This window comes from Muscardinus avellanarius (genome assembly GCF_963383645.1).
Source record: "Muscardinus avellanarius genome assembly, chromosome: 21".
In the NCBI taxonomy this organism is placed as follows: domain Eukaryota; kingdom Metazoa; phylum Chordata; class Mammalia; order Rodentia; family Gliridae; genus Muscardinus; species Muscardinus avellanarius.
The window spans coordinates 8,525,606-8,665,605 of NC_137807.1; the positions used below are offsets into that span (position 1 = coordinate 8,525,606).

Genomic DNA, 140,000 nt, shown 5'->3' on the forward strand with positions numbered 1-140,000 from the left:
GGGCCTTGCTCCGATGTCCAGCGTCTCTCTCGACCCGGCATGAACTGCCTTGCTGCCTCCCTCCCGGGCGGCGACGTAAAGGGGACTCTGTGTCCGGGCTCTTCCCCGCCGCACCCCAGCTCCTGGCGGGTCTCGATAACACATCACCAGGTCCAGGGGTCTCTGCTTCTCAGAGGATGCGAGGGTCACGGCTCCCGGAGGCAGGCGGCGGGGCCGGTCTGCGCGGACCGCGGCGCCCTGTGGCTCTCGGCCTTCGGCATCTAACCGCTGGACAGAAGGGGAGACGCTGCCCCGCGCGCGGCTTCCTCGCGATCCCGGGCTGCCAGCTCACACCTGCCAGGCCTTGGAGCCCGGAGGCCGTCTGCACACACTCAGGTGCTCAGAGCATTTTATGCCAGCCTGCCATCCCGCCCTCCTTTTTTCTTCCTTTTTTTTTGCAGTACCAAGGATGGAACCCAGGGACATTCTACTGTTGAGGTATACCCTGCCCTATTTGTTATTCTTTATTTCGAGACAGGGTCTCACTGAGTTGCGGAGGGCCTCACTAAGTAGCTGAGGCTGTCCGCGAGCCGCGATCCTCCGGTCTCAGCCTCCCGAGTGCTGGGATGACAAGCGTGCGCCACCACGCCCGGCTCTCCTCTTTTATTCTTCCACCTCTTCCTCTCTCCTCCTCCTTCTCTTTCTTCTTCTTTGAAGACTGAACCCATTGATGTTCCACTGACTTCTACCTTTTTTTTTTTTTTTTGCTGGTACTAGGGGTTGAACCCAGGGGTATTCTACCTCTGAGCGTCACCCACAGTCCTATTTATTTCTTTTTTGCGGTATTGGGGATGGGATCCAGGAACATTCTACCTCTGAACTACACCCCTATCCCTATTTTTTATTCTTTATTTTGAAACAGGGTCTCACTAAGTTGTGCAGGGCCTCACTAAGTAGCTGAGGCTGGCCGCGAACCTGGATCCTCCTGTCTCAGCCTCCCAGATGCTGGGATTACAGGACTGTGCCACCGCGCCCGGCTTATTCTTCATTTTTGCGACAGTGTCTCACTAAGTTGCAGAGGGCCTCACTAAGTAGCTTAGGCAGGCTGCGAACCTGTGATAGGCCTGTCTGATTTATTCTCTGCAAATCCCCCCATAAGCGCCTGTTAAAAACCCCAACGCTCCTCCCTGTGTGTGGGGAAGAGGGGAGGGTTCACGGCAACCCGCAGCTGGGGGCTGGCGGGGAATTTCTAGTTCCTGGAACTTGGCCATGGCTTTCTCTATTTTATTTTATTTATTTATTTAGTTTGTGGTACTGGGGGTGGAAGCCAGGGGCTTTTCTACCTCGAGCTATACTCCCACACCTATTTTATATTTTATTTGGAAACAGGGTCTCACTGAGTTGCTGAGAGCCTCACTAAGTAGCTGAGGCTGGCTTCGAACCTGTGCGATCCTCCTGTCTCAGCCTCCCAAGCGCGGGGATTACAAGCGTGTGCCACCACGCCCGGCTGGCCATTGCTTTCTCAAACTGGCAGGGCTGCGTTTCTGTCTCTAGGACGGGCGGAGGCTGATCCTGCCAGACACGGGCGCAGAGCAGATCCCAGCCTGGTCTCCGCGCCTGGCCCGCGCCCTGTGTGTCCGTGGGTGAGTCCCCTAGCTTCTCCGGGTTTTCTTTTTCTCACTAGGGGTGAGGATGGGAATAGCGGGGCCTCACTGATGGAGTGTTGAGCGTAAAGAGCTCACCGTGGTAGGGATGAGACAGAACAGATTAGAAAAGGGGTGCAAGCTGGGAATGGTGGCGCACGCTTGTCATCCCAGCATTCGGGAGGCTGAGACCGGAGGATGGCGGTTCGTGGACAGCCTCAGCTACTTAGTGGGGCCCTTGGCAACTTAGTGAGACACTGTTTCAAAAATAAGGAATAAAAGCCAGGAGTGGTGGTGCACGCTTAGGCGGAGACAGGAGGATCACGCAGGTTCGAAGCCAGCCACGCTGGCTTGAGACCCTGTACTATATATATATTAGGTCTGGGAGTGTTGCCTGGAGGTAGGGCTCGCTGTGGCCAATGTTAGCTGGACACCAGGCGGACACTGAGCACCCCTGAAGGTCCTCCTCCCCCCGCCCTGGCCAGACACAGCTGCCCCTCGGGCCCTCGGAAGCCCCGCCCTCGGCCCGCCCCAGGGTGCAGGCCTCATCGCCCTGGGGACTCGGCGGCCGCCCCCCTGGCATCTGGCTTTCCATTCTGGTCACATCGCGCCCACAACTGTCACTGCTTCCTCAGACCCGGTTTGGGGTGAAAGCTTTGCTTATTAGTCAATCTGGATCCCACTTGCTGTGAATTACCAGGCCTGATTGATATTCATGAGCCGATGCCTCTGAAGCCTCATGGCGCCCGCCCTGCCTGGGGGAGGCTGGCCGCGTGGCCCGGCACGTGGCGTCGGTCCTCGGAAGGGGGCAGTGCAGTGCCCCAGAGCGGCCCCGGTGGTGGCCTTGCGACCCCTGCAGGGGGTGGGCCCCCGAGGGCTTTCCAACAGCCAGGCGAGGGGGGGGGGCACAGAAGAGGGGCCGGCGTGCGGGAGGCCTCGGCCACAGGCTGGGCACGGTGATGGCCACTGCACCTTTGCGCTGGCCGGTCGTCCAGCTAGACCCCCCCTTTGCCTTGCTACACAGCTTCTTCTCTGCCTCCTCTGAATCAGTCCCTCTGCCCCGCCCGGGCACCGCAGCACTGCCCTTTACCATTTTGTTTCTGGGTGTGGGGTGAATCCCGAGGGCCTGTACCCCCACCCCGCCCCACTCACTCTCATCCGGTGCCCGGTTTGGGGCGGCCATGGCAAGGAATGCTTGCGCATCTCCCAGACATCTGGGGCGCACGCGGCCTTGGCTCAGCACACCTCTGCCGGGTGCGCCCAGCGCCCCCGGGAAGGACCGGCTTACTCTGTTTCCACGCGAGGGAGCAGATGCTGAGATTTGAGAGTCCAGGGAGCGGGATCTACAACCCGCGGCTCTGGGTTAAAGGGCAGAGCTGGACCTCTCGCCCCCAAGGCCGTGGGTGTCTAGGGAGGAGCTCGTGGAGAGGAGGGCCCGCTGGCTTTTGATCTAGAAGCCCAGACTCAGGCAAGATGCGATCAAAGCAGAGGCTGACCGCGCGCCCTGCCCACCTCTTCATCTGGATCCCGGCTTCCCCGAGTCCAGCAGCAGAGGGAGGGAGGGGCGGGCATGGATGCCCTCGTCCAGGCAGACTCCCTGCCCAGCCCTAGGGGGAGGCTGCAGAATTGGGACTGACTTCTAGACGCTGCGGGGCGAAGCCGGGCTTCTGGGAGCAGGAAGGAGGAGGACCCGGCTTTCTCAATATCCTCAGAGATAAGGCGGCGGCAGCTGGAAGGTGGTGCCGTCCGGGTCTGATTTAGCGCCCGGAGGAGTCAGTGAGTGGAGAAGCCTGGGGACCAGAGAGGAAGAGAACAGAGAAACCAGGCCAAATCCAAGTGAGTCTCCAGATGCCAAGGTTCCCCTGGGGAGCGGGGTCGGAAACGGCCAGGTCCGGCTGTTGCAGAAGCCTGGGGACAACTTTTTTTTTTTTTTTTTTAAAGTACTGGGCATCGAACCTAGGAGCATTCTATTTCTGTGTTATACACTTAGCACCCTCACCCCTTTTTTGAAACAGGGTTTCACTAAGTCACAGAAGGGTCCACTCCGTTGCTGAGCCCGATCTCAAACCTGCAACCCTCCTATCTTACACTCCCAAGTATTGGGATTACAGCCGTGTGCGGCACCATGCCTGGCTAGGGGCACCTTTTATTTATTTTTTTGATTTTTATTTTGTGGTACTGGGAATGGAACCCAGGGGCATTCTACCTCCAAGATATACTCCCAGTCCTATTTTTTATTTTTTATTTTGAAACAGGGTCTCACTGAGTTGCAGAGGGCCTCACTAAGCAGCTGAGGCTGTCCGCGAACCGTGATCCTCCTGTCTCAGCCTCCCGAATGCTGGGATGACAAGCGTGTGCCACCACGCCCGGCTCTCTGAGCCCTCTTTACTGCCCACCCAAGACCCGGGTACCCTCAAGTGTCCTGCGCAGGGTCTGCTGATGCGAGGCCCTTCCCACCACACCGTGGACTGTGCCACCCAACTGCCAGCTCAGGGAGGGCAGGGCCGGTTCCCGCCACCGGTGTCCATGGGCAGCAGCCCCTACTAAGTATTTGTGAGCATCCAAGCATCCCCTCGCCGGGCCTCTTGAGTCTTGTCGTGGCTCAAACCAGGGAAATTCTGGCCAGGAAGGTGAGCTCGGGCTTCTAGTGGCCGTGGGAGCCCGCACGCTGCAATGGGACCCAGGGGGTGTTTCTCAAGCGCTCAGGTATTGAAGGCTGAGTTCCTTCCCTCCTGCAGAAGGGCCTGCGCTCCTGGTCCTCCCTGCTCTGGTCTGTCCTGTTGATTTCGCTGTAGCCAAGTGGATTCAAAACTACCCGGAGGCCGGGCGTGGTGGCGCACGCTTGTAATCCCGGCGCTTGGGAGGTTGAGACAGGAGGATCGCACAGGTTCAAAGCCAGCCTCAGCTACTTAGCGAGGCGCTCAGCAACTTAGTGAGACCCTGTTTCCAAATAAAGTATAAAATAGGTCTGGAAGTATAGCCTGGAGGTAGAAAGCCTCTGGGTTCTACCCCAGTACCACCACCCAAAACAAACAAACAAACAAAAACCCAAAACTACCCGGAGGTCATGGGCAGTTCCCGCTGGGAACTGGTGTGTGCCCGGCTCATCCGTGCCCTTTGGTAGACTCCTCCCTTGCTGACTCTGGGTTCTCCCATGGCGAGGTCTCTGACAGTGGCCAACATGGCGACAGCCAGCTTGACCCCAGAGGCTTGAACAAGCCCTTCCTTCCCACCTTGCTCCTGTTTGCCCCACGAGAAGACGCCTGGGCTGGCCTGGTGGAGGAGGAGACACTGGCTTATCACCCTAGCTGAGGGCAGGGCACGCGGAGTCAGCCCTGGGGTGTGGAGGAGCCTGGCCAAGATCTAAAGCCCCACATCTCACTGCAGAGGCTCGCGGGACCAAGCCAGAGGAGAACCGCTGTGCCCGCCTGCTGAAGGCAGAGGCAGGCAGGGCCAAGCCAGGGAGCCACCGCCCCCTGCACAGCCCTGAGCTAAACCTGGCACTGAGTTTCATGGTTCTAAAGCAACAGACACGATGAAACTGGCAGTGTTTAGTGTCGACGCAGTCGCTTTTAAAAGGGGCTATGCCGAGCCAGGCCTGGTGGCGCAGCTTGTAATCCCAGCATTCGGGAGGCTGAGACCGGAGGATCGCAGTTCGCGGACAGCCTCAGCTACTTAGTGAGGCCCTCCGCAACTCAGTGAGACCCTGTTTCAAAATAAAGAATAAAAAAAAAATAGGGCAGGGGATGTAGCTTGGAGGTCAAATGCCCCTGGGTTCCATCCTCAGACCCGCAAAAAAAAAAAAAAAAAAAAAAAGGGGCGCTATGACTTTTACTCTAGGCGCAGCTTTACCTGTCCCTCCTCTTAGGCCATCTCTTGTAGCTAGGCTTGGCCGGTCCCGGTCTAGGGGGTATGGTCAGGGGTCTGTGCAAATGTCCCGGCTGTGCTGCGCCCCGAAGGGCCCAGGCACATGTGTGCGTATGCGTGCTTGCTCTGTTTCCACCTGGGCTGCAGGAGACAGTCTGCGTCTGTGGAGCGCCCTGCTGAACCGGGGCTGCTCACCTTCAGACTGTCACCCGAGAAGCCCAACTTCAGCCTTTTCTGTGTGTGGTAGTGGAGATTAACCTCAGGAGAGTTCTACCTTCAAGCTACACCCCTATTCCTTTTTGCTGTTTTGAAATGGGGGTCTTACGTGGTTGCCGAGTCTCACTAAATTGCGGAGGCTGATCTCGAACCTGCGATCCTCCTGCCTCAGCCTCCCAAGCACTGAGATTACAGGCGTGCATCTTCTTGCCCGGTTCTCCCTCCACCTTCTCGACACCCTCTGATGCTACTATACACGGTCCCCCTGGAAGCCCACAGCCACGGGGCCTCTCCCTTTGAACAGGCTGCTATTCTCCACTTTTCAACCAAGTCTGGGGGCTCGTCTGTGTCCACGGGGCACCTCCCCGCTCAACTACTGTGCTGAGACGGCTGTGCTGGAGGGCTGGGCAACCGGACCCAAGAATGCAGACCCCGGGAGGGGAGTGGCTGAGGGGTCTGACCCCCATCTCCCAAGGGGAGCAGGTGTTTCCCGCCTCGCCCTGCCCGGGCCACCACTTACCAGGCGGAGACCGGGCTTGCCTTCTTCCTGTGCCTTCCTGGAACATCAGCCCCACAGCTGCTCATGCCCCGGAGCCTCAGTTTCCCCATCTGTGCAGGGGGAGTGCCGGCCGCTGCCTTGTGCCAAGACAGAACCGCGAGTCTGGTGGTGAAGGGCTTTGTGTCCGGGGTGGGGTGATGCCGTCACCCGGAATCTTCCGGGGACCAGGACAAAGGAGGCGCCCCGAGAGCTCCTGGGAAGGCAGGAGCAGCTGCCACGGACCGTGTGCACGGGAGGAGGAGGAAAACGTCTGCTGCTGGCTCGAGCCCAAGGCTGGGGCGCTGCGGGCCCAGCGGGCTGTTTGCGCGAAAGCCGCAATTAAGAGCGAGTGGGGTTTATTAGCAAGCTGGGGAGGACGGCGGCCCTGGCTTCTGGCGATGCTGTAACGAGTAAGGTCCTTTTTAGTCTGTCGTGTGGGGTGCGGGCAGCCGGCAGGGCGGGGCGGACTGTGCCTCGGTGCCGGGGTGGGGCAGCGGCAGCCGCGGCCGCGCAGTCGCACGCAGTGCCCACGCGTGCCCGGCGCCTTCCCCACCCACTCCACCCCCCGGTTCACAGGGAGGCCACGGAGCCGTGGGTGAGCAGCGTGGCTGGGATTCAAACCCAGGCTGTCCGGCTCCTCTGGGCCGGTGACCAGGAAGAAGGATCTCAAGAGATCTGCCGGGGGCGAGGAGGCAGCGTGACCGGGTTGGAGCCACGTGGCCTCCCCGGCCCGGCTCTCTTTTTTTTGGTGGTGGTACTGGGGTTCCTGGAAGCCCTTCTACCTCCGGGCTACACTTCCAGACCCATTTTTACATTTTTATTTGGAAACAGGGTCTCCTAAGCCAGCACGCGCGGCTGGCTTAGAACCTGCGCGATCCTCCTGTCTCCGCCTCCCAAGCGCGGGGATGACAAGCGTGCCCACCACGCCTGGCTTTCTTCTTCTTTTGTGTGCGTGGCACTAGGGATTGAACCCAAGGGCATTCTACCTCCAGGCCACATCCCCCAGCCCCATTTTATTCTTTATTTTGAAACCGGGTCTCACTAAGTTGCAGAGGGCCTAAGTAGCTGAGGCTGGCTTTGAACCCGTGATCCTCCTGTCTCAGCCTCCCAAGTATTGGCATTACAAGTGGGCACCACCACGCCTGGCTCTGGACTTGGCATTGTGTGTGTGTGTGTGTTACTGGGGATGGAACCCAGGGGCATTCTACCTCTGAGCTACACCCCCAGTCCTATTTCTGATTATTTTGAAACCGGGTCTCACTGAGTTGCAGAGGGCCTCACTAAGTAGCTGAGGCTGTCCGCGAACCGCGATCCTCCAGTCTCAGCCTCCCGAATGCTGATATTACCAGCGTGCACCACCACGCCCGGCTAAGTTAACTGGTTTCTAAGCCACAGAGAAGACGAGTGCTGTCTTCAAACACAGCAGTTCTCGGGGGTTCCTGTGGTGGGTTTTGCGCGAGGCTTTGGTTTGGGAAAGGGGTTCCGTGGCCAAGAGCTTGGGGACGTCTTCAAGTGACTTGGGAGTGACGCGGGGGCTGGGGTGTCGCTGAGTAGAGTGCCTGCTAGCATGTGCGAGCCCTGGGTTTACTCCCCCCACAACAAAACCAAGCCACCCCTCCCCAAACACAACAAAACCCAAACCCCAAACAACCCAAACGAACTTGACCCCAAACTTGTGGGCTGGTGCCAGCCCTGCCTCACGGGGCTCAGCTCCCTCCCACGCTGCCCCAGGCTTCCTAAAGAGAAACAATTTCCCAGTGTGCTTTCAAGCCAGCCCTCCTCCCCACCAGACACACTCCTGTCCCGGGCTCTCACCTGCACCTGGCGGCTGCCAGTCACCTCCAACCTAAAAGATGTAAAGCTCGAGTTTGTGCCAGGCGTGATGGTGGACGCCTGGACTCCCAGTACTTGGGAGGCTGAGACAGGAGGATGGCTGTTTTGAGGCCAGCCTCAGCAACTTACTGAGACTCTGTTTCCAAATTAAAATAAAAAGGGCCGGGCGTGGTGGCGCACGCTTGTCATCCCAGCATTTGGGAGGCTGAGATGGGAGGATCGCAGTTTGCGGCCAGCCTCAGCTACTTAGGAAGGCCCCTTTGCAACTCAGTGAGACCCTGTTTCTAAATAAAGAATAAAAAAATAGGGCTGGGGGTGTGGCTCAGAGGTAGAAGAATGCCCTTGGAGTCCATCCCCAGTACCGCCAAAAAAAAAAAAAAAAAAAAAAAAAGGGCCGGGTGTATAGCTGAGACAGAAGGCCATGGGTTCGATCCCCATACCACAAACGAACAAATACAAGAACAAAACCCATTCGTGCTTCCCTCTGAGTGTCATTCTCCTCCCGCTGGTCTCCTGGGCCAGGGCGACAGCGCAGCTCAGCCCGGGCTCTGGCTCCACGTCCCTGCCGTCCGCGCTCGCCCTGCGGCCCGCTCCTTCTCTAGGCACTGGGGCTGGGCGCCCGCATCACCCTGGACCTTCAGCCACTCCTAGCTTCCTCTGGATGCATCCCATAACCCGCAGTGGCTGCTGGGAGGAGACATGGCGCCTTCCCTTCTTCAGCCAATATTCATTACGGACACACCGGGCCGGGGGCCACGGCGTGCACAAGACAGGCAGGGACGGTGCCTGCAGGATGGACACAGGTGAAATAACTCAGCCTGGAGGGGAGCAAGGGGCCCGGCGAGCCCTGGAGGGCGGGCGGGGCCATCGCCACCGGAAGCTGCCTTTGCAGGCAGTATGAGTAAACATCCGACTATACAACAAACACGCTGCTGTTCTTTTACTTGTTACATAATTTGATTTTTATAAAGTAATTATTCTACTATTTTGAAAAGAAAAAAACAGAACCCACAGAGTATTGGGCCGGGCAGAGAGATGCGAGAAGACAGGGCCCGCGGGGCTTCATCTGCGGGATGGGAGGACGTGTTCCATTTCCGCTAGGTGGAGAGAGGGTTAAAGTCATTTTCATTAAAATTTAAATTTCAGCAGGCGCTCGCTCTCCCTTCCCCGTCCTTTGAACGTTTGACTGGCAACCATTTCATTTTTCAATCTCGGCAGAACAAATTGAATTAGATGTTGAAACCGAGCTCGGCTCTGTTCACCAAAGCCTGCAAGCCTGGCTCCAGCTAATCCTGTCCTAGACCTGGAGACCACAGAGCGCAGACGGCCACCGCCGGAGACGGTGGGCCACACAAACGACAAAAGGCCAGGCAGGCCGCGGGGACCGTCTTCTGCCTGACCCTGCCGTGTGGCTCTTCTTTTTTGGTACTGGGGACTGACCTCTGATCCACACCCTGGCCTTTTTTTTTTCCTCTCGAAACAGGGTCTCACCAAGTTGCTGAGGCCGGCCTCAAACCTGTGGTCCTCCTATGTCAGCCTCCCAAGTACTAGGATGTCAGGCTCGTGTGACTCTTAGAGAACTTCACGTCCAGGTGTGCGGGGCGACTGGCTTTCGTCCTCACATCTAAGCACCAGGTGCACGGGTTGAGCGAGTGGATGAGCACGGCTGAGGCTTGCTCTGAAGCTCTGGCCGTGCTCTCTCCTCCCGGCGCAGGGTGCTGGCGACAGTCCTGTAGCTGCTGGCCCTCCCCAGGAAGGGTCAAGGTGCAGTTGTCCTCCGGACGCTGAGGAGGTTGCACAGGGACCCCAGCCCATGGAGCGCGTGGACCTCGCGGCCCCCACCCGAGCCAGGCAGAAAGGCCAGCTCTGCTTCTGTGGACAGAGGCTCCGCGTGACCCCCAGGGTTGTAAGGCTGGGCTGGCTCTCTGCAAGGAAAAAGCGGCCACAGTGGGCCTGGCCTGCCTGCAGGGGTGCCGGGCACAGGGCCCTCCCCCAGAGAGCCCAGGCCGCCCCCTGCCAGGGGCCGTCGGCGCCCCGCCCCCGCCATGCCTGCTCCCTTCAGTGTTAATAATAATCATGACTCCTGCTTAGTACCCACCAGCCACGAGAGCTCCGGCAGGCGCCGCCCACCCAGACTTCTGTCTGTCTATTCTTCAGCCAATCCTACAAGGCAGGAATTCTCACACACACTCGAAAACGGGAAAGCGAGGCTCCGAGGGACCCCTGACTTCCCAGCCGAGGCCTTCTGAACCAGAGCCGTCTTTTGCCCCCTGCCCGCCATCACTGGACCCGGCCCTTCCCGCAGGCCTGTCTGGCCACCTGTCTCCCTCCTGCAGTGGAGAAGCCAGTCCTGGCTCCCTACCGTCCACGGGCTGCTGTTTGGCACCCGCCCTGCCAGGCCCACAGGCTCGGCGCCCGTTTGCACCCTGAACCCATTCTTCAGAGTCTCAGGCCACAGGCTCTAGGCTCACCCTGTCCCCAGGTGAGGCTTAGCCTTATTTATTATTTATTTATTTATTTATTTATTTATTTATTTATTTATTATGTGGTACTGGGGGTGGAACCCAGGGGCTTTTCTACTTCTGGGCTACACTCCCAGACCTATTTTATATTTTATTTGTAAAAAGGGTCTCACTAAGTTGCTGTGAGCCTCACTCAGTAGCTGAGGCTGGCTTCGATCCTCCTGTCTCAGCCTCCCAAGCGCTGGGATTACAAGTGTGCGCCACCACGCCCGGCCGAGGTTTAGGTTTAATCCTCCAGACCTGAAGGCCGTGGTCCACGCCCGTGACAGGTGTATCTGTGGACACCACCCTGCAGAAGCTGGGCAGCGTGGGGAGAGTCCGCCCCGCTGGGAGCGGCTGGGGCACTGGGTTGCTGAGTCTGCAGTCCAGGCTACTCCAAACACTTGGTGACGACCAGGCCCTCGTCCCCACAGCGGGCAGGCAGCCGCTGTACACCCCGTGTTGACAGGGTCCCGGCGTGCTGCTGGGAGCCGGAGGAGCGTCTCAGATCTGAGGTTTACAGGCGAGGACTCCCCAACCCCAGCGCCGTGTAGATGAGGCCCACACGGTCACCACCCTGTTTTACAGAGAAGGCCTGAGGTCACTCGCTGGGCCTGCTGGGCCAGGGCTTGGATGGAGGTAGGAGCTGCTGCCTTCTTTGGCTGGAGCTGGCGGGCGCTCCCCGTCACTGGGGTGTGCGCCTGGGTGCCCCGAGACTGTGCAAGGCCCGGATGCGGCTGCCGGGCAGGTGTTCACAGGCTTGGCCTGGGGCGGAGCGTGGCTGCCCTTGGTGACGTGGCTCAGCTCATCCGGGCAGGAGTCTCTGGGATCCTCATCTGCCGCCCAGAGATGGCTCTGGAAAACCCGGGGCTCGTGGTCTTGTGTGACGAGGTGGGCGGGGCAGGCGATGGCCACGTCCAAGCTGCGAGGGGTCCCCGGGGCAGGTGGGCGTCATAGGGTCCTCCCGTGGGCCCTGGATGGAGGCGAGGGCAAGGCTGCTGGGGCTGCTGTGTGCTCGGCCTGCATGGTCCTTCCCACGGGACCATTTACTCCCCATTGAACCCTATATGGTGGTGCCGCGGAGCCGGGCGGGCTGGGGTCTTCCAGCCCGAGCCTGTGGCCGGGTTCCCTGCCTGGCCCGCCCAGCCCCCAGTGGGCCAGCCTGGCACTGACTGCTCCTAGGTGGGGCCGAGGGTCCTGGAGTCTGCCGGGCCCTCCTCTCAGCCGCTCGGGGCTGCTCCCGCGGCCCCAGAGGCCTGGCCAGTCCCTGCCCACCCGAGTGACCGCCCATCCCCAGGGCCCACGCCACGTACCCGCCGTGCCAGCTCACAGCTGAAGCTCCTCGCCCCCGCTCTCGCTGTCCTCCAGCTGCTCCAGGATGCCGTCCAACGCCACAGAACGCTGCTTCTTCGGGGGCTCTGTGGGGCCCAGATGGCAGCAGAGCAGAGGAGGGAGAGAAGGAGGGAGAGAAGAGAGGAGGAGGGAGGGAAGAGGGAGGAGGGAGGGAAGAGGGAGGAAAGAGGGAGGAGGGAGAGGAGAGGGAGGAGGCAGAGGAGAGGAGAGGAGAGGGAGGAGGGAGAGGAGAGAGGAGAGAGGAGGGAGGAGGGAGGAGGCAGAGGAGAAGAGGGGAGAGGGAGGAGGGAGAGGAGAGAGGAGGGAGGAGGGAGGAGGGAGGGGGAGGGAGGAGAACGGGGAGAGGGAGTAGAGAGGAAGATGGAGGAAGGAGAGAGAGAAGGACCGATGGAAGAGGAAGGAGAGAAAGAGGAGGGAGGAGGGAGAGAGGAGGATGGGGAGTGGGAGGAGGAAGGGGAGGAGGGAGAGGAGAATATACAGAGAGAAGGACAGAAGGACAGAGATGAGAATGGGGAGTCAGAGGAGGGAGGAGAGAGGGCAGTGCTGCGGTGAGTCTCAGGCTCCGGCCCCTCCTGCAGGCCCCTCCTGCAGACCCCTCCCCCAGAAATGGGCAAAGGAGGCTCCCATGTGGGCTGCTCCTCCCTGCAGCCCAGGGTGGAGCCAGGCATGAGCAGTGGCTAGGGAATCAAGTGGAGGCCGTGCCGGCCTCCAGGGCTCTGCCGGTGTAGTAAGGGCTTGCAAACAGTAGGCGCACAAGAAATGCTGGGTGCGTAGATAAGAGCCGGGAACCCACCGGGGGCCTGGGGGGCATAACCATGCAGGTGGCTCTGGAGAACAGGGGTCTGTTGACCTGGGCTTTGAGGAATGCGGAGGAGTTCTCTGCGGCTGGAGGCTCAGGCTGGTGCGCGTGGAGGTGTGCGAGCGAGGCCGGCCATGAACCGCGCCACGGACAGGAAGGGCCGAGGCGCCCAGCGAGGGAGTGGCGGAGCGGGGTTTGACGCGGGCACACCTAAGCCCACCCCATTCTGCTCCCCGCGAGTCTCTGGCTGGTGCTGGCCGGGGAGCCGAGGTGGCAGGGTGGGTCTCACTGGGCTGCCAACAGCCTCGCTGAGGACAGCTGCGGCTGTCCGCGAGCCCTGATCCTCCTGTCTCAGCCTCGCAAATGCTGGGAGTACAGGGTGCGCCACCACGCCCGCACGTGTCGGAGCTTTTTAAAACGACTCTGAATGCTTTCTGTGGTGCTGGGACAGAACCCAGGGCCTCACATGTGCCGGGGAAGCCCTGAGACACCCGGGCGCTCGCCAGCACATGGCCCCTGGAGGTCCAGGCACAGAGCAGGCGCCAGTAAACTTTGCCAAGTGCCTGAAGGAATGAAGGTCAGAAGAGCCGAGGGTCAAGGAGCTTGGAGCGAGGAAGGCCGCGGTGCCGCGGGTGCTCAGATGCGCGGCCATGGACCGGGGCCCTAAACATCCTCCTCCAACGCTCCAGCCCCGAGCTCCCCACGGAGGAGGATGGCGACTGTGGCCCCCACTCCCAGCAGCCCTCTGCCCCGGGCCTGGGGCTCTCACAGACTTTGAAAGAGCAGCCAGCGCACTCAGGACCCAGCCCACCTTGGAGGCCACTGCATGGGGGCGTCCCCAGCCCAAGGTGGGCCTCGGTCCCTGCACAGCCTGGGCATCCTCTCAGGATGTGTGGGTGGCAAGAATGAACCATACGAGGAGCCGGGCGTGATGGCGCACGCTTGTCATCCCAGCATTCGGGAGGCTGAGACAGGAGGATCGCGGTTTGCGGACAGCCTCAGCTACTCAGTGAGGCCCTCTGCAACTCGGTGAGACCCTGTTTCCAAATAAAGAATAAAAAATAGGGCTGGGGGTGTATCTCAGAGGTAGAATGCCCCTGGGTTCATCCCCAGTACTGCAATAAATAAACAAATAAATAAACACCATACAACTAAATGAAGGTGGGGGGGGGCCTGGTACTAGGGATTGAAGCCAGAGGCATTCTAGCTCTGAGCTAGACCCCAGACCACTTTTATTACTATTACTATTTTTTAGAAACAGGACCTTAGCAAGTTGTGGAGGGCCTCGCTAAGCTGCTGAGGCTGGCTGCGAACCTGCGATCCTCCTGTCTCAGCCTCTCAAGGACGAGGATCACAGTACCAGGATTCTCAGCACTAGTGGTGTCAGTACTGAGATTACACATGCACATCGCCACGGCTGGCAACGGGCAGGGAGAGGATATTTACTTATTTATTGCAGTACTAGGGAGGGAACCCAGGGGCATTCTACCTCTGAGCTACTCCCCCCAGCCCTACTTTTATTTTGAAACCGGGTCTCACTGAGTTGCAGAGGGCCTCGCTAAGTAGCTGAGGCTGGCCGCGAACCGCGATCCCGTCCCAGAACAGGGCTCTCAAGGAGCAAAACTGCTGCCCTCGGGCCTGTCCCTGCTCAGAGGGGCCCGGGCAGACCAGCAGGGCGGTGCCCTGGGCAGGGCGCGAGCGCACAGAATGTGCTGGCTGGGAGGACTGGGACACCATCTGCCTGGGGAAACTGAGGCCCGGGGGGAGGGGCACGTGGCAGAGAAAACACACACACACACACACACACACACACACACACACACACACACACGTACGTACGTACATACGTACGTACGTAACTGCGCAGCGTCCTGTGGGTGTCGGGAGCCCATTTCGCAGGTGGGAAAAGGGAATCGCAGGGAAAAACAGCCGCCCAGGACCTACTGTAGCCAGCATGGCCGCCCAGACTTGGTGTCAGCCTTGTGTGGCAGCACCACGCACTCACAGGGCAGCTGGGGACAGAGCCCCGGGCCCCACCCCTGGGTTGAGGAGCAGAGAGGCCAGCATCGGTGCGTCTCCAGCTCTGGGGTCTTGGGCGTGGGACGGGCCTTGCCCGTGAATCATTTCCTCCTGGTAGCTCAGCAGGACTAGGCTCGGGGTCACCTGGCTGTGAGGGAGGCCTCCAGCCTGCCAGCTGGGGGCCCGCTGCCCAAGGCCGCCCCACTCAGGTCCTAACTGCTGGGCTCCGAGCGCCCCGCTGAGGCTGGGTGGCCGCCGGCGATGCCCCGCACCTCTGTGCCTGTTTCCCTGCCTGCGGATGGGGCTCCTAGCAATGCCCGCCTCGGGTGGTGGCGAGGCTCCCAGGGGAGGAGAACGGCGGGTGGGAGGATCGGGTTTGAGGCCAGCCTCAGCAGCCTGGTGGGACTCTGTTTCAAAGAAAAGAATAAAAGCGGGCCAGGGGTGCAGATACAGTCGTGGCGGAGCTGGGACCCACCCCTTTACCGCTCCAGCTGCCATCGGGGTCTCTGCACCAGGGTGGCCCTGTCACAGGTGGCCAAGAGACAGCTGCCGGGTAAGCAAGGAGCCACGGCTGCCAGGGCCATGGGGCGCGCTGCCCGCACGCACCCCCGCGGGGTCATGGTGGGGCGAGGATGCGGTGGAGCCGGGGTGCCTGCTGACTCCTCAGCCCGGAGGCTGAGCGACACCGGGCCGCTCTCTGCGCCCCTCTGGGCCCCATGGGCAGCGGTGAGGAGCGCGTTCAAGGACGGGCAGCCTGCTGTGTCATCTCAAGTTCACGGCCAGGGGTCCCCCCTCCCGCAGGAGGAGGCTCGGCCCGGCCCCGGGTTCCCACCCCGGCACCCAGTCCCTCCTCCCAGCACCCTGCCTGCAGGCCGCAGCTGCCGAGATCCTACTCCCCGACATCAAAAGCCTCACTAGGCTTTCACCAAACAAACAGAACGCGCGGAACAGAAGCAAGGTGTAAAATAAATAAACGGAACAAGCTGTGCATTTTCTTCCAGTCTTACAGCTGCACCCGAAGATAAACAAGTGAATGTCAGCGAACATCAATACCCGAGAAATTAACTCGACAAAATGCTCCGCCGCCCCCCGCAGCCCCCCAGGCCTGCCCCCGCCCCCAACCTCCAACCATCTTTTTTTTTTTTTTGCATTTCTGGAGTTCCCACCTAATGATTTTATTTTTCAATTAATTCCTTGACAGGATGCCAGCCCGTGTCTCTGCCAAGCGGCCTGCAAGCACGGCAAGGGCGGAGCTGGGGTTGCCGGGGGCAGGGGCTTCATGGGGTTTGGAAAGGCAAGTGGGGCTGATCAGAGGGGATTCTCAAAGGAGCGGTGCAGGGCACCCCACTGCGCCTGGCGGGAGGCCTCAGGCAAGTGGCTTTGCCCCTCTGGACTCAGTTTCTGCAGCTGTTGTTATATGACAAGGAAATTTACGGTGCCCACCACCCGGGCTGCTTAAGAATATAAGTGGGCCAGGTATGACGGTGCATGTCTATAATCCCAGGAGTTGGGAGGCTGAGACAGGAGGATCATGGGTTTGAGACCAGCCTCAGCAACTTAGTGAGGCCCCCAGCAACTTAAGGAGACCTTGTTTCAATATAAAAAATAAAATAGAAGCTGGGTGTGGTGGCACACGCTTGTGATCCCAGTACTTGGGAGGCTGAGACAGGAGGGTGGCAGGTTGGAAGCCAGCCTCAGCTACCTGTCATGGCCCTCTGCAACTCAGTGAGGCCCGGTTTCAAATAAAAGATGAAAAAAAAACATGGGGCTGGGGGTGTAGCTCGGAGGTAGAATGGCCCTGAGTTCAGTCCCTAGTACTGCAAAACATAAAGAAAGAAAATGGGGCTGGGGGTGTAGCTCGGAGGTAGAACGCTCCTGGGTTCAATCTCCAGAACCAAGACCCCCCCCCCAAACACAAAGAACCCCAAAGCTGTGTATCTGCAGTCCCAGCGGCTCAGGAGGCCGAGGTGGGAGAATCACTTAAGCCCAGGGTTTGAAAGCCAGCGTGGGCAACATCGTAAGATGCACCCCAAGTGTGATACACACGTGGGGCCTTCAGCTTCACCCGGGGCGGTCACTTCCCTCCTCTGCAGGGCCGGGCAGCCCTGCCTGGGAGATGCAGCAGGCATCCTGGGCCGCAGGGAGCGCAGGGCTTTGGGCGGCTCTGTGCAGCGTGCTGGCCCCACCTGTGGAGCGGGGTCTGGCCCTGTGGCTCTGGACTCCTGGGCCGCCTCCCGGGCAACCTACGGATCCCTGAATCCACGGCTTAGGTGCCGCTTCTGGGGGGACCCAAGCTAGGAGACCGGCATCCTATCCAGGGGACCACGTGGAGTGGAAGGTGGCCTCGCACTGCGGGCTCACGGAAGGGCATTTGCACCATTTTCCCCCCCTTGCAGTCCTGCGGATGGAACCCAGGGGCATTTGACCTCTGAGCTATACCCCAGCCCTGTTTTTTATTCTTTATTTGGAAACAGGGTCTCACTGAGTTGCAGAGGGTCTCACTAAGTGGCTGAGGCTGGCCGCGAACTACAATCCTCCGGTCTCAGCCTCCTGAATGCTGGGATTACAAGCGTGCGCCACCACGCCCGACTTTGCATCATTTACTGTGGAAAGAAAAACTATAATATTTAGAATATTTATTTTGGTGCACAGGAGTCTGCCCCCCAAGCCCTCTTGAAACGCATAGACCTGCTGCACTGGGCCAAGGGGCCCGGGCTGGAGGGGGCACCCTAGTCCTGGCCCGGCCAGGAGGCTGGCTGAGCCGATGCCCCTTGGCCCTCGTGCCTCTCTCTGGTCCCTCCCTGGCTCTGTCTTGCTGCCCCTCTCCTCTGGTGTTTACAGCAGGTGCACCCTAGATGCTCTGGGCACCAAGGGTGCACTGCAGAGGGTCCAGTCTGGCTCCTAAGACCAAGCCCATGGCTTTTAACTGGGTGGGAGGCTATTTTAGGGACAGGCCTTTTGTAGACACCACTGGTCCTTCTAAGAACTGGGGCGACACCCGGCTGGCAGGGCCCCCGCTGTCAGGGGCTAGAGTGTGCTCTTTAACCCTGAACCTCAGAGCTGCCATCTGTTCAGTGGGATGAGCCTGGAGGCTTTCTCCCCGCACGGTCTCGGCCTGCGTCACTGAGCATGTACTGGGTAAAGCCCAGCAGAGCACCCAGCTGCCCAAGTTACAGCTGTGAGGTACGAGTCGGAGGTTGCCCAGGTGCCTGCAGCTCCATGCCCAAGCGGGATACAGGCTTTTTCGGAAAAATCCCATGAACCGGTGACATCGGTGTCCTGTATCTCAGACAAGGAAGCAGCGATCTAAGCTTCGGGGTTCTGTGTGGGGCCTGGAGCTCACGGGGGCTGGCGCTGGGGCTGTTCCTCAAGCTCAACCACGCCTCGCAGCAGGAGGTGCCCGGGATGCTCAGGAAGGGCTCAGAACGGATGTAGCACCCCGCGCCTGCACCAGTGGGTTCCTCAGGGCCGGTTCCCACCCCAGAGCTGGGCAGAATGGGCCAGAAAAATCCCCGATGGCTGGATCCCATGACAGCTGGCCGGCAGTGGTGATTAGGACAGCCACGCGACCACTGTGACCACGCCAGGTGCGAAGGGCTCTGGCGCCCTGGCTGGCGGGATCGCTCACACTGGGTGGAGGCGCCTGGCCTTGGCTGCTGAGGGTTTAGGCCGCAGCGGGTCGGTGATGGGAGGCTGGGAGGCGTCCCGCTGCGTGCGTGGGCCACAGCTCTTTCCTGTCTCAGGGGCTTGGCCCGCCATAGCTGCCCACTTCCTCTTGTGCTCGGTGCAGGCCCTGGGTGGCGGCAGAGGCTGCGGGGCCTGGGTCGGGGGCATCTCCTCACACCAGGCTGTACTGAGGTGTAAGTGCTGGGGCTGGGGGGCAGTGGGGTTGTGATGGAGCCAGCTCGCTGGAGTGATGCTGGGTGGGACTGTGGCCTGCAGCTAGAAGCCCATACCTCACGTAGCCACGTGTCAGGCCCAGGGCTGGGGACTGTGGCGGACTAGATTTTTCAAGAGAGGCTGGAATCTTGACTTTCAGGTTAAATCAAACCACTAGCACCGGGTGTGGTGGCGCAGGCTTGTAATCCCGGCTGAGGCAGGAGGATCGTGGTTCACGGCCAGCTTTAGCTACTTAGTGAGGCTCTTTGCAACTGAGTGAGACCCTGTTTCAAAATAAAGACTAAAATATAGGGCTGGGGGTGTCGCTCAGAGATAGCATGCTCCTGGGTTCCACCCCCAGTACCGCAAGAAAATCGTTACCATATAGCGGTGATGGACTTATAACCATATTGCAAGATACGGACTCATTGTGGCTCTTGGCTGAGGCCCCCCGGGTGGTCCCGTCCTGTTCTTTCTCCTCTGTCCACGAGCCCCGCGAGCTTAACTCACGGTCATGTCGCCGGCACACACGCCCTGTCTTGTGTTTTGTGTCTTTTCCCCGGCCAGGCCGGCCTTCCCTGTTCCTGCACCCCGGCGGCCAAACCCTCTCTGCCCCTCTTTCCAGGCCTCTGGTCCCCAGGACCCCAAACCCTCGTCCGATCCTGGCCGGGCCCCGCAATCCGCCTCTGTCAGTTTAATTCCGTGATGGATGAGGAGGAGCAGGAGAGGCGGCCCGGCGCAGCTGGTCCCCCGTTAGCCCTAGCAGGGATTCCTGGCCTCGCTGGCGACGCCAGAGTGAAATGTTTGCAGAGAGCAGAGAACACAAGTCAATAACAATTTAGCCGGATTGGGAGCAAGTACCTTCCCCGCACGGACAGCCGCTCCCGGGGGAGGGGAGGCGCGTGCGTGGGGAATCGCTGAAGCGCTCGGAAATATTTCCCCAACACCACCCAGCGAGGCCGGGGCTGGGGGCGCGGGGAGGGGCGGCCGGGCGGCAGCTGCTCCGGCTGGCCTCCGGGACCCCAGGCCCCTTTGCGGGAGAAGATGCGACCCTGCAAGTCCCCCCTGCCTGCGGCCAGCGCTTCGCACCCTGGCCAGGAGCGGCCTCCACGCAGACGAGTCGGCTGCTTGGCTTCCTCTCCACCTCCAGCAGCTGCGGGGGCCAGAAGACATGGCTCTGTGCGGAAGGAGGGGTGAGACGCCCCGGCACACCCCACGCCGTCGCGGCCATGGATGGCCTGATGTGCTGACCCTCCGTGGCAGTCTGGGACAGTCCTTTCTGCCTGTGGCCTGCGGGGGCTTCCAGAGGAAGGCGGCCACAGGGGGCCCTTGAGAAAGGACAGGCAGCCGGACCAAGGCCTGGACATGGGGGCTGATGGGAAACCGGTCTCCAGGTGGCTGGCAGAAACCACAGCAAGGAATATTTTGAATAATAAATTCTGCGGTTTTCCTTACTCGCCTGAACTTTCCTGCCTGGTGTTTAAAGCCCGATGATTCCGTTTCCCCGGCTAAGATCAAGGAGGTCTATTTGCAGGGCCGATGTGGGGATAACGGGCTCTCTCGGTCCCCGGTCTTTTGAAAATGTGCCGTCCTGAGAATGATTAAGTTCTGAAGGGGCGGGGGGAGGGTGCAAGCTGCTGTGGGCTTTAAATATCATCCATAATGATGACTTCCAAATGTACAGCTCAGCGCCGACGTCGCCCCTGAGCTCCGAACGCAGAGATCCATCTGCCCGACAACCCCCTGGGCCGTCCAGGTGGGCATCGCGACCGCAGCGTGCGCAGGGCCCCCGCGGCCGGCGTGTGGCTGGGAGCCAAGGCCTGGGCGCTGGCCTCGCTGCCCCCCACCCCTCGGCCTTCCCAGCGCCCACCTGGGCAGCTCTACCTTTCCCAGAAATGCACACAAGACCTGCTTCTCTCCCTGCCCGTGGCCTCTGGCCCTGGCCACTGCTCTTGCCCTCATGGACGGTTATAATGCCCCACCCCACCCCGCTCCAGTTCTTCCTCTTCTGCCCCGCACGCAGCAAGAATGAGACCTGGCCGGGGCACTCACTCCCCTCCAAGTTTTCCAGGGGCTTCCAGTGAACCTGGAGGGACAGCCAGGTTCCCTGGCTAGGGGGGCAGACCCCTGCTGGCCCTCCGGCCTGTTACCTACCACTGTCCACTCTGGACCTGCTCGCTAGCCATCATGGGTGCTTTGAACAAAACCTGTCTGCCCCAGGACCTTTGCACTGGTGGCTGCTCCTGCTTGGATCTTTTCCACCCCCAGATTTCTGGCCGCCTCCCGTCCTCTTGGACTCGCACAGACGAGCTGACTCGTGTTGGAAATCTGGCTTTCCCTCTGAAGAGGGTGTTACGTCACACTAGTGTCCGTCACAGAACTTGACTGATGACATTTCTGTGTAAACATCTGTCTTCCCTGCCCAAATATCATCTCCATGAGGGAGGGGCTTTCTCTTTAGTTCAGAGTCGGGGCAGATGCAGGAGAAACGACACTGGGGCCCGTCCCGGGAATGCTGGGCACAGGCCTCTAGTCGGGCCAGGTCGGGGGGATGTGGCTACCTTGCTGAGGGGCCTCGGCCATCTGGGCTCGGAGGAGGACTTCAGGGGTGTGGGCCGCGGGGCCTTTATCCACAGCTGCTCAACTCAGCCCTTGCGGAGGAGAATACAGCCACGAACAGGAGGTAAGTCAGGTAGGGTGTGTTCCAATAAAACTAAAAACAGACCTAAGAACAGACCGGGGCCTGCGCTCTGCACCTGCCGCCTCCCGGGTCAGGAGGCGGTGTAGCAGCGCGGGCCATCTGGGGACAGAGGGTGCGAGGAAACGGGCTCCTCGGCGTGCCAAGCTGTGCACCTTCAAGCAGGTCCGAGACCTCTCTGGGCCTGTTTGCAGCTCTGTGAGATGGGACTAACAGCCTTCTCCAGGGAGCGGTGACGCTCACATGCAGTCAGGCACTTAAGTCAGAGTTGGGGTACGCAGAGCTGCCCGGCGTCACCCTGCACACAGCAGGCCCCCGACAGCGCTCTCCCGCTTCCCTGCCTGTCCACCGGACTCAGTCTTGGCCGAGAAACCACACGACCGCCTCTTTGCGGATTGGCGATGCTCCGAGGCACAAGACGGGGGGCCTGGCTGTAGACCAAAGAGCACTCCGGCGCCAGCGCACGCCTGCTGGGCCATCCGGCTGTGCCGGGCCCGCGCTGCACCTGCCGGCGGCCGCTGGGGGACCCTAGGGCCAGGTTCAGATTTACACCTGTCTATTCACACACGGGCAGCTCTGTGGCAGCGCAGGGGGACCCTGTGCCCTGCAGGGCAGGGCAGACATTCCAGGGAGCTGGGGTGTGGGTATGTGGTGGGGATGAGGAGGGAGAGGGCGTGGGCTCCAGCAGCCGCACCCCTTCCCTGTCCCCCCCACCCCGAGGCCCCCACGGGCCTGGAGCGTGCTCCTCGGGGCAGGCGCGTGCTCTGGCCCAGCTTGGCGGGCGGGGGAGGCGCCAGCCACTCGTCATGCTGGTCATGTCCGCGCTCCCGGCTCCGGAGGTGAAAGGTACAGCCGCTAACCACAGCCCATCAGCCCTCCCCAGCTGGAATAAGACAACAGGAGAAGCAGAGCCGAGCTCCCGGCCAAATAAAAGCCTGTTTGCCGGCGCCTCCCCGGCTGCGAGCGCTTAAGACAGAGGATACTGCGGGAGGATTTCTTCCGAACCATTATATTCCCGCGCAGGTACCGCGGCCTGCAGAGGCCCTGAAAGCTCCGTGCCGCGACCCTGCTGGCTCCCAACGCGCCCGGGAAGAAAGGGACACAGCCAGAGGCGGCCCCGCCTCCCTCTCCTCCCTCCTCTCTCTCCACACTCTCGCTCGCCAGAGAACAGCCTGCCAGATGCAGAGGCCAGAGAAATGGATTCCTGGCCCAGGAAGGGGGGCAGGGGAGAGGGCGCAAGGTGCTGGCGGGACAGACAGGTGCACCCCTCCGCACGCGGGGAGTCAAGATCTTGTCTATTCCGGCCAACTTTTTGTTTGTTCTGGGCATTGAACCCAGGGGCACTGTGCCTCTGAGCTACACCCTCAGCCCTTCTTATTTGTAATTTTGATAACGAGGTCTTGCTAGGTTGCAGGGGCCGGCCTCAATCGTGTGATCCTCCTGTCTTAGCCTCTTGGGTACTGGGGCTTTAAGAATGTGCCACCGCACCCAGCCTCAGGGCAATGTTTTATTTATTTATTTTTATTTATTTTGTGTGGTACTGGGGATGGAACTCTGGGGCATTCTACCTCCGAGCTACACCCCCAGCCCTATTTTTTATTCTTTATTTTGAAACAGGGTCTCAATGAGTTGCAAAGGGCCTCACTAGGTAGCTGAGGCTACCCGTGGACCATGATCCTCTTGTCTCAGCCTCCCAGATGCCGGGATGACAAGCGTGCGCCACCACGCCCGGCTCCTCCTCTCACACACCTGCTACCTGTCCTGCCTTATGAACACGAGGGCTCCTCTGCGACCCGTTCCTCTGCTCAAGGGCAGCCTCGCTCAGCCTGGCTTGGTGGGAAGGCGAGCAAACCCCTGGCAGCCCAGCACAGGAGGAGAAAGTTCAGAAGGGGACAACTGGCTAACCGCCCCTGGGCCTCCATCCTCACCGCGAGGTGCGAAGCCAGCACCCCTGTGGATGCCAAAGCGGAGGCGGAGGTGTGCCCAGGGCCGCAGCTGGGTCTGAGCATGCGGCTGCAGGGGCGGAGCCTGGGTCCATGGAGGGCTGAGAGTCAAGTCCTGACTCCCGCGTGCAGCTGGGAGCCCCGCAAGGTGCCTGCCCTCTGAGCCTCAGCACTCTCCCCGAGGATAATGACAGCACCTGCCTCCGCTGATCTGCAGGGCTGATAACACCTGGAGCCGGTGTGGGCACGCTTGTAAAACCCCAGCACCTGGGAGGCTGAGACGGGAGGATCGCGGTTCGCGGCCAGCCTCAGCTACTTACTAAGGCCCTCTGCGACTCAGTGAGACCCTGTTTCAAGATAAAGAATAAAAAATAGGGCTGGGGGTTTAGCTCGGAGGTAGGATGCCCCTGGGTTCTATCCCCAGTACTGCAAAAAATAAAAAAAATAAAAAAAAATAAAAAAAATAAAGAAAATAAAAAAAGGGCTGGGGATGTAGCTCGGAGGTAGAACTGTCCCTGGGTTCCATCCCCAGTACCGCAAAACAAAACAAACAATCAAACCACCCGAAAGGCACGCAGATAGAACCTGGGCTGCCCGGGGAGGGGAAGATGGTAACGGCCAGCGCGATTCAGCTTGACCTGCAAGTCGGCTGTCTGTCTGGCCGGGGCCAGAGGCCATGGCAGGGCGGAAGCTCCAGGCCTGTCTGAGACGGAGCCCCAGGCAGGGGCAAACTTGGGGTGACTCACGTGTCTGTGTGGCCTCAATATACAGAGCTCGCTCTGCTGCCCTGGCGCCCCATCACCCCCAGGGGCTGCCGGAAGGCCGCGGCGTCACCAAGAAGCCTGGCCTGGCCGAGGCGCAGCCCCAGGCCGCAGGGAGCCCTTTGCCGGCCAGTGCTTGGCGGCTCCACCTGGGAGCGAGTGCCTTCCTGGCACAGTGAGGCGGGAGCCGGGCACCGATCCACCTGCCGCGAGGCTGCCAGGGCCCTGGCCGCTCTCAACAATGCGGATTTGGACACAAAGGAGCTAGGTACTTTTCACCGCAGGGAAAGCAGCGCGCGGGGGGGGGGGGGGGGGCTGGCCCGGCGCTCCCGACCCTCAGCACCCCCCACACAGGACCCAGGCTCCCCTGGCACCTGTCCCGGGGTCGGCTATCACCCAGTGTCTGGTGGCCCCAGTCCTCTCCTCTACAGAATGGCCAGGCTGTGCCCATCCTATACGGCCATTGGAGGACCGGTGGATGGCGGGAAAAAACACACCATCGTCTTTTTCTTTGTGGTACTAGGGATTGAGCCCAGGAGCAGTCTACCCCTGAGCTACGCCCCCCACCCCAGCCCTTTTTATCTCTCTCTTTTTTTTTGAAACAGGGTCCTGCTAGGTTGCTGAGGACCCCATTAAGTTGCTGAGGCTGTCCTCGAACCTGCAGTCCTCCCGTCTGTCTCAGCCTCCCAAGTATGGGTGCCAGGTGCGTGCCGCCACGCCCGCCCGCTGTCTCCATTTCTCGCGCTTCCACCTCCGCGCCGGCCTGGGCCTTGGCTGATGCTTTGCGACCCGGGAGACGGCTGAGCTCAGGGAAATGCTCTGGCCGCACCCCCGCCGGGGATAAGGCTGTCTGTGGAGTTCAATTTATTGAAGGGCTCCTCTCCACGCAGCGCGTGAGCGCCGCGGCCGCCCTCCTCGCCTGGCGGGGCTGGGGTCTGCCCCAGGGAGAGGCCCTTACACAAACATTTGCGGACGTGGCATCTGGGCCTGTCAAAGCCTGTCGATACGGGCAGGGTCTCTTTCTGCGCGTCAGGGTTTGGGGACGTATCGAGCTGCAGGCTGGCGACTGTGTGCTCAGCCTCTGCCTCCGTGGCTTCACCTTCCCCGGGGCTCACGGGTTCCCAGCTGTGGACCGGCGTGTGTCAGACCTGGTGCCGGACCCGGGGACCCGGAGAGGACCGTGTCACCGACAGACAGAGACCGGCATGCCGCAGCCCCACGTGGGGGCGGGGCGCGCAGGCGGGTCTGGTGAGGGTCATCATGAGCCATAAATTATAACACGATAAGTAATAAGCCACTCCCCAAACGGGCACGGTGGCTGCAGGTGGGCTCCTGATGCCGGGGTGACGGGGGCTTCCGGAGCAGGGCCCGCCCTTCCAGCCAGAAGGTCACCATGACGGACAAAACCTGCGGGACAGGCCTTGTGTGTAGAAGGGCCAGGCCCAGCTTGGGTGGTGGGGGAGAAGGAGCCAGTCAGGAAGATGCGGGCGGGCAGGCGGGCGGCTGTGGCCTGGGGCCCCAAAGCGCTGTCTGCCCAGCCCCTGGGGAACGCGTTCCCGAGAGGGCAGCGAGGGAGCCAGCACTCCTGGCTCTCTAGGGACAGTGAGGAGTGGGCGCTGCAGCTCAGACCCCTGGAGAAACCCCTGCTCAGCAGCCCATGGGATCGGGCGCGGTGACGGGCAGGGGGCAGGCACATGGTGTCGTACAGGAAGTCACCAGGAGCCGTGGGCTGGGGGAGGCCTCCCATCACCGGGCCTCAGCACCGTGGGGACTACAGGAGCGGCCCAGGCCCAGCACTGGAGCGCACACGCAGTGGGCCTGGACCGCGCGGGCACCGGGCACACCTTCTCAGCGCCTGGCGGCGTAGCCTTGGCTCTCTCACCCGTCTCCATGAATGCCACGGTTCCCTCTGGAGGACACAAGGCCCCGCCCGGCGGCCTCTGCGACTCCAAGGCCTCCGCTTGCCAACGGCCCCACCTCTCAGAGGGCCAAGCTCCCGCCACACTTCGGCGGCGTCCCCTCTGCTTCCACGGCCCCATCTAGGCCACCCAAGGAGGCAAAACCTCTCCCATCTGAGCCCGGCGTGGTGTCCCCAGCAAAAGGACTTCCACGCGGCACCTACATACAGGGTGTGCCGCTGGACCGAGCGAGGCCTGTGGGCATCAGCGCCGAGCAGGAAGGGGGCCAGTACCGCGGGAAGGGCCACTGGGGCAGGGTGGAGGGAAAGGGGCCAGCGTGGGACCCGGCTGCGCACGAGGAGGGGCCGTCGCTACTCCCGGGTCCTGGACAGAGATTGTGGGGAGGACTTGGCAGGTCACAGGCCCCGGCTGTGGCCTGGTTATCCAAGCAGAGGAGCCACTGGGGACGGACAGCCCGCCTTCGCCCTCCCGGCCGGGCTCCCAGGGACCTGGTCACCTGCAGGCCCAGCATGTGGCCAGCCTCTGAGGGTGAGAGGAGGGTGGGCGCCTGGTGCTGGCCTCAGGGCGGCCCCCTTGGGAGCCCCAGGATGGCGGAGAGACCGCCCTGCGCTGTTCTTACCGTGGAAGTGCTGGGCCGTTTTCCGCCGCAGGGCCTGCAGGGTCACCTCCGAGTCCGCCCACTCCAGCACCAGCCTCCGGCCGTACAGGTGGGTGCTGTGACACAGCGCGTTGAAGGCTCTCTGCAGGGGACAGAAACGAAGCTTTGTGTGAGCTGACGGAATGGTGGGCCCGCCGGATCTCAGGCTGGAGCCCAGACCCCGGCCCTGTGATGGCGCATCTCCAGCGAGGGTTCCGGGAGCCACGGGCCACATCTATTTAATGAGTGGGTTCTGTTTCCAGGGAGCGCGGTGAGTGACCCAGCGGCCGAGAGCTCCACCACCAGGGCCGTAATTGGTGCCCGGGCGGGTGGCCTGCCAGGTTCCCACGTTATAACCTATCTCCGGAGGGTGACCCCATTAGCCGGGCTGTTTCCCTGGGCTGTCAGCAGCCTCGTGAGAGAGCCCAGCTGTCTGGCCGCGGATGACAGCTGTGCGGACCCCGCTGTCACTGGGTGGCTCTGCCCCCACGTCCTTCTCGATCTGTCGCCCTGGACATCTCTGCTGCCTCCTGGTGGTCCCGACCCTCTCTCCACCCCCGGCTCAGCAGGGCCTCGCCTGTGCTCCTCCTCTGCGGGTCCCCCTCTCGGAGCTCAGTGGAGCCCTCTCAACACTGTGTCCGCGCGATTCATATTCTGGACAAGTCTCCACCGAAAACCCACAATTTGGTGGTTACTAGCAGATTCCGAGTCGCACCAACATGGTGTCATTTCTTAAGATTTTTATCATTCCCCAACAGAAACACCGCACCCCAGAGCCCCAAATGTCCCCCAGCCCATGGCAACCATGAACCCACTTTCTGTCTCTCTTGACTTGATGTTCTGAGCATTCTATATGCCCGGAACCAGGCAGCGCTGGGCAGAGATGTCCTACGTGAGGGGCCTTCTGGGAGCCCCCCCCCCCGCCCCCAAAGACACAGAATCTGGTGCCAAGAGTTCTGGCCTGCAGAGCCGCTCTGCCCAGGCAGTGCGCCCGTCCTAGCTTTAAGATCTTGTGCCAGTTAAGTAGATCTTCCTGGCTCAGTTTCCCCTTCTTTCCCTTCCTTCCTCTTTCTCTTTGGCACTGGGAATTGACCCCAGGGGCATTCTACCTCCCAGCTTCACTCCCAGCTCTTTTGACTTTTTGTTTAGAAACAGGGTCTCGCTTAGGTTGTCAAGAATCTCTGCTGAGTTGCTGACTGGTCTTGAACCTGTGATCCTCCCGTCTTAGCCTCCCAAGTAGTAGGATTATGTAGAGGCGGCTGCATTTCAGCTGTTTAACCATCCAGTGTGGGGCTTGTATTACAGCACCTCTTGGAATAACACAGTGACTGTGGGCGAGTCCCCTGCCCCCCGCCGAGCCTCAGTTTCCCTGCCGCAGAGGGAAAGCATGTGTGAGGGGGCCCAGCATCTGTTTAGAAAAAAACAGGTGTGGGAAAGATGAAGGGAGCAGGGAAAGGCATCTTTAAGAACCACACACGTGAGCCGGGCATGGTGGCGCACGCTTGTCATCCCAGCATTCGGGAGGCTGAGACCGGAGGATTGCGGTTCGCGGACAGCCTCAGCTACTTAGTGAGGCCCTCTGCAACTCAGTGAGACCCTGCTTCAGAATAAAGACTACAAAATAGGGCTGGAGGTGTCGTTCGGAGATAGAACCCCCTGGATACCACCCCCAGTACCACAAAACAACCACCACCACCAAAATCAGACATGTGGCCACAATGCTCTGTTCTCCCCCGCGCTGTTCTGAGAAGGGCCAGGTGTGGGAAACTTTTTCTTTCTTTTTTTAAACTTAATTTAAAAACTCTTTCTGACTGCCAGCAGAGCCTCTGCTTTTTTTTTTTTTTTTTCCAGGCGGATATAAAAACGCATCTGGACTCGGAGCCGAAATGGCCCATTCTGAGCTCTCAAACACACGCGCTCTCAGCTGGCGAGGCAGGGGAACGGGCTGATTGGGGGAGCTGGGCCTCGAGACGGGGAGACAAACTGGGGGACGTCTGGCGAGGCGGAGGCTCCAGCCTGGTGCCAGGTCCCCGAGGAGCTGCGTCCCGGGGCCGCGCTGGGCGGGGCGCCGCTGGGCTGCATCTGCTCAGTGCTGGGCCTGGAATCGGGAGACGGGGAAGAGACCTGGGACATCACCCCTTGAGACCACCCCTCGAGGGGCCCATCTCCTCTCTGCACTTTATTAGCCTTTTTCTGAAAGGGCTTTCCACGCTCAGAGCTGAGGTGGTCGGCAGCTTAGTGTGGATGCTGCAGCTGAGCACCTCGGGGTTCAAATCTGTTGCAGCGCTCACACGCTGTGTGACCCCGGGCAGGCCACTTAACGTCTCTGAACCTGGGCTTCTTCATGGGTAAAGGACAAGGCGGCGGTGGGAAACGGGGCCAATTTGGTGAACTGCTGCGTCTGGGGCTTAGAACATGGGGTACCTTGGACTCCTCACGGCCGCTGCCTGGATCCTTTCATCTCTACTACCCGTGCCTGGCTTTTCACTACTATACCAAAGAACGGAACAACTGCGGGGCGGACACAAAAGTCTCTTTTGTGCGTGTGGTTAGAACACAGTATGTGGGTCTCCAAAAATAGCCCAAGTACCCTTCCTGGCTCCAGTGCCCGCAGGTTAATGGCAAATCAGGCTGCGTTCCTGTGCCCGCTGCCCGGAACGCGGGCCCTCAAACTCGCAGGCTCTGTGGAGACACTGATTCTGGGCTAAAACTGGCCCCGGATAATCCCGAGAGAGGGCATCTCGTTAAGACAGCAGAATGGCAGCTTGTTAAGTGGCTGTGGCCTCTTGGGAGGGGCTGGGGGGAAGGGAGGCACAGCACCGGGCTTCGGGGGGCTTCCTGGCTGGCCCGGGGCCCTCCTGGGGCACACAGAGGGTTCCAGACGCAGCAGGGCCAAGGTGCAGGCCCTCCCGTGGCCCCCTCCCATCCACGGACCCTGCTGAATCCACCCTGCCACCAACCCACTTTCCTAGTGCTCAGCTCCAAGCGTGGCCCTGGCCTCTGACCAAACAGCCTTGTGCATCTCTAGAAAGTTCCTGGACATGGCTGCCCTCCCTCCAAACCCCGCTTCTGCCGTTCTCCTTCCCTAAGTCCAAGGCCTACGTGGCGTGGACCGCGGCTCTCCTGGAGCCACGGATCTCCGAGCACCGGCGCTCAGCCTACCACCGAGAAGGGACATTGTCCTCCCGGCTCAACGAAGGGGTAACTGAGCCCCGACCCGGATCTGTAAGCAGGCCAGCTTCCTCTGCCCTGATGCCGGCTGCACCTGCCACCGCCGCCCCTGGCTTCTGACCTGCCTTCGAGGCTCACCTTCACACGGCTGGCCTGCTGGCGGCCCAGGGAGGTCTGTATTTCTGGCCCTGGTTGCAGGGGCAGCCTGGCCTGTAACGCCCGTCTGTGTGTCTCTGGCTCCACCCTGAACCCCGGGGAACCCCGGCCCTTAGGACGCTTCCCGTGCTGGGCTGTGCTTGGTAAACATCTACACAGCAAATCGTGGCATCTCCTTCACTGTGGGCTAGAAAACCTCTCCAGCCTGGGGGGCCCTGGCGTGGCTGTCCTGCACGGTTCTGTCCCAACCCTGAGCTCCAGAGACCACGTGGGCGGCGAGGACAGGAGGAGGCTGGATTCCGGAGCGGGCGAGGCCTGGGACACTGACCTGGCACACCCTCTTGTGTGGCGCTGCCCCCAGCGTGTGGCTCCGGATCCTCACGGGACGGGAAAGGTCGCCACCCACGCCACAGGCGCGCAAGAGACCACACATGGCGCCCCGTGGGCTCGTGGGGAGCCTCGGGCGGGCGGTGGGGGCTGGGAAGGGGGAGCCAGGCGCCCCCACCCCGGCTCCCAGACTAAGAGCCGTGCCATTCCCCTGCCGCAGGCCCCCTACTTACTCCTTCATACATCTCTTTTTTTTATGGCACTGGGGATTGAACCCAGGGGGCATTCTACCTCCAAGCTACACCCCAGTCCTTTTCATGTGGAAACAGGGTCTTACCAGGTTTCGGGGTCTTGCTAAGCTTGCTGAGGCTGGCCTCTAAGCTGCCACCCTCCTGTCTCAGCCTCCCAGACGCTGGGGTGACGGTGGTGACAGCTCTGTAAATCTCTGTTGGGTGGGGGAGCCCGGTGCCGAGCTGGGCACGGGCTCTCCTCTGTGGCGCCTGGACGCCGCCCTGAGAGCGTGAGGCCCCGGCTTCTGCCTGCCCCCGTGGCTTTCCTTTGCTTTGATCGTCTGACTCGGGCACGGACCAGATCCCGGGGCCCTGGACGCCCGCCCCTCGTCCTAATCCTGGGAGGAAAATCTGCTGAGGCAGCAGGGGTTGACAGCGCGGGCAGCCTCTTTCAAGACGGGGAAGGCCCTGGAGGGCTGCCAGTGCAGCGCCGGGCCCGACCTTTCCATGGCCTCCCTGGAGACAGCCTCCTTCTCTGGCAGCGAAGCCCGTTCCGTGCCCTTGGCGGGGCTCCTTTCCCGCAGGGCTGAGCAGGACTGCCTAGGCCCCCACCTCCTGGCAGAGCTGGCGTCTTGAGAGCCCGGGGTTCCATCCTGGCCCCTCCTGCTCCATGGGGGGCCGTCCCCAGCAGAGCACCTCTCAGCAGATGCTAAATGCCAACCTGTTCTGGCCCAGCTGCGCCCCCAGGAGGGTTCCCAGGGCCGCTGGTGACCTTGTGTGCCCCCAGCAGGGCCACTGCGCTCGGGGTCAGGGAGCCGGGACCCTTTGGAGCTGCGGGGGCCTGGACCCTTCTCTCTGATGGGGACTCCCTATGGGTGGGCAGGGATTCCGGTGCTGGGGACAGACCTCCTCCCTGGCCTGCTCCCTGCGTCCTGTTTACAAGCTCTCAGCAAATCCTGCCAGCTGCGTGGACCTGCGCAGGCCCGTTAGGTGGGAGTTTGTCCCCGGGAGAAGTGGGTGTCTGCGTAATACGAGTGACTCCTGCTGCGGGCTGTCGCTTAGCCCCCGACAGCCCCCGGGGCCCTTTTGAGAACCTACACAGGAGCCGAGAGCGACACAGGAGCCAAGACAAACACCCACAGGCCGCCTTCTGCCTGCGCTTTCTAGAAGCTCGACACACACAGATGCCTCTCCCTCCCAGCCCTTTCTTCGCTCAGCTCAACCCAATTCAGCTCGACCTCCGCAGGGACCTGCTGCACCAAGCGCTGAGTTAGGGGCCGCGGAGCCACCGCTGCAGGTCCACAGGCCCCCGGGGAGGCGGGAGAGCCCGCTGGGAGGGCCGGCGCCTGGGGATGCGATGTCCTCAGATCCAGGGAGCAGAGCCTGGCCGGACGCCTTCTGGCTACTGACCCAACGAGAGGCGCCTCTCGGCTGCAGCACGGGGTGCTCTGACCTCTCGGGGCGGCCAAGGGGACTAAAGATGCTGACTGGAGTCACTCCTAACCCTGAGAAGCAAAAGCCTGGCCGCCAGGTATCCGTGGTGGCCCCTGGCAGTGAACCCCTCGGATGCTACTGATGCAAGCAACGGCGGCTTCTGGCCTCGCTGGGATTCTCACCATCACGGGAACTTGTACTCAGATGATCTGAAACCAGGGCATTCAGACCCAAGACGGGAACTTGTACTCAGATGATCTGAAACCAGGGCATTCAGACCCAAGACCTGCTCTGATCCTCGAGGGCCTGGGCAAGCCTCGGCCCACACTGGAGCTTGGGGGGGGGGCTGCCACCGGCGGGGAGGTTCTTACACAGTGCTGAGACGGTGGCCAGGAAGCCAGGCCTTGCTTGCCAGCCCGGACGAGGAGGGCGGCTTGTCCCGATTCTAAGATCTCAGCCCGCCGCACAGGTTTTGGCCGACCCCGAGCGCCTGCCTTGAAACGCAAGGTCAGGATTCAAACATGGTTTCCTCTATCTCTGGGCTCTGATGAAAGGAACTTGACAAAACTCTGCTTAAATGTGTAACACGCACCCTGAAAAGAAGCCGCCTCCTGAATTTGCTTCTGGTCAACATCCTGGGCCGAGGGGCACTGGGTGCCCCTCCCTCGGGACTTCACGGGTGGGAGGGGCTTTTCTAACATCGCTCCATCTAATCTCTGCGATGGCCTCAAAGTGGTGACACCCTGTCCTACGATGGGCTGAGCCACCAGGGACCCCAAAACCGTGTACACACAGCAAGGAAGGGACAGATCTGACGCCACAGGTCACACGAGCCCCGCGTGGTACTGCCCGTGGGGAGGGGAGTCTGGGATGGGCCCTGCTTCCTCGTCTCCTGGGCAACACTTCCTACAGACCTGCCGTGTTCCCCCGGGGCCCTGGAGACCGGGCCCTCCACCCTCCTCACGGGAGTGGATGTGTGTGGGATGGGGAGCAGGAGCCCGTCCTGCCCGAGCTGCCGTGGCCAGTGCTGCCCACCCCAGGCCTCTATACCAGTGGCCTCTGCACCCGAGATTCAGAGAACGCCTGGGGAGAGGTCCCCCGGGAACCATCTGCGTCACCGGAACCGGGGCGGCTGGGGCCAGGCATCCTCGTCAGTGCCCCGCGCCGGCCCAGCACGGTGCAGGGTGCTCTGAGAAAGACGTGAGCTGGAGCGACCGCGCCACGGAGGCTGCCGTTGTTTACCACGGTGAGAAGCGCTCTCTCTGGCTGCCAGCGCCAGCGCCATCACGTCGCCGGCTGCCGGCTCCCCCCGAGTGTTTATTTAAGCCAACACATCGCTCTGCTAATTGGATAACATTCCATGTGAAAATAGACCTTTTAAAACAACAGCAGCGGCGGCAAATAAAAACAGCTGCAGCTGCTAACGTACAAAGGCGCGGCGGGCCGGCGAAGGGGAGAATTAAAGGCGTACCGCATGGGAAAAAATTAATATTCCGGTCCCTGGGTGCCCGTGGGCTCTCTGCGCCCTTCCCCTTCCGCTCCAGGACCAGTGTGGCCCCGGGATGATGGGAGGGGCAGCTTCTAAATGGAAACCCAGTGGCTTTTGGCGGCCACGGAGCCAGTGCGGACGGGCACATCTGATCAGGAATCCCTGGTACGCTGTGGGGGGCCAGCCGCCTTGGGAGGAGGGAGCCTGGGCCTGCAGGCTGTGGGGGGGCAAAGCAGCCGCTCCTCCCCCCGGGGGGCTGCATGGCCGGTTCCATCCCGGGCTGCTCTCCAGAGCTGCTTTAAGGGACAACACCTGACCTTCCTCCAGTGTCCCTGCCAGGCCTGTGGGCTGGCTGGGAAGTGGTGGGCGTGGTGGCTGGCATGGGGCTGGATTTAAGTGATCCAGGGCACGAGGGGAGCGAGAGCCAGCCTGTCCGTCTCTAGATGGTGTGAGCTGTGTGACCCTGCGCAGCTGACTGCTGTCCCTAAGCCTCGGTTTCCCCACCCGTCTAAGGCCTCCTGACAAACGCCCCCTTGGGTCCTGTAAGATGGATACACGCCGTCCCCGCCAGAGACGGGACTGCAGACACTTGGTGGCTTTTATCAGTTCAGAGATACCACCCCCAGAAGCATCCTGCGGCCCAGACCTGAAGTGCCGATCGCCACGCCTGAAGGGCTGTGCGCACGGGCAGTCAGAGGGACCGACGCGTAATTCAGGGACATCGCGCTGATGCTGTCCTAGGTTAGGAGACTCAGCCAGCTCACCGACCCGCCCCTGCGGGCAGGGTCACCCGCGCCCTGGGGCAGCGAAGGCCGGCCAGCGGCCTCGGTGCCCAGTGCTCGCGGGGCTCCATTGTGGCTGCGGCTGGAGCTCCGCAGATGCTCCGAGGAGTCGGGAGGGGGCTTCTACAAAAGGCCTGCCCCACTCCAGGCGCTGTGGGCTGGGAGGCCACACGTGTGCAACGCGCGAGGCATGTAAAGATGCCGCTCACGGAGCCCCGCGCCATCACCGCCAGCTGTCTGGCTACCCTGACCTTCGACACAGCTGGAGCGCTGTCCAGTTTGGGGCTGAGTGCTCGGCCTGGAGGGGGCACGACAGATCAGGATCCCCGCACGTGTGTGAGGATGCAGAGGGCTGGGCGGTGGCACGTGCGTGCGGCGTGCGTGGCCTGTGTGCCTGGGGCCCCTAAGGTTCCCATGAGCCGGAGGAGCAAACTGCCCACCGTGCAGTGCCCAGAGTCCTGGGGCGTCAGGGCAGACGGCACCTTCGACACCGGAACTGAATGGTGGATTCACAATTCACTGGAACCCGGAGGCCCAGGTGTGGAAGGGGGCTGGGCAAGAGGGCTGGCCTTCGCTCCCACGCCTGCCTGAGGCCATCGCCACCGCCACGTCCTCCTCGTCCTGGACAGCAGACGGAGCTCCTGGGGCCCGGCCTGCCCAGCCCTCACGCCTCTGCCAGAAAACCCTGTTGCCGTTGCCCCAGGGGAAACTGAGGCACATGAAGAACAAGTCACTTGCCCAGGTCACCCAGAAGGCAAGAGGCGGTGCCGAGATTTGAACTCAGGTAGCCTGGTTTCACAGCTGCGTGCTGGCCCCTGGGGAGAGAGGTTTGTCCCCCCGCCCCTAGCGTGGCAGCCCTGATGGAAGAGAGAGGAGAGCGGTACCACAGTCACTGCCCAAGCCCGGGGTGTGGCCCACAGAACGCAGAGGTGTGTACATGGCCACGGGCCCAAGGACGGTGGCTCCTCAGGGACCGCGCTGGTGGCCGTCGAAGGAACGGCCGAGCCAGACCGGGCGCTCGCTCTGCACCGAGCCTGGGCAAGCCCGGGCTGTGGCCACCCTAAGTGCCGCTGCCGCGCCCTCCCCAACTGCACAGCTGTGGGCCTACTGCTCCCAGGGGACTGTCGTGTCCAGACAGATGTGGCCACACTTGAGTTCAAGACCCGGGACTGAGACGGCAAGACCCTCTGGGTCCCAGAGCACCTCTGCCAGACCCCACCAGGACGCAGCGTGGCCCTGACTGCGCCTTGGGCTCCGGGCGGCTCACCCACTCGCTGGTCCCTTTGACGCCTAGGTGCAGGCCAAGCAATCCTGCTCTTGGGCAGGACTCCCCATCGGCTGGTGGGCTCCCAGGCTCGAGGGCAGCCTCCCTTGCGGCTTCCTCCTGCCAGCAGAGCTCAGAGGCAGGGGCGCAGTGAGGGCCGCTTCTGCAGCCTGACCTTCAGAGCCAGGGGCCTGGGCGCAGCGACCAGACACCCAGCAGGATGCCTGCCGCGGAGCCCGGCGAGGACCCGGGCGTGCGCACCTAGCAAGAGAGTCCCAATTCACCAGAGCTGCTGCACTCCGAAGGTCAAGGTGCTCGCCTGGGCTGCCCTCCAGTGTAACCAACCAGGAGTGCAGGTCGGGAGCGGGAGCGGCTCTCCCAGGCGCTGCTTTCTGAGCGCCTTTGAAGCTCCTTCCCGGGCGCTCTTTTGCAGAGAGGAGAAAACCCACAGAGTTTTCTCTCTGGTATGGAGAGGCCCAGGACCCGGGGCTCGGGCACGGTGCAGTGCATGGGGACGGACACCACCCCTTCCTATGACCACGGAACCCGGCGGCTCTTTCTCCAGGGATGCTGTCCAGATCAGCAGGGTCAGGGAAAACCAGAAGAAAACCATGCGGGGTGCTGAGGCGCTCCCCCCGGAAGGAGGGGCCCATCTCACCTTCGCATCCTGCTTGGTGAGGAAGTCCACGAAGCCGAAGCCCCTGTGTGCGCCCGTCCCCGTCAGCTTCTTGGGCAGGCGGACCGTCTTCAGCTCCCCGAAGGTGCTGAAAACAAGAGGCAAACACAGGAGGGTAAGGGCGGGGTCGAGGAGGAGACGGGGCCGCGGGGCTGTACGTGACCCCAGGAAGAAGAAGTAACACGTTCCCCGCTAGCCACCTGTGCTGGGGCTCAGCGGCCCGGGCATCCAGGGAGTGAGAGGGGACAACCAGATAGGAGGCGCTGATGGGAAATTTGGGGGTCCTTGCCAACAAGACAGAGACTTGCACGCCTGGCCTCCCTGTCCCTTTGGGGTAAGGGCAAACCCCGGCTTGCGCACGTGTAGTTAGGCGAGTGGCTGCCCAGATCTGACAGCTGAGCTTGGGGTGCCAGGTCGGCGGGCTCTCCTGACCTTTCCGGTCGGCCCCCCCATGTCCAAGCTGGGTACACACGACCCCATACACAGGAAGCAGATACGAAGTCCTTTTTCCTGACCTAGGCCCTGGGAAGGGCCTTCGGGGCCCAGCGCTGGATGACACAAAGCTCCTTTCTCCGCGTCCCCTCCCCCTGAGCTTTCTTTTTGATATCTGCTAAGCTGAAGCCAGGCGGAGTTCTGGGGAAGAAAATGGCCTGAGGACTCCTGCAGGGCTCACGCAGGTAAACACTGCGGCGGACTGGCCCCGCTCGCCCTGCTCCGTCCGCTCCAGCTTGCTAAGCCTTCCAGACACTCGAGGACAAAGGGCCTGGGCTTTCTCAGGGCCTCTCTGGCTTTCCTGACTCACCCCCCACCCCAGACCCCTTCCTGGTGTCCATTTATCAAATATACACGCACAAATGGCTGCCGATAAATATTTAATGTGCACGGCGTCTGAAGAGAGGTATTACTTTATTTGAAAATCTCCGCACACTTGCGGCCGCCTGGGTGCACACACACACATACACACACACAAGCCCGCGCGATGGTCTAGGATGCTTCGGGGCCAAAGAGCGATCGGGGAGGAACGCAGTAAGGGCCGTAAGCTCTCGCGAAACGGTATAAGCTAAATCAGAGGCGTTAACCCGCGGCCCCGACAGCATGACCAGGCATCTGCCAGTCCAATTTCTGAAGCAGGACGGTGAGTAAATGTGGCATTATGAATCCTCAAAATGAATCTGCACGTCTCCTCCGTGTGCTCCTGGGCAGCTCTGCTCCCCCTCCCAGCACCTCCTCCGGACTGGCACCAGCGACAAGGCCAGCCTCCTGGGGACAGGAGCCGGCCGGAGAGGAGCCCTGGCGGTCTGTGGCTGTGAGGAGGCTCCCAGCCCGGGGAGGGGGCTGGGGCTGGAGACCGAGGCCAGCAGGTGGGACGAGGGAGCCTGCAAACCCTGCTTTCTTCTGCCACCTAGCGGCCGGCACGCCTCTTGACAGACTCCGTCTTGGTCCTCTATCCAAGCCCCCTTGCCTCTCTGCTAGGACGGCAGGGGCAGGAGGGCGGGACAGACGGACAGGTTGTCACGCAGCCTCCTTCGGATAAACGGTCCTTTGGCTCCAAGTTTTACAGGAAACCACTGGGACCTTGGGGACAATCATAGACGACCAGGAGGCCAGAGCCCGCGCTCCATCTGGACGGTCACGCCCTGCCTTTGGGGTGCTGGTCTCTCCACCCCCGCCACAATGGCTTCTCTGCAGAGCTCCAAGCAGCCTCTCCTGATGTCCCCGAGGTGGGTCAGATGCCACCCTACAATGTTGGGGCTCACTGCACTCTGCTGGACGAGCACCGGCTTCCTCCGCCGCCTTCCCCGGGGCCTGGGACTCAGCGCAGCGGCAGCAGACGCCATGTCTCTTGCACAGGAGGATGGCGCCTCGGCCTCGAGCCCGGTGCCCCGGCCCTGCAAGGGGACCTGGAGACGATTCCACGTGGACAGACCGGCGAAGGGGGGCCTTGCCGAGACCACTGGTAAGTCGCGCCCACCCTCAGAGAGCAAAGGCGCGGGCCCCGAGGGGAGCGCAGATAGCAGCACACATGCCAACCCCAACGGGCTCGCTGCCCCAAGTCACAGACGAGGATGTCAGGGAGGCGGCAGAGGCTCCCGCTGCTGCTGAACGGCGGCTCGAAGGCGGCTCCAGGCTCGCACGCGGCCACACCGTGTTTCGCCCCGCTCGGTCCCGGGAGGGGGCTGGTGCACTCTGGGGCCGGGGTGTCTTTCCCCCACCAGGCTTGGCCAGGCCAGGGGGCAGGCGGGCACGTGTGGGGTGGCCAGGGAAGCCCTGTGCAGGCCCCCCCGGTTGGTGATAGAGGCGAGCCTCGTTCCAGCCAGCTGTGCACGGCCCCCTACTTCTGCTCACGGGGGCCGCCATCCGTCCTAGGATGCTCTCAACGACCTCCGCCCAGGACGAGCCAGCGTGTGTGCGTGTGCGCGCCTGTTGAGGTTAATTCCCCCTCTGTAACGTGCCACAAGCTGAGGACGCTCTGTGCATGGTAAGCAGCTGGGGTCTGGAGAAAGGCAAGATAGATAATTAAAAGGTGCAGAGAGGAGCCGGCGAGGAGAGGTGGGAGGAGCCAGTGCCCGTGGAGGGGGCACCGGAGCGCTCAGCCTGGAGCCGTGACGGAGGGCCACGCGCGGGGCCACCAGGGCTCTCGGGCAGCCACGCGCCGGGCTGGCCGTGGACACAGTTCCTGAAAGGTACGGCCTAGGCTTCAGGACGCCACTGGTGCTGCCATTGCTCCAGCAACCCACAAGAGTCCACCAAGACCCAGTCTGCGAGATCCATCACTCCCAGGCACAGTAACAACCAGAGACAAGAGCGGCTCCACCTCTGGTTCACAGATGAGAACACCCAGGGCTGGAGAGGCAGGCGGGGCCGGGCTGGCACTGGCCTCGGGCGCTTGTGTAACCGTGTGTGGGATCACATAAGGCCAGGGCTAACGATCGCAGAGAGATATTGAAAGGGAATTAAAAGGAGAGAGAGGGAGAAAAAAAAAGGTTGGGGGAGAAAATCGATGTAGTACCTTTAGCTCCCGGGAGATAAGCGATACGTAAATAGCAGCCATTATGAGGGCTCTTATCTGAGGCCAGGGCCCAGACGCTTCAAGAGCAGCCTTTGAAGGAGGTTCTGCACCAAGCCTGCCTCTGGGCGAGGCCAGCGGGGGGGAGGCGGGCTAGGGTGCCAGGGACCAGGAGGGAGGGCACCGCGGGGCACCCAGGGCGCCTCCCCGCACTGGGGAGGGAGCCAGGTACCCCCCCGCTGTGGAGATAATAGAAACCGCAAAATAGCAATTACTGTATCAGAGGCTGTGAATAGAGAGGGCACACCGGGCTCGGAGCCACGCCCCCCTCGGCAACCAATCCGCACCTCTCTCTCTTAGAGTTCTCCAATTCCTGCCCCGCCCCGGGCGCGGCCCCGCCCCCCCACCACACCGGGACACGTGATTGGTGGTGGTCCTTGGGCGTTGACAACCGGAGATGGTGGTCACGTTTTATTTTCTTTCGAGGCATGGGGGAGCGGTGGGGGGCAGCCGATCATGCCCAGCCTGGTAAACAAGTCTGCGCCTGTGGGCCTCTGTCTGCTCAAGGTGTGCGCGCCCAGCGGGCAGTGGGCGGGGCTTCTTCCCTGCAAGCCCCTGGCCCACCCTGCACAGTCAGGCACCCAGGAGGACGGACCGTCCTGTCTCTCCTCCCCAAGAGGAGAGTTGGGCTCAGGAAGGAGGAGGAAGGGCGAGGGCCGGAGAGGACCCTTGGAGAGGCTGACCGTGGCCGCTGCCCAGCGGCTCTCTGGTGCCTGGTTCTGGGGCTTGGCGCTCGGGCTTGGAGACAGGCGCGGCCCCTGCGCACACTGGCACCAAGGGGTGCGCCCCGAGGAACCCCACTCCCGGGACCTAAGTCCTTTCATCTGTCTTAGGATCTGCGGGGAGCGCCAGAAGCCCAGAGCGAGGAGGGCACGCTAGCTGGGCGTCTCCTCCCCGGGCGCTCACGGCACTGCTGAGACCGTGTGCTGCTACCTGGGGGAGTCAGGGTCGGTGCGAACAGCACGCAGGGGGAGTTTTATGCTAAGAAAGAATTGCTGGCTTCGGCTCTTTCGAGAGGTAGGAGAGGCATTGAAAAGCCCGTCAAGTACGCCACGGTCACCAACTCCCTAAGGCCGCCCCGCCCCGCCCCGCGGGCTGCAGCGTGGGTGCCATGGATGTGAATTCAGCAGGCCCCGAGCGGGGAGTCGCTGCCTCCCACGAGGGGCGAGGGACTTGCTCGTGGCCCCCACAAGCCTGTGCTTTTACTCCCTAACAGACCCCCCTGGACGGTGGCCTTGCCTACGAACACTGAGCCGGAGGCCCAGCGTGCGCACCCAGCCTGGGAGGCGGCGGTGGGTGACGAGCCAGCCTGGTGCCCAGGCCCTCAGCCGATCTGCAAGCCCTGCGCTTTCTCAGACACACAAGAGGACCCGGGAAGAGCCGCTCACGGCAGCCTGCCAGGTCTCGAGCTCCTGACGGTGCCCGTCACTTCCTGCCCCGCCCTAGAGGGCACATGGTGAACAGGCAGCTCCGCCAGGGAACCGACATGGTAAGCTGGCAGTGCCTTGCCGGCGCCCAGTCTCACAGTCTTCTCTGCTGGGGGATTGAGGCCAGGGCCATTCTACCTCCGAGCTACATCCCCAGCCCTATTTTAATTTCCAAATAAGGTCTCTCTAGGTTGCTGAGTCTCACCATGTTGCCGGGGCTAGCCTCAAATTTGCGATCCTCCTGACTCAGCCTCCCTAGCATTGGGATTACAGGCATGTGGAACCATGCCAGGCTTCACAGTCTCAGCCTCCCAAATGCTGGGATTGCAAGCGTGCGCCACCACGCCCAGTGTTTTCAAGCACCCATGTTTACGCCTTCAATTGCAGTGAATAAATCTCAGCAAGAAAGGGGCCCTCTAGAGCGTGCACTGCGGGCCTGGTGCCGGGCGGCTGTGCCAGACAGTGACCTGATCATAGGAAAGGCGAGATGTGTGCCCCCTGTGCAGACGTGCGCGGGCGTCTTGGCCTGCGGCGGGCTGGCCTCCCTCCTGTGGCTTCAGGGAGTCCGAGCCGCAGAGACAGCCTCCGGAGGGAGCCGCAGCGCGCCCCGCCAGCCCCCTCGTTGTTCCGCGCTTGCTCTGCTGAAAAGGTGCCTTTTAGGTTGAATGTCTCCAATTACCAGCTGCTCATCCTGGTGAGAGCGGGTGCAGAAAGGCTACCGGCTCGTCGTCAGCCTCTCAGTTTTGCCTCTTGGAGGCTCAAAAATAGCCTGGCTTCTGAGCAAGCCAGGAAAGAGGCGCCCACGACGGCCTTTAGCTTTTCTCAGCCGCCTTGCACGGGTCCTCGCCGGGCAAGCGCGACCCTCTCGTTTTCTAGATGAGAAAGCCCAGGAGGAGCAGCTAAGTGCTATCTCTGCTTCTGAGCCGGGGTCCTGTTCCAGACAGACTCTCCTGAGCGGCCTGTGGAGGGGGCCTGGTTGAGCCTTGGGCACGGCAGGTCCAGGCTGGGTTGATAATCAAGAGGAAGAGACAGCCAGGTGTGGCGGGCACGCCTGTAATCCCAGGGTTTGGGAGGCTGAGACAGGAGGATGGCAGGTTCGAGGCCAGCCGCGGCAATTTAGCGAGACTGTCAGCCACCTAAGTGAGACCCTGTTTCAAAACAAAATAATAATAATAATAATAATAAAAGGGCTGGGATGCAGCTCAGAGGTAGAATGCCTCTGGGTTCAATTCCTGGTACCAGAAAGGACTCCGAGGGCCAGAGGGATGAGGCGCTGAACCAAGAGCTGGGGTGGGGCGGAGGGTGGGGCGGAGGCCCGCAGCCCAGCCCGCATCACGCTCTCCAGCTCCTCGCGGTCCCTGGACCGGCAGCCTGAGCATCACCTGGGAACCGTCGGCGCCGCAGTCTCACTCCTGTATCCCCAGCCTCACCTTTCTCTTTCTTTTTTCTTTCTGCGGTACTGGGATGGAACCCAGGGGCATTCTACCTCTGAGCTACACTCCCAGCCCTATGCTTTATTCTTTATTTTTTCTTGTGGTCCTGGGGGTGGAACCCATGGTCATTCTACCTCTAAGCAACATCTCCAGCCCTATCTTTTATTCTTTATTTTGAAACGGGGTCCTACTGGGCTGCAAAGGGTTAGGGTTAGCTAAGTAGCCGAGGCTGGCTTTGAACCTGTGTCATCCTCCTGTCTCTGCCTCCCAAATGCTGGGATTACAAGCGTGCGCCACCACGCCGGGCTTATTCTTTATTTTTGAAACGGTCTCACTGAGTTGCAGAGGGCCTAAGTACCCGAGGCTGGTCGCAAACCGTGATCCTCGTCTCTGCCTCCCAAATGCTGGGATGACAGGCGTGCGCCACCACGCCCGGCAAGGTGATGACATTTTAAACATGGTGTCACCAAACAGGACAGATGCCATGTGCCACCTCCCTGTCTGCGTTCCATTCCTATTTGGTCCTATGGGGCCATTCTACTTCTGGAATGAGGAGCCCCGTCCCTATGACCTGTGGTTTCTGGGAGTCTCACAGCTTTGCTGAGGCTGGCCTTGAGCGTGCGATCCTCTTGTCTCAGCCTCCCAAGTGCTATTTATAGACACGCGCCACCACACCCGACTCAGACCTGCCCTTGAAGCGCAGTAGACACTGTAAGGAGACTTGCCTCTCAGGCACACGGGTCCCGAATGCACCCAGAAGCACTTCCGGAGCAAACTGCGCAGGCCCCGAGCTCTGTGCGCCCGGTGAGGACGGTGGGCGGGCACGCTTGCGCCTGCGCGGCTGGGTTTGAGCCGGCGGCTTTCGATTTTTCTAATCTCTTGGCTTGGCGCACATCCTTAGTACAGTAGCTTTCGAGGCATCTCCGATAGAGGTGCACTTTTTATTTATAAATAAGACGTACATATATTGCTGTTTTACTGCCCACATGCGTCTTCGATGATTAAACAGTTAAAAATCGGAAACATTCACAGTGTGAGATAAAGTGTAAGGGCTCTCCTAACTGACTTTGCCAACAGGTGCTTCTTGGGGAAGCACGTCCTGTGCAGCTCTGAGGGCCCTTTTTATGCACGGGGAAACCGAGGCCCAGGCTTAGGGGATCTGCCGAGTCGCACTGAGGTGCTGAGCCGGGGCTCACTAACTCCAAAGGCCCCTGCGCTCACCTGATGCCCTGAACGAGAGGGGCGGATGGACCTTGCCGGGCGTCCAGCTGACAGCGCTGGCAGGAACCTGGTCCTCACGGTCAGGGGCCGAGTCACAGCAGCACCCAAACTCCCCAGTCAGGAGGGTCGGCTGATCCGTTTGGTCACCTCGTCACACGAGGCCAACGAGGCCACGGGTCCTGGCGACTGTGGATCTGAGACCGTGGTGGCCGCTGTCACCAGCGCCCCTCACCATGCTGAGACAGTGTTACCTCCCGATGCCGCAGGGAAGGCTGGGAAGCTGCGGGCAGGGCCAGGACCCTCCGGCCGACCCCCAGTGTCCAGCGAGGGGTAACAGAGGGACCCGCGCCCGGCAGGGCCAGGTGCGACGTCGTGACTCTTGGCACTTGGGAAAGAGACGCGGTTCTTGGTCTCGTGCACGCGTCCTGCTAGCTGCAGACAACTGGAGGACGTGACCCCGGGAGGCGCCCGCCCGGCCTCCCCTCGGCCTTACGCAGCGCGGACTGGAGATGCGCCCTCCTGCCCGGGCCACGGTCCGCAGCCTCGCTCTCACCCTCTCTGGTCCTCAGCTGCCTCGAGTACAGCTAATCCCATTACAGAAAATAAAGTAGATAATTCAGGCTAATGAAATCGTTACAAGAACGTGGCCGGCCAGAGGTGGACATCGGGACCAATCTAACGCCCTTGGGGGTGTCGTCCTTGGTGGAGGAAATGTCTGAAAGGAGGAAGGCCCAAAGTGGAGAGAAAGAAAGGAAAGGAAAAAACCCGTTCTCTTTCTTAGCTTAAAACCAGTCGTGGAATTACTGTGCTACATAGCTTGCTTTCTGTATGATCTCCACCAGGCCCCCATCTCTCCCTGATGATTCCAGAAACTACAAAAACACGGGATGTCACCGGCTGTGGTGACGACGGGGCCCAACTCGCTCGCTGCGCTCTGGCCACGTCCCATGCCTGCTGCTCTTAGGGCGGCTCAGGGTGAGCTCCTGGCCTCCAGAGCCGCCATATCGCCTGCAAACCCAGACGCCCGACACGGACTAAACTCCTGATCCCGAGGGCCCCTGTCACGCAGGGGGAGCGCCCGCGGCGCCCAGTGGAGGATGCCGCTGCCCGGCCCACGCCTCCAGGCCCGGGCGGCCAGGCCGCGGCACTCAGTGCCCACTCCACAAACGGCGCAGAAAAGGCGCTATCATTTTTGCTGCTTTGGGATTTGTTTTGATGCTCAAAACCTTAAATGAGGACCACGTGTCAGGAATCCAGATAGGCCAGGGTTACTGCGAGTCAGCCTCCACACGCTGCTCCCAAGCCAGCCGTGGCCCGTCCTAGCGCCTCAGTCTAAGGGAAGAACCTTCCGACGCTCTCCATCTCCCGACCCGGGAGCACGGAGGGCAGGTGCCGGAGGAGGAGGGGAGCGGGGCCCTGCCACCTGATGCTCTCTCCCTCCCGCCCCCCTTAGGTCTTGTCTCCACCTCCCCAGCTGGGCCAGGGCTGGCCAGCACCCGGGCCACAGGACGGCGCCTTGCACCCGCAGGGCTCGGCAACAAAAACACCTGCCTGCTGTTGAGGGCGACCGGGGCGTTGTTAACGGGTGCTGGTCTTTTCCCACTTTCTGTCCTCTGGCCCCTCTCATGATCCGGTCCTCATCCCTGGAGCAGGCGGCAGGGCCTGCGTTTGATGGTGGCTGCCATGCGGCACGCGGCACGCGGCACCCCGGGCTCTGCCATGAGGCCGGGTCTGTGTGACGTGGAGTTCTGTCCATTCTGGGCACCGTAACTGGCTTCGGCCCTTGAACTCACTTCTTGGCCTGCCAGTCACCCGGGTAGATGACAGAGGAGGCGGAGAAGGGGCTGGGGGGGGATGCACACAGACTTGGAGTCGACTCCCCGAGACCTGGGCGTCCCCAAGGCATCCCCTGAAGCCACTGGGGATATGCTTCCGAGCACCCACGGGGCCAAAAGCCCCTTCGGACACTCCCCGGCCCCTGGCATGGGTCCCGAGTGGCCATCTATGCAGCTCACGGCTGCGTCGTGGTGGGAAGTCCCGGGACGGGCATGTCGCAGCTCAGAGGCGGTCACTTGTCCTGTCCAATGGGGCGCAGCCTGGGCTGTGCCTGGGAGAACCGGGCAGGCTAGACACCTGAGCTCCCCAAGAACACCAGGCCCGCTGCCTGCCAGGGACGAGGGCCCGGCCGCCTCCGCAGAAGGCGCGCCATGCGAGGCCTCTGCCTCTGCCTCCCCTCACCCCAGGGCACCCAGGAGCTGGAGCCCCGGTGATTCATGTCACCAGCGCGCAGGGGAGGAGGGCAGCACCCCCTCGCCTGGGAAAAATATTATTTTTAAAAGTCTGGGAAAGAAAACAACAATAAAACAACTGAGCTCGGGAAGGCCGGCCGGCAAGGAGAGGTTGAGATGGATTTGCAAGATGGGCCGTTTGTTTAAGCCGAACACACCAGCGCGGGACACATTCAGTGATGCGAGGGGAAGGGGCGTTCAGGGTTGGACGGCCCCTCGGTGGCTCTACCTCTGCCCAGGGCGGCCGCGGGCATGGGTCAGGGCGGGCGGGGCCCAGGGGGCTGCGGGAGGTGGTGAGAGTCGGGGTCAGCTCACGCAACGGGACAGCCAGGGAGGCGCGGCGCTGTGCGGCGCAGCTGCGCGTGCTTTCCCCGATAGATGACCCAATCAGGGACAGAAAGGATGGCGAGCAGGGGCCTGCCGTGTCCCCCACCTCCACCCGCCTGGGGCCTGGCTGGCCACCGTCCCAGCAGGTCTACGGTGCCAGCGGCCTTGGGGACTGGTGGCAAGGAGTGGGGAAATAGATTTTCACACCCATGTGAGGTGGGACCAAGAGAATTAAAATCAGACTCGTTCTCTGGCTGGATTCAGCCCCGTGAAGCAGCCGCTCTGGCCAGATGTGGTGTTTGCGACGCCCTGTGGGGAGGCGCTCCCCGGGCCGCCCCGTTTGCAGGTTTGCAGCGTCCAGGGAGAGCTGGGGCGTGCAGAGGCCCAGGAAGAGGACGGCCTCTGTGGCCTCCCGTCTGCACTCTGCCCACCTGTGCGACGGGGCCCCGCTGAGCCAGGCGGTGGCTGGACGTGGGATCACACATCCGCTGTGCTCTGCAGGGAGCTGGTGCAGTGGACACTCGAGACGCCAGGCAGGTGCATGAAGGCATGGATGCACGAGCGATCTGAATGAGGGAATGCAGGGGCCGTGCCCGAGGCGGTCGCGGCGCCCCCTCCTGGTCTTTGGTGCAGGGACGGGGGCTGGGCCAGGACCTGAAGCCTGCTTTGCGGGTGCTCGAGGGGAGGCGCTTGCCTGCCTGCCTGCAAGGTGCCAAGGGCCTGGGGTGGCCTGGCCTGAACTTGGGAATTGTGGGTGTGATTTCACTTGAGACCGGGCTTCCCATCTGGCTGGAACTGCTTGTTTCTGGCTGTTACCTTGGCTGAGTCGTCCTCTCCCATTGTCAGGGGCCCATCCTCCTGGCCCCGGCAGGTGGGCGGAGCCAGCGGGTGGGCGGAGCCAGGTGAGAGGCCTCAGGGTCACAGCCTCCAGGCTCCATCGCTCTCCTCCCCACGCCCTGGTGCCTGGGGCCCCCTGGTGGTCACACGGAGCAGAGCCCACCACCGACCCCGGGACAGGCCGGCCGGCGCTCTTGTTACAACAGCGTGCCCTGTCCATCCTGACTGGCGCAGGGAGCAATGGGAAGGCTTGGCTGAGCGAGGCCCAGCTCTGTTCTCTAAAAACCTCAGCCCAGGGATAGCAACTCTTGTTGAAAACAAGAAAAAGGAAATGGTTCCTTCAGAACAGGGAAATCACAGCCCATGGGCTGAGTCTGACCTGCTCAATGTCTCAGGTCGTAACTTTTTTTTGTTGGCACTAGAAATTGAACCCAGGGACATTCCTCCGATCTATACCCTCAGCCTGATTTTTTTGTTATGAAACAGGGTCTCACTCTGTTGCTAAGGCTGGCCTCAAACCCGCGATCCTCCTGTCTCAGCCTCCCAAGCACCATGACTCCAGGCGTGTGTCACCGCGCCCAGCTGGTACATTTCGTCTCACTGCCAGCCTCCCTTTGACTGTGTTGCTTTGAATCGCAAGGGCAGAGTCTGTGACGGAGACGAGTGGCCACAGAGCTAAAAGCATCTACTCACTAGCTCATGATACAAAGTCCGGCCAGTCCTGAACCGGCCCCACGGCACCTGAGGCTCCGCGCGGTCCTCACGCAACCACCACACTACGTCCCGATGGCCTGCCCACACCCAGGCGTCTCCCTCCTCAGTCCTGGCCATGTTTTCCTTAATCAGGTACTCGTGGGCCACATACTGGGGGGCGGGGGGGGGGGTTGTCAACTGATTAGGGAGGGCTGGTTTGTCCAAACTAAAAAAAAATTAACCTGTCTCGAATCTGTTTTTTGTGGTACTGGGGACTGATCGCAGGGGCATTCTACCTCTGAGCTACACCCTCAGCCCTATTTATTTAGAAACAGGGCCTTGCTAAGTTGCTGAGGCTGGCCTTGAACCTGCGACCCTCCCGTCTCAGCCTCCAAGGAGTGGGGTGACAGGTGCGCACACCATGCCTGGCCCTGTCCTGTGTTTTTATTTGCTGTACCGAAGCCTGAGGTGGCGGGCCCTGCATCCCGTCCACACCCATAAGGAGTTCCACCCACTGAAAGCCTGAGTGCGGCGATGTGAATTCGTACCTAGCTGGGATCCTCCTGGAGGAGGTGGCTCCTCCTGTGCTTGGTAATTTGAGAAATGACTGAATCAGGAACTCAGAAAGAAGGGCCTCTGCCCCCTCTTCCTAAAAACACTCCGCCAACCAGCTCTGTGAATGCCTGCCGCGAGCTTTCAGCTTGTCCACCGAAGCACCCCAAAGCCCACTAAGCACCCGGCGCCTCGCAACGTGCTTGGCCGCACGCCCAAGTGCGCCCCAGTCGGGCTGCGGGGACAGGAGGGGCCCCGGGATCCCCACCCAGCCCCGATAACGACTTCTCTCGAGCAAGTTCCTCGGCAGCGGCTGCTGCGGCTCAGAGCCGACAGAAGCCGACGCAGGTACAGTTGCCATGATACGGCCGTCGTGGTAATTTAGCCGCAGAGCTCAGCTCCCTCGGAATAATTTAACGATCTGTCATGGGAAGGGAGGGCGAGGGCGAGGGCCGTGCAGCTTGCCGTCCCCACTCCAAAAAGTAATCTAAGCTCCCGAAGCCGGAGGAGGCCCCGGCTGGAGAGACAAGGCTGAGGACATTTCTTCCCAGGACCCGGGTGGCAATGCCCGACTTATCTACTTTTGTGGGAGGGAGACGAGCAAATGAGAACGGCGGCAGGGATGTGGATTCCGCTGTCTCTCGTTCCACCCAGAGCCTAGCGCGCCCCTCCTTCCAGCACCGCCTGTGAGAGCCCGCGGGCCCTCCCTCTCCCTCCGGCCCTGCAGGAAGATAAAACTGAGGCCAGGTTAGGCGAGGGGACGCTGCCTTCTCCGCTCTGGAAGGATGTGGAGAGTGGATGTGGCCCCGAGCCCCGTCTTCTGAATCGGAGAGTTCCTTCTACAGACTGGAGAAAACCCCGTATTCAAAACGCGGATGCAACATACGCCAGCTCTTGGGGACGGGGCGGGGGGGGTCCCAGCTATGCGTGGCGCAGAGGCAAAGCCTCTGGGCTGGGTGGCAGCCGGGCCATGCGCCTGTCCGGACAGCACGTGGACCGTATGTCTTGACTGCTCCGTGGCGGCCCTCAGTGGCCGGGCCCACGGATTCCCACACATAAGGGCCACTGTCCTCTGCAGAAAACAAACTTACCCAGGGCTGCCCTGGACACTTCCGCCGCCCCCTTACTTTTACTCAGTGATCTCCGACTGCAAGTCCTGGACCGCCCCGGTGCGTCCTTGGGTGGTATTGCGGACTTTGGCTCCTGTGAGCCAGGCCCTTTACCCGGGCATCCGCCCTAGGACCCCCCCCGGCCCCCGCTGGCCGGTCACCGCCCTGGTGGCTACTGTTCCCTGCGAGCCCCTTGTGGGGTGCACTGGGCAGCCTGCAGCGGGGAGGTCCCAGCGCAGGGCTGGTCCCCAGTGCGCTCCCAAGCTCCTTGGGGTAGAGAGCGACACCCCACCGTCCTGTACTGGACAGGGCCGAGGCCACTGAGGGCCTGACTCTCTTCTCCAACAGCTGCTCAGAGCTGGCCGCCTGGAACCTGGCCTAGAGCTCGGTGGCCGAGAAGAGCCCAAGTCCTCGGAGGAGGGGCGGCCGCCAGGGCCGGGGCAGCCAAAGAGGATTCTGGAATCTTCTTAGACTAAGCTTAACTAAGAAGGTGCTTAAAAAAAAACAATGATGGGGCGTGGCCCAAGACAAAATCCACCTCCAAGGGGTTCCCGCTGACCAGGCTGCGAGATGCGCAGTAAAATCAATGGTAATTATAATTTTGTTTTTTGTGTGGTACTGGGGATGGAGCCCAGGGGCATTCTACCTCCAAGCTGCACCCCGGCCCTATTTTCTTTTTTCTTTTGAAACAGGGTCTCACTGAGTTACAGAGGGCCTCACTAAGCAGCTGAGGCTGGCTGTGAACCGCGATCCTCCTGTCTCAGCCTCCCCAGTGCTGGATTACAAGTGTGCCCACCACGCCCGGCTTCTACCCCTAGCTCTTTTTATTTGGAAACAGGGTCTGAGTGGCTGAGCGTCTTGCTAAGTGGCTGAGGCCAACCTCAAACCGGAGCTCCTCCTGTCTCAACCTCCCAAGAACTGATTACAAGCATGTGCCACCACGCCCGGCTGATTACATAGGGTTCATAGCTCTTTGGATAAAATAACCCGCGTCCACACCAAATGGTGTGTGTGTGTGTGTGTGTGTGTGTGTGTGTGTGTGTGTGTGTGAAAGTCCCTCCCAGGAAGAAAATAACAAGAATTGTAGGAAGAATGATGGAATTACTACGTCACCATGTGGCACCCAGCCAGGAGTAAATAAATCAACCTAATAAATCAGGCAAGTTTCACCAGAAGATGCTCAAAGCGTGAGACTGAGCCGGACAGGAAGCCAGAGGAAAAGGACCCCAGGTGCCCTCATCAGCACCGGGTCAAGCCGGGCATTTCCCCCAGAACCGTCACCCCCACCTCGCCAGGACGCTTCTCACAAACCCAGCTGGGACCGTGGACAGGGCCAGCGGCCAGCGCTTTCCCAAGCCAACAGGGGTGAAGGAGACCGGAGATGTGAAGACGCCATGTCTCCCTCCCTCCCTCGTGCTGGGGCTGAATCCAGGGGCACTCTATGTCTGAGCCACATACATCCCTAGCCCTATTTTAGATTTTTAGTTTGAAACAGGGTCTCGCTAAGTTGCTGAGGCTGGCCCTGAGCCTATGGTCCTCCCGTCCCCGCCTCCCGAGGACTGGGATTACGAGGGGGCGCTGCCCGCCCGCTGGAGTGACCCTTACGGTGAGCGCCCCCCTCGCCCCCGCGGTAGACATTATTTGGACACGTGGCAACATTTTGCATGAGGTCTAGAGATTAGATGGCAGGACTGTATCAAATCATCTGGTTTTGGTAACTGTACTGTGGTTGTTAAAATACTCGTCTCTAGGGATAAAGCAGCGCCAACTTCATCCCTACTTATTACGACTTGTACTCAAATGGCCCCAAAGCCGGCATGTGCGAGAAGAGAGAATAAGATGGACGTTAATATTGGAGCATCTAATCTTTTAAAAAATAATTTCTTACAGTCTTCTTTGCAACTTTTAAGTTTAGAGAAAACCCAGCTCCGTGGCTCTCCCTTCCTCTCCCCTGAGCTCTGCCACCCTAACCGGCGACTGACGACCAGGGCACACGGACGAACCATGACGCCCCCGGGCCTACACACGGCCATCTCTGAAAAACCTCTGCCGTTTTCTAGGACACCCAAATCGCTCAATTTAAGCTTTTATGGGTGGTCTACATACAGCACATAGAGGATGAATGTGGCACAGACTCCTGAAAAGGCTTTTTAAAGTTGACTCGGTAATAGCTGGCTGCCATCAGTAATATTATGGCGCTTCTGTTCCCGCTGTACCACACGTCAGCGCCATCCTGCCGGGTGCCCCGGCTGGCCCCAGTACTGGGGACCTAACACGTCCAGTTCCTGTTTCTTTGGTTTTGCCACAGATCTGCCCTGGTCTTGTGTGGAACAAACCCCCCACTTTCCTCTGATGGGGACCTCGAGGTTCCATGGACCAGAGATCCCTGTAAGTCAAACCTGGGCGTCAGCTCCTCAGAAGGTAATTAATTATGAAAAGACCCAGGCGCAATGGTGGTGCACACCTGTTAAGCCCAGCCACTGGGGAGGCCAAGGCAAGGGGGCTGCAAGTTCAAGGCCAGCCTGGGCAACTTGGCAAGACCCTGTCCCAAAATAAAAATAAAAGGACTGAGGTGTGGCTCACCACCTGTCTGTTTAACGACCTGAGTAACGACCTCAGAGAAACAGCGATATATATATATATATATATATATATATTTTTTTTTTTTTTTTCTCTTTGGAGTATTGGGGATGGAACCTAGGGGCCTTCTACCTCTGAGCTGCACCCCCAGCCCTATTTTTCGTATTCTTTATTTTGAAACAAGGTCTCAATGAGCTGGCCTTGAACCGGGATCCTCCTGTCTGTCTCAGCCTCTGGAATGCTGGGATGACAAGCCTGGCTAGCAAAGGATATTGGCCTCTGCTTTGAGATACAATGTAGACTTCAGCTCAAACTGAGCCTGGCTCAAGTGCTGCGCTGACATTCTAAGACTCAGGCAATGGTGGATGGTGCGGTGCGGCTTCAGGAGGATGCTGGCCCCCCTTCAGTGATTTTAGGTTCTTCCCAGATACATAATAATGTCATTTCCTCAAGAGGTAACAGTTCTCCCTTTAACTGAGGAGGAAACGGGGCAATGGTCCCTGGCGCTCCGGGCTTTAATCCCGCCATCCCTGACTGCAGGTGCGGGCCAGGACGTCCCCTCTGCGAGCGTCCCTTCCCTGCCCAGCCTCTTAGGGATAAACGTCTACCTTGGGGAACCGTAAAAGGGATGTGTGGGAACCTAGCTCAGCACTGGCACAGGGGCCTCCGTGCGGAAAAAGGAGTAGACAGTGGTGCCCGCGGGCGTCCTGCACGGAGGCCTTTGGGGGTCGGCGGGGACTATTCTTGGTTGTCGCAATGATGTGAGCATCGCTGGCTCTTACTGGGTGGCGGCCCCATGAAATGCCCAAGGGCACGGGATAGGGCAGGTTCTCCCCAGGCTGGCTGCACCCCTATTTGGAAATACAGGGGGGGCTCACAGCGTCTCTGATGATTCCTCCACACACAATGACCCTCTCCCCGCAAACGGGAGCCTCACCGCGGCCGTCCCACCTGCCAAGGGAGGGTTGGCAGTGTCCCTGGCCCCCACCCTTGCTGCCCGGAGCACCCGCTAAGTTGTGACAGTCCAGGAGGACTGTAGACACTGCCGGATGTCCCCTGGTGAGCAGAGGTGCCCCAGCTGATCACCACTTCTATGGCTCGACAGACGCGTCCTGAGATTGCGGCTCTCTTCCGCTCTCTGGTACCCACAGGGAGGGAGAATCCAGTCCCGCGTCTAATTGGGGCAGCTGAAACCCAGCGCCAGGGAAATTCAGCCCCCTCGGGTGGACGTCTGAGCTGACTGGGGACTTGGGGGCGCAATGGTGGTGCAGGGAACAAGAATGGTGCGCCCCCCCCTTCTGGTGCATGCAGATTCCAGGCTCCTGCAGGGCTCCGCGTAAGGAACACCCCCACGGGCCTCGGCTAAAGGGGAAGCGGGCCTGCACCCCCGTCACCAAGCACCTGCCCTCCGCTGTCACCAATGCTCTTTCATACTTAAGCCAAACCAAACAAACGACTGACTTCAAACTGCGTAGGTAAGAGCGGAGGACACAAGGTATTATTTACTCCCCTGCCGGATGGATGGGGATGAGCCTGTGGGGAAGAAGGAGACGCTTGCATTCCCGTGCACTTCAGTTACGCAGAGAAGGGAAAATAGAGATGAGAGAGAGGGAGAGAGGGACGGGAAGGCCGCAGCTGACGGGGCACGGGAATCGCGGCGCCCCGGCTCCCTCCAGCTCGCCAGGCGGGCGGGCAGCTGGGAGCCCGGGACTGGTAACCTCGCTAATTCAATAAATGAACTCTGACAACCCTAAATGCTTGCGTGGATGGATCCTCTCTCCTCCCCTCTTCCCTGACTGCTCGGAACCTCAAATAAAACAGGAGACACAACCCGAGTCTTTCCCGGCCGCCTGCTCTAGCGGGATTTTGAAAGCTGTCAATGGCCCCGGGCTCCGGGCCGGGCGGGTCCCCTTCCTCTGCCTGGCTGTTTTCTTTTCCTCCCCAGGCACCCCGGCTCCCTCTCTCTGGCGGGCGGGGGGGCCGGGGTGGCCCGAACATCATCCGGGCGCTGCCACGGGTGTTCTCAGCCAATCGGAGGCGACGGCAGGCGCCTGAACCTTGCTGACAGCCGCTGTCAAAATACTCTCACGAGCGGCAGCTCGATAATAACTCGAAAATGAGATACAAATGAGGCAGTGTCAGGAGCGGGATGCGCCGCCCTCCTCCGCAGCCCGCCGCTCCCGGGCGACGCGGGAGGGCAGCTCTGGCCACTGCGAGGCGGCTGCCCGACATAGACGGCGCTCGGCCGTGCCCGCGAGGGTCTCCAGGAGGATGCCCGGGACGTCAGGACGGCGGGCCTGGGTCCTTCCCCCGAGGGATGCTGAGTGCCGGTGGAATCTTTGCGCGTTCCCCTGGGGATACTGTCCGTCCACCCGCCTGGAGAAGCTGCACGAGCCCCGCAAGGGACAGCGGGTGGGGGGAGGGGTCCCAGGATACCCCCCCCCATGCCCACAGCCGGGCTGCTGGGCTGTTTTTACGACAAACCAACTCTTTTCTGAAAACCTGGGCTATTTCTCCCAACGGGAAAGTCAACATTAGTGCAAATTGTTTAGACAAGCACAAATAAGTCCTGGGAGAGCCGAGCCCTCTCGTACATCTCCCCGGGGCCCCAGGATGGAAGGGGGGCTGGGCGCTGGAGGTGGCGGCAGGTCCGCGGTGCCCGGGCTGGCCAAGGCCGCCCCCGCCCGCTACTTCCTGCTCATCAAGGCGAGACTGAGAGTATCTTGGTGAAAGGGGAGGACATGTCCATCCTCCTGAGGACACAGCGAGCCTCCGCCCACCCGGGCAAAAGGCACAAGTGTTCCTGTGGAGAGCCTTTCAGTCGTCCTTCTGTGAGGCAAATGCTTAGCCTGCTTGCGTGTGACAGCCTGCGTCCTGAGGAACCAGGTCTGTGTCGGTGTGTCCGCCCTGCCTTCCTCGGATGAAACCTAGGGACATTCGGCCTCCGCGCTACACCCCTGGCCCATTTTATTTTTTGTTCTGAAATGAGGTCTTGCTAAGTTGTTGAGGCTGGCCTCGAACTTGTGGTCCTCCTGTTACAGCCTCCCAAGTCCTGGGCTCACAGGTGTGTGTGCCACTGCACTCAGTTTCACAGTGTGCACTTTTATTACTATTATTATTATTTTATTATTTACAGTAGTGGGGATGGAACCCAGGGGGTATTCTACCTTCTTCTTTTTTCTTTTTTTTTTTTTTTGGTAGTACTGGGGTTCTTGGAAACCCTTCTACCTCCGGGCTACACTCCCAGACCCATTTTTATATTTTTTATTTGGAAACAGGGTCTCTTAAGCCAGCACGGCTGGCTTTGAACCTGTGCGATCCTCCTGTCTCCGCCTCCCAAGCACGGGGATTACAAGCATGCCCACCACGCCTGGCATCCTTCTTTAAACAGCTAACTCCTTAAAGAAAGGACCAGCTCGGGGTAAGCACTGCATGCGCTGGGCCATTACAGCCTGTTAGGTAGTGATCTGGGAAGACCAAAGGCTCAGCATGTCATCAGTAAGAGACGCTGCCTGGAGGTCACAGCACGCCTCAGCCGAGCCAGAGGAGGAGGCGGCTGGAACGCGGGCTCTGGGGAGACCTTGGGTGGGTCGCTTAACCTCTCCCAGCTGTGTCCTCCTCCGTGAGAGGGTGACCCATCTATCTATCCATCATCTATGGTGGTACTGGGGATTGAATGAACCCAGGGGCATTCTCCCTCTGAGCCACCCCCCCATCCTATCATCCTATTTTATTTTTAATTTTGAAACAAGGTCACTAAGTTGCTGAGGCTGTTCTGGAACCCGTGATCCTCCTGTCTCAGCCTCCCAAGTCCGGGGTTGCAGGCGTGCACTACTGCTCCGGGCTGAGGGTGCTCTTAATACCTGGGCTGCTGCAGAGCCAGGCGAGTTACAGGGCCGGTTGGCCGGCTGTCCTGGTCTTTTTTTTTTCCCCTCGTTTCCCAAACTCTCTGGAGTGAGATTAGCTTTAGAATCAGAAAAAAGAACTTTTCAAGAGCCAAAGTTTCGCCTGATAATAGAGAAAGACTGCAAAGAGTGTCAGAGAAGGAGCTTCAGCATGATAGAAAACTCTGGCAAAACCCAGCAGCATGGCGCTGGCCTGGCTTCACTGAATGCAATTTAGGTCTCAAAGGGCGTCGGCCTAGAGGTAAGGAGCTGGGCTGAGCGGGGACCCAGAGAGAGAGAGGGAGAGGGAGAGGGCCTGGAGCCGCTCCAAAGGTTCATTAAGAAAGAGCTGGAAGCCGGGCGCGGGGGTGCACGCTTGTGATCCCAGCACTCGGGAGGCTGACACAGGAGGATGATGGTTCCCGAACAGCCTCAGCTACTACTTAGCGAGGCCCTCTGCAACTCAGTGAGACCCTGTTTCAAAATAAAGAATAAAAAATAGGGCTGGGGTGTCGCTCGGAGGTGGAATGCCCCTGGGTTTAGTCTCCAGTATTGCAAAAAGAAAAAAGAAGACAAGCGCTGGGTCAAGCTGGGTGTGGTGACACGTGCGTGCAATCCCAGCATTTGGGAGGCTGACACAGGAAGACTGCGGTTCACAGCCAGCCTCAGCTATTAAGTGAGACCCTGTTTCAAAGTAAAAAATCAAAAATAGGGCTGGAGGAGCATAGCTCGGGGGTACATGCCCCTGGATTCCATCCCAGTATGGCACAAAAAAAAAAAAAAAAGAAAAGAAAAAGAAAAGAAAAAGAAAAAGAGCTGGGTCTCAAGTCTGGAGCGGAGTGGCCCTCCGACCCTGCTCCTGAAACCCGCTGCAGCCAGGAGCAGCTGCCTTGTTTTGAAGGCTTCTCTTTGGCTTCTAAGCAGCGGCTGCGCCGGTGTGGGCAGTGTGCCAGGCAGGCGGGGATGGAGAGGAAGCAGAAGGCGCCTCTGCCGCCCGGCGGAGACGCCGTGGTGGGAGACGGCCGTGGCGAGCGAGCTTCCTGCCCATCTTGATTCTGCGCACGGACGTCCGTGCTACTCTGATTCTCGATTTCTTCCCTCGGTTGCTGGATTGAAAAACTGCCCCTCGGTGACGTTCTCTGCGAGCCCCGCAGAGGTCTTTCTGGCCTTCCGCCCATAATTTACTTAGCTCGTCCCCTCCCACTGCTGAACATTTCGTGGTGCGTCCAGTTTTCTGCTTTCATCTTCAACCCTTTGTGGAAGATCCCTGTTTATCAAAAAATGTGTCCAGAGCCGGGCGTGGCGGCGCACGCTTGCAATCCCATGAGACAGGAGGATCGCGGTTCGAGGACAGCCTCAGCTACTTAGTGAGGCCCTCTGCAACTCAGTGTGACCTGGTTTCAAAATAAAGAATAAGAAATAGGGCAGGGGGTGGAGCTCGGAGGTAGAATGCACCACACGCGCATGCGCTCACACGCGCGCGCGCACACACTCTCTCCCTCTTCGCACGTATGTTCACATAGTCATTCTACGTCTAGAGCGGCACCCTTAAGAAATCATAGGATTTTTTTTTTTTTGGTGATACTGGGGTGGAAGCCAGGGGCATTCTGCTTCTGAGCTATACCCCCAGCTGCTTTTTACATTTTCACTTTGAAACAGGGTCTCGCTAGACTAATGGAAGTTCTGCCGCTGGCCGAGGCTGTCCTTGACCCGGCGATCCTCCTGCCTCAGCCCTCCAAGTCCTGGGGTCGCAGGTGTGCGCCACCACGCCCCGCGTGCCATTCCTGAATCCTTTCACCTGGTGTCTGTAGAATAACGAGCAATCCAACCATGAGGCGCCCAGAGGGAGCTGGAAGGGGGAAGGACATCAAAACAAAGAAAACCCAGCAGGAAAGTCCAGGGTCTGGGGTCGCCCGTCTTCCGTTCACGGCTCGGCTCATCTGCCCCAGCGGGGAGGGCTGGGGTCCTCGGGATGGCTCTGAGGGTCTTCCCGGCTGGAGTTGTGTCTGAGCTAATGGCCCACGCGGGGCTCAGGGGGCTCCGAGGGATCACCTCCCGGGAGGAGCCATGCCCTGCTGGACCCATGGGTGCTGGGAGGTCACAAGCTCGTTTCAGGAGAGAACAGAGGCGGAGAGAGGGCAGGCGGGGGTGCAACCAGCCCGGTGGATGCTGGCCGCAGCCCTGTGCAGCCCCGAGAGTGGACAGCAGCGAGGGGTCCTGAGCCTGCGCAGCCTCCAGCCGCAGCATTACAGGAGGACCCGCTCCTGTCACGCAGGGGGCGCGGGCCTGCTCCACGCAGCACGCCAAGGCGCCCGGGCTTCCTCAGCTCATGGCACCCTTGGAATCTCCCCACCAGAGTGAATACGTCAGCCCAGCGCAGTGGTGCACACTTGCAAGCCAGTTGTTGGGAGGCTGAGACAGGAGGATCGTGAGTTCGAGGCCAGCCTCGGCAAGCGGTGAGCCTCTCATCAACCTAGCGAGACCCTGTTTCCAAATAAAAATTAAAAATAGGGCTGGGGTGTAGCTCGGAGGTCGAATGCCCTGGGCTCAATCACAAAAAAAGACAACAAACCGCAAACTAAAAAACCAAACCTAACAGTCTATACACAGAGTTCGTGTTATCTTGGACAGATGTCGCTGTTTCCTGCACTTTTGAAACCCAGCGGACCCCGGTGCCCGGGCACACGGCTTGAAAGCCAAGCCGCCAGCCGGCGCCAACTGCTTGGCTTTTGTTACCTCGTTATTTACCGATGCTGAGCGTCCGAGGTGCCTAGGGCAGCTGGAGGACCGAGATCACCAGAAACACGGACCCGAATGGACCCCGCGGCTGCCGGGTTCGGGGGGCGTGGGTGGCACACTGTCCAGTTCTCCAGGCGGCCGTGCCCCCAGGTTATAGAATCGCATGGCTAAGCTACCAGCTGCTGTTTTTTTTTTTTTTTTGTGGTACTGGGGTTCCTGGAAGCCCTTCTACCTCCGGGCTACACTCCCAGACCTATTTTTGCATTTTTATTTGGAAACAGGGTCTCCTAAGCCAGCGCGTGCGGCTGGCTTCGAACCTGCGCGATCCTCCTGTCTCCGCCTCCCAAGTGCGGGGATGACAAGCGTGCCCACCGCGCCCGGCTGCTGCTGTTTGACTTAGCGCAAAGCCTCCTCCTTCACTGAGCGACCGACCCCTTACTGTGGCGTCTACGATGGCTACTGCAGCCCCCGCCACGAAGCATCCCAGGCAAACAGGCCGACTGGACAAGCTCAACGCACCGGAAGCGCCATTTCACCCCGGTGGCTGTGAAACAAAAGAACCGATGCCGACAGGCCGGCAGCAGCTTTTCAGCCCCAAGTGGGCGGAACCCGACAAGCACCGTGGACCTAAAACCTGGACTCAAGCAGAGCTGGCCTCGGAGGAAAGCTCCTGTAATGTGGGTGCGCTGCTTCTCAGATACAGCTGTGCAAGCGTGTACGTGCAAGCGTGTGAGGGTAGTCACAGGGTGGTGGGCTGGGAGGATCAGCTGTTTTTTTTTTTTTTTTTTTGTGTGTGTGTGTGTGTGTGTCAGGGTGCTGGGGATTGAACCCAGGGGGATTCTGCCTCTGCCCTACACCCTCACCCCTTTTTATTTTTGGAAACAAGGTCTCACTAAGTTGTTGAGAATCTTGCTATGTTGCTGAGGCTGGCCTCGAACCTGCGACCCTCCTGTCTCAGCCTCCGGAGTACTGGGATCACAGCCACGCGCCACCGCACCCGGCTGGATCAGATGCTTTTGTGGTGAAATTTTTAAAAATTTCTAGCCTCAGCTGGGCGTGGTGGCGCATGCCTGTATCCCCAGTACTTGGGAGGCTGAGACAAGAGGATCGCGCAGGTTCGAAGCCAGCCTCAGCAACTTAGCGAGAACATGTTTCTAAATAAAATATTCAATTGGTCTGGGAGTATAGCCGAGACAGAAAACTCCTGGGTTCCATGCCCAGTATCACAGACACAAAAAAACTTGTTTTCTAGTCTTCGTTACCAGTTCGGTTGTTACCATGCATGTGTATTAAGGCGATAGCTGGCCGGGATTTCAGTGCTTGTCCTGAACTTCAGTGAGGAGGAGGTCGGGCATCCTGGCCTTCTGAGTCCCTGCTGGTCTGAATACGGAACCGCACCGGGGACCCCGAGCCCAGGGCATGCTGGGAGAACCGGTGCTGTGGTCAGCGAGGAGGGACACCAGTTGGATGGAAAGGAGGCATTTTTCTGTTTTCTATTCCAAGAATAACTGGCTGTCCATTTATGGATAATTCTAATAAAACTACCATACTAACTTTTTCTGCGTGTGTGTGTAATACTGGGGATTGTATCCAAGGGCATTTGACCTCAGCCATACCCCCAGCCCTTTTTATTATTTTGAAACGGTGTCTTGCTAGGTTGCTGAGTCTCACTACTTTGATAAGGTTGCTGTTGACCCCGTGATCCTGTCTCAGCCTCCCAAGTACCGGAATTATAGGTGTGCGACACCACGCCTGGTGCCTAACTTTTATTTTATTTTATTTTATTTGCGGTACTGGGGATGGAACCCAGGGGCATTCTATCCGAGCTACACTCTCAGCCCTATTTTTTATTCTTTATTTTGAAACACGTTCTCACTGAGTCGCAGAGGCCCCATTAAGTACCTGAGGCTGTCCTCGAACCGCGATCCTTCTGTCTCAGCCTCCCAAATGCTGGGATCACAGGTGTGTGCCACCTGCCTAGCGCCTAACTTTTTCTTTTTGGTGGTACTGGGGTTCCTGGAAACCCTTCTACGTCCGGGCTACACTCCCAGACCTATTTTATACTTTTATTTGGAAACAGGATCTCTTAAGCCAGCGCAGCTGGCTTTGAACCTGCACGATCCTCCTGCCTCCGCCTCCCAAGCGCGGGGATTACAAGTGTGCGCCACCACGCCAGGCACACCTAACTTTTTTTTTTTTTGGTGGTACTGGGGGTGGAACCCAGAGGCTTTCTACCTCCGGGCTATACTCCCAGACCCCCCTTTTAAAAAATATTTTATTTGGAAACAGGGTCTCACTAAGTTGCTGAGAGCCTCACTGAGTAGATGAGGCTGGCTTCGAACCCGTGCGATCCTCCTGTCTCAGCCTCCCAAGTGCAGGGATTACAAGCGTGCCACCACGCCCGGCTCAGGCACACCTAACTTTTAAGTGACCGGGATGGCACTGCAGAACTGATGACTGGCTGGGACTCCGAGCAGCGCGGGGTCTTTTACTGTTCAACCAGCGAGAAGGCTGTGCTTCGGTGGCGCCGCCGCTTCCTCACGCAGACAGGCGCCCTCCACATTAGTATTACCCACGTGGAATCGTATCTGATTGTGTCTGAACCCCAGGCTACGTCTTCCTAATATTAAAACCCACAATCTGAATTTAGTTTCCGCACAACGAGATCATCCATCACCTAAAATAATGTTGTTAATTTGAATTTTATTGATTTTAAATTTTGTTTGTATTTAACTTGAAAATGTGTTTTGGTTTTTATCATCTTGAAAGAACCCCACGCGTTCAGTTGTCAGCTTGTTCTGAGTTTTACATTTGTATGCGGTTAAGTAAAATAATAATAAAAATATTTACGCTGTCGCCATGGGGACAGGAATGCGAGAGGTTTTTTATCATTATTGTTTTTCTCTCGGGGACTCTTTCCACACTGCTCCGGTCCAAGAAACCTTGGTGCTCTAAGAAGCCCGGGACTCTATGAGGTGTCCTAGAACGCAGTACTAGCTCAGAGGCCGGCGGAGGCAGCTCCCGCGCTTCCGTTTCTGCAGCGAGGACCCGAGAGGGAAGGCGCTTGCCCAGGGCGCACGCCCGTCAGAGGCGGCGCCGGGAGAGCCCGCGGGCACGCTCCCAACCGCCCTGCTCTTGCTCCACGCAGCAGACGGCTCACTGGCTTACAAGACGGTGGGGCGCCAGGGTGCGGTTGTGCACCCCAGTTCTCGGGAGGCTGAGATAGGACGATGGCAGGTTTGAGGCCAATGTAAGGAAACTCTCAGCAACCTAGTGAGATCCTGTTTCCAAACAGTCACAAGGGCCTGGGGTACAGCTCAGAGATAAGAAGCCTCTAGGTTCCATTCCTAGTACCAACCAACCAAGCAACCAACAACAGGCGGGCTGCGAGGGCGTCAGAGGGCGTCAGGCCACCAGTCCAGGATCCCCGAGTCATCCTTCGCGGTGCAAATGACCCGCCTCGGCCCCGGGCTGGACGAGGCGAACCGACATCCTGACTCCCGCCAAGACAGCCCAGCCTTCTTGGCTTCCGCTTACTGGAGCGCCTGGTGGTCCCTACCTCGTTAGAAACGCCCCGTAAATATCCACTCAACTCACGAGTCCCGTCTTCACTAAATCCCGGCGTGCTGGGACCCCGCGCCCTGGACACTCTGAGCCCCTCCAGGAGCCCGAGGCTGCTGCTGCAGGGACGCGGCCAAGCTGTCCCGGGCTCCCCGCTGCCTTCCCGCGCTCGGGATGCTGGGAGGCGCGGGGCACAATTATCAGCTCGAGCAGGCCCAGGCAGAGCGCGGGCTGGGAGCTGAGGGGTGCGGGGAGAGGTGTGAATGCCGTGCTGGAGCCAGCGCTCCCGGCAGAGGGGGAGTCGGTGCGCACGGCCACCCTGGGGACCTGCGCACGCAGGGTGCCCCGTCCCACCTCTGCGCTTTCAGAACCCAGCCAGGGTGCAGGAGAGGAAATGCTGGGTACGGAGAGAGACGGGGTGGGCCAAGTTTTCAGGGAAGGAAGAAATGAGGCCGACCACCCCTCCAATTCTCAGGGCGACCGCGTGTCCGGGCTCAGGGGCTGGCAGACAGAAACAGCCTCCTGGTGGAAAGTCCGACATTCCTGGGTGAACACCTGGGCTGTTCACCTGTCAAAGATGCCGCGCCGGGGCCGCGGCAGACATCACTAATCAACTGCCGTGCCGCTTTCTGTGGAGCCCAGTTTCACAAACCCTCAACCCAGGACTCCAGGCAGCCACAGCCAATTGGTTTGTGCTGGCGTGAAAGGCAGAAGCTTCCTGACATGGCCGGCCTAGCCCGAGCCTTTCACAGACTCATTCAACAAAGGGAGACTCAGAGGTCCCGGGACTGCTGGGGTCACACGGCAGGTCAGGGTGGAATTCACCTTGGCTTGCACACTGGCTCCCTTCCAAGCCAAGCTGCTATGACCGAGGGGCAAAGACAGACAGTATGAGAAACGGGAGCTCGGACGCCCCAAGCATCTCCCCGGAGCAGGGGCACTCAGCTGTGCAAGGCAGGGGCTCGCGGCCTGCGACCGTCCTTGGAGGACACATTTGTAGGCAGGAGCTGGGTCACTAAAAAGGAGATGTAGAGACTCTGAGGTGGAGTAGAGACTCTGAGGTGAGCCTCCAGGCGAGCTGCCCCGGCGAGGAAAGCCTCACCCAGTGGGTGTCCCCACCAGGACCCGGAACGCCGAGGGCGCAGAATCAGTAAGGGCGCGCACCGCCTGCAATGCCGGGCCCAGCTCTGGAGGGACGCGGGTGCCCGGAGCCTGCGGGCCGTGCGCGTGGGTTCCGAGCGCTCTCCAGACACCCCGTGTTATCCGTGCACCCCACAAGTGACCCTCAGGATTTTCCTGCCTTCTCCACAGTTCTGGGCTCATGCAAAACAATGACAGATAAAACCAGTTCTATGAGATTAAAGATCCCTCCGAGGCCTCCGACTTCACTGGGTTCAGTTGCCTACATTTAAATAATAAAGCCTATGAAGTGCTTCTATGGTGTATGAGAGCCGGGGTAACTTCTCTCCCCTTGACTTACCCTCAGGCCCCGTGGTGGGATACTGCGTACATATCAGGTACCTCCATCACACACGCGGAGAGCGCGCCACCAGGGCTTAGGAAGGGGATGAACGATGCTGCGGCCAGCAGCTCAGACCCGATGGGGGTGTCCAGCAGGAGCCCAAGACACCAAACCCATGGGAGGCCGGCCAGAGGCGCGGCTTCGGCCCCCAGCGGCGGCCACCTGTGGAGCGTCGCTCCCTTCCCTAGCGGCTCCCTTCCCTAGCCGCCATCCACGTGGCCCCCGGCTCCCCTCCCCCGCGGTCCTCATCAGCCACAGCGGTGCGTCCCGGATGACCAGCCACCCACGGCCACGGCTGCTGCCTGTCTTGGCCAAAGCTGCGTTGCTTTTACAAAGGACATCGCTAAGACCCAGAGACCGCAAGGAGGCGCAGAGGGCTGCCAATGGATACGGGATTGGGGGGGACAGGCGCCAGGCGGCACCTGTTGAGAGCCGCTCAAGGGAGATGAGGGGCAGCGTGTCACACGGCCACAGAACCAGTGCGGGGTGCCGAGGAAATGGCCTGCACAGGAAAAAATGATGGGCCCGTGAGTGTCCACGCCAAGGAAAGCGCTCTGATCACTACCTCACGCCGCACACACCCTCGATTCCAGACGGGCTGCACCCCGACAGGGACGGCCCGGCTTCTAGACCTGGGAGGACGTCCTCCTGAGCGGGGAGGAGGCCACGCTCTCTTAAATAGGAACCCAATGACAAGGTGGTATAATTTTAAAAGAAAGAGCCTGCCGAGCACGGTGGCACACACTCGTAATACCAGGGCTTGGGGGCTGAGACAGGAGGATCACAGGTTTGGGGCCAGCCTCAGCAAAGTAGAGACCCTCGGCAACTCAGTGAGACTCTGTTTCAAAACAAAACAACAAAAATAAATAAGAAGGGCTCAGAGTATACGTTGGAGGCAGAATAGCCCTGGGTTCAATCTCCAGGACCACCCTCCACGTACACAACAACAACAACAACAACAACACAAAAAGCACACCACGGAGAGGGTAGAAAGCTGCCTGGGGGATGGTAAAGAGTCCGCAATCGCCTGGGTGCAGGTGTACCACAGGACCCGGATCAAGACTAAATACAGTTATATAGCCATTAGGATATCAGTACAAAAAATTAAATGAAAAACATCAGACAACTGAATTCTAAGAGACTTGAACAGGCCTTCCACCAACGAGCATGTCCAAATGGCTCATAAACGTACACAGAGAGAGATCTTTGATTTCCTTGGCAATTGAGGATGTACAAATTCAAAACCAGTGTGATAAAGCCCCCGTGCCCTTACTGGAGGAGCTAAAAGGATGAAGACAGAGCCGCCAGAGCCGGAGACAGGAGGACTGCAGGCAGCCAGGCTCAGCAACTCAGCGACAACTCGGCAAGACTGTTTCAAAGCAAAAAATAAAGCTGGGCATGGTGGCACATGCTTGGAATCCCAGTACTTAGAAGGCTGAGACAGGAGGATCCCGGGTTCGCAGCCAGCCGTAGCTACTTAGCGAGGCCCTCTGCAACTTAGAGTCTGTTTCCAAATAAAAATTAAATAGGGCTGGGAGTATAGCTTGGGGGTAAAATGTTCCTGAGCTCCTCAGTACAAAAAAAAAAAAAAAAAAAAAAAAAAAAAAGAAACAGGCAATACATGGAGTGTTGGCGAGGCCGGGGGCCGGGCACCCCGATGGAGAGATGCACCCTGGCACAACAATTCTAGAACCTGCTTGGCTCTTGCCCCGAGTAAGCACTCTGCCCCCACCGTGAGCCAGCAGCCCTGCAGCGCGCCCCGCAGACGCACACGCGCACGACTCCCTAGAGCGTGCAGGGAGCTGGGCGAGGCGCACGCTCGTCATCCCAGCTGTCTGGAGGCAGAGACAGGAAGATGGCGGTTCTCAGACAGCCTCAGCTACTTAGCGAGGCTCTTCACAACTCAGTGAGACCCTGTTTCAAAAAAAAAAAAAAAGATTAAAATAGGGCTGGGGGTGTGGCTCGGAGGTCCAATGCTCCAGGGTTCCATCTCTAGTACTGCACAAAACAGTGTGCACAGGGGCACTGTGGGAAATCGCCAAAAGGGCAGAACAAAATGCTTTAATGTGCATCAGTAAAACAGGCAGGAACACTGCTGCTTAGTCTCACCATGCAACACAAACGTCAGCAAGATCACCTACGATAACCGCGGCAACGCGACCCCAGCGAGTCCCCAAAATGCCGAGCAGCGAGGCCACGGCGGGCAGGTATGTGACGGCCTGGCCGTGAGCTGCAAACGCCGGCCGGACCAAGTCCCAGAAGCCGCAGCGGCCGCCCCTGGTGGGCGGCGGCAGGACGGAGCGCTAGCACTGGGCCGGCTCCTCCTGGGATGTGCCGTGAGCTGGGCGCTGGCCGCCTGGTGCTCTGGATTCACAACCAGAGCACGCTGCACACGTCTGATCTGTGCTGTTTTTGTGTGGTCGTCAGATGGCGTTACAACCAGGCCCGGTCACTCCCGACCGCCCCAGATCTGCAGATCCGACACACCTTCGGCTCTCCCCTGAAACGGACAACCCTGCCCTGACCACGGCCATCTGGGACACCGGACCGGGGCGCCGCGTCCTCCACATCCATGCCCACCTCAAGCTGTGACTGGAGCCTGTTCGAAGCGGGCTCTGCGGACTGCATCGGGTGAGATGATGTCATCCCGGGCCGCGAGCCCCAGGCCCCCCAGGCCCTGCGAGGGGCGAGGAAGGAGCCTCCGCGCTGGACAGCGGGACAAGCCTCTGTGGTGTTGAGCCCCTGTCCGCGCGGCCGCCTCCATCCCAGCACCCCCGGCGCTCACTCTGCCCCGTCAGAGTCCTCGCGCCACGCGCTTTGGGTGGACCTGCTTTCCTGCGTGCGGTCCCCTGCTAGAGTGGGAGGTCCAGCCCCCAGGCCTTGTCCGGGCCACTTGGTTTATATTTTAGCTTTGCGGATGGTTCAGTCTCTGTGTAAATATGCAAGTCTGCAGTGGTGGTAAAGTGCGGTCAGGTCAAAAGGCACAAACCAGGATGGGGCGGGTGGATGTGGCAGATGGCCCGAGGCTGGATCTAGGGTCCCCCGGATCCAGGGTCTCCTGGTGGAGGTGCACTGGGAGGAGCCGGGCTGTGTGGAGCAGGGCTCTGCAGCAACCTCGCCTCCTCCCTGCAGCCCTGACACCCTGGCTCAGTGTAGCCCGGAATCGCACGCGGTCCTGGCTGGGCGGGAGCATCTCCCAGGAGGGGGCAGGAAGTCCTCCCCGCCAGGTCCTAATGCACTCAGCCAAGTACTGCTGACCACAGCAGTGAGCCGTGGCCCCCGCCGGGGAGGGGACTGTGAGCGGCAAGTTGTCCTCAGCCCCTCCCTGCACGGCCACGGTCACCATGGACACAGGGCAAGGGGTGGGCGGGCGGCCACAAACACACCCCAACAGCCCAGTCAGGGGGGAAGCTGCAGGCCTGTAATTAAGGCCTCCAGACACCTGTTGTGAACGCACCCGTTCAGTTCACACCCTCGTCCCCGTTCACACCCTCGCAGGTGGCTCACACCTCTGAAGAAGAAAATAGCAGGCGGAAAAATAGACGCTCGGCTGGAAGAAGAAAGCGGCTCTCCCTCTGGGAGCCTCCCGCACACCCCGCCTGCAAGGGCTGTAGGCCGTTCCAGGAAGAGGTTGGAGCGGGCACTGGCCGTGCTGCGCCGTGTAACCTGGGCTCAGGTCGGAGGAGAAACCGGGCTTGCTGATGGACAGGTAGACCCAGCTCTCTACAGCAGGATAATAAAAACTTTTTTTTTTTTTTTTTTTTTTTTTTAGTACTGGGGCATTCTACTTTTGAACTACACCTCTAGCCCTTTAGGTTTTTTTTTTTTTATTATTGTGAATCAGGGTCTCACTATGGTGCTGAGAGCCTTGCTACAAAGCTGAGGCTGTCCTCAAACCTGCAATCCTCTTGGCCTAGTCTCCCAAATACTAGGCTTACAGGTGTGCACCACCACGCCCAGCTGACAATGGAAACTTCAACACAGAAGCTGACCAGGGGGCAAGTTGAGTCCCATGCAGAGGGAGAGGCGGGGCACGCGTGTCCTTGCTGTGTCCGCAGCCCAAGCCTTCCTTCTTGCCTTGAACTCCTGAGCCCGATCTTCCTAAGCCTCACACCAAACAGTGCTCCCCCGGGGGGAACGGCCCGGAGGAGCCAGCCTGGCCGCTCGGCTCACCGGGTGCTCCCGGGAGCGGGCCGGGGCCGGAGGTCCCACGTGCTTGACCGAGCTGTACCACCGCCATGAGGCACGTTCTTATTATCCCACTTCACAGGCGAGGACAACCAAGGGCCTGACAGCACAACCCAGGAAACGCGTTCACACCCTCTCCCACAGTGCTCCAGCTCAGAGCTGGCTAGATGCTCCCGTGCCTTCCCTGGGGCCGGGGGCAGGTGTGAAGCGGGCCCCATGGAGGACACGCGCTGGGGACAGGTGAGCTTCTGCAACCCTGCCGCTGCCTGCCTGCTGGTCTGTCCTCCATCCGCGGGCTGAGCCTGGGCAGGAGGGCAAAGTTCTCATTTCCGTCCTGCACACGGGGAGACCAAGGCTGGCCGCCGGCAACGCTACGCTCTGGCTGCAAAGGGCCTGCGCTCCCTCCCCATTCGCAGGCAGGGTCGGCGGCAGTTTACAGGGCGCGGGCCACAGCGAAAACTCAGAGCCTCTCGGTGCGACGTTCACCAGTCTGGGTCTTACTCACACCACCACCTCCCTCCTGGAAGAGTCGGGGGCTCGAGGCAAGGCCGCCTGCGGGCCACACCCGGCCAGCAGAGGCCCCCGGGAGTTTCCTCCCCAGACCACAGGCACAGGGCCCCCCCCCCCCGGCGCGCTGACCTGCCACGGGACGAAGCACAGAGCTCGTGGGACACGCCAGCCCGGCCCCGATGCCGCGGGCGCTCCTAGAGTCCTGGCCATCTCGGCTTTAGCCTCTGCCCCCGAGCGCACCCTGCTAGCAGAGGCCCATCCCTCACCCGCAGGTAGACGCGAGGCTGTTCACACGCTCCAGCTCCGCGCAGAGGGACCAGCACCCATGAACGGCGGCCCGGAGCCTCCCTGGCACATGCCTCGGGCCTCGGCACCCCTCGGTGTCCAGGGAACGCCCTCGGGCATCTTACCTAACACCTTACCAGACACACCTGCCCCGGAGCAGACCCAGGCAGGAGGGGGAGCCCAGTCCACACCTCTTCACTTGGAATCCAAACTGGCTCAGGACTTGGACGCCTACGGGGAGCCCCAGGCCCCGCCCCGCCCCGCCTGTGGACACTTGCTGGCTGGGTGCCCGTGTGTGTCCACGCTGCCTCTGGGGGTGGAGGGGGGAGGCAGTTAGGGGGAGGAGGATGTGGAAACGCCGCAGATACACTTCAAGGCCTGTGCGGCGTCGGAGGCAAGCCCGGCTCCCGTCCTCCCAACGGGGTGCTGCACCACCGAGTTAACGCCGCACTATGAGGTGCCTACACGCACGCTCTCTTCTGGCAGCATGTGAGTGGGGCCTGGGCTCTGGAGCTGGGGTCTTCACTGGGAAGCAGAGACGAGGACAGCCACTGCGCAGGCGCCAGTGACGGGTGGCCCTGGCGTGGCCCTCCCGCCTGTGGGCCAGGTGCAGGATGGTAGTGGCCGCCAATGTCCATCACTGCGGCACCTTCGTGAACCACAGCCTTGCTCCCCGCTAGCTTTAGCCAGGGGACACTGAGGCCCAGAGAGAGTGGCAGGGAGAGAGGGAGGAATGGCTGTTCTGATCTGCTCCTAATCTACTGCTGCCTGGAGCTCTCTACGGCGTGATCCCTGAACTAACCTCGGGCGACCCCTCTGCCTCCAGGAAGGGGCCTTCAAAGGCTGCCGTGGGCCGGGAAGCATCTGGGCGACCAGAGTTCCTTCTATACCCTGGCGGCTGACACCAAAGATACCAGAGAAGGAAGGTTCCCTGCCCAGTTCTGGGTCAGACCGGCCGAGATCCACACGGGGTCGAGTGCGGTCCTGGGCAGCGCGCTGCGCCTCCCCGGGGCGCCAGTCTCCTTCCACGTACAGGATGGCAGCACTTCTCCCTGGCAGGCCTGCGTGTGGCTTGGAGAACAGGTACTGCACGGGACGGGGCTTAGCAGAGTCCAGCGTGCGGGGGCATGCTCTGAAGGGGTCGTGATTTTTACTCTACCTAGAAAGATGAAACTCGCCTCACAGTTTACAGAGCGCAACGTGATCTGGTCACGTGATGACCAGATGGGTCCCCTGAACCCTGAAATCCACCCCTGGCTGGTGACCTTTGCTGGCCAGTGGCTTTGTCTGAAACCTGCCCAGGGCTTCCCGGCAAGCTTCCTGTCCCTGCGAAGGCGCGCAGCGCCCCCTGCCGCCCACCGCTGGAAGCGCCTCCCATCCCAGCAGAGCCCACAACAAAGGCAGGGCGGCCTCAGGCTCAAGGCGCCGCGTGAGATTATGTCCAGCGAACACTAATTGCTTGTCTTTGGAAAATAAACGTAACGCTCTAGAGCAAACATAGCGCTTTCCCTTCCTTCCCCGTCTGTTTCTCTGGATCGGTGTCGTCCTAAATAATCCTAGAGCCAAGCGGAACTGTCCTTCACGAGGGGCATTATTTCCTGATCGGCACGCGCCTTCTTAGCCAGCTCCTTTTGATCCGGCCCTTCTCAGGTCGGACTCTTTCTAGAAAGCGGAAGCGCGTTAAAAGTTAAAACGAGTGGCCGTACACACGCACTGCCCTGTATCCTCGACCTCAGCCAGCGTTCCGGACCGATCTGGCGGTGTGTGGGGAGGTGGACAGGTCCCCCAGGGTGCGACGCCACCTCGCCAGGCGGGGCCTGCCACCAAGACCCCGGGAGCATAGCTAAGGCCCACCACTCGGCGGCCCCACACCAGACATCGGACCGCGTACAGCAATGACCTGCGCACCAGAGCGAAACTCAGACAAACGGCAGGACCGGATTCCGAAGCAAACTCCCCAAACGGCGGCCCGTCCTCTCAACCAGACGGCGCGCAAAGAGGGATGATTTTGCATAAAGAGAATGCTTTCTTGTCCCCAAACAAGGGGTTCATCTTTCAGCTGCAGTCTACCTTGCGGGATGCCACCCGGGAATTCTAACGTGGCTTTGGTCCCCTGAACTTCACAGTGGAGGACAAAAAGCAGAGGCTGAGGACCGAGGCCACGGCGGGAGAAACCTAGACGGTGCGCACCACACGGCGCACATGGCGGGGCTGCAGGGACCAGGGCGCTCTTCGACCCGAGCCAAGCCTGGGCGACCCGCTTGGTGTGGGCCAGTTCACCCGAGGCCACCCTCCGAGGGCGACACAGTCTCTCGGTACCACCCAGCATGCCCGGGAGTGTGTTGGCTTCAAGCATCCCTCTCTGCCGGGTAATAAAAATGCCTCCACGCAATGCCTGGCCTATCTGAAAAACCCAAATACTGGACAGTGCCCGCCCGGGGTGGAAAACGGGCGGCCCGGGGTGGGACAGGCTTGGTCTAGTGCGGTCTTTGCTTTTAAAAAGCAAGTCATAAAGCCGGGAGTGGTGGCGTACGCTTAGAATCCCAGTACTTGGGAGGCTGAGATAGGGGGATCGCAGGTTCGTGGCCACACAGGCCCTCTGCAACTTAATGAGACTGTTTCAAAATAAAGAATAAAAAAATAGGGCTGGGAGTGTAGTTTGGTGGTAGAATGTCCTTAGGTTCAATCCCCAGTACCACCAAAAATATATGCATTAATAAAATGAATAAATAAATAAATAAAATAAATAAAAGGCAAGTCATAGCCAGGCATGGTGGCGCTCCTCTATAATCCCATTATTTGGGAGGCTGAGACAGAAGGACCCTAGATTAGAGACCAGCCTCAGCAAGTAGTGAGACTCTTGGCAACCTTGTGAGACCATTTCCAACCAGTAAGTAACAAAGGGCTGGTAGTACCATAAACAAACAAACAAACAAACAAACAAACAAACTAACTAACTAACAAATAAGACGAGCCGTTTGCTCATTAATCCCAGGGATTCAAATGGCTAAGTGTTCCTTATAAAACCCAAGAGCTGGTCTTACATCTGGGTCCCGGCACGGTGGCCCCGCGGGCAGGCGCCGGCCCTCCAGCTGCCTCGACGGGTCCCCTTCCTGCCGACCCCAGAGCAGCCGGCTGTGCGCTCCTGGGCCAGCAGGTGGTGATGGACTGCATCACGGATGCAGGTAATCGGCCTTCCCGCCAAGAGGGCCAGCACAGAACTTAGAGCAGGGGTCCCTGTCCTGGCTGGACGGCAAGGACGTCCAGGAGAGAGGAGGGCTGCGATCAAGGCACCTCGCCTGCGCCACACCAGGAGACGCATGCTCTGGGGGCGGAGTCCGAGCAAAGGTACGTTTGAAAAGTCATCGGCGCCTGAATGTACCTAGGGCTGGAAGCGCTGGGCACTGGGGTGGGCGACGAGGGTTTAGACGCAGCTGCTGGCCCGTGCCCCCTGCGCTGGGGATGCGGCGGAGCCTGGTGCCCCCTCCCGCTGTTTGGACACACGTACAGGATCCTTTTACGTTAAGGAAGATAAATCCAAGTTAACCTTTAGGAAACCACTGCACTGGCTGGCCTGAGGTGGAGCCACCCGGCAGCCACGGCCATGTCCCCAGCACCCCGGCAGGTGCCCGCGCCGGCGCCTCTCACCTGAACAGCTCCCGGATCTCCCGGCGGTCGGCCTGGAACGGGATGTTGCGTACCAGGATCTTGGATGTCGTCTGCTTCTTGGGGACTTGCTTCTTCCGGGCAGTGGTCAGGGCTGGCCTGCAGGGCGGAGAGCAAAGGCCGCAGGTCAACTGGGGTGTCTACGTCACCGGCTACCCGCGAGGACTCAGGTGAGAGCCGGAGCAGTGTGTGGGTGTGCAGAAGGACCTGGCTGGTCCCCAAAGGCCTTATGTGAGATATTTCATCATCGATGGGATGACACGGGCCAGGAGGCGACTCTCAGGTGACTCCCACCTGAGCCACCCGGCCCAGCCCCAGGGGAACCTTCCTCTCCACTGAGGCAGGCTGGGGAAGGAGGGGTCATGAGTTAACTAGCGTGTACGAAGGCTCGGTAAAGCTGTGTGATCCCGGGGACGCTGCTTGGCCTCTCTGGGTCCTAAGTTTCCTCAACCATGACGGGGCAGCGGTGAACCTGCCTGCGGTGTTCGGGGCTTGTCGAGCAAGGCCTCCGCGCAGCGCCCGCCCAGTGTGGAGCATCGGTCAACAGCAGCTGCCACTCTGAGGACCACCACCGCCCTTTCTGAGCCTGCTCCCCCCCACCCCTCTCCCCACTTCCACTAAAACAGCAGCCCGCCACCTGCACACACCCGCTTCTCTTCCTCGTACTCATTCCCGGCTGGCAGTTTATTACGAATTGAATCACATTTCCCCTGTGCTGTGCGTTCAATACAGCCACCCCGCCCACGTGTGGCCAGCTCAGCCGAAATGAACCTGAACCGTAACTAAGTACCAGCACCCAGAGCTGGCTTGCGAGCTGGCCCCAGGGCGCTGCTCCCAGGGCTCGCCCGTGTGCACTGGGCACGGCCGTACGGACCACGTGTGCTTCTGAGACACACTCATCAGCGACACAGCCGCCGCCACCCCTGCTCCCCGTTGAGGACCCTCACGCAGGCCCAGGGCGAGGCCCGCCGGTGCCATCTTAGCAGCCGACCCGCGAGTCCCAGTGGGGCCTGCGGGTCGCTGTGACCCAGCCAACATCTGACGGGGCCCTCACGAGAGCTCCCAAGCCAGAAGCCGGAGCTGGATTTGCAAGTAGCTTTAGAAACAGGGAGAGGGGAGGAAGGACGCGGCTCTGGCCAACGCGCTGGCAGCTCATTTGCTGAACAACCACAATAAATGACCAACTTGCTGAAAATTACCAAATAACTATCTTAAACCAGCTGGGGAACCGTCCGAGGCGGTCACTTTGACACCTGAGGCAGGTGGATGGTAATGACGATGTTAATGGCTTCCCGGGCGCTGTCGGAAGCCCCTGAGCGCACTGGTTCATTTAGACGTGTGGCAGGCGGAGGCTGGCCGGCAATAGGAGACTCTTAAAAGAAAAATCCTACTGCTCAGAAAACCTCTGGTCACTGGGCAAATCGGTCTGCCTCCCCCTCCTAGACCCACGGACTCTCCTTCCAATTACTGGAGCTGTGTGTGCTCGGCTCTGCTGCCCGGCTCGGGGCAGGAAGCCCCATAAAACGAAAGCCTAGATTTTATGGCCTCTTGTGGTTCGTCCAAAGCACCAGAACGCGCGACCCTTTTGTGGTTTATTTCTAGCACCGAGAGGAGTGCTATTTGCTTGTTTCTCCTGGGCACGCTCCTTCTGTCGTAAAAGGCACGTATAAAACGTTCACCCAAAGGTCTAGCGCTGTCCCCAGGTTACCAGGGAAACGGGGGTCAGAAGAGGCAAATATCAATCTTAATTGGGTGACTTCGTTACAAAGACTTCTAAATGGGCAACGGGGTTGAGTGGAAAGCATTTTTTTTTTTGTACTGGAGATTGAGTCTTGGTATTCTGCCTCCAAGCTACACCTCCACCGGTCCTATTTAATTTTTGGATTGAAACAGGGTCTTGCTAAATTGCTGAAGTTAGTCTCGAACCTGAGATCCCCGTCTCAGCCTCCCAAGAACTGGGATGACACGTGTGCGCCACCACGTCCAGCTTAGTTGTTTATTTTGAAACAGGGTCTAAGTTGCTGATACTGGCCGTGAACCTGCAATTCTCTTGTCTCGGCCTCTCAAGTAATGGGATTACAGGTGTGTGCCACCATGCCCAGCTTCTTTATTTATTTAATTTAATTTTACTTTTTTGTGGTACTGGGGGTGGAACCCTGAGGCTTTCTACCTCCGGGCTATACTCCCAGACCTATTTTATATTTTATTTGGAAACAGGGTCTTGCTAAGTTGATGAGAGCCTCACTAAGTAGCTGAGGCTGGCTTGGACCCGTGCGATCCTCCTGTCTCAGCCTCCCAAGCGTGGGGTATTACAAGCGTGCGCCACCACGCCTGGATTGTCCAGCTTGTTTTTTTATTTTAAACAGTCTAAGTTGCTGAGATTGGCCTTGAACCTGCAATTCTCCTGCCTCAGCCCCCGCCCCCCACCAAAGTACTGAGAATACAGGCTGCACCACCACGCTCAGCTGGAAAGGATGTTTAAGACCAGCACCAAGGACAGAGAGAACCAAGCTGCAGCAGAGGAAGGAGGAGCCCCGGAGACTCACTTGGTGGCTCGTTCCGAGATCCGCACCTCCAGCTTGTGGCCATCCATGATGTGACCCTACAATAAGACACAACAGGCTGTCCATCTGTCCTCTCTGGAAAGTCCAATCGGTGTCCCTGCTGGAGGATAGAGTCTGCTCCCAGGTGGAGGGATGTGAGGATGGAGGACAGATCTCCCTGCAAAGGCCCGTGCCGGCCAGGGAGCAGCTGGTGGCCAGAGACAGCCTGGTGTCGCTCTCCAGAGACGGGTGCGAGCCTGGATCTTTACACCATTCGAGGGCACAGACTCGCCCGCTACTTTTCTATTTTTTTTTTTTTTTTTTTTGGTACTGGGGATTGAACCCAGGGGTGTTCTACCTCTGAGCTACATCCTGCCCTCCCCCAGCCGTTTGTTCTAATTTTTTGTTTTGAAACAAGGTCTAGCTACTAGGTTGCTGAGAGCCTGGCTAAGTTGCTGAGGCTGTCCTCAAACCTGTGACCCTCCTGTCTCGGCCTCCCAAGCACTGGGACCACAGTGCACCACACCATGCCTGGCTTGTTCAGTGGTTTAAGAGCATTTTTCAGGGCAGGAGCCTTCTGAATGCCCTTTCGTTAAGATTCTCACCCACAGTGAGCTGTACCTAAAGCTAGGCTCTAACGTCGATGCCTGAAGGTGACAATGGCCGGCTAGCAAACTGCCGCGAGCACCCCTCAATCTCCCAGAAGAGAGAGCTCACGCGGCTCCGTACAGACAACGCGCACGGCAGTGAACAGATGCACACGCAAATAGTGGGTACAGAACGCACACAGCGCGTGCAACCAGAACTCAACAGCACCTTCAAATATACGGAAGGAAAGATGGATCGCTGGTGTGGTAGAGCTGATTTTTACAAACCTTTTAGTACTGGGGATTGAACCCCGGGATAGTCTGCCTCTGAGCTACACCTCCAGCACTGTTAATTTTTTTTTTTTTTTTTTGAAAGAGGGTCTCGCTAGGTTGCTAAGGCCGGCCTGGAACCCAGGATCCTCCTGTCGCAGGCTCCCAAGTCCTGGGGTTATAGGTGCGCACCAACGGGCCTGGCTTGCAGAGCTAAGTGATAACAGTACTCAGCAAGCAGAGAAGGCCTGTGGGCTGCTGCGAACCCAGGCTGTTCTGCGGCCGGCAGCCCCAGCTCCACCCTCGTTAGGGCCCCGTCCATCCTGGTACTGAGGCCCGCCAGGAGGACACATTTTTCTTTCTGTCAAGATGTTGAGTCTGTGTCCAAAAGCTTCTCTGATCCCTTCTCCCCGCGTTGGCAGCCCACCCTGGCCAAGCTACTCCTGTCTCTTGCCTGGGTGACCCCAGGCTTCCTGCGGGCCCTCCTGACATGGACTCCAGCGGCCCAGACTCCTAAGGCACACACCAGAGCCTCTCCCAGCAAGCCCTCTGACAGGCTCTCGCTGTCCTGAGGATGAATCCCACAGGCCTTTAGGTGGAGTCGCACTGGCCCGACGCCTCGTACCTCAAACCTGATCCCGCAGCCCGCTCCCTGCCCCGCCATCATCCTGACCTCTGCTTGCTTCACAACCAAGCTCGTGCCTGCTGCCGAGTCCCTGCCACAGGCCCCTTGCACATGCGGCCCCCAGATGCAGACTGAGCTCCTCCCACATCTCTGTGCGGCTGACGCCCATCAGTAAATGTTGGCTCGACAGCTGCCTCCTGAGAGAGGTTCTCCCCACCCCCGCAGCTCATGGGAGCCCCCCTTGGGGGTCCTTGTATCTGAGCACCTTTCAGGATCTGGTCTTGAACATTTGCTTGGGGGTCCGCTGCCCATCCTCCCCACAAAAGAAGGGGCTGCCCAGGCCGGGCACAGACCAGGCCACGATAAGAGCCCTGCAGATGGAATGACTGAACCTGAGTGACCAATGCAGGGCCGCGGTCCCCTGGAGAACGGCTGCAAGCTACGGGCCCGAGGCAACACGGACGCGCTCACCACGCACTCGGCTTCAGAGGGCTGCTGCGCGGGAGCTGGGCCGGGACCCCGCTTACCTGGAGCCGCTTGAGGGCTTTCTGGGCTGCCTCCGGCTTCCTGTACTCCACAAACCCAAACCCCATGGAAAGCAGCGCTCCTGAAAGAGAGGGGCGCCCGCCAGTGGCGGGGCGCGCAGTGAGCCGGCCGCCCGCTGTCTCTCCCCTCGCACATCTTCATTTTCCGGCAAGATTCCAGCTCCCGGCTCGCCCTTTATGACTAGTCACCCCGATGAATCTGCTGATGAGGTTACAGGGCCGCCACCTGAGGCCCGGCTGACGATTAATTAACTGATGATTGACACGATAATTAACTTCGTAATAGAATCCGGCCCCCGGGAGGGAGCGGGAGCCCATGGGGCTGCCCACCACTGTGACAGGCAGGGAGACTGTGGCCTGGGCAGCCCGACGCCGCAAGGAAGGCTGAAGGCCGGCTTACGCGTGGCCGGCAGGCGCGCCCAGGGCTGCTCCTCGCCACGGCTGACCGGCCCATCACAGCCGGCTCCCAGGTTTGGGACCTGAAGTTCCAACAGGGAGGGCGGGTGCACACCTGGCTCTTTCTTACCTGCCCCCCACCCCCATCCACGTAGCTACAGGCACCACGTAGGGTGCCTGTAGCTAGAGCTCAGATGCTGGGGGCTACAGCAAGCATTTGTTCTTTTGTTTGTGTGGTGCTGGGGATGGAACCCAGGGGTATTCTACCTCTGAGCTACACCCCTGGCCCCATTTTGTTTTGTGGAGGGCCTTACTAAGTTGTGGAGGGCCTTGCGATCCTCCTGTCTCAGCCTCCCAAGTACTGGGATGACTCCTGAGCACAAAGGTGCGGGAGGAGGCGGAGGGAGGCCTTGGCTGCTGAAGGCCCAGTGAACCATCTCTGACAACTCTGGACTGGGAGAGACTGCCTCTGCCGAAAACCAGGAGTCTCGGGGGGACCCAGAGGGGCCGTTTTAGAGAAGCCAGGCCAGGGAGCTCGAGTGGCAAAAGCTCAAAAGGGAAGAGGAGCCGAGCGTGGTGGCGAGCGCCTGGAGCCCCAGTACTTGGGAGAATGGGACAGGAGGACCGCAGGTTCAAAACCAGCCTCAGCTACTTAGCAAGCGCCTGTTTCCAAATAAAAAATGAAATCAGAGCCAGGCATGGTGGCGCCTGCTTGTAATCCCAGCACTTGGGAGGCTGAGACAGGAGGACCGCGAGTTCAAAGCCAGCCTTAACAATTGAGCAAGACCCTGTTTCCAAATAAAAATAAAAGTGAGCTGAGGCTTTAGCTCAGAGGTAGGAGGCCTCTGGGCTCAACCCCCAGCACTACTTGAACCAAACAAAAAGTACTAAAGAGGACCTTCAACCACAAAGGAGCCGCCTGACCCCGGCTCCCAGGCGGTGTCTTCTGGGACTGAGAGTCCGTGAGAAATACCTGCTTTGCTTTTCTTCTTGGAGATGGAGCAGCTCCTTACTGCGCCCACTTTGGAAAACACCTGGAAAGGAAAGTAAACCACGAGTCTCCTGTGTTTCCGGGCACAGCCCGCCCAAGGCACGGCCGCAAAGACGGAGGCCTCAGGTCTAACCAGGGCTCGGGAGGCGTGAAAGTCGCTGGCACCAGGATGACCCTACGGCCACCGGCCCCGCGCCACCCTCGTGGGCATCGACTCACAGAGATGAGGAAACTGAGGCTCGGGTTAGGAGGAGACACAGGGGGCGGGGCTCTGGATCTGCGCCCAGGCGCAGACCGCGGTGCGGGCAAGGCCCTGGTCACACACTGCACCCCTAACTTGCCAGCTGGAGACCCTGGGCTTCCCAAGACACTCTCGGGCTAGGAGTGACGGCCTGCTTTAAGCAGCCCGTGCTGTCCCCGAGGGCTCCCTGAATGGCAGCTGGGCCGGTTTCTTGCTCTAGTTTTGCAGGGAAGAACTGGGGCACAGGACAGGGCAGAGGCTTCCTGCAGATCACGCCACGGGGAAGCCGGGAGTCAGCGCGGGACTGCGCAGCCTACTGACCCCAGGCCCGACCTGCCCCGTGCGCTCTGAAAAGCTAAAGCCATATTCTCCTCTATCTTTTCCTCTCCTCTTTCTCCCCTGCTGGAGCTCAGCCAGGGCAAAATCCATGTGCATCTGGTCCCGGCTGTATCTTCAGCAGCGGATGCGCAGGCCCCGGGGCAAAGCAGGTGCTTAGCGACGGTCGCCAGGTGACGGGAAGCGGGAGGGCCGGGAGAGGCCTCCAGATGCACGCAAGCAGCGGACTTGAATTTCTGCCACGGGACATTTGACTCTGATGATTGCACTATCAAGTCTTCAAAGCCACTCTAGGAGGAGAATCCAGTCTCATCTCCATGACAGGTGAGAAGACCGAGGCACAGAAACGCTGGACTCATCCAGGGCCACACCCTCAGCAGGGGTGAAGCCGGGATCCAGGCCGGGGAAGGAAGGAAGGGCCCCTCGTCATGGGCTGCACTCAGGCGTTGGGCTGGGGTCCTGAGCGAGGCGCTTCTCCTCTGCAGGCGTCTGCCAGGCGGTGAGAGCTCTGGACACTGAAGCAACCTCTGCCTCCAAATGTGAACGCTATCGTCCCGCTGTGCCGCCGGCCCAGAGCCTTAGTCCTGAAGAGGCCCCGTCTCCAGGAGACACTACTCCCTGACCGCGATGTCCCCGCGCCACCCAGCACCAGGAGGGAAGGTGACGGCCAGGAGCTGGCCCGAGACATTCAAAGCTCACTCCGTTTCGGCTGCGAGGAGTGTGTGCCTCGTTTAAAAGCAAAGTCAAACCACAGTGGGCTGGGGACGCGGCGGCCAGACACAAGCCCATCGGAGAATTCCTGGCTGCAGAGTAAGGTGGAGCTGTGGCTGGGGCCAGGGCGCCCACTGCTGCGCCCGTCCACCTCCTGGTCAGCCTGGGGCCAGTCACATCGCAGGTGGAGCTGCGGCCGCGCCCCTCGCCTCTGGCCGCCCCGCCTCTGGGACGTGGACACCAGCTTCTCTGATGAACCCTCTGGAGAATCTGAGAACACTGGAGTTTTGGACATCGGTGAGCTCGGCACTGTGGTCAGCGTCCTTTCCAGACTGAGTTCCCGGCTATCCGCCTGCTGTCCTTCGTTAAGAGAGAAGCAAAGAGCCCAACAGCCTTTATCCTGGGCCGAGCTCAGCGGACGGGAGGTGGAGTCTCGGGAGGCAGGGAGTCCTGGTCCAGGCAGGCGGCTGCAGGTCCCGCTTCCTACCTCTGGCTCAGTTTCCCCAGAAGTCCCCGCGGCCCATGCTCGGTGCCGCCGGGAGGATCCCCGCCCTTGCTCTGTTAATGCAGAGTCCGCCCTGCGGAGGTCCCCGGTGGGCACACTCGCCCAGGCGTGCTCCTCCCAGCGGCCCAGGGCGGTGGCCACGCTGGCCCCTGGGGCAGGCCCTTTCATAAAAGCGGGTTAGGGGTTTTCTGAATATACAGTGCAGACCCGACCATCCTCCTCTTCCCCGGGCCCCCAGACAGGCTGGCCCGCGGGGAGCCCTCCCGAGGCCCCGGGGGAGCCTCGCACCCGCACCTCTCCGCCCTCTCTCGAAACCACTCACCTCCTTCAGCGTGGCCTCCGTGGTGTCGAAGTTGAGGTTTTTGATAAACAGAGTGCACCCTGGAAGGCCCTCCTCCTCCTCCTCCTCCTCCTCCTCCTCCTCCTCCTCCTCCTCCTCTTCCTCCTCCTCTTCCATCTTGGCCTCAGAGGCCTCTGCTCCCCCTCCTGCTGGCTTTACGCCTTCTGGGGTCTCGCTGTCTGCTGCTGACCCCCCAAAAAACAAACACACCCGTTAAACAGCGTCCACACCGAGCCCCGGGGCCCAGAGCACAGAACCTTCTAGATCAACCTTCTAGGCTGCCAAATTTCAGAAAGGAGAGAAACACAGACAGAATACCCAGCACCTGCTTTTGTTTGTTTGTTTGTTTATTTATTTTGCGGTACTGGGGATGGAACCCAGGGGCATTCTACCTCTGAGCTACACCCCCTGCCCTATTTTTTATTCTTTATTTTGAAACAGGGCCTCACTGAGTTGCAGAGGGCCTCACTAAGTAGCTGAGGCTGTCCGCGAGCCGCGATCCTCTTGTCTCAGCCTCCCGAATGCTGGGATGACGAGCGTGCGCCACCACGCTCGGCTCTGCCTCTGTTTTAAAGAGAACAGAATATGAAACCCAGACCCCAAACTGTGAGCCCTAAAGAGGATGAGGCTGTACTAATTTGAGTTTCAAAATGAAAGATATGGAAACCATTTCCTTAAACCATGAACCTAGGCAAAATGTTAATTTTCCTCAAACAAAACAAAACAGACCTCAAAAAACAGAACCGAGTGAGCTTTCAAACTAAAATGTTACTTAAAACTTTTGCGGAAACCACAGAATGGGGGGAAAAATTCAGAACCTTTTAAATACCCTTGAACCTAAGAGATTCAATTAAAATTCCTTGTACACATTACATTCAAGGTGGTATAAAAAGGAGTGTGGGTTTATCTATACATGAAAGGGCCAGAAGATCACATGAGCCCAAAAAATAAAAAACAAACCGCCACAGATCAGCAAGCAGGACAGTCAGAAGGCCACAAGACACCAAAGGCGTGATAATACGCAGCCCCGAAAAATGACGTTTCCAAAGAATGTTCAGAGACATCAGATGATGGTCCATAATCTACAAGTCCAGATGATAAGAAATGAACAACGCAATTCTAATCGCCGCCGGCATGCACACGCGGGCAGAGACGAGGGAGAGGGAGGCATCAGGGCTCTGGGCTGTCCTGCGCAAGGGACTCTGGGTAGCTGACCCTTCCACGGGTCACCACGGCCCCTCCAAGCCGCTCCCGCTGTGAAGGAACAGCATGTCTGGAAGAGGGAACAGCCGTGGGTGCGGAGGGTGTGCGCACGTGCCCGGAGGGGGCAGACGGGGTAGGGTCAGCTGGGGATAGTTGGGCGTGCAGCGTGGACTTCTCTCCCAGGTAACAGTAAGGGAAACGTGGGACGGCAAGGGCAGGGCAGCCCGGTGACCCTTTAGCAATCCTACGACAGCAACTGTGTTCAGCTCGGTCCGATCTCCTCAGTTTCCCCAAGCTGCACCATCAAGGCCTGGGGGAGAAGCTGCCGTCCCCCACGAGGCTCCTGACTCTATTCTACACCCCCAACCCTTACCCCTCCTTCCCGAGCAGGTGCCCACCCCCAAGTCTCAAGCCCTGCACCCCCAGGCCTGTTTCTCTCCCCCACACCTTCGTTCAGCCAGCTCGTTTCTGTGTGTCCCCAAGGGGCGTCCTGGTATTCAAGTCGGTCCGACAAGCTCTCCTGCCGAACTCCAGAGCGGCTCGGTCCCCTGCCCTTCCTCACCCGAGCCTGAAGCGTCCAAGTCCTAATTAAGCGCCCCACGGCTCCGTCACGAAGCAGCCCTTTGAAGCCCGGTGGGAACGGCTGCGGTGCTGTGCCGCCCCTTTACCGTCACCCCCCACCTCCGGCTTCCTGGGCGAGCCGGAACCCAGCTGCAGGCCCCAGGACAGAAAGAAAAAATCCCCCTCCCCAGAAACTAACAATTTAGCCAGCGCGGGACTCCATGGTGCGGGCCGTGCGCTCAGAAGCCAACTCTCAAAGCGAAGGAGAGGAGAGCATTGCCGGCGACTTTGGTCCTGAACGAGGAGGACTTCACACGAAAATGAATTCCAGGGCCTTCAGCTGGCAGCGGCACTTGCACCCCGCGGGCGCTCCCCGGCACCCGAAGTCTCAGCGACAAAGGAGGAAGAAAAAAGGAGGAGTGCTGGTTAGCGCTCCTGCTACGCGCACTGCGACTGTTGCTACGTGTCCTGGGTACATTGGACCTCGGGGTCCACGTCGCGAAAATGTGGGGCCTAGGGAGCATTCTGGAGCCTGCTGGAGCCGACCCTAAATCTCAGGCAACTTCAGGTCAGTGAGAAGGTCAGGAGACCCCAAAGAACTTTTAATAGAAGAGCGGTGAGGTCGATGGGGGTTCGATGGGGGTGCAGAAGGCGCGGCCAGTTGGGAGGGCAGCCCCTTTGTGGCTCAGGCTAACTGCTCCTGCGAGCGTCGACTCAGCAGGGCCAGAAGCCCAGATTTTACAAGAGAAGCTAACAGCCAGGCACAATGGCGCATGCCTGTAATCCCAGGAGCTGGGAGGCTGAGACGGAAGGATCGCAGATTTGAGGCCAGCCTCAGCAATTTAGCGAGACTCTCAGCAACCAGTTTCAAAAAATAAAAAGGGAGGCCGGGTGCGGCGGCGCGCGCTCGTCATCCCAGCGCTCGGGAGGCTGAGGCCGGAGGACCGCGGTTCGCGGCCAGCCTCAGCTACTTAGTGAGGCCCTCGGCAACTCAGTGAGACCTGGTTTCAAAAGAAAGAATAAAAAATAGGGCAGGGTGTGTAGCTTGGAGGTTGAATGCCCCTGGGTTCCATCCCCAGACCCGCAAAAATAAATAAATAAATAAATAAATAAATAAATAAATAAAATTTTAAAAAGGGCTGGGGGTATAGGTTAAAGGTAGAACGCCCCTGGGTTCAATTCCTGGCACCCCCAAGACAAAATAAAACCCAAAGCCGGGAATGCGGGTTTGTCCTGGACACCCCAGTTTTAACTCCGTGGCCCGCGGCTACCGAGCTAGACGGTGGTCAACAGAGGCCAGCTCTCCGGGCCCGCGCTCTGCCTCCAGGCCTGGCCTGCACAGGGAGGCTGCAGACACTCACGAGGGGACAGGACAACTGTGACTCCTTGCAGAGCGGCGAGACCTACGCAGAGCAGCCCGTCGGAGAGGCGCCCGGGCCTGTCACGGAGCCTGAGAAATGGTGGGCCCTTGTCTGGTTATTTATTTACTGGTACTGGGGATCGAACCCAGGGGCATTCTACCTATAAGCTACAACCCTAGCGCTTTTTGTGTTTTGGAACAGCCTTGCTAGGTTGCTGAGGCTGTCCACGAACCCGTGATCCTCCGGTCTCAGCCGCTCGAGTATTGGGATTACAGGCGTGGACCACGCTGATGGTTCCCTGCTTAAGTCACCTGCCCGCACCGCCCGGCTGGGCCCCAATGGGAAAGCAGGCGCAATGTGGGAAATCCTAATTCTGCGAGAGAAGACAGCCGGCCGCAGGCTCCAAGGACAGTCCGTGCCGAGCCCCCAAATCCCGGGGAGCCCGTCCTGTGGCCACTGTGCGCCTCGTGAGTTGCGGGCCCAGCCCCGCTGCAGGTCACCGTAGGTCCACAGAGGGATGGAGCCGGCCCAGCACCAGGCCACAGAGCCGAAGGCCTTTTGAAAAAAGAGCTTCTGCGCCTGGCCCCATGTCGGGGACCAGAGAAAGAAATCAGGCCTCACGAGTCTCAGACAGATGTTTGCCAACAAAATACCAGGAACCGGAGCACGGGGAAGATGTAGAAAAGGCGGCGGGGCGGGGCAGGAGGAGGGGGCCGGCGGGGAAACGGGCTTCCATCTGCAGCGAGCACAATAACACCCGTCACGCATCGCCGCGCGGGGCTTTATTATAATGGGGGCCTGGACTGCAGCGCCCCCACCCCCGGGCTCGGGGCGCCCAGGCCGCCGCAGATCCGCTTATCAGTTGTGAGCAGATTTGCCAGGCCCTCCCCCCAGCAGAGCCCCTTATCTGGAGGTGAGGGTCTGGGTTGTGGGGAGATAAAACACGCTGTCCCCTCCCTCGAGACTGGTAAGGAACGGGAGCGGGGCTCAGAAGGGAGGGGGCTGAGGAGCAGCGCCGCCCACCCTCCCAAGCTGGCTGCTGCGCGGATCCAGGCCTCGGGGCTGGGGAGTCCTGGCTTTCTGTGTCCTCCCACCACGGGGAGTCAGCGACCTGGGGAGGCTCTGGGTGCGGAGGATGGGCAGGGAGGGGCGGGGAAGAGCCCCAGGGCCAGGCTGGAGGGGCCACGCCACGCCACGCCACACGGCAGAAAAGGAATAAAAAAGGCAAAGGAGGCCCTGGCTCGGCTCTGTGGGAAGCTGCAGAGGAGGACGGCGCGGGGCGTGGGGCGGGAAGTCAGCAGAAATGTGCTCGACCTCCTGGCTCAAACCTGGGTGGGCGGTGAGGCCCCTCCTGCTGGCGCTAAGGCCTTCTTTATGCCAGGTGGTGAGCGGGCCTGGGCGCCAGTCACTTTGCATGGCTCAATACTGAAGCCCAGAGCTGGGCATGGTGGCGTACGCTTATAATCCCAGCATTCAGGAGGCTGAGACAAGAGGATCGCAGGTTCGTGGCCAGCCTCAGCTACTTACTGAGGCCCTTTGCGACTCAGTGAGATTCTGTTTCAAAAATAAATAATAAAAAATAGGGTTGGGGAGCTGGGCGTGGTGGCACAGGCTTGTAACCCCAGCATTTGGGAGGCTGAGACAGGAGGATCGCAGTTCGCAGTCAGCCTTAGGCCGCTTCTTGGAAATTGCAGCTGGAGCTAGGTTGTGGGATGTCAAGTGCGTCGGCATCAGCGGGCAGGCCCCACGGCTGCTCCTGCCCTGGGGCAGCACCCTCGGGCCTGTCCCAGGCTGGGCACGCTCCTGGGTGCCAGAGTGGGCAAGGCAGAGGGTGCTGACCTTTGGGGTGGCGCTCTAGGGCAACGGAGCAAACATCATGATGCGGTCCAGGAACTGAACCGCCTTGGGAACAATCAAGGCCCCCGGAATGGCCGTAAACACTGCTACTACTGGGAGGGGTACTGCTGCCCACCACGCACGCTCAGATAAACCTTCACACTGGGCGCACCACAGGCTGGGGGTGCAAAGATGAGTGTCACCTGGCCCCACTTCCAAAGGGACCGGGCACCTTCTTCGGGCACCTGTTCACTCGCTGGACAGCTAAGGGCAGAGCTGCAGGTGCGTGGGTGCTGGCAGTGAGGACGGGCGGCTCTGCCACGGGCTTCCAGCCTGGCCACGTGGGATAGACCAGGGGAGCAAGGAAATAGAAAAAGCGGAATGGTGGCCAGGGGCACAGGACAGGAGAGAGTGACCAGGCAGGGGTGAGTGAGCATGGCCACATGGAGGTGGACACCCAGGATGCACAGTGCCCAGGCCTGCTGCCCCTGTGCCCACGGTGGGCAGAAGCGAGGCCTGCCTGATTCGTCCTCGGGGCTGCCATGCCTGGCTGATTTTTGTGCTTGAAACAAAACAAAACACTCCGTTTCAGCCAAAAAACAGGACCCAGGTTCAAGTGTAGGATCTGAACTGAAGGCCAAGAGCTGTGGCTTTGGGGTAATGTCCACTTAAGAACTAACCGGGGGAAGACGGCGACGGAGAAAAGCAGCGTTTACGAGTCCCACTAACACTCGATCTCTATTGCCACAAAATCAGCGCTTTTCATAGCCAGAAAACAATATCAGCAAAGAACTAAAAAACCTAAACACATGGGACAGAGAAAAAGAAGTCTAGAAGAAGAACAACCAGAGACCAGAAAAGAAACCAGCCCGCAATGCGGCGGTGGAGCCGTACTGGCGCCATCTTCCCGCACAGCACCAGGCTCCAGAGAGGAAAGGTAAACAAGGAGCTGAGGTAAGCAGCTGCGGATCATTTGGGTGGAATTCAGCAGTTCTTCCAGCGCAAAGAACTTCTAAAACTCCCAGTGGACAAGATCATCATGCCTTCCAGGGACTCAGAATGGAGCTCAAAACCAGAAAAGAAATAAGCCAGCCTCATGGCTGAGGGCGTGGCAGTGGCTCCATATTGCCAGCAGCAGCGGCGAGTTCACCAGGCCTGCGACAGCTTCAGATTAGTGCGCACAATAACCTTAAGAGAAATTGCGGCTCCAACAGGAGAAATCCCAGCACTGCATGCCCGGGAACTGCGCAGCTTTGGTAATCTCCCTGGGTCTGAAATTTAACAGACCAACCCAGTGAAGGAGTAGTGGTAGCAGAGATACCACACCCTAGTTGCAGCTCCCTGTGGGAATACACCCAGCTCAGCACCCCCATGGTCTCGTGCAGCCTCGATTAACTCCCTGGGTCTGAGACTTTGCAATATAACCCAGTAAAGGAGTAGTGACGGCTGAGATTACCACAAACTCCAGATTCAGAGCACCCTAAGTGAAGTCGTGGTGACCCGGGGAAGAACCCAGAGAAGGCACAAACTTCTGAAATCATGGGAAAGAGGAATAACAATGAACAATGAACATCCACAACCCCATAATTTAAGAACCTTATAACACAGAAATTTAGAGATCTCCAGAAGATCAAATCAGGAATATAACTATAGAAATAATATAGGACCTTCGAAAAGAATTTAGAGAGAGTCTAAAAGAAATAAAGGATGCAATCATTGAAGTAAAGACATCAATTTAAAGTATAAACAATCAATTAGACCACATGGAGAATAGAATCTCACTCCTAGAAGATGACCACTCCAAAAACGAATGCATAATTTATAACTTAAAAAAAAAAAATCTGACAGCAGGAATTTGACATTGAAGAAATATGGGCCCAATTTAAGAGACCTAACCTAAGAATAATTGGAATAGAGGAGGGAAAAGAAGGTGAAACCAAAGAGATAAATAATCTCTTCAAAGAAATAAGAGCAGAAAATTTTCTAAACATAGAGCAACAGGTCGATACACAGGTCCAGAAAACTTACAGAACTCCCTTTAGACAGGATCAGAGAAAAGGTTCCCCATGCCACATAACTGTCAAAATGACCAATGTGGAAGCCAAGCAGAGAATCTTAAAAGCAACAAAAACAAAGGGCCAAGTGACATTCAGAGGCAAACCAATTAGAATCACTCCAGACTTCCCAAACCAAGTCATGAGAGCCAGAAGGGCTTGGAGTAACATATTCCAAACTCTGAAAGAAAACAACTTCCAGCCAAAATTTCCTACCCAGCAAAACTTTCTATCAAATTAGATGGGGAAATAAGTTTCCATGACAAACAGAAACTGAAGGAATGTATGGCTTCAAAACCAGCGCTAGAGAAAATACTCAAAGAGATTAACTACAAAGAAGAAATGGGTAATACACAGCAGAACCAGAGAAACAAGATTTTCAATCCAGTAGACAACTAAGCAAAGAAGAATAAACAGTATTTCAAACAGAAATAAAATCTTAACATGTTAGGAATTAAAAGTTATCTCTCAATAATCACACTGAATGTTAATGGCCTCAATTCCCCAATAAAAAGACATAAAGTGGCAAAATGGATTAAAAACCAGAATCCATCCACCTGCTGCTTACAAGAAACACACTTTACAAGTAAAGATAGTAACAAACTCAAGGTAAAGGGCTGGAGCAAGGTAATTCATGTTAAGTAGCCATCCTAACAAGTGTGCAGTAGTATTTCACTATAGTTTTTATTTGTATTTCCTTAATGATTAGTTATATTATGATAATGAGTGACATTCATGTGTTTATTGGTCATATAAAAATGTTTGGAGATTACCTATTTTAGTCTTTTACCTATTTCTAAATTGTATTGTTTGCTTTTATTGTTGCTAATTTTTAGGATTTCTATTTGGAATATTAATATACCTTCAGATATAGCATTTGGAAATATTTTATCCCATTCTATCAGTCTTTTAATTCTGTTTGCATTGTCTTTAGATGTACAATATTTTTTATTTTTTAAGAAGTTTATTTATTCTTTTGTTGCCTGTGCCTTTGGAATCATATCTAAGAAATCACTGCCAATTTCAATGTTGTGAAGTTTTATGACCCAGGTTTTCTTCTAGAAGTTTATAGTCTTAAGATTTACATTTAGGTCTTTTATGTATTTTGAGTTAATATTTGTATATGGTGTTAGGTAAGGGTCCAATTTTATGCCTTTTCATGTAATTGTTATTTTTCAACAATATTTAGAGAAAAGATTATTTCCTTCACCAAATGTTCTTGGAAACCTTGTCAAAAATAACTTGACCATATATGGAAGAATTTATTTCTAGGCTTTTTATTTTACTCCACTGGTTTATATCTCTGCCTTTATAGCAGTACTACACTGTTTCGATTATTGTTACTTTATAAAGTTTGAAATCAGAAATTGTACATCTTCTAGCTCTGTTCTTTTGCGAGATTGTTTTGGGTGTTTAGAGTTCATATTTCAGGTTAGGATAGATTTTTTCTGAAAATAAGTAAGTAAATGTATTAAAAAATAAAAAAAACAAAGTAAAAAAAAGTTGGAATTGAACACCAAAAAAAAAAAAAAAAAATTAATGCAATCACTTTAGAAAACAGTATGGAAGATCCTCAGAAGAAGGAAAACGAACTTACCCTCTGGCCCAGCAACACCACCTCTGGTGTCTACCAAGAAGAATGAAAACCAAATACCAAACTAATGCGTGAGCGACCATGTCCACAGCTGCACAGTTCACCATGGCCAAACTGTGAACCAGCCAAGATACCCTTCAGCAGATGAGTGGATCACAAAACTCTGGGATGTGTACACAGTGGAATTTGCCCAGCCATAAAGGAGAACAAAATTATGGCATTTGCAGTGAAATGTCATAAAAAATAATTAAGCAGATGCTTTCCCTAATGTGTAAAAACTAGGGAGAAGTGGGTAACAGGAGGAGCTCTAGATGAAGAAGAATCCTACAGAGGAGCAATGAAGGTGACATACCTGAGGGGATGGGAGGGGGGACAGGGGAACTCTGTAAAGCACATGATGTACTTAAGCAAACATATCAAAGTCAATCAGGAAGCCAAGCTCGGGAAGGAGGGAGGGGAGGGCAGGGGTTGGGGATTGGGTAAGGGCCGATTGGGTATGTGTGCAAGTATATCTCAAGGGTTTTTTTTTTATCCTATTAAGAAGTATGACTACTATGCACCAATAAAATTTATTTAAAAATAAATAAATAAATAAATAAAATTAACATACAAAAAAAAAAAAAAAACCAACAACAAAAAAGAACTAAGCAGGACCACAGAAGAGGTTTGGGTGGGACCGCAAGCAGGTTTGAAAGGAATCCTAGTCAGATGCGGTCAGAGCTAACTCAAAGGGGGGGGAGGGCCTCCGGGAGGCTTATACCAACCAGCCATGGTGGGCCCAGGGACCGAGGGTGCTCCTGGACACGAAAGAGAGACGGGCTGGAGAATCCTGCTTCCCGGCTAGAGCGAGGCTGCCCGATCAGCACGCCCAAATGCCGGCACTGACGACGACGTTCAGCGAGGCCCCAGGAGGTGAAAGACAAATGGAAATCTGACACCCAACGGCCTCTGCGCCCTCTCCGTCATTTGTTGTAACATGTATTTGTTTTAGTATATGAGATAATGGAAATGGCTGACAAACTTCTCCATCTTAAAAACGATCCTTATTTTCATAAACTAAAGCAATTGGTAACCCGAGTGTGTGTGTGTGTGTGTGTGTGTGTGTGTGTGTGTGTGTGTAGGAACCATTACTAATGGGTGAAAACTTAATATCTGCATAAACAACCTACCACGGTTCTCAAACTGTCCTGAGGACCTCTGATTGTAAGATGGTCGTGGCCCCGAGACTTCGTGGTTCTCCGTGGGAGGCTGCCCGGCCCCTAGGGGGCGTGTGGGGCTGCGGGGGAGGACTCAAGAGTCCACACATAACACGACACTCCTGACAGTCAGAGGGAAGTCCAGGGGTGTTCAAAGACACACCTTGCACAATAATCTGGACACGGAAGAGCCGCCCTGCCCAAAGCTCAACTGCGCGCCACTAGCGAGGGGCCTGGGGACACCACCGCTCTTTGCTGACCTGCCTCTGTAGCCACGGGACAGCGGCGCGCCATCCTGCAGACACTCATGGGCCTTTCTTTCTTTTGCGATGCTGGGGATAGAATCTAGGGCCTTGGACATGTGCTAGGCAAGCGCTCCACTACCGAGCTACATCCCCAGCCCGAGACCAACTCTACAGGCCACCCACGAAACAAGGCTGTTTTCATTTGCCCTGTTCTGAACATCCGGCAAGTCTAGATTTTCTTCCCCATAACCTGTAACTACCAACTAAAAAGCTGCTACCAAATGCCCACAGTTGAGCGCTCTGCTTGTTTTAAAGATGGCGTGCTGTGCGAGTCAGCTTGAGACGGAGGCCACTGCTCTGTGGATGCACAAGGACCCCCTCCACCAGTGGCCCATGCATGAGGTTGTACAGCCCTCACTCTCCCCACTCCCCCGCCCCCGGCATCCCCATCGGACTCTACTCTTACCGGTTTCCGGCTCCTCCTCCCCTGCTGCAGGTCCCACGGGTGCATCTTGGGGCGCTTTCTTCTGAGGGGCTGCACTGGAGAAGACGCCGATCGGAGCCCACTCCAGGTACAGGGGGACGTGGTGGAACTGCAGGGGGTGGGGGCAGAGGTTGTGGCTCCTGCCTCAGGACCAGCGGGGAGGGGCTGGGTCCCATTTGCGGATGAGCCTGAGGGTCAGAGGACCAGTGCTCGCCAGGGACGGGAGCCAGAGGGAGGAGCGCAGCCCAGACCCATGTGCTGGGGACGAGGGAGGGGCCCAGGCCTTCGTCACCATGGACACGTGGATCCAAGGTGCCCTGTGTGCGCTCTGGTCAGATTATGACTTGAGAAGGCGGACTCAGTGGTGTAAGCGCAGCTGGGGACAGGGAGCACTCCACGGGGTACATTCAGGGGCCCTAGGCATATACACACGCACAAGACCTTTTTATTTGTTTGCTTATTTTTGTGGTACTGAGGATTGAATTCAGAGGCATTCTACCTTTGAGCCATACCCCCCCCCCCAGCCCAATTTTATCTCCTATTTGGAAATGGGGTCTCACCAGGTCAATGAGTCCCGCTACTTGCTGAGGCTGTCCTCAAACCTGTGATCCTCTCGTCTCAGCCTCTCAAGTACAGGCGTGCGCCACCATGCCTGGCCACACAGATCTTTTTAAAGAGGCTCAGGTCCCTGTAGAAGGGACCTGGGTGCCGTGGAGCAGGCTGGCGGGGCCTTGTCCACTCACATCCATTTTGGTTCCTTTTGGATCTCAAATACCCGGCCACAGGAGCGAATCATGTTCAAGAAAGACACACTCCCCAAGAAAGACACACTTGGGAGTGAGACACTTTCTAGTTGCGTGCCTTCTGGTCCGGGGCCTCAGTTTGAAACAGGCTCGCTAGGGTGCTGAGGTCTTACTAGGTTACTGAGGCTGGTCTTGGACCTGCTATCCTCCTGTCTTCGCTTCCCTAGTTCTGGGATCCCAGCCTGCCTTGTTGTTTCAAGCCACCATGTTGAAGGTAATTTGTTATAGCAGCTTGAGAAAACTAATACACTGGTGTCATTTTTTTTTCTAACCAAGAATGAGGAAACAGCCCCGCATAAAGGACTGACATGAGCTTATCATGGACCCAGAACACCAGGTCAACTTCAGGCAGGAAAAGAAGGTCGAGAAAGGCCAGAGGACAAGAAAGCAAGGCGCACTCTGGGAGGTTCCTTGGGGAAGATGGTGGTTCTCCGTGGACCAGGATCACGACAGAGACGGCAGAGTTTAGGCTGAGCTCCGACGTGCGGGCCCAGGCCTAGACCGTGGGCGCACCAGCTCGTGTGATACCCCGGACCCAGTGCACTCTCGCCCTCCCTACCTTGGAGTAGGCCAGGTGTCGAAAGGCCTTGCGGGCCTCCAGGGGCTCCAGGAACTCCACGATGGCGGTGACGCCCCCTTCGGGCAGCAGCACGCGGCCCAGACTGCCGAAGCGGCCGAAGGCCTCCTGCAGCTCGGCCGCCAGGGTGCCGGCCGGGAGGTTCTTGACCAGGATCACGGTCTTGCTCCGCTCTGCCGCGGCCTGCAGGAGGCGACAAGAGGGGCCTCAGCCCGAGCCAGCCCTGAGCCAAGGCGCTTAGCTGGGACCTCAGTGAGCTGACACTCAGCAGGCAGGCCCCCCAGGCCGCCCTCGCAGCACACCACGTGTGGCTCCGCGGGTGAGGAGAGCTCTGCGGGCGCGAGGGCCCAGGGCTCCATGTAAGACCCCAGAGGGTAAATCCCCTTCTGAGCCATGCAGATCCCAGCAGTGGCGGCCACAGCCCCGGGCTGGGCCTCCCAGGCACCCCCGCCGAGTCCACGATTTCAAGGCGCTCACGTCCCCCGAGCGGCCCACTCTACGCAGAGGCTGCTGCGTCCCTGTCCCTCGGGCGGGCAACTCTGAGAAGCAAGGCCTCTAGGTTTCCGACAAAATGTGGCTTCAGCTCTCCTTCCCGGCCTCCCCTGCGGCGGCCGCTGGCGGGAGCAGGGCGGGGGAGTAGACCCACCTGGCTGAACGAGTCCAGGCTGACCCCGTTGTCGATGAGGAACTGCCGCACTTCCTGCACCAGCTGGGTCTCCCCCAGGGCCACGCGCACGGCCACGCTGCCCTTGGTCTCCTGTGGATGGAGGAAAGGAAGGGGCGGCTGACCAGAGCCCTCCTGAGCCAACAGCCGAGAGCGAAATGGACACAGCCAGCGCCCTCGCCTGCCCACACTGGGATGGGGCCCCGAGGCTCTGGCTTTCCACGTCTAAGCTGTAAACTCAGGACCCCGTGTGCTCCCTCCAGCCCCGGCCCCGCAAACCCATCGTGACCTCCCGCCCCATCCATCCGGCCTCTTTGCTGGTCCTTCAAGATGAGCCTGCTGCTCCCCTGCGGCCTCTGCCTGCTCGCCTTTCCTCTGATGGCCCCGTCCCCAGAGCCCCTGCTCCACGCGGTTTCCGCTATGCGTCCGCTGGCTGACCAGCCTCCCTGGCTGTCCTCCACCCCCCAGGGTTCCCCACGTCCACGCTGATGGCTCATCAGGGTCTTCTTCCACCACAAGCACTTGGCAAGCTGGACGCTTTCTGTCCTGGGCAATGCCGAGCTCCTGGCGCTCGGAGGACTCGTGGCCGAGTCGCTGTAGCCCTCCCCAGTAACCAGGTCGAGGCCTCTGAAGCCACTGCGTGCCTGAGACACGGCCCAGGCAGGCCGATGGAGCGCCAGGTGTAACGTATACACCGCGTTTCATAAGAAAACCAAGAAAAAAGACCCACATCTTGCAAATTTTAAATATTGTGCACATGTTCAAATGACATTATTATGTCTATATTAAGTACCTTATTACTTTTGCCTGTTTCTTTTTGCTTTTTTAAAATGTGGCCATTAGGCCGGGCATGGTGGCGCACGCTTGTAATCCCTGCGCTTAGGAGGCTGAGACAGGAGGATGGCGCAGGTTCGAAGCCAGCCTCAGCAACTTAGTGAGGCTCTCACAACTTGGTGAGACCCTGTTTCCAAATAAAATATAAAACAGGTCTGGGAGTGTAGCCCGGAGGTAGAAAAGCCCTAGGTTCCACCACAATACCACACACACAAAAATAATAGAATAAAATGTGGTCACCAAGCTAGCTTGGTGGCACACGGCTTGGGAGGCTGAGACAGGAGGATTACGAGTTTGAGGACAGCCTCAGAAACTTTGCAAGACCTTAGCAACTTAGCAGGACTTTGTTCCAATTTGAAAAATCAAATCTATAAACTATATTATAATGTGAGACCACAAACAATAAAAGTATAAAAAGAAAACTATACCACTTGGGGGGGGGGCTGTGCATGGTGGCGCACGCCTGTAATCCCAGTACTTGGGAGGCTGAGACAGAAGGATCCAGGTTTGCGGCCAGCCTCTGCGATTCAGTGAGGTCATCTGTCCCTTAGTGAGACCTTGTTTCAAAATAAAGAATAAAAAATAGGGCTGGGATGTAAGTTGGAGGTAGAATTCCCCTGGGTTCAATCCCCAGTACCACAAAAATAAATAAAAATAAAATAAGTAAATAAGATAAGGCATAGGGTATAGCTTAGACTTAGAATGTCCTTGGGTTCAAGCCCCAGTACCAATAATACACCCATAACATGTGGCCAGTAGGGCGTGCACACCCACAGGTGTGGCTGGCCTTCTTTCTAACATAACCCTGACCTGCTAACACTTCCCCCCGGCCGGTGGAGGAAGGCAGAGGGCGACAAGGGAGGGCCAGCGGAGACACCAGCGGACCTCCTTTGCCAACTGGCCGACAACACACTTCTGGTTTTGCCCTTAATGCAGCCTGTTCAAGGTTAGACAAGTGCATTTGAGATACAAAGTATGCAAAAATTATACACCACACACACACACACACACACGCACACACACACGCACACACACACGCACACACACACACACACGCACACACACACGCCCGCTCACTCACGTGGTCGAACACTTGGCCCTTGGTAGCGTTGTACTTTTGTGCGATGGCGTCGGCCACGGCGTTCGGGCCCATGAACAGCGTGTTCCAGTTGTGAGAGCTGAGAGGGGAAGCACAGGGGTCACGTGTCAATGAGCGGGGACTCTTCTACAGATGCAAAACCTGTGATAAGCGGGATTCCGGCTTCCCTGCCTAGGCCTGCTCCAACCTACCGATCACGGGCTAAGAACAGACGGCCCAAAGCCAACGAGACTGACGATTACCTAGGGACCGTGTGCCAGGAGCCAGCGCCCCACACACGCTCACTCTTCCAACCCTTCCGACACTGTAGAAGAAGGGCACTAGGATGGCCCTCCCCGCTCTGCATGAGGACATTGAGGCTGGATAAGGCCATGAACCAAAAGGATCCCAGGCAAGCCGGGCAGGTGGTACACTTGTGTAATCCCAGGACTTGGGAGGCCTGAGACAAGAGGATTGCAGGTTGGAGGCCAGCCTCAGCTACTCAGTGAGACCTTGTTTCCAGTAAGAAGTAATACTGGGCTGGGGGTAGAGTTCAGAAGTGGAGCGCCCAGAGGCCAGGGGATGACGAGCACCTGGAGCTGTTGGCTTTGTCCTGGGCCTCCTTCTTCTTCTTGTATGATGACCCGGGGGTGTCGGTGTCCTCACTGGCTTCCTTCTTGATGGTGGAGGGCAACACGTGGAGCATCCTGCCCTGGGGGGGGGGGGGGGGGCTAGTAAACACAGCCGTGCCCCCTGACCTCAGCTCGTCACAGGCAGGTTGGACTCAGTGCTGAAACCCACTCGGGGGCGGGCGGGGGGCTAGTAAACACAGCCGTGCCCTCCTGACCTCAGCTCTGTCATGGGCAGGTCGGACTCAGTGCTGAAACCCACTTGGGGACGGGGCCGCCAGGCAGAATGGCCGCGAGGCTCCCCTCGGTCCCCCTGACCCTGGGGAGGGGCCGCCGGCACGGCTGTGCAAGGGAACCTTGTCCCTCCCCGGCAGCCTCTGCGGCACCCGAGCCCCCCGACCCGCGCCCCGTGCTGTCCCTGCACAGGTGGGCGAGGCCAGAGCTCCCAGTTGGAGGGGACTCGGTCCGGCTCGGTGACCACAAGATCACCGAGTCAGGAACAAACAGAGAGAAGGGACTGAGGCCCCGAGGGAGACCGAGGGCGCTGGGAACTCTTGGCCATGCGGTGCGCGTGGCAAACGCCCCTCTCGTGTACTCCCCTGTCCAGGGGGCATTTCTGGCGGTGAACGGCGTGTTTAGTCACTCAACAGGCAGAATTTCAGAGACCACGATGCCAGGCCTAAGTGCCACAGATGAGCGCGGGCCGGAGCAGACCCCGCTGCAGGCCTTCTTAGTTAAGGGGGCAACGGCTTGGCAGGGCGCGGGGGTCTCAGACCCACAGCGTAGACACGGCGGTACACACACACACACACACACACACACACACACACACACCCCGGCCGCTCCCGACCCCTGGCACGCGCGCGCACACACACACACACACACACACGTACACCGGCCCCTCCCGACCCCTGGGAGCGCGGCCGTGGCCCCGCAGCCCCAGCTCTCACCTGGAACACCTGGCCGTCCACCTCCGCGTAGGCCTTCACGGCGTGCTCGGGAAACATGAAGGTGACGAAGGCAAAGCCCTTGGGCTTCTTGGTCAGGCTGTCGATGGGGTAATGGAGCTCGGACAGGGGCCCTGAGGACGGGACAAGTTCTGAAGTCAGGGCGGGAAGGCTGCTGGGCACTCTCCAGGGAAGGATTCTGGGCGGCGGCTCTGGGTCAGCCGTGGGCACTCGGCCCAGGAAAGACCTTGGCCAGCGCCAGGCATGAAGCCAGCCTCAGGCCCAGGGTGTCATCCGCCATCCCTGGGTCCATCCCGCCTCCGCCATGGACTGCGCATGCGCCCGGGAATGGAGCCCCGATTCACAGATGCACCGGAGACACAGGCAGCGTCATCGCCCGTGGCCGGGAGCTGGCAGAGCAGCCGGGGCTGACCTGGCCTGCCGGCTCCGTGCCCTACCGTACGCGGAGAAGAGCTTCTCCAGGTCTTCCTCGGTGCTGGTGTAGGGCAGGTTGCGTACAAAGAGCCTCCCGGAGTCGGCCAGGTCCTCCTCCTCCTCGTTCTCCCCCAGCGTCCGGCCTTTCCAGGGTTTGGCGCTACTCTTCGGGAGTCCCTTGGCTGCAGGCACCTGTTTCTCCCTGAACACCTCGATGTAGCGCCCGCCTGCAGGAGAGGCATCACGGTTCCGGGGAGCCAGGAGATACCCAGAAGCTCCTGCCATGTTCACGCCCTTCTCTGCTGCCTTCCAGAGGGCCCGGCCAAGGTGGGCGATGGCGGCACCCATGCTGTGCACTGGTAGTGGGGCAGCAGCCTGAGCCCATGGAATTGCGCTCCCCCTGCCAGTCCGGCTTCGACCCCAGGCAGCCTGCTGTGCCCCGGCCCACAGCGACGCCTGCTCTGAACTCTGCGGCCCGTTCTCTGGCCCTGCTGCCTGCTCCGTCTCAGGCTGATGGACACTTCACCTGTCGCCCACCCTCTGCCCCCGCTGCAGGTGTGCAGCAAACCCTGTCTGCCCGGCCTGCTAACAGGACTCCCGCCCTCTGCCTCCGCTGCAGGTGTGCAGCAAACCCTGTCTGCCCGGCCTGCTAACAGGACTCCCACCCTCTGCCCCCACTGCAGGTGTGCAGCAAACCCTGTCTGCCCGGCCTGCTAACAGGACTCCCAGGGACTCCCGTCCCCACAAGGATCCGCGAATGAATCCAGATGACCCTCCATGCTGGGGACGGGTCAGCGATCAGGTCCTCCCAACATGGGGGGCCCTTGCTGCTCGGCAGAGGCCGCGGAAGCCCCAAGGTCACCAACGCGCCCGCGCCGCCCCCGCGCCTCCTTACCCATGTACTCCCGGTTGCACTTGAGGGCCTTCTTCACCTCCTCTTCACTGCTGAGGTCCACAAAGATGTACCCTGAGAGCCCCATAGGCACTCGGTCAGGACACCGCGTCACACGAGGGCAGAGACTGGGGAACCTGGTCCTGGCCAAACCTCCAAGGCGCACGTGCTCTCCCGCCCCAGCTGGCCAGGATGGACTGCTAGGGTGCTCAGCCCCCGGCGACAGAGACGCAGGCCTCCCTGCCTTCCTCCCGGCCTCTCCTACCCGGCCGGGTCCTCTGCAGAAGCAGCGCGTGGTAGCGGTGCTGTGACCTGGCTCGGTGCCCGGGGGTGGCTCTGCAACCACCCTCCCTGGACGTCCTGAGGCTACGCCTAGCCCAGGAATAAGCAGGTGAGGCGTCTCTTCCTGACCACAGGAGGCCTCAGCCCTCCGAGGCAGCAGTGCTCCCTCTGAAGCGTCTGGTGGCGTGACTAGGACTCACGGCCTGACGGCAATGCTGTGACATGACCCAGCTCCCCTGGGTCCCGCCTTTGCTACAAAGCTCTGCAGACTGACGGCTCCCTGCCCCACCCGACACACAGGCACCTCGTCTACACAGCCAACAGCCTCCTATCCACTCCCCCTTCCTCCACCAGCCCACCAGGACGCAAAGCTCCCGCCTCCCAAGCAGAGGGCAGCTGGCTGGCTCTCCTGGCCCCGGGGCCTCCAAGGTGGCGCTCAGCCCGGTGCCTTCCTGCCCCCAGCTGTCGAGGACCAAGGGCAAGAACTAGGGGCAGCGCCACAAACCAGCGCTGCAGAGTGCGCGGGCTCAGCACGGCTCTAATGGCACCCCCGGCCCCGTGACCCCAGCGGGTCCACCCGCTGTGAGACAGCCACGGCCGGGTCTTCACCCGCCTCAGGGCGCACAGTGGCTGAGCCGGGCTTTGAACCCGGGCAGGGCTTCTGCCCACTCACTCACTCTGGCTGAAGGAAGGTTGCCTGGATGGACTGTCCTAAGAAGTGGGCCACGAGAGCTTGGAAGGGAGCCAGGGAGAGTAAGGCTGATGCAGGAAGGGGACCAGGTCAGCCTGCATCCTCGAGCTAAATTTTATCCCTTGGGTGCCAGCCCAGACGGGGCTCAACACTCTGCCCCGGTGGCCTCTTCCTGCAGAGGACCCCCCGGAACCCCTGTAGTGTCCGGAGTCCCTGTGGCCACAGGGCCTTAGCATGACTCTGAGATGTGACTATTTGGCCGCTGGCCTCCCGCAGTCTCTAGGCCTGGCTGGCTACACCCCCGGCTCCACTTCCTTCTAGCCAGGCTCCCCCGATCCAGGACTCCAAGGCCAGGGGAGGGGAGCTGCCCGCCCAGAGTGGAAACCCGGGTAGACGCAGCAACGCCAGACGCTCCAAACAAGGGCACTGTCAGCAGCGCGGCCCATGGGCTTGGGCCCGCAGACCTAGAAGCCCTGGCCTCCAGCTCCACATAACAAGGGAGGCTGCTGGATAAACAGAGGCAGGGGCGAGGAGGCAGGGAGGAGGCACGGCGAACACGCTGACACTCTAAACCAGGCCGCCAGAGGCACGGGCGAGGGGCGGGCCTGTGTCTGGACCAGTGTAAGCACATCCACACAGCTGAGGATTCCAGAGAGAGGAGAACCGGGATCCTCTGAAACGTCCCCCCGGACGGCGGGCACACCTGCACCCGCGCCTCCCTCTGGCCCCTGGAAGCCCAGACCTCACCTGTTTTGTTCCCGTGGGCGTTCCTCACTATTCGAATGGCCACTGGTTTCAGGGGGGCCAGGAATTCCATGACGTTTTTCTGTAAGAAAGGGAAAAGGGTTTTTTTTCCCCCATCAACCATCTTATTTTCATTTCCCCTTCATCAACCTACTAGTATAAGTGCAACCCAGTCAAGGGACATGGAGCAGATGTTTGTATCAGAAGGGATGACACACAACTTCTACGGTTCCTCTCTTCCCATTTATTTACTTATTTATTTACTTATCTACTTATTTTTTTTTTTTGGTACTGGGCCACTATACCCCTGACCTACACCTCCGGCCTGATTTATTTATTTTTTCTTATTTGGAAACAGGGTCTTGCTAAGTTGCCGTGGCTGGCTTTGAAAGTGCGATCCTCAGCCGGGCGTGGTGACGTACACTTGTAATCCCAGCATTCGGGAGGCTGAGACAGGAGGATCGCGGTTCGCGGACAGTCTCAACTACTTCGTGAGGCCCTCTGCAACTCAGTGAGACCCTGTTTCAAAATAAAGAATAAAAAATAGGGCTGGGGGTGTAGGTTGGAGGTAGAATGCCCCTGGGTTCCATCCCCAGACCTGCAAAAAAAAAAAAAAGAAAAAGAAAGTGCAATCCTCTTGTCTCAGCCTCCCAAAGTAATGGGATTACAAGTATGTGCCACCACGTCCAGCCATCTCTTTCCTCTGACACATCTTTTCTCTGTCATAAAATATCCTAGGAAAAAAATAAAAAATAACTGGAGAACAAACAAACAATGTTAATACCAAATAGTAACGTGCCAGTTGTGGTGGCACATACCTGCAATCCCAGTACATAGGAGACTGAGACAGGAGGATAGCAGGTCCAAGGATGACTTTAGTAACGTGGGGAGCCCCTCAGCAACTCAGCAAGCCCTTGTTTCAGAACAAAAAATAATAATAATAATAAAAGCTGGGGAAAGACAGAGCTCAGAGGTAGAATGCCCCAGCCCCAAGTTCAGTCCCCAGTATCAAACAGACACACACAAACAAAATATTAACATCATCATCTCCATTTTAAGGTGATGTTTTGACTTTTTTCCTCTAATATTATTTATTTATTTATTTATTTTTTGTGGTACAGGGGTGGAACCCAGAGGCTTTCTACTTCCGGGCTATACTCCCAGACCTATTTTCTATTTTATTTGGAAACAGGGTCTCACTAAGTTGTGGAAGGCCTTACTAAGTAGCTGAGCCTGTCCTCGAACTGCGATCCTCTGGTCTCAGCCTCCCGAGGGAAGAAAGTTTTATTAAAACACAGCAATGAGTTGGGTGAGATGGCACCCGCCTGCAATCCCAATATCGAGAGGCTGAAACAGGAGGAATATAGGTTTGAGATCAGGCTTGGCCACTCAGCGAGCCCCTCGGCAACTTAGCGAGACTCCGTTCAGTTGTCAGTCCCACAAAAACAAAAGAAAACACAGTGATGATGCTCGCGGCAGGCTGTGAGGGCGCCCTGAGAGCGGGGTGGAGCATCCCCAGGACCACACGGAAAGTGCCTCAGGGCCCCGCCCTCCTCGAGAGTGCCCGCCCCTGCTGCAGCGTCAGGGAAGGCCCCGGCTGCCCCCTTCCTTGGCGTGAGGATACCAAGGTGTTACTGCAGCCACGGGGGCCCAGTGCCTTCAGCTGATGCCGACATCCCTGCCCGCGTCTCCTGGGCTCCTGCTCAGCACACACGTACCTCTGTGACATTGAACGGGGCTCCCCGCAGCTTCACGGTGTGTGGGGGGGTGGGCTCCTTCTGGTTTGCTGGTTTCTCTGTCTGAGGGATTACAAAGACCAAGGGTAAGTGTGTGCCTCGAGCTTCCGGCGCTGTCACGGCAGGAGCTGAGCACAGCACCTCAGTGCGGGGGGAGGTGTCCGCCCTACATTAAAGGTGAGTCTCTGAGCCTGCCCTGTCTGACAGCCTGGCCAGAGGCTGGAGGGGCAGCTGCCACATCATGATGGCTACGAGTAGGGCCCGAGGGCGCGGGGAGGAGCCCGAGGCCCAGGGACACCTGGTACCATTGATTCAGGTCAAACATTTCCCAAGGCGCTTTGCAGGTACCAGTGTCCTGCTAAATCTTTAATTCCTTGGGGATTCTGGGTCCAGGATCTTTTCCTATAATTCTGGAACCCAAATAGCTCGGGGCAAATCCTTTGGTGCCAAACCCTGCCCTGCTGGAACTCGCTTCCCAGCGAAGCCTAAGCCAAAGCGCACCAGCATACCTATCCGTGCAGCCCAAGTGGTCCTGCTGTAGAAACGTGCAGGGATGGTAATGCCCCGCCCTGGGGGGACTGCAGCACCAGGGCCGGCCTCCTGTCGGAACGCGCCCATCCCAGTGCACGCTTACACACGTGGGTTCGGGAACTGGCCGCAGGGACCAGCGCGGGGAGGAACGGCGTGTGCGGGGAGGATGCTCACCTGTGCGGCCAAAGCTCCCCGAGGCCGGGCGGTGACTAAGGGTCAGAGCTGGGACTTGAACCCCTAACCCTGAGGTTTCCCCAGAGAGGAAATGGTAACTGGAAGGGGCAGAAAGTGAAAGGGGCAGAAGAAAGAGGAGGCTGACGCCCCCTCCTCTCGGTGCAGGTGAAGGGCGTCAGGAGAAGCTGGGAAGGGACCCACGGGACGCGTCCGGCCTCCCAGGTTGCATCCGCCTTTACAATCTCAGCTTCATGCCCAGAAGACCCGGGCCAGAGTCCTGACCCCTTCACTGGGCAGCCACGGCCGCGGGCAAGTCGCTCCCCTCTGGGCCTCGGTTTCCTCCCCTGTGCAATGCCCCACAGAACGGGCTGAGATCCCAGGATGCGCAGACACGTCACCTAGCACGTGGGCAGTGCCCATCGGTCGCGCTTTCTATTGCCGATGAAGGCCCATTCACCTGCCTACTAGTTACTAAGTAAAAGTCTGAGCCACCCGCAGCCTCAGTTACAGCCCTCAACTCGGAAAGGCAGGCACCCCTCCTGGTTAGGAGCAGTCTACACAGCAAGCGAGGGCAGCCCGGGCTTGGCAGCAGGCCTTGGGGCCAGCAGAGCTATGTCTGCCTCTCTTTTACAACCCTAGGGAGGCCCCCAAGACAGTAGTGCGCCCCCCTCCCCCCGCATGGCGCACCTTGGCTCTCCGGGCCTCCTGCATGGGGGCGCTCCCCGGCGGGGCGCCTTGCTCAGGGCCAGGGCCCCCGCGCTCCGCCCCCTGCTGGGCTGGGGCCTCCTCTGTCCCGCTGTCTTCGTCACAATTCCCGGCCTCCTCCTCGCCTTCCTCCTCCTCTGAAGACAGCTCTGCCTTCACCATTTTGGACTTCAGGTACTCCATGTCCGACAGCCCCTTCTGCACGGCGGCCCTCGGTTCCAGGCCCTGCTCCTCTGGAAAAGCAGGGAGGTGAGGTCCCCTGCCAGCAAACCAGGTGAGCGCCGGGTCTGTGCCAAGCTACACCAGGAGCATTCTACTTCCAAGCTACACCCCCAGCCATCTCCGGCCTGGCCATCCCCAAACCCCCATGTCTGTGCTCACCTTTGTCTAATCTTTTTAAAAACAAATTTATTAAGCCAGATGTGGTGGCGCACGCTTGTAATCCTAGCATTTGGGAGGCTGAGACAGGAGGATCACGGTTCGTGGACAGCCTTAGTGAGGCCCTTTGCAACTCAGTGAGACCCTGTTTCAAAAAAAAAATAAAAAGTAGGGCTGGGGATGTAGCTTGTAAGTAGAATGCTCCTGGATTCTATTCCCAGGACCATAAAAACAAACAAACAAACAAAAAAACTTATTGGATATATTTAGATACACAATATGTTTTCACCTATATAATGCACACATATACATATAACATATACATCAAGATGTGTATGTATACGCACATGTACGTATATGCATATACATATATATGTAAGTGGTTACTATCGTTCAGCAGATTAACATCTACCAGTTTCAGCCCACAGGAGGAACAGCTGTAACTTTTTTTTTTTCGTACTGGGGATTGAACTCAAGGGCATTCTACCTCCGAGCTGGGAATCAAACACAGGGGGTATTCTACCTCGGAGCTACACCCCCAGCCCAATTTAATTAAATTAATTAATTTATTTGGTGGTAATGGGGATGGAACCCTTCTACCTCTGGGTTACATTCCTAGACCTATTTTATACTTTATTTGGAAACAGGGTCTCTTAGGCCAGTGAGGCTGGCTTCGAACCTGCGCGATCCTCCTGTCTCCACCTCCCAAGCACGGGGATCACAAGCGTGCGCCACCACACTGGGCTCAATTTTATTTATTTTAAATAGGGCGTCGCTAAATTTCCGAGCGTAGCCTTGAACCTGCCTGCAATTCTCCTGCCTCAGCCTCCCAGGTCACTGGGACTGCAGGTGTGCGCCACCACACCCGGCTGATGCACCATCTCCTGCTGACTCCTGTGTCCTCGAGGCCTCAAGCTGCGCCTGGCGCACACACGTGCTCAATTAACACTAGTTGACTTACTAGCTGATCAAGTGACCAGGACGGGTCAGGGCAGCTGTCCCTGCAGGTGGGCTAATTTCCCCACTAGAGCAGCTCCCGGGCAGTGTCTCCCTGGCCCCAGCCCTAGCGACAGGCACAGGAGCGCCAGCACCCGTTGGCCGGTAGCGGCAGCACCATGAACGCGCTTTACCTTCCGACTCCTGCTCAGCGCCCTCGCCCTCGCTCTCCTGCCCCGAGTCGGAGTCGGAGTCGAAGTTCAGGTAGTCACTGGCTGGCTTGCTCGACCCTTTCGGGGGCTCGGTGTCCAGGGCATCGTTTGCCCAGGTGGCCACCTGCGTCCGCCTCTGGTGAACCGACAGGAACTCCTGGAACTCAGTATCTTCCTTCAGCTGGAGATGTTGAAGCCAGGCACCAGGGACGTGGGGAGGAGAAGGGAGAGAAGGTTCAGGCAGGGCTCAGCCTTCCTGACTTCAAGGGGGAGCATCTCCCAGGTCCGCTCCCCGCCCTCCGCCGGTGCAGCAGGACTGACTCACCTTCTCCAGCTCACACAGCTCCGTCTTCGTCTTGTTGTCGTCCTAAAAGCAGAAGGCACAGATGGAGAGGCTACGCAAGTGGAAGGAAGGGGAGGGGAGACGGACTTGCTCTGCTCTGGGTGGCCCGCCTTCGGGAACCTTCCAAGAGAGGCCTCACTTCCCTCCCGGAGCGGGGCCTCCCTGCCCTGCAACACTGGGCACGCGGCCTCTGCATACTTTCTTGGTCTCCGGGGGAGCGGGGTCCTGGGCAGGCTGCGTGGGCTGGCTTGGCTTCTGGGCATGCTTGCTCCAGGCGCGGGGCTTTGTGGGGTCCCCAAAGGACTTGCAGAACTCCACCTGCAGGGAAAAAAGGGGGCGGATTATACCTGCTGCCCAGCGGCCCTGAAGGTGCTGCCCCCAGCGCCTGGCAGCATGGGCTTCACAGATGGGCGGGAGGCTGCCGCTGACTTGAGTCAGTGGGAGATATGGGCACCTCCCCACCCTGAAGCTGCGATGCTGGCTGGTCCTGACGCTGTCTTAAATGCCCTGCAAGGACCAGTGCTGGAGCTCTGTAGTGCTGGGCGGTGGGTGTGGGTGCTGCTGCCACCCGTGCCAGGGAACTGAAGCAGCAGCGTGAAGTGGCATACCCCCGGGACCCAGGTCGTAAGTGACAGTGGAGACTGGGACCCAGGAGCTAGCACTTTAAACCAGCCACAACAGAGGGTGTGCTGGGGGCAGCACGTGCTTGGCCAGGCCAGGGCTCAGTGCCACGTGATGGCCACAGGATCACCACGTCACCGCCAGGCAAGCTCGGCTGCACTGAGAACAACTCCCAGGGAACAGGAAAGCGGGGTGCCCCTGGGGCTTAGCACTATGGTGAGCATTCAGCCCAAGCTGAGGACCTCTCCAGCCCTAACCCTGCTCGGAAGTGACCTCTGGGGGGGGGGCTGGACCTGGTGGGGCCCCAAGGGGGAAGCGCCTACCACAAACCACTCCAGCTGACCCCATCAGCCAACCACTGTCCCCAAGGAGAGAGACTGCCGCCTAGATACACGCCTGTAGCGCGGACTTTCAAAAGAGCAGTTTCTGTAATAATGACAGGTGATCACGGTACAAAATTCAAACAGAAAAGAGTACAATGAAAGTTACAAGGAGATTACTCCAGTGTGTAACAGCCAGGGAGAGGAACTTTCCTCTCTCACCATCGTGGTGAAAACCCTCGCACCTGGCGCTGCACGCATACGTCACCCCACAGCGCGTGGCCGTGTGGACGTGGGACCCCGCGGTATATACTTGTCTGCTGTTGCTCTCTTCCTGCTCAGTAAAGTGCCCCAGATGTTTTATCAAGCACACGAGTGGCCTGGATGGGGCCTCCTTCACCACAGCTCTCCTGACACCTCCTGGCCAGGGCGGGGCCTCAGTTCCCCCAAGGCGCCCTGTGCTCGCGGCCTCGGCCACGACTTGTGTGAGTCGGCGCTCTGCTGCCAGCTGGCAGTGGGCTGGGCGAGGACAGAGGCCGGGCAGCAGCTTTCTCCTCTAGATTGGCAGGCCTGGTGAAGCTCCCTGGGCACTTGCCGATGGGCGGGCAAATGAATGACGCCCTGCGGTTCTCAGAGTGCAAACCAGGAGCACAGCCCCACCGGCCAGCTTGAGACATGACCATCCCCGGGGCTCAGAAACCCCGTGGGCGGACCCAGAACACACTTTACCAAGATCTGGAGTGGGTCTTCTGCGCACAGAGGCGTGTGGGCCCGTGAGGTAGGCCTAAGGCCTCAGCAACCCGAGCCCCGCGCATCCCTCCAGACGGCCGGGGCGGGGCGGGGCGGGCTCACCGTGATCCGGGACGTGTCAATGAAGCTCCTGTTGAAATGATTCAGGGCGGCCTGCGCCTCTTCCTCAGACTTGAAGCCGATGAAGCCGAACTTGCGGAACTTGCCATCCTTGGTGAACTTGAGGCTGCAGTCGGTCAGCGTGCCGAAGGCGGAGAACAGCTGTCGGAATCGCTCCTGCTTCATCTACAACACAAGGCGGGCCATGGGGAGGAGCCACGCAGCCTCAGAACAGAGGGGCCGAGGCCCCGGGACTCTCTGGGGTGACTGAGACGAGGAGGTGGCGCCGTGTGCTCTGCTAGGTAGGCCAAACCCCAGCTCTGACCCCTGAGCAATGACATCTTCCTGTCGAAGATGAGATCGATTATAAAATCACTATTGTGGCGGCTACAGAGCCGATACCTGATACAGGCTGCTCAGGGTAAATGGATGGGTGAACAGGGTAGGTTACAGAAATGCTTGCTACATGGTAGAGAGGAGAACAGAGCCTTCAAGTGACGTCCACATCCTAATCCCCGAAACACGCGGTCACCCTCTAGTATGTGGCAAAAAGGATTTCACAGACGTGATTGAGTATCCGGAGCTGGGGCGCTCACCCTGGATTATCCACACAAGGGTCCTTGGAAGAGGGAGGAAGGCAGGTTAGAGTCTGAGAAGATGCAATGATGGAAATAAAGGAGAGAAACCGGCAGATGCTACTCTGATAGCTTTGAAGACTGGAGACGCAGGCGTGCCTGCGAGCCCAGGGGAGATGGGAGCCTCTAACAGCGGAAAAGACGAAGGCTCAGGCTCTCGCCCGGAGCTCCCGGGAGGCTAGCAGTCCTGCCAAAACCTGACTTTAAGACTTCCAACCTTCAAAACTCGAAGAATCAATTTGTACTGTTTAAACCACCAGGTCTGTGGCAATTTGTTAGGGAGGCGATGGCCAACTGTCATGCTGATATTATAATTTATACTTTGTGGAACCGGAGCCTGGCTTCCCACCATCTTTATAACCAGGCTACCTCTGTAACTTGTGAATTTTCCAGAGATGGAGAGATGTGCGCATGTGGTAGCGGGGTTGAGGGGCAGTTAGGGTCCCACAACCAAAAAGTCTTAAAATACAGGAACCTAAAGGTGTTAGCGCCTAGCTGGAAGAAATTTTCTAAGGCAGCTTCTTAATAGCTCTGATCTCATCCAAATTTCCCAATCCCTGAGTTAGAAACTTGTTTGGAGGGGTGAGGTGGGTACCGGGGAAAGAACTCAGGGTCATTCTACCTCTAAGCTACATCCCCAGCCTTTTTGGTTTTTGTTTTGAAGCAGGGGCGTCCTAGGTTGCCGAGAGCCTTTCTAAGTTGCAGAGGCTGTCCTCCAACCTGCGATCTTCCTGTTTCAGCCTCCTAAGAAGTCCTGAGATCGCAGGTACGCTCCACCCTGTCTAGCTAGGAATCTGTATACATGTTTATAGAGATGAAATGGAATCCTTAGAGGATATGTGATCGGCCCAGGGTTTACAGAGTACAGAGCTGCAACTTGGCTCAGATGTAGAAAAGTTCTCATTGCAGAGGGAGACCTGAACCAAGTCTGACCCATCGTTCCTCTGCCAAAAACTCCTGGGTGGCTTTCTAACTCCTCGTTCTCAGGGTAAGCACCACTCCCACAGGAAGCATCCCCTGACCCCTCACACGGGCCAGGGAACCAGACCCTCTGCACCCCCACACACCTCGTGCGTACTTCAACCCCTCCACCTTGATCTGGTGTCTGCTACTCTGCAAGCTCCAAAGAGCAGGGACCAGCCACGCATGGCGATGCACGCCTGTCATCCCAGTACTTGAGAGGCTGAGACAGGAGGATCAGAGGTTTGAGGCCAGCCTCAGCAACTTCGTGAGACCGCGTTTCAAAAGAAGATGAGGCTGGAGATGAAATACCCCTGGGTTCAATCCCCAGTACCACAAAAAAAAAAAAAAAAAAAAAAAGCAAACCTAGGGACCAAGTCCGTCTACCTTTGTTTACGGTGTCAGCAACACCACACTCACTACTCAATGCTGCTCTGCTGGAAAAGAAGAAGAAGAAGAAGAAGAAGAAGAAGAAGAAGAAGAAGAAGAAGAAGAAGGAGGAGGAGGAGGAGGAGGAGGAGGAGGAGGAGGAGGAGGAGGAGGAGGAGGGGAGGAGGAGGAGGAGGAGGAGGAGGAGGAGGAGGACGACGACAAGGACAAGCAGTCATGCTAACAAAGACGGCAGCTGTAGTGGTTGGAAATGCAAATTCTAGAAACTGCTCTGCTGGAGAAGAAAAAGAAGAAGAAGAAGAAGAAGAAGAAGAAGAAGAAGAAGAAGAAGAAGAGGAGGAGGAGGAGGAGGAGGAGGAGGAGGAGGAGGAGGAGGAGGAGGACGACGACAACGACGACGACTACGACGACGACAAGGACAAGCAGTCATGCTAACAAAGACGGCAGCTGTAGTGGTTGGAAATGCAAATTCTAGAAACGTCTCGACTCAATGTACGAATTGCCAGCTGCGCACGGCACAGGCAAACCACTTGACCTTGCCGCTCCTTGCTTCCTTCGCCTGGCAGCGCCTCCCACAGTCAGCTCTCCACGGGCTGGCTACTACTGTGGATGCTCCTGTTATTAATTCTTTCATTCCCGAAACAGGACGAACAGTGGAAAGAGGCGGCCACACTTCGAAGGGCCAGCAGAGACTGGAAGTTTTGGAAAGGAAGAAGAGCCGCGCAAGCATTCTCGTTCAACAGAGAGAGACACACATTCAGAGACACTGTATAAAGCAGGTGGATCATAAGAACGGAATTTTAAAAGTACGCGGAAAGTATTAATAATCGTGTTTTACAAGTTTGCTATTTAGCTGGGCATCGTGGGGCACAGCTGTACACCCAGGACTTGGGAGGTTGAGATCACGGGATCCCAGGTTTGAGTTCAGCCTCAGCTACTTAGTGAGACTTTCAGACCCTGTTTAAAAAAACAAAACAAAACAAAAAAAATTAAGAAGGGCAGGGAGTGCAGTTTGGATGTAGAATGCCCCTGGGTTCAATCCCCAGTGCCACACACACCTACACACGCCGAGACACACACACAGAAAGTATACTATTTAGGGTAAAGGACGAAAAATTGAAAACAATACCACAGACAATGGAGGGGAGGCACAGATGATATAAGTTCCTTATTTTTCATAGTAATTGATTTATTCATAAATAAATTAGAGGAGCAAGAAAACTCTTTGGGCACATGGAGAAGCTTAATGGGGAGTCCTTTAAAATCAAACTACAGCCGGGCGTGGTGGCGCACGCTTATAATCCTGGTATTTGGGAGGCTGAGACAGGAGGATCACAGGTTCATGGCCAGCCTCAGCTACTTAGTGAGGCGCTCCGCAAATTAGTGAGACCCTATTTCAAAATAAAGAATAATAATAAAAAAAAATAAGGCTGGAGGTGTAGCTCATAGATAAAATGCCCCTGGGTTCCATCTCCAGTATCACAAAATAAAATAAATAAATAAATCTACTTCAAGATGCTTCCTCCCAAAGAGAGATGGGAGAACAGGATGAAGGAAAAGACTATGCGTCTCATTTACTTTATATACTACTATACTGTTTTAATTTTTTTTTTAATCATGTGGTGTAGGTCCCTCCACCGGGCACATTTCTTTTTTAAAGAAATCAGAAAATAACAATAAAACAGAAATGGCTTTTACATGCTCTTTCTAGGGAAATAGAAACCCAGAGATAGAGTCCAGAAGATTAAAGACTTTCTCACAGCATCCACAAGGTTCACTTTGTATTTGGGGCCTGAGCTTCCTGGCCACACCAGTGGTGTAGAAGCTCTGTACCCAAGAAAACTACAGCGAAATGGGAAGGATGGCTTACTCCAGTTTGCTGTATCCTGCATCTAGCACCACATACACGATGCACGCATCTATTTCTTTTCTTTGTGTGTGTGTTTTATATTGGAGATTGAACTCAATGGCATTCTCCCTCCAAGCTACACCCCCAGCCCTATTTTATTTCTAACTGAAACAAGTTCTAAGTATGCTGACGCCCTCCCTAAGTTGGCGCGGCTGTCCTGGAGTCTGCAACCCTCCCTTCTGGTCTCTGTCCTGGGATTACAAGCCTGCCCCAGCACACCTGGGTCTGCTGTTCTTCGCTCATTTACCAAGCATGTATTATTGAAAGCCTATCAAGCGCCAGGCTATGTGCTGGGCTCCAGTGCAGCGGAATATTGTGGCTGGGATACAAAGGTTTAAAGCCCTTTATATCTACTCAGCACTGGAAAGGAGTGAAAAATGGAACGCAGGTCTTCAGGGTAATATCCGGACTCTCGGGAGGGAGAGCCACCGAGAGTACAGTGTTGACCCAGTCGCGGGCCAACAACAGCAACAAAAACGTGATGGAACGAGAAAGATGTGGGAGCGGGGGTTTGGGCAGCAGGCAGCGGCTGGCGGCGCCGGGAAAACAGGTAATGGGGTTTGGAGTTGGAAACCTTGAGCAGCCGCTAGCCCCTTGCCCAGCGAGCAACGGGCTTCGGTTTCCAGATCCTCCCAGAGTTCTCCCCCAGAGTGAAAAACCCCTATTTTCTCCAGCCACCTCTTCCCCGCTGACCCCACTGTCCAGGTCCAAAGACATGGTTCTTCACTCACCCCATTTGGGAGATTTTTCACGATCAGTCGAGACATAGCGCAAGGTCCCCAGTGTTTCGATTCCAGCAAGCTCGGACAGCGTCTCCCAACAGCGCCTTTCACGCTGCCACCCTGGGCGCCGCCATCTTTGGAGAGCCGGAACAGAATCACGTGACTCGGGTCACGCCCCGGAACTAGGCGTGTCCAATCACAGCACACAAGGAAGTCGCATCCCTAAGAGGCGGGCCTTAGTGCTTGCATTCTGCGCAGGCGCAGTTACGCGGGCGGGGCGAGGGGGATCCTGGAGACGCCAATGCCGCGGTACGGTCGGTAGGGGGCGCCGGCTTCCAGCATCCACTGGAGACTGAGCAGATTCCAGAGGGCAAGCGGTTTTCCTGTGCTGCCCCTGTTGTATTTTATTATTGAGTCGTAGTTCTGGATATAGGGGCGGATGAAGGATCCGTGCCTCCCTTTTATAGATGGAGAACAGCCGCATAGAGTTCTCCACGCACCATGAACCATCCCCAAAGGCCGTTGATTTCAGTGTTAGAATGTTAGCAAATAAACAGCCCCCATCCTCCGGCAAGTAAGCGGGGGACCAGACGAGTGAAGCGCCTTGCTCAAAGCCGCATGGCTATTAAATAGGGCGTCGGAGATTTGAACTCAGGACTTGGAAACACATTGCCTCCGGACCGAGGGTACATTAAAAAAATGTTAACAGACACAGAAGCGTTGAACTTATTTGGGGTAGAGGGTGGCATGTCGATACTCGCATAGAGGGTGTTCTAATCAGATCAGGGTCCTTGGCCTATCGACCAACTCAAACGCTTAAGCATCTCTTCCTATTGGGGACATTCAAAGTTCTACTAGTCATTTTGAAATGATAACTAATTAATCGATGTCATAGTGACTGTGGGTGCATTTTGGCTTGTGTATATCTCCGTGTGTGTGGGGGGCAGGCAGGCACTAGGGATTAAATCCAGGGGCATTCTACCTCTGAGCTGTACCCCCAGTACTATTTTATTTTATGGGTCTGGGGATGGAACCCAGGGGCATTCGATCTCAGAGCTACACCCTCTGCCCTATTTTTATTCTTTATTCTGAAACAGGGTCTCACTAAGTTGCGGAGGGCCTAAGTAGCTGAGGCTGACTGTGAACCACGATCCTCCAGTTTCAGCCTCCTGAATGCTGGGATGACAAGCCTGTGCCACCACGCCTGGCTCCTATTTTATTTTTAATTTTTTGAAACAAGATCTAAATTGCTAAGAGTCTTTCTAAGCTGCTGAGGCTGGTCTTAAACCTACAATCCTCCTGTCTCAGCCTCTCAAGTACTGGGATTACAGGAGTGCACCACCATGCCTGGCTCTGTTTATATGTCTTAAACGAGTAGAGTCTATCTAAGACAGAAACAGGGTGAAATTTGGGCCTTAAAGTAACTTACTGTAAGCAAGCAGATCCCCCATATAGTGGCCAAATAATGCCCCCCCAAAGATATGCCCACACCCTAAACCCAGCACCTAGGAATGTAACCTTATTAAGGAAAAGAGTTTCTGCAGACGTAAGTACAGATCTTGACATGAGCTCAGCCTGGTCTTAGGGTGTCCCAAGCCCAATAGCTGATGTCTGATAAGGAGAAGGAGGTAGAGTTGACTTGATACAGGAAGGAAAGAGGCTGTGTAGATACATGTGGGGCCTAGGTGAGGCCGACAGGAGCCAGGCGCACTTAGACCCCCAGGCTGAGGCTGAGGAGCAAGGGAGGGCCTTCCCAAGAGCTCTGAAACAGGCCAGCAGCTGGGCATGGTGCCGCATGCTTGTAATCCTAGTACTTGGGGGGCTGACACAGGAGGATCACAGGTTCGAGGCCAGCCTCACCAACTTAGTGAGCCCCCCAAACCCCACAACCTAGAGAAACCATGTTTCAGAATAAAAGAAAAAATAGGGCCGGGGGCATAGCTCAGAGGAAGAGTGCTTCTGGGTTCTCTCCTTAGTACAAAAAAAAAAAAAAAAAGAAAGTCGTGTATTCGCTCAGCAGATGTTTTTATTTTTTGATATGTCTATAATTAAATGACAATTAGGGGGCTTGTTTCTGCATCCCGTGACTCTGATGGGCGGAACAGACTTTATGAGGCACTGGCCTTGAACTGGGGGCAGGTGCGGGTTACCCTGCCCACCTACTTAATGCCCTTCTTAATGGTTTTCACAAACTGCCTTTATTAAAACACGCAACTAAATATAGCCTTCCCTGAAGACATTCGGGAATCAGAAGGTGTTTTAAAGGTATTAAAAGAAAATGGAATGCCCTTTATGAATCTCCGCGTCCCCAGCCTGGGAAATATGGTCGCCATGTGTGGGCAAGAGGGGGACGCTCACGGGCTGTATATCCCTGCATTTAATAAGCCAGCGCATTGGAGAACATTATTATTAGCCTGCCTGCCCTTTCCTTCCCCCCTAAGTACAGTTCGGGGTCGGGGATCTCCTGACTGTGCCCTGGAATTGCAGAATGCCGGGGAAGTTTGCTCTGGAGAGATGGAGTCTGGTTCTCCGGGGGAATTGACTTCCCATCCAGAGAAAGGGCGGAGAGAGATTCCCAGGGACCTGGACAAAGGTAGAGAGAGGGATTCCACAGGAGCCCTTGGCTTTCTCCCAGTATCCTTTGCTCTAGGTCCAAATACACAGGACCAGAGTCCATTTCGCTGCTCTGGCTGGGAACCTGTGTCCCGAGACCCTCCTCACACATCAGCCTCTGTCTACGCCATCAACCAAATCTGTCAAGGATTCACCACCAACATCTGCTTTCCCCATCTCCGCCCCCATCCACCCGGTCCAAGCACCCATGTCCAAGCCGCCTGTGGCTGGGGAAGCAGAGGACCGCAGATTTAGTGGTTTATTTTTATTTTTATTTTTTTGGTGGTACTGGGGGTGGAACCCAGAGGCTTTCTACCTTTGGGCTATACTCTCAGACCCATTTTTATATTTTATTTGGAAACAGGGTCTCACTAAGTTGCTGAGAGCCTCACTAAGTAGCTGAGGATGGCTTCGAACCTGCACGATCCTCCTGTCTCAGCCTCCCAAGTGCGGGGATGACAAGCGTGCGCCACCACGCCCGGCAAGATTTAGTGGTTTAAAACTGCCACACACTGGTTATTTTCCACCATGAAGGGCCGGAGTCCTAAGGTCACAGGGTGGCAGGGCCATTCTGTTCCTCGAGGCGCTGGGGACCCATCTGGCTCCCTGCCTCTTTCAGCCTCTAGGGGGCGCCTTGGCCTCCCAGCCTCCATCTTCGAAGCCATCAGGAAACATCTTTATACAGGGTCTTGCTAAGTAGCCGAGAGTTTCGCTTCATTGCTGAGGCTGTCCTCAAAACTGTGATCCTCCTGTCTCAGCCTCCCCAGGACTGTTGGGATGGCAGATGTGCCCTACCACGGTGTCCAGCTACCAATTCCCTATGGGTGGGCACAGGCTGTGGCTTATCTTTTGTTATTATAAACAGCGCCACCGTTTTAGGGTAGTGAACACCCGTGTGTTGATGTATTCTCCACGTATTCCATGCTAGGCAGTGAGAGGTCCCTTCTGCTTACCCACCTCGCCCCCACCTCTGCTGATCTGCAGCCATGGCTGCCCTGGGAGCGGTTTCCTGAAGGTTCCATGCAATGGAGGACCAGGGCACAACTTAAACAGAAGGCCTGGCACCTGAGAGTCTGGCCAAGCACTTGGTAGGGTGCAGGGATACCCAGGGAATTTATACATCAAACGCTAGCCAGGCCCGGTGGTGCACACCTATAAAACCAGTACTTGGGAGGCTGAGGCAGGAGGGTCACAGGTTTGAGGCTAGCTTTTGCAACTTAGTGAGACCCTGTTTCCAAATAAAAAAAAATTAAAAATAGGGCCGGAGACATGTAGCTTGGAAATGGAAGGCCCTTGGTTGAATGTCTCGTGCCACAAAAATTAACTAATATGTCATCTCAGCTTTCAAAGAGCACGCATCCTGTGGGGGGATACAGACAACAGGAATGTAAACAAAATAGGAGATGCCAGGTAGTGATATGGGTACGAATAAAGCAGAGGGATGAGGGGGAGAGAGATGCAGTGGGGAGGGTTGGGTCAGATGGGGGCAGGGAAGGCTTTTCTGGCAGATGAACTTGGCGCATGGAACCCAGGGGCATTCTACCTCCAAGCGACACCCCCAGCCCTATTGTTCATTCTTTATTTTGAATCAGGGTCTCACTGAGTTGCAGAGGGCCTCACTAAGTAGCTGAGGCTGGCCGCGAACCGCGATCCCCCTGTCTCAGCCTCCCGAATGCTGGGATTACAAGTGTGCGCCGCCACACCTGACTCTAAAACTACTTTAAAACAAGGCTTATGCCGGGGCGTGGAGGCGCACGCTTGTAATCCCCGCGCTTGGGAGGCGGAGACAGGAGGATCGTGCAGGTTCGAAGCCAGCCGCCCGCGCTGGCTTAGGAGACCCTGTTTCCAAATAAAAATGTAAAAATAGGTCTGGGAGTGTAGCCCGGAGATAGAAGGGCTTCCAGGAACCCCAGTACCACCAAAAAAAAAAAAAAAAAAAAAAAAAGAGACCCTGTTTCCAAAAATAATAAAATAGGTCTGGGAGTGTAGCCCGCAGGTAGAATGGCTTCCAGGAACCCCATACCACCAAAAAAAAAAAAAAACCACAAAAAAACAAACAACAACAACAAAAAAAAAACAAGGCTTATTAAATATTTTTCAAAGATATTTTAAATGAAAAAAAAAAAGAAGGACACAGTATTTCTCTATCTGTAGATGGGGCTTACTCGCCAAGGTGTGTTATTCGTCAGCACGCTAGGGCAGTTTTACATCTTGATTTTTTTTTCTTTGGCCGATATACCCTTCACACTGACCACAGCTGGAGGCTCGCAATGTCATTAATCCAAAATTTAAGGCTTTAGGAAATCCTGCCAGCATTTAGAAAAGCTCAGAGACGGGCAGTTTGGGTTTTTATTTATTTTGCCGTACACGGATCCCTGCGGCAACCTTCTTCCTGCGCGTTGACATATAAGGAAACTGAGGCCCGGAAAGAAGGGGACACTTGGTTAAGATCATGAGGTAGAGGCAGGTGTGCTGGCCCACACCTGTAATTTCAGTACTTGGGAGACTGAGACCGGAGGATCGCAGGTTTGAGGCCAGCCTCAGACCCCATTTCCAAGTAAAAAATATAAAATAGGGCTGGGGGTTAGAGGTAGAAAATCCTCTGGGTTTCATCCCTAGCACTCCCCCCCCCCAACACACACACACGTTAAATTACAGGGAGGCCAGGTTCAGGCTGGGTTACCCTGGGTCTTTCCTACCTTGTGGTTTCTTTGGGAGTCACGGCCAGAGGGGGAAAAGGATGCTGGACATAGTTGTCCTGGGGTGTCCCTAGCTGACAACACCCAGAAGCCCCCCAAAGAGCAGCCCCGGCTCCAAGGCACCCGCAGAGGAGCCGTGGGGGATCCAGGTGGCCAGGGCGACTGAGCAGGAGGGGCAGCTCACCTGTGGCAGGTGGCGGCTGTGCTGCTGCGGGCTGAACAGGGGGCGTGGGGCCCCTCCTGCCCCTGGTGGGAAATGTAAATATTTACCTGGAAATAGCAGACAGCACCTGATCACTCATCAGACAGAGCATAGCGGGAGAAAGCCAAACCGGTTTTAAGGAGACACTTGATACACCCTGTCCTCGCCCGCCCGCGGCAGTCCTGGCCGGCTGTGGCGCCCACTAGGGGCCGAGGCAGGTGGGCTCGGGTGGTGTTGGGGTAAAACCCAAATCAGTGTCCTTTGCTCTGTGGGGACAGGGGCTTCATTCTTACAGACAGAGCGCCACCAAAGCCTGGCTCCAGGGCGGGTTCATATCTTTTTCTAATTCTCCTATGATGTTTTCATTGGTGCATTATAATTATACATTATAAGCCGGGCGCGGTGGCGCACGCTTGTCATCCCCGCGCTCGGGAGGCGGAGACAGGAGGATCGCGCAGGTTCGAAGCCAGCCGCGCGCGCTGGCTTAGGAGACCCTGTTTCCAAATAAAAATATAAAATAGGTCTGGGATTGTAGCCCGGAGGGAGAAGGGCTTCCAGGAACCCCAGTACCACCAAAATAATAATAATAATAATAATAATAATAATAATAATAATAATAAATAATAATAATAATAATAATTCTACATCATGGCGGGTCTGTTGTTTGGTGTTGTACGTGCAAGTGATGTAATTTGCTCTGTGTCCTTCCTGGACCTCCCCCCAACCCAATACACAGTTTCCTGAGCCGGGCGTAGACGTCCTGTTTCGAAGGCCTCGTGATCCTTTGTGGTCAACTTTGGGTTGTCATTCCAAGTGGTTGTAAACATAGGACTCACCGAGCCCAGGACAGAGCCCCGTTTCCACTGTGAGCATGTCTGTCTGTCTGTCTGTCCGTCCTTCCTCCCTCTGCTGGGGATTGACCCCAGGAGCATTCTACCTCCAAGCAATATCCAAATCCCTTCTTATTATTTTATTTAGAAAAAGGATCTAAGTTGCCGAGGGTCTTGCTACGTTGCTGAGGCTGGCCTCCAGCCTGCGATCCTCTTGTCTCAGCCTCCCAAGGACTGCAATGACAGGCGTGGGCCTCCACGGCCGGCTCAGCGTGATCTTTAAGAGGCATATCCCAAGGCACGTTTTGGAGAACAGCATCACATGAACTGTCTCTAACTCTTCTACAGAGGGAGGGAGGGAGAGAGAGAGAGGGAGGGAAGAAGGGAGGGAGGAGAGGGGGCTAAAAAGACTGAGAGAACTCCGCCGTGTGTCGTCCTGCCCCCTGCACACTCTCAAGGACATTAAATAGCCCCAAAAGCCCTTCAGGAGAGACCCCGTGCTCCCCATTTATCTGAACTCCTGTCCTTACCCCGCGGGCTATCCACTGGAAAATAAGCGTCAGGAAATTTGCACAGAAGAGAGCACATCATTTTCTCATTAATTAATCAATCAATCCATTCACTCACACAGGTACTTATTGAGTACCAGTTCTTGCCAGACATGGTTCTTGTCTCCAGGTGCTTTGGCTAAATGCCAATCTGGAACCTTCTATCTCAGGCTCCCTTTCCTGTTTGGCCAAGCTGCATCTTGATAATAAAACTGATTAAAAAAAAAAAAAGCCTGCAATTTTGCAACATGACCAGCAGGTGGCGCCAGAGGACCGCGGATAAGCCAAAGCCGCACAGCTGACCAGGCCCAGGGTGGCGCTGAATCCCGAGCTTCCCCAGCCGGCCTGGTGCACGGGGCGTGGGGCTTGTTGCTGATTTTGTCCCTGCAGGGAGACAGAACCCTGTTCTCTTGCTAGAAGAGAACATGGAGCCTGACTATAGTTGGCTGATTGGTAGATAGTTTGGCATAGATAAACGTATTGGACCCGAGGGAGGTTAAATATGCTTTTAGGAGCGGACAGCTGCAGATGCTTTGAGAAAGGCATGGTGGGCAGGGTCTCAGACAGGGAAGGACCACTGGAGCTTTTTAAGTTATTTGTTTTATTTCATGGTACTAGGAGCTGAACCCAGAGGCATTCTACCTGCGATTTACGTCCCTGACCCTATTTTATTTTATTTTATTTTATTTTATTTTATTTGTGTGTGTGTGTGTTACTGGGAGTGGAACCCAGGGGCTTTTCTACCTCCGGGCTACACTCCCAGACCTATTTTATACTTTATTTGGAAACAGGGTCTCACTAAGTTGCCGAGAGCCTCACTAAGTAGCTGAGGCTGGCTTCGAACCTGCGATCCTCCTGTCTCAGCCTCCCAAGCACGGGGATGACAAGCGTGCGCCACCACGCCTGGCTTTTGTTGTGTTTTGAAACAGGGTCTCACTATGTTGCTGAGGGATCTTGCTGAGTTGCTGAGGCTGGCCTCGAACCTTCAATCCTCCTGTGTCAGCCTTCCGGATACTGGGATTACGGGTGTGCATCACCACAACCAACAAAGGTTTGTGTGTGTGTGTGTGTGTGGGGGGGGGGGTACTGGGGATGGAACCCAGGGGCATTCTGCCTCCGAGCCACACCCCCAGCCCTATTTTTTATTATTTTCGAAACAGGGTCTCACTGAGTTGCTAAGGACCTTGCTAAGTAGCTGAGGCTGAGAACCGCGATCCTCCTGTCTCAGCCTCCCAAATGTTGGGATTACAAGCGCGTGCTAGAATACCTGGCTCCAACAAAGGGTTTTGAAGGTACTTGGCTGAAAGGTTGGTAGGCTGAGCAACGGCCCCATTACAAGATGCCCACACCCTAAAAAGTGTGTGTTGGCAGGGGTGACTCTGGATCCCGAGCTGGAAGCTTGTCCTAGGACATCCAGGTGGGCACTAAATGCCATCCTACGTGTCCTTATAAGATGGAGGCTCAGGGCTGGGGTGGGGTTAGCAACAGAGGAGAAGGTAGCTTGGAGACAGAGCGGGGAGAGATTGGAAGATGCCGGCCTTGGAGACCAGCGCTGTGGCCACCAGCCTCGGAGTTGGAAGACCTGGGGGCCGGCTCCTCTCCGTGACCCTGCGGAGAGGGTGGGGCCCAAGTTAACTAGCTTGGGCTTCTGTTCTCCGCAAATGGGAAGCAGGAAATGTACGCTCTTTCAAAGCATGGAGCTGGTGGTCGTTGTTCTAGTGGGCACTGAAACTGTTCCTAAGCAGAGAGAGGCAGGAGGGAGGTTCCGGGTCTGCGTAGAGTGGACCTGTGGGCAGAGAGACAGGGCCATGGGCAGGGCCACGAGGACCTGGAAGGCGGGTCTCACCTGTCCCCTCTCCTATGGGCCACCGGTGCCTCCCACTGCTTGATGTAACCGGAAGGCCAAGGAGGGACCAGGGAGCCCGGGACAGCGCGGCTTCCTGCAGGAGCTGGGCAGAGCCATGGGGCCACGTGAACCTCACCAGCAGTCTGCCCCCTGCCCCATGCGTGGTGCAGCCAGCGAGACCTCCCACTCTCCGAGACAGCTGATTTTGCATGTTTTCAGTGTCGCACATCGTAAGATGCTTTAGTTGGGGTTTCCTGAGCATGCCTTTACTGAGCAGGAAAAAAAAAATGACCTGTCTGATTGCCAATATCCTGATCCTGAGCTTGGACCCGTGGGCTAGTGCAGGTAAGGAGCCTTAAGCTTCGTGTACACCTGCATTCCCAAGGGGACTGCTCACCGTAACAGGACGTATTTCATTATTAAAAGGTAGGACTCGGGCCAGCTGGGTGCAAGCCAGGACGGTACCAGTTGGAGGCAACCGAGTGGAGTGGATGTGGCAGGAGCCGGGAAGCACTTCCCTGGGTTTGCAACCCTCGCTCCGCCCCTTATAAGCTGTGCTACCTTGGGAGAGAGCTCCAGCCTCTCTGTGTCTCTGTTTTCTGATTTGCAGAATGAAGATGACGATAGCCACAGTGGATGCTGCCCGGGTGTGCCCGGATGATCACAGGATCATAGGATGAACAGGATGCTATGCAGTGTCTGGCGTGGTAAGCACCGCCTAAGGGCTGGTTCTTATTCCTTGTTGCACAAACTGGCCGTAGGTAATAACAGTGAAGCCTTGTTACAGATTATCCTAGGAACATCCTTGTCACCTGTGTTTCCTGTTTTGCATGTCAAGGAGCCCAAGGCCAGGGGCTGCTCCCAGGTCACACTGGTGAGAGGCAGGGCCGGTACTTAAATCTGGGTATAAAATTTGTATTCCCAGCTGTACAGACCGAGTCGTCTCACACATGGTACAGACACAACACTTTCAGGACGTGTCCTGCTGAAGTAGGCATCCTAATGCAGGACCACACAGGAGGTAAGACCCCACCCAGAAAGACCCCATCCCATCCCCCTTCCCTGTAAGTCCTGGTGCATTTCGAACGTGGTGGCAGAGAGCAGCTGGAGACACTGGGAAAACCGAGGGACCCAAGTGTGGCCCGAGTTTCGGGTGACTGCAGACGCCTGCAGGAGGAGAGCCAGATGCGGTGGAGCCTGCAGATAAATGGCAGGTCCAGAAGCTGGGTGTGGTGGCACACACCTGTCACCCCAGGTTGGAGATGAGAGGCTGAGAAAGAAGTATCACAGGTTCACAGCCAGCCTCATCTACTTAGTGAGACTTTCCACAACTCAGTGAGACCCTGTTTCAAAATAAAAAAAACTAAAAAACAGGGCTGGGAGTGCAGCTCAAGGTAGAATGTCTGTGGGTTCCATCCCCAGTACCGCAAAAACAAAACAACAAAAATTTAAAAGGCTGGGGGTGATCCGGGCGTGGTGGCGCATGCTTGTAATCCCAGTATTCAGGAGGCTGAGACCAGAGGATCGCAGTTCCTGGCCACCTTCACCTACTTAGAGAGGCCCTTGGCAACTTAGTGAGACCCTGTTTCAAAAATAACAAAGACTAAAAAGCAGAGCTGGGGGTGTAGTTCGGAGGTACAATGACCCTAAGTTCCATCCCCAGTACCGCAAAATAAATAAATAAATAAAATAAAAAGGCTGGGGGTGTAGCTCAGAGGTAGAATGCCCCTAGGTTCAATCTCTAGTACCACAGAAAGAAGGAAGGAAGGAAGGAAAGAAGGAAGGAAGGAAGGAGAAAAAAAGAGAGGAGAGAAAGGAAAGCAGGTCCTGGACATAAGATGCAGATACTCTGGGCAGATAGCTGGTGGAACTGGACTGTCAAAGGCAGCGCCAGTGAGGAGATAGCAGTGCAGTGCCTGGCATTGGTCTGGCCCTGGCATGGTGCAGGTGACAATGAGTCCTGCCCTAAGCACTTTAGTTCAGTTTCATATTAACCTCTCTACGAGGCTAATATGAAATTTAATATGAATCTCCCTATGATCTCCATATTTTTGTGGTACTAAGGATGGAACCCAGGGCCATTCTACCACCGAGCTCCACCCCCAGCCCCACTTTTTTGTTCTTTATTTTGAAACAGGGTCTCGCTGAGTTGCAGAGGACCTCGCTAAGTAGCTGATGCTGGCCACGAACCGGGATCCTCCTGTCTCAGCCTCCCAAGGACTGGGATGACAAGCGTGTGCCACCACGCCCGGCTGATTTCCTTCTTATTGATGAAGAGCCTGAGGGTCAGGAAGAAGAAACAACTACGTGCAAACTCCCAGTGACTCCTGTGCACGCTACTGAGTTCAACAACTATCGCCACGTTCCTTGTACAGAAGGAGAATGTGATGCCCAGAGAGGCCGAGTGACCTGGCCCGCGTCACACAGCTGGGAAACAGCAGATCCAGGAATGTGTGGTGCAGTAGACCCAGAAACGTGTGGTGCTGAAGGTGGGGCTTTTTGCTCTGGATTCGGCCCCTAAGCAAAGCATGTGCGGGCAGCGTCCTGGCTGTGCGGTGCCAAGCTCAGAGGCCATGAGAGCCCAGCCCAGCCGGCTGTCTTCCTCTGTTCCCTTGGCCCCGGGCCTCTGCTTCACTCACACGTACACAGCTGCCAGGGATCAAAGCCCTCTCCGAGATGTATTTGCCGCGAGTTCTAAACAAACGGTGTCGTCATGTCGCTAAGAGAAACATTGGAGGCACACAGTGTACAGAAGCCAGCGTCCTTTTAAGTCCTGGTGATCGATCGGCCGGCCCCTTCTTTGGTCTCGTGCGCTCCGGGATGGAGACTCGGCCCTGGAGGATCACGGGGGGCGACAGTCCGGTTCCTGCGTCCATCCTGGGGAGCAGGGTCCTTCCCGTCTATGAGCTGTGAAACCAAAGCCCACACAATGATAGTGACCGGGTACTGCGGGTTGGAGGGTCACGTTGAGCTCTTCCCTGTGTGAGCCCAGCTTCTCTGCTGATGCAGGAGGCCGAGAACGGAGCCAGCAACCCGGGAGGTTGGCTCCAGCCAGCACTCGGCGAATCCCGATCGGTCACGACAGTGGGACGGTGACCATGTCCAGTGTTCATCCTTCAGAGGGGCCCGAGGGAAGCAAAGGGGCCCTGGTGACCCGGTTGGATGGAGGCGAAGTCTGGCTAGGATGGCGCTCAGCCCCCAGCCCGCGGAGGCTAGTTGTCTATGGGGATGCCCCTTCTGATGGTATCGATGCTAATTTTTTTTCTAGTATTGGGAGTTGAATGAACCCAGGGGCATTCTATTTCAGTGTTACACCCCCAGCCCGATTTTATGTCTTATTTGGAAATAGAGTCTCACTAGGTTTCTGAGAGCCAAAGTCGCCGTGGCTGGCTTTGAACCTGCGATCCTCCTGTCTCAGCCTCCCAAGTACTGAGATTACAAGCATGTGTCTCCATGCCTGGCTCCTATATTATTATGGTTTTTATTAATTTTTTTTTGTGGTACTGGAGATGGAACCCAGGGGCCTTCTACCTCCAAGCCACACCCCCAACCCTATTTTTTTTTTTATTCTTTATTTTGAAACAGGGTCTCACTGAGTTGCAAAGGGCCTCACTAAGTAGTAGCTGAGGCTGTCCACAAACTATGATCCTCCTGTCTCAGCCTCCCAAATGCTGGGATTACAAACCTGCTCCTCCATGCCCGGCTCCTATTTTATTTTTTATTTGGAAACAGGGTCTTGCTAAGCTGTCATAGGCCTTGCTTAATTGCTGAGGCTGGCTGTGAACCTGTGATCTTTCTTGTCGCAGCCTGAGTGCTGGGATTACAGCCGTGCGCCGCCGCACGGTGCTGATTGGATGGGCTGTTACTCCAGCCCACTGGCTGTCAGATATTTTCACTGTCTTTGTTGGTGGTTTCCATGACAGATTGAAGACAGATGCTCCATCTGGTGCGAGAAGAAAATTCAGGGTGTTGTTAGGTTGCTGCAGGTCTTCCCTGGCCTCGATCCTCCTGCCTTAGCCTCCCAAGCACCAGGATTCCAGGCATGCGCCACTATGCCCGGCATTTAGTGTGTGTGTGGTACTAGGGATTTAATTCAGGGCATTCTACCTCTGAGCTACATCCCTGGCCCTATTTTATTTTATTTTATTTTATTTTATTTTATTTATTTTTGTGGTGCTGGGGATGGAACCCAGAGGCTTTATACCTCTGGGCTACATAACCAGACCTATTTTATATATTTTTAAATTTGGAAACAGGGTGTCACTAAGTTGCTGAGAGCTTCACTAAGTAGCTGAGGCTGGCTTCAAACCTGCGCGATCCTCCTGTCTCAGCCTCCCAAGCACTGGCTTTAAACCCGTGCGATCCTCCTGTCTCAGCCTCCCAAGTACTGGGATCACAAGCGTGTGCCACCACGCCCAGCTCTATTTTATTTTTAAACGGGGTCTAAGTTGCTGAGCTGGTCTTACACCTGCGATCCTCCTGTCTCAGCCTCCCAAATACTGGAATTACAGGCGTGAGCCACCACATCTGGCTACATTTTAATTCTTTGTGTATTCAGGAGAGTTAGTCGTGGTGGCTCTGATACCGGGCTTGGATGACAGCGTAGAGCTCTTACTAGGACTTAGGTGATGGCTCAGCTCAGGCATAAAGAAAGACCTTTGTAATCCCAGTACTTGGGAGGCTGAAACAGGAGGATCGCAGGTTCTAGGACAGCCTCAGCAAGTAATGAGATTCCCATCAACCTAGTGAGACTTTGTTTCAAAATAAAAATGAAATAGGTCTGGGGGTAGAATTGGAAGTAGAATGCCCCTGGATTTAATCCCCAATAACACACACACACCTTACAGGTTCTAAATCCTGACTCCACTATTAACTGTGGTATGTGCTGGCCAATGTTTAACAATGGATCTCTGGAGAAAAAGTAATCCTGAGACGTAGCCTCTGCCAATTTCCATGGTGTAAATATTCCTGCTATAGCTGATTTCAATACAACAGATTCCCTTGAATAGAAAGTTGGGAAGAGATAACCTGGTACAAACTTTATTATATAATATTTCTACCAGCCACAGTAAAGGAAACATAGCAAGAAAATTAGGAAGCAAGAAATTTTTAGTATTTCCTTTGTCATATTATTTAATCATAAGTTAATGTAAAATAGTTTTTTTTTTTTTAGCAGTGCTGGGATTTAACACAGGTTCTTTCCCATGCTATACAAGTGCTCTACCACTGAACTACACTCTCAACCTAACGTGTGTGTGTGTGTGTGTGTGTGTGTGTGTGTGTGTGTGTGTGTTACTGGAAATTGGATCCAAGAGCATTTTACCTCTGAGCTACACTCCTGATCCTTTTTATTTTTATTTTTTGGTGGTACTGGGGTTCCTGGAAACCCTTCTACCTCGGGGCTACACTCCCAGATCTATTTAATATTTTTATTTGGAAACAGGGTCTCTTAAGCCAGCGTGGCTGGCATCGAACCTGCGCCATCCTCCTGTCTCCGCCTCCCAAGCGCGGGGATCACAAGCGTGCGCCACCACGCCCGGCTATATTTTGCTCAACTTTTAAAAATTCTTTCTTACAGAAATATGTTAGCGGGATGTGGCGGCACGTGCCCGTAATCTCAGTATTTGGGAGACTGAGACAGGAAGATCGTAGGTTCTAGGCCAACAACTTAGCGAGACCATTTTATTTTTTTATTTTAAGGGATGGGGTGTGGCTTGGAGATAGAATGCCTCGGGATTCAATTTTCAGTATCCAAAACAAAACGAAAAGATGGGTAAAGTCAGGACTGAGGGAGATGTAAGTGGTGAGGATTATGGCTGCTAAGAAAGCTTGGGTCACGCCTAAGTCCATCTCTGAGACGCTGCTTCTGGGCTTGTTTTGGGGCCAGGGCCCTGGCTCCAGCCCCGACATTTCCTGAGCTAAGCATCAGAGGCCTCTTTGCCTGGCATCCCTGAGACCCACAGCCATGGGCGGGGCCCCAGCCTGGCCGGCCCACCCCACGAAGCTCCTCAGGTCACGTGGTCGCCAGCCTCCTACGTGCGTCCACAATCGTGTGCTCCGGGGAGGGTCCAGGCAACAGCTGCCTTTGATCAGCCCAACATCTGGGCTGACTGGTGATCAAAGCTGGGGAGGCTTGGCAGGGACCCAGCCGGGCTGAATGCGCGGAGGGGGAGGGGCCGGGGCAACCCAAGCCATGGAGATCTGTGCAGAGGGCAGTGGTAAGGAGCAGACGCTTGGCTTCTGTGACCTGACTCCTCGTGCCTCAGTTTCCTCTCCTGTAGACGAGGGCAACCATGGGACGAAGTGAGCTAAGACACGTCAAGTGCTTAGAACAGTGCCCGCCTTGTGGCCCTGCACGGGCCTTCTCATCCCTCCCTCGGTCAGAGGAGAACGAGAGTGTGCTCTTTCTAAAGGCTTTAATGCCTCAATTGGACGGGACCGTTTCGGCCCGAGTTTCCCCATCCACGACACAGAGAACCATAACGGGGCTTTGGAATTGGGCCGAGATAATTTCTTTCCATTTGATGATGTGTTGGTTGGCCTCCACACTGCTGCGATCCAGATCACACGGCCCTGACGTGACTTAGAGGAAGGAAGGTTTACAAGATCACAGTTCTGGAGATTTCAAGGGTTTGGTCCGTACTAGGCTGGGTGATGTCTGCAGAGCTCGGCACCACGGCGGGAGACAGAGAGAGGGAGGCAATGAGGGCTCTGCTCTTACATGAGAGTTCTTGTGGGCACACAAGGGGGACTCAAAGGCACGCGGTCCCCAAGGCCACACCCACAGGGACCCACCTCCTCCAGCCACACCCCACCAGCCTAGGTCGCCACCCAGTCCATCCGTTACAGTGGATAAACCCACCGAGGAGATTACGGTGCCCCGGATGTCAACTCTGAACATCAGTACGTGAGCTCTTTCAGGGGACAGGCTAGAGCTGACAGTCACAGTGGAGAAGCTGAGGTCTGCAGATGGGAGGTCACAGGAAGAGGAACCAACCAGCTTCTACGCACCTGGAAGCGGCCCTGGATGAGACTTGCGCTCTCGCTCAGGAGGATTACAAGTCAACTAGGACCCCAGGGAAGGCATTAGCCAAGAATTCCTCCCCTTTTCCCCTACAGCATGGGGTATATAACATCGCCAGCAGCCTCAGGGGATTTTTATTATTTATTTATTGTGGTACGGGGGTGGAACCCAGGGGCTTTTCTACCTCCGGGCTATACTCCCAAACCTATTTTATATTTTATTTGGAAACAGGGTCCCACTAAGTTGCTGAGAGCCTCAATAAGTAGCTAAGGCTGGCTTCTAACCTGAGATCCTCCTGTCTCAGCCTCCCAAGTGCTAGGATTACAAGCATGTGCCACCACACCTGGCTACCAGGGATAATTTTGTTGATTTAAAATGTCTTACTGAAGTATGACAGACTTGCAGAAGAGCGCAGTGGACATGCCCCTTGCTGTCACAATCCAGGCACATCCATGGAACCAGCAGCTAGATGAAGAAACAGGACGTTCCCAGCCCTTGAAACTGGGCACCAGCAAAGTGCAACCGGCCTCACATCAGCCCTGCAGCACCACGGGAGGAGGATGCTATTAGATCCTCAGTGCACAGATACGAAAGCCAAGGGGCAAAGAGCTCAGGCATTTGGCCCGCGGTCCCCTGCTGCAGGCAGGACTCTGAAGCTCCGAGCCCTGGCCACAGGATGCTGCGCTCACAGGGGTGACGGGGCGATGGGGTCCAGGCAGGACTCTCCTCCAAGATGGCGCCCTTGGAGTGGGTGGGTGAGTGGGAGAGGAGCTTTCCTTTTGGGATAGGATGACGGGTTAGAGAAGCCAGCTTATAAATACCAGTTGTGGAATGCCCGAGGGCTCTTGGGAGATAGAGCTCTTCAGTGCCTGGGGTGGCCACTACTCAGGCACCTGGGCCGATTCTGTAGGACCCAAGGAGCCCTATGAAATACCCCATAGATGTGTCTTCTTGGGGCATGAAGGTGTAGGAGCATTCCTCATCCTTCATGGGTCAAGATGGCCGGTGCCTATGGACTCTCCCTCTTGTGAAGCATATGATGGTGCGGACATTGCCTGAGGGTGTCCACAGGCCCCGGGACAGAGTGACCACAGAGTGGCCAGGGCACTGTCAGGTTGCTAGCTGCAGCAAGTGGGTGGCGGGCTGACCTGGGACAGGGTACCACGTCAGTGTGGGGTGGGTTATGGGGCAGATGTGCTTGGATAGGAAGAAGTAGACAGAAGGGGTGGGGGCACCGGGTGCCAGGGGCAGGCTCCTGGGAGCCCCTGGACCAGCTGGCTCCATCTGTCCACAGCATTGCCTCCATCACCCCTCTCTCTGGACCTCCCTGATTCCTCTCCACTCCAGCATCATCCGTGGCAGGTGGCGGTGCCTGTTGGGGACTGGATTGTGTGTCTCAACGCTCAGGACGTGAACTCACCTCACTTGGAAACAGGGGCACGGCGGGTGTCATTTGTTAAGATGAACAACATACCCTGTACTAGAATAGGGTAAGTCCTGAATCCAATATGGCTTCTGAAGACAAAGGGGAGATTTAGATACAGAGCCATCGAGGGTGGGAGGAGAATCTCATGTGCAGATGAAAGTGGAGATCGGGGTGAATCATCGACAAACATAGGCACACCAAAGAGTGCCCGGGGGACCAGGGGAGGGAGGGAGGGAGAGGAGAGAAGTAGGTCAGGTCCCAACAGCTTCGGAAGGGACCCACCCGGCTGATACTTTGATCTCACACGGCCATTTCCCAGAACTGGGGGACAATTTTATATCATACAAGCGGCCCTATTTGGTATCTTGTTAAAGCAGCCCCAGAAAACTAGCAAAGCTCCTAAAACAGCTGGGCATGGTGGCCCACATTTGTAATCCCAGTACTTGGGAGGCTGAGAAGAAGGATCGCGAGTTCAAAGCCAGCCTCGGCAGCTTGGCAAGGCTCTCGGCAACCTAATGAGACCCTGTTTTCAATTAAGGAATAAAATTAGGCTGGGGGTGCAGCTTGGAAAGACTCTGGGTTCAATCCCCAGTGCCTGGTCCTAATATAATGTTCTAATTCAGGGATGCTAAGGCTGGAGCCCTAGTCTCCAGGCTAGTTCTGGGTCCTGGTTCTCCTGGGTCCCCAGTAGAACAATTCAAAGGGCTCAAGGTCCACAGCACCTTCCGGAAAGAAGATTCTGAAGTGTTCTCCAGCCCCTGTGGGGCTTTGGGACCATTCTGCAGACGATCAAGGAATTTGTAGAGGGGAGCAGCTTCTCTGGAGCGCGTGGGTTTTATTTTTGCATGTTCTTGGCATGAAGCACCTTTGAAGATGCAAGAGTGGGGAGCAGGGAGAGGAATCTGCATCCTTTCACGATTCAAGGGGCAGCCCTGCAAGGATTGGGTAACAAATAAGTGTCCATCCAGGTTGCGATGCGCTTCCAGCTCATGGTGGGCGTGTAACCACTCATGAGCTTGTCTGCTGGCTCCTAGGAAGGAGGGACACGCAGACAGGGTCCAGCACCTGGCCGACTAGAAAATATCACAAAGGCTATTCATTTGAACCTTGAATTCCCAGAATCACTTGCATGGTCGACGCTCCACCCAGATTTCCTTTCTGGCCCCTGGGCAAAGCCCCTCTGCTTCTGTGAGCTTCTGTTTGTGTGGCCGCGTCTGTGGCTGCCTCTGCAGGTCTGCCCCTAGGCCGCCGGCTTCTCTGTCTGCAAACCCAGGTGCCGGAGGCCCTGGAGATGTATGCACACAAGCCCAGCGGCGCTGGGGAGGACTCTCAGCCAACACCCCATCAGCACGGACGCGTGGACGCCCAGCTTCTGCGCCTCTGGCGAGTCGGGGCCAGCTCAGAGCTATAATTTACACTCCCCCGCAGGATCAGGCTAAGCCCGAGCTTTGCTGAAACATCGCCCGCCTTCCCTCATCTCCTGTTGGTTTCTCTTGCTGCGTCTGTAGTAAATCTCTCTCTGAAGAATCCTAGTGTCCAGCGCGTCTCTTGCAAACCCGGTGCAAGGCGGGAGGCTCAGTCTCTTCTCAGCATCCAGGATTTCTTCCCACATGTCCCAGACTCTCTTCTGCAAGCCTGGTCCAAACTGAGCTGGAGAAGACTTCTACGGATCAGGTGACCCGGGGAGACGATGGCATTTTGAACTCTGGTTTCTCCGTCTTTGCAATCAAGACACTTGGGGCTATCCTGGGCACTGTGGGACATGGAGAAGAACCCCTGACTTCTGTCCACTGGAGGTCAGAAATATTCTCCAGTTGTGACAACCAAAATGTCTCTAGAGCGGGCGTGGTGACGCACGCTTGTAATCCCCGCACTTGGGAGGAGGAGACAGGAGGGTCGCACAGGTTCGAAGCCAGCCCCGCTGGCTTAAGAGACCCTGTTTCCAAAAATAAAAATAGGTCTGGAAGTATAGCCCCGAGGTAGAAGGGCTTCCAGGAACCCCAGTACCACCAAAAAAAAAAACCAACCCCCCAAAAACATCTCTAGACTTAGTCCCAGTCCTCTGTGGACTACCGCATTAAACCAAGGCCCGTGGCCTCTCCCGGCCTCCATCTCTGGGGGAATGGCTAGATGAAGTCGATTCTCCAGGAGCGTCAACATCAGTTGTAGGGTGTGTGTAGCAGCAGCTTAGGGCTGGGTGCATTGGGTTAAAGGGGGTGCAGGGCGGGGGCGGAGAGCATCACATAGTGATGGGCCAGTGTGTAGGGCTGGACAGCACACCTAGCAGGTAGGAAGAAAAGCCAGGCTAATTTCGGCAACTAAATTAACAGCATCCTCAATGTGGAGAAGTGGGAACTCTAAGACATTGTTGGTGGGATTGCAAATTAGTGCAACCACTTTGGAAAACAGTATGGAGGATCCTAAGAATGGGAGCAAATCTACCATTTGATCCAGCAATACCACTTCTGGGTATCTACCCAAAAGATAGGAAACCAAACTACCAAACTAACGCATGTGTATCTATGTTCATAGCTGCACAATTCACCGTAGCCAAACTATGGAACCAGCCAAGATGTCCGTCAACAGATGAATGGATTACAAAACTGTGGGATATGTACACAGTGGAATTTTACTCAGCCATTAAAAAAAACCTCAATTACATCATTTTCAGGGAAATGGATAGAACTGGAGGACATTATGCTAAGTGAGATTAGTCAGTCACAAAAAATAAGCAAGCAGATGCTTTCTCTAATATGTGAGAGTTAGGGAGAAACGGGTCACAGGAGGAACTCGAGATGAAAAAGGAAATCCTATGGAGGAGCAAACAAGACAACCTAAAGGAGGAGAAAGGAGGGGGAAGAGGAAAATCTCTAAAACACACAATGTACTTAAACATATCGAAGTCAATCACTAAGCCAAGCAAGGGAAGGAGGGAGGGGAGGGAATGGGGTGGGAATTGGGTAGGGGTTAAATCAGTGATGAGTACATGTAGGTACACACAAGTTTTCACCCCAATATGATGTATTAATATAATGCACAAATAAAAATTAAAAAAATAACAGCATCCTCAAAAAGATCCAGGGTGAGCTCGTGTGTGTGTGTGTGTGTGTGTGTGTGTGTGTGTGTGTGTGTAGTTAGGATAATTGGCTGACCAATTTGTTCTTGCCAAGGATGGAGGATCTTCTAGGGTGCAGGGCTTTCAGGGCTGAAGCCAGGGAAGTCCCAGGCCAGCTGAGTGGAAGGTGGCTCCCACGGTCTAATACATGAAAGATCCCAGTACCTAGTTGGGCATATTAGTCCATGTCTGTAATCTCAGTACTTGGGAGCTGAGACAGGAAGATCTCAGGTTAAAGGTAGGACTGCAACTCAGCAAGGCCTTCAGCAACTTATCAAGACTCTGTTAAAAGAAAAAAGGGCCGGGCGTGGTGGCCCATGCTTGTAATCCCCGTGCTTGGGAGGCGGAGACCGGAGGATCGCGCCGGTTTGAAGTCAGCCTCGCTGGCTTAAGAGACCCTGTTTCCAAATAAAAAATAATATAAAATAGGTCTGGGAGTGTGGCCCAGAAGTAGAAGGGTTTCCAGGAATCCCAGTACCACCATAAATAAATAAATAAATAAATAAATAAATAAATAAATAGGACTGGGGGTATAGCTGCAAGACAGAATGTCCCCTGGCTCAATTCCCAGGACACACACACACACACACACACACACACACACATTCATTCATTCATTCATTCATTCTCTCTCTCTCTCTCTCTCCTAATAGCCAGGCATGGTGGCTCAAGCTTGAAATCCCAGTACTTGGGAGGCTGAGACAGGAGGATCATGGGTTGTGGACAGCCTCAGCTCCTTAGAGAGGCCCTCCACAACTTAGTGAGACCTTGTTTCAAAATGAGGAATAGAAAAAAGGGCTGGGGGTTTAGCTCAGAGGTAGAATGCCCCTGGATTCCATCCCCAATACTACAAAAATAAAAAACAAAAACATCATCCTAATACCTAAGCTTTGCCTACAGATGGGACGTAACACACCTTTGTTAAGTGTGTTTCTGTTGTTGCTACTGGGTATTGAGCCTAGGGGCATTCTACCCCTGAGCTCCACCTCCAGTTTGCTTATTTATTTATTTATTTTTGGTGGTACTGGGATTCCTGGAAACCCTTCAACCATCAGGCTACTCTCCCAGACCTATTTTATATTTTTAAATTTGGAAGCAGGGTCTCTTAAGCCGGCACGGCTGGCTTCGAACCTGCGCGATACCCGTGTCTGCGCCTCCCGAGCGCGGGGATTACAAGCGTGCGCCACCACGCCCGGCACACCTCCAGCTTTAAAAAAAAAAATGTTAAAACAAGTTCTCACCAAATTGCTCAAGATCTTGCTACGTTGCTGAGGCTGTCCTCGAACCCGCGATCCTCCTGCCTCAGCCTCCCAAGTACCGGGTTACAGGCGTGCGCCACCACGCCTGGCTACCTAATCTAATATTTTTATGATGACACATGGACCAGCTGAAGTTCCAGACAGTTGCCTCTCTTTCCCCCTAATGGTGTTGTGCGACGGAGGTTTGGTGGCTGCTGATCTAAGCCCTGGTTTTGAAGCAGCAGAGACTTTGACTGGGGGAGGCTTAGCTTTCTGTACCCCTCGCCTGGGGATGCGCAGAAGCCCCTGCTCTCCTGAACCACGCCTCTCTGGAAGTACAGGAACCCCCGCCTCTGGCCTCCCCGCATTTCTCATCTCCCTACTCCACAGTCTCTAAAGAGAGGCCACCGGGGGGCTCGGATCCCCAAGGATTCCCGTTCCAGCCTGCCCAGGACTCTGCCCCCGGAGCCCGCGCTGGCTCTCCCATCTGACCTGCTTACAAAATGATCATCTTCTGGACCCTCCTCTCCGGCTCTGCCAAGACCCCCAGTGCCGGCATCTTCTCTTCTGAGCCGGTGCCCAGCTATCTGGGGAAAAAGAGCCACCTGCGAGCTCCACGGGGCAGCCTGCGCCCTGGCCGGCGGGCGTCTCTGCGAGGTGACCTCCTCTGCCCCGGCCAGAGCTGGCCGGCCGCCCATCACAGGCTTCCAGTGGCCCGCGCCCGGCCAAGGCAGCTCCACGTCTGCTCTGCAAGGGATTCTGGCTTTTCTTGGAAGCATTGGATTTTTCAAAAGCCTTATTCTACCTCTTTCCCAGAAAAAAACAGTGTGAAAGACAGACAGTGTTGGAGCCCAAGGAAATGTATCTTGGTTGGCGCCTGCCCAGGCCTGGGCACTGTCTTTCTTTCTGCCAGATGCTTTAAGAAACTCAGTGGCATCTTGGTCTTCTAGTGTGTGTGTGTGTGTGTGTGTTTATGATACTGGCGATGGAACCCAGGGCATTCTACCTCCGAGCTACACTCCCAGCTCTATTTTTTAAAATTCTTGTTTATTTATTTATTTATTTATTTGTGGTACTGGGGTTCCTGGAAACCCTTCTACCTCCGGGCTACACTCCCAGACCTATTATTTTTTTTAATATATTTTTATTTGGAAACAGGGTCTCTTAAGCCAGTGCGGCTAGCTTCAAACCTGCACTATCCTCCTGTCTCTGCCTCCCAAGCGCACGGATTACAAGCATGGGCCACACCACACCCGGCTATTTATTTATTTCAAAAATTTATTTATTTATTTATTTATTTTGGTGGTACTGGAGATGGAAACACTTCTGCCTATGGGCTACACTCCCAGACCTATTTTTTTATATTTAATTTGGAAACAAGGTCTCTAAAGCCAGCGCGGCTGGATTTAAATCTGCACGATCTTCCTGTCTCTGCTTCCCAAGTGCGGGGATTACAAGCGTGCCCACCACGCCTGGCTTTTATTCTTTATTTTGAAACAGGTTCTTACTGAGTTGCAAAGGGCCTAAGTAGCTGAGGCTGGCCGTGAACCCGGATCCTCCTGTCTCAGCCTCCCAAATGCTGGGATTACAAGGGTGTGCCACCACGCCCAGCTCTTGGGCTTCTATTCTCAATTTTTTTAGAATGTCCCAACTTCACCCCCTCCTCCCAGCTCCATAAGACTCTGCAAAGGTCATAGTTACTCCCTCTGCAGTGAGATTGGTAAAAGACAGGGTCACATAAGTCACAGCAGGCTTAGTGGGCGAGCTGGGAAGCGTCTGTTGGAACTGAGAGCTTGCGCAGAGCTCGGAGCCAGGCAGCTCTGACCTGGGCCCGGGATGTCCCAACCACAGGCTCTCCGATTTAAGAAGGGCGGGGCTGGGCGTGGTGGAGCACACCTGTCATCCCAGCACTTGGGAGGCTGAGACAGGAGGATCTCAGGGTTTCAGCCGGCCTCAGCTACTTAGTGAGGCTCTCAGCAACCTAGTGAGACACTCTTAAAAATAAAACAGGACTGAGCCGGGTGTGGTGGGCACGCTTGTCATCCCCGCGCTTGGGAGGCGGAGACAGGAGGATCGCGCAGGTTCGAAGCCGGCCGCGCTGGCGTAAGAGACCCTGTTTCAAAAATATAAAATAGGTCTGGGAGCGTAGCCCGGAGGTAGAAGGGCTTCCAGGAACCCCAGTACCACCAAAAAAATAATAATAATAATAAATAAATAAATAAATAAATAAATAAATAAAACAGGACTGAGGGTAGAGCTTGGAGGTAGAACATCCCTAGATTCCAGTAAAAAAGAAGAGACCTGGCCGGGCGCGGTGGCGCACGCTTGTAATCCCAGCACTTGGGAGGCAGAGACAGGAGGATCACACAGGTTCCAAGCTGGCCTCAGCTACTTAGTGAGGCTCTCAGCAACTTAGACCCTGTTTGCAAATAAAGTATAAAATAGGTCTAAGAGTATAGCCCGGAGGTAGAAAGCCCCTGGGTCCAACCCTAGTACCACTAAAAAAAAAAAAAAGTGTTTTTCTCACATCTCTTGAGTGGGCAGTACCTCAGGCCAGCCTCCTTCACCTGTGAACGAGAGAAACAAGGACTCCATCCATAGAGGCAGCGGCTGAGCCAGCGAGCGCGTGAACACTGGATTCTGAGTCGGGTTAGATGTCCCGCGTGGTGGAACATGTGGCATCAGCAATGACATCGATGTCGCGTTGCGTGATAAGACGTCGCACACGCGTGTGTCGTTGCATAACAAGGGTCTAAACGTGAAGAACTCAAGCCGGTGTGCTGGCGCACGCCTGCAATCCCTGGAGGGGAGGCGGAGGCAGGAGGATCGCAGCAACTGAGTGAGACCCTGTTTCAAAATAAAAACTAAAATAGGGCTGGAGCTGTGGCTCAGGGGTGGAATGCCCCTGGGTTCCATCCCTAGTACCACGAAGAAGGAGGAGGGGGAGGAGGAAGAGGAGGAGGAGGAGGAGGAGGAGGAGGAGGAGGAGGAGGAGGAGGAGCTTTGATTCCAAATAATCTGGGGTCCTGGAGACAGAAGCGATTCCTGGATGTTTGGAAAGGGGAATCTGGGGAGGCTTCCTGAAGGCAGTGATATTGGAGATAAATCTTGGAAGGCAAATTTAGAATACCCGGGAAAAGAGAGAAGGGAGGCCGGGAAACAGCGAGCGCAGGATTAGGGTTTTCTGCATCTCCTGGACGGCAGGATGGAGAGGTCAGGAGACGTTTTCCTCCCTGAGATACGGGCATGGGAATATTACTTTGCCCACACATAGGTCCTGAGAGGTGTGTGCAGGAGCGTGTGGAAGGAGCCCAGCATGTACTAAGGGCTCAGCGGTGTCGTTACTGTGGCCCCACGAGGTCCTGCCAGAGGAAGACCAAGAAGGAAGAAAGAAAGAAAGAGAGAAAGGAAGAAAGAGAAAGGCCCCTGAGCACCGCCCCGAGATGGCCCCGCCACTTGTGCACCAACCAGTAGTGTACAAGACTCCTCCGGTACCCCCTCCTTGCCCCATAAGAAGCCCCAGCCTGTAAGGAGGCGGCTCCTGACTCTCCAGGGCTCTCCCCGGCCAGACGCCTCCTTCCAGGTTTTATTCCTAAATAAAGTCCATTCCCTGCTGTTGGGCCGTGTTTTCTTTGCCCCGTGTACCCCAACAATTATGTCAGAAAGAGCGTCACGTGGGCCTCTCTAGGAGACGGTGCGGGGGGCACGCACGTCTCCCCCCTGCAACTGTGCATCTGTCTTGATAAAGAAGTGAATTCGGGCCTTAGTCCATTTGGGGTGCTAACTTATAAAATCGTAAAATCGTCTTGCTCACACTCTGGAGGCTGGATGTCCAGGGCAAGGTGCTGGCCCATCTGGTGTCTGCAGAGGGCCGCCTCCCCGTCCATAGATGGCGCCTTAGGGCTTAGGAGAGCGGATCTCTCCGGAATTTCTTACAGTCATGGATTCCATTCGCAAAGACACCTTCCTGACCAGCTCACCTTCCCAAAGGCCCGCCTCCAATACCACGCAGGTGCCGGGGACCCACATGTGAATGTGGGGCCCGCCCTTCCTGGACCCTGTTATTCTTCCAACCTGGACTCTCACCAGCACGTTTATATTCTCCCGGATCAGGTCCGGTCGACAAACCCTCATTTTGCCAATAAGAATATAAAGTTATCTTCAAATTGTGTGTGTTTACGCAGGAGCACTGTGAGTTAGGGCCCACCCTCATGACCTTATTCAACAGATTCCCCTTTATAAACCTATTCTTTCGGGTGTGGTGGCACACGCTTGTAATCCCAGCGTTTGGGAGGCTGAGACAGGAGGATCGTGGTTCGAGGACAGCCTCAGCTACTTAGTGAGGCCCTCTGCAACTCAGTGAGACCCTGTTTCAAAAAAAAAAAAAGGAAAAATAGGGCTGGCAGGTAGCATGCCCCGAATTTCATCCCCAGTACCACACAAAAAAAGTAAAAACAAAAAACAAAACAAACAAACAAACAAAAAAAAACCCATTCTGAGGTACCTAGAGTAAAAACCTGACACATAAATTTTGAGGGGACACAGATCGGCCCATAAACACCGGGCATTAATAGAAAGGTGAATATTTGCTTACAAAATAAAATTAAGTCAATTTAAAGGTGGAGAATAATAATACAGAACTATGGCAAAATTGTGAAAATTCTAGACAAGTGGAAATTTGTTTTACCCATGGGTATCTATCTAAAGCTACCCTCAAACTTGGTGGCATCTCCCTGCCGTTGGTGAGTGGAGCGCCCGGCTGCAGGTAAGAGCCCCGCCTGCCTCCCTCCTCCCCTCCCTCCTCCGCCTGCCCTTGTGGTGACTTCAGGAGCCACTCTCAGAAGCAAAAGCTTTCTGCGTCTCCCGCTCCTTTCCTGTGCAGCCAGGGGTACAAATTGAGCTTTCTGGGCTGCTCAGGCAGAAAAATGGCCCAGGAAGGTGGAGAAGCAGAAACCTTCGGACACCAGGAACGGAGGGTGGAGAGGAGGACTCCGCAGTGGGAGGCCCGAGGGATGAGGGATGTGCTTTAGATCCCCCCTGGGATCCTCCCCCCACCCCCAGGCAGCCCATCCCTGTGCCTGGGGCCCCTGCAACAGAGCCGGGTCATCAGCAAAGGATGGGCCCCAGGGCAGAGCCCTAGACGGAAGTCATCAGTTTTGGGTTCGAGCCCCAGCTCAAGCCTAGTCCTCCAGTGTCATTACTGAATGCCCCAGAAGTAAACCTGTTGCCTAGACACCAAGCAGGTTGCTATGACTCTGCATGCTACCCGCTTAAGACGTGGGAATTCATTTTATCCTAAGACACCTGTCCAGGGCAGGCTGTATTTTTCTTTTTTTTGGGGGGGGTACTGGAGATTAAACCCAGGGGCTTTCTACCTCTGAGCTAAGCCCCCATCCTATTTTAATTTGGAAACAGGGCTACATTGTGGAGGGTCTTGCTAAGTTGCTGAGACTGGCCTCAAACCTGCGATCCTCCTCCCATATCAGCCTCCCAAGTACTGGGATGACAGGTGTGTGCCACCACGCCCGGCTGGCAGGCTGCTCTTAGCTTCAGAATCTTCAAGTGTAAAATGGAGAAAAGTATCAGTGGTGTGTGTGTGTGTGTGTGTGTGTGTGTGTGTGTGTGAGAGAGAGAGATATACAGAGAGAGAGAGAGAGAGAAAGACACACACACACACACACACACACACACACACACACTTATTGGGGGAAACTTGTTACCCTCTGGCTAACTGGGCAAAGGTTTTCCATTTAATCCCTCCTCCTTGGGAGACAGCCGGGCCCTGGGAACCCAAGGGGATAAGAGCTACAGGAGGAAGGGGGAGGGCACCCAGGCGTCCCCAGGAGACAACACAACAGACCCCACAGAGTGGGCTCCAGACGCGGACTTGTCTCCGCTTCCCCGATGACTACGCGGCTCCTGGGTGAGCCGATCCATTGTGCCTTGAGCTCTCAGGAGCGTGATAATCCCGCCTGGAGGGTTTAATGTGGATTCTGTGGAGCCCTGCGGGTAGTGCTGCGGGTGTAGCAAGTGCTTGATAAAATGTTAGATCGGCAGGGAAAGTTACCTGGCCCAATGCCTAAGTCTATTTTTTTTTTCTGGTGCTGCAGATTGAGCCCGGGGGTATTCAACCTCTGAGTCACACCCTCAGCTCTATTTAATTTTCTTTTGTTTGGAGACAGGGTCTAAGTTGCTGAGGCTAGCCTCGAATTTGCGATCTTCCTGTCTCAGCCTCCCAAGTTAGTGAGATTACAAGAATCTCCTCTAATGTAAGGGTGATAATTTCATCACATCTGCCCCACTGACTCCAGAGAGAAGCCAAGCGTATAATCACAATGGAGTGGGAAAGTACAAAGAATGGCGCCTGTCTCTCTTAGGGTGTGTGGGACAGTGTGCCGGAGCCCTGGGGATTTGTGGACGCGGAGTTTTGGGTTGGGGGTGCCTGGCACGCAGGTGACTCTGCTCCGCCCTCCACACACCACCCTAACCCAATACCGAAGTCTAGTCTAGATTTTCTTCTGCTGCTGGAGATTGAGCCCCGGGGCATTCTACCTCTGCGCCACACCCTCAGCTCTAATTTTTAGATTCGGGACTAGCTGCCAGGGACCAGTTTCAGGCAGAGAGATTGGGGAGGGGGCAGGACCAGGGCTCCCTTGAACATTTCTTTTTGTGTATGTGGTACTGGGGGTTGAGCCTAGGGAAATTTTGCCTCCAATCTACACCCCCATTCCTGTTTTATTTGGAAACAGAGTCCACCTTGCCGAAGCTGGGTTCGAATCTGCTATCCTCCGGTCTCAGTCTCCTAAATACTGGGATTATAGGCGTGCACCACCATGCCCGACTTACTTCTTATGAGGCATTGTTTTTCTTCAGAGGAGAAACTAAGCATGCAGGTATCTCAAATTTGGAAAATACGAAGAAAAAAGGATACAAAAACTTATCTGTTTTATAAAAACCTCATCTCTAATTGATCTCCCTCCAATATGTAACTGGAAGGCAGTAAAATGTAGATTTTCTAAGAAGATGGATCATGTCTTAGTGATTCTTTCCAGCCTGCTTTTCCACGAGCCCCTTGAACATTTTTGTTCCAAACCGCTCAGCGTTCCGCCACGATTGTTTTAAATGGCCTCTTGGATTGCAGTATATACATGAGTCAGTTTAACCAATCCCTCCTTGTCAGACGTTGGTGCCGTTTTTCATTTTTTTTTTACCGTCTTCACGAATGTGGAGATGAAATAAATCAATTGCTTTCTGGGGAGACTCCCTTTCTCTCTCTATAAGGAGGAGAAATAAATGCTTTGCGGCCCATGTGTCCTTCCAAGGCGCCCTCCGGGGATACCGCGACCCGCCGCTAGGGGTCGCCCGCGCTCTTCACGCGGGCGGAGGCCAAGCTTAGAAATTGGGGTTTGCAGCCCAGCGGGGCCTCTCGCTCTGCAGGTCCTGGGGAGCCTCAGCTTCCCCCTCTGAGAACTGGGGGTGGGGGATTAACTGAAATCGCACCCACAAAGAACCTGGCAAATGCTTCGAGTTGAATTTTCACTTTTAAATCCCAAACCGCCGGGCGTGGTGGCGCACGCTCGGAATCCCAGCATCTGGGAGGCTGAGACTGGAGGATCTCGGTTCGCAGACAGCCTCAGTTACTTAGTGAGGCCCTTTGCAACTCAGTGAGACCCTGTTTCAAAATAAAGAATAAAAAATAGGGCAGGGGGTGTAGCTCAGAGGTCGAATGCCCCTGGGTTCTACCCCCAGACTCGCAAAAACAAAAAAACCCCAAAATAAACCCCAAACATTGTTAAAGTACTAGTTTACACTCAAACTCTCTCTCCCTCTCCCTC

At 57.1% G+C, this 140,000-nt stretch overlaps 1 protein-coding gene across 2 annotated transcripts; it reads right to left on the reverse strand.

Annotated features, from left to right (window-relative positions):
• Positions 1-11,903: 11,903 nt before the first annotated feature.
• Positions 11,904-110,669, reverse strand: RBM19 (RNA binding motif protein 19; the record flags this gene model as incomplete). Of its 2 annotated transcripts, none has more annotated exons than XM_080717611.1 (24): positions 11,904-11,995; positions 26,568-26,688; positions 36,097-36,202; positions 71,986-72,102; positions 74,550-74,605; positions 76,556-76,635; positions 77,943-78,003; positions 80,076-80,278; positions 90,610-90,736; positions 91,990-92,190; positions 92,654-92,764; positions 94,587-94,683; positions 95,177-95,295; positions 96,163-96,293; positions 96,618-96,821; positions 97,490-97,561; positions 99,207-99,285; positions 100,922-101,002; positions 102,332-102,582; positions 103,858-104,056; positions 104,201-104,239; positions 104,417-104,536; positions 106,012-106,194; positions 110,634-110,669. In XM_080717611.1, the coding sequence occupies 24 exons, from the start codon at positions 110,667-110,669 to the stop codon at positions 11,904-11,906; spliced, it is 2,886 nt and encodes a 961-aa protein (XP_080573737.1). The 2 variants fall into 2 exon arrangements, with proteins under 2 accessions (XP_080573737.1, XP_080573736.1); XM_080717610.1 differs by having other exon boundaries at positions 104,201-104,242.
• Between the last annotated feature and the right edge of the window lie 29,331 nt (positions 110,670-140,000).